Here is a 121,620-nt window from a genome sequence, read left to right on the forward strand (position 1 = left end):
GGGGGGGGAGAGAAAGTACCATGGAAATTGAATTCCACCCCTCCTCTTGCTGAAACAGACAGGCAGCGAGTTAAGCAGAGGCACTCCTACACCTACCCACCACCACATCCAGAACAGACTGGCAATTGCTACGAATATGTAATGCATCATGACTACATTATTTTTCATTAAACTAGCCTTCCTGTGAACTTAAAACATGATAGGACTTTGCAAAATGCCCGTTTTGTCCAATTTCTGTTATACTGTAGATTATCAAAGCTTGGTGTAGTAAAGCACATTATTAAGGTGACTGGCAACAAGGCCAGGATTCTACACTTTGTGTGGTCTTAAAAGGACCACCTGAATCTATTTAGTTTTATTTAAAAGCCCACTTAAGAGTCCTGATCAAAGGCTTAACTAGTTCAGCAGCTAGTTTATCCAATGGTCAACCAGATGCCTATTGTAAACCCACTCACAAGTCAGGAATGCAACAGCATCTTCCCACTCATTTTTCCCAGTAACTGATATTCAGCAGCATGCTGCTTCGTGTACTGGAGATAATATATAACTATTATGACTAGTAGCCATTTACTGGAAAGAGAAAAACCATCTTTCATAACGACAGCCCACCTTTTCTCCTTACGGGCACTATGGGGGGGGGGAGAAAGGGGAAGGCCTGAGATTGTGCCTGCAGCTACAACAGCACTTAGCATTTGTTCAGCTGCTTATAATTCTTGAACATAAAGCAGAAGGGAGGCATCTAACTCTTGTCTAAGATTCCCTTGTCAAGATCACATAACAGCAGCAGCAGCAGCAACTCTAGAGTCAGGATTAGGACACAGCAGGGCCCAGGGCCCACCTCCATCAGGGATCCACTGGACCATGCCATTTCTCATCAACACTAACCAAACTCAATTAGTTCAATGTGCAATAATGAGCAGTTTGTAAATATGGCTATGCAGAACAAGGGGGCTATCAGAAGCTACAAAGCTGCTACCTAGGGTAAAATAATCCAAAATATACAGAACTTTTAATGGGCATGAAAAGAGCTAGGCAGCACTGTAATCTCACTTTGTTTTCTGCACCTCCTCCACTCTTCAAATCTTGTAGGATATTTAGTCACAGGCTTCATTCCTCTCACACATTCAAATAGAGTTTACTCTTTTGGTTTGAACGGGGACAGGTACGTGGTTGGAATTAAATGCTCATTTCTATTTGGTGCACAGAAGGAATCTGAGGCACATTAAAAGGATTCTTTTCTTTTTTTTAGTCTAAAGGGTCAAGTCTCCAAGGACATTTGTATCTCAGCTGGCAGTGCTACAGGCTATGTATCATTTCAATGGCATCTTCAATAGGGATTATAATCTGAATTGAAGTGGAAATATCTGAGGCAATGAAGCTGTCAGCAGTCTAAGATTAAGGAATTAAAACAGCAGCAAAGCACTATACGATTTATTCTACATGTATTTGAAAGAAGGCTCAATATTCCATAAAGGTACGGAGAAAGGCAAGAACAATGATCCCATCAATATAAAAAGGAAGGCACTATGAAAATCAGCCATGCCAGATGTAAATCGCCCTAAACTGAAAAAGGCAATGAATGAGTCACGGCAGGTTTGGCTAAACTAAATCAAGAAAGCAATGAAAATGACATGGGGCACAAAGAGCAGCTGGAGCAGTACAGATAACACTTTTCCAACCTGAATCAAGATGGGGAAGGAACCCACACCTCCTACCAACCCCCACCTGTTTAGATAAAATTTAAGAACGTGCATTCAATACGCTCAGTAAGTACCATGATACTGAGGAATCATTTCTAGCTTCATAGAAGAAGAAAAGAGAGAGAGAGAGAGAGAGACTAATCTGGGATTCCTTCTCACTATGAGCAAAGCCAAAAGGGGGGCAATTCATAGTTTTAACCTTGAAAAATATTTCTAAACTAGGGATTTTCAGTGTTGAGTTTTGTTTTGTTTTTCAAAGATGCATATCCAGCAAGGTCACCTGCTCCTGTTGAGAGATTCCAGGTTCTCATTTTAGAATGGGGCACCACAATTTGCTGCTATTTCCAGCAATTATCCTCTTTTCTCTGTTCTGTAGTCCTTTTTTCTATTTTCCCACATTTGCAATATGGTTCTGAATGCACACACCCCAGCAATCCTAACTCATCTACCTATATCATTGAAAAGGTCATCAAAAAAGATTTTCATCCTGATAAATGATCTTCATACGTAATCTAGTGTATGGGTCATATTAAAAATAAGAAGGCAATTTCAGCAAGCTTACAGTGCAAACAGCTTCATGCTCAACTATAAAAGCTATAGTAAACTCTCATGACACACACTATAACCATTGTATAGATGGAAGAAAAATTCCCAAAGAAATCCATGCACATGATGTTTATCAGTTTATTAACAGAAAAAAATATACCTAGCAAAATGTCTCTCGTGCACACAAGGCCACACAACACAAAGTGAGAAGCAAGCAGAACTCATATAAGGGAAGCGGCAGCTGTACCCAAAGTGTAGCATTCTAAAGGGGCATTCAGCTCCATGCTTCACAGCAAATGAAAAGGTTAAAAACAAAGCAAGTTTGAAAGTGGGTTTCCCCAAAGTATTGCAAGGAGAATGGGCAAGGGGAGATGCTAATATAAAGTTCTTTATTCAATATTGAGGTTTACCACCATACAGGCAAATGTGATGCTATCTTTGCAGGCAGGAGGTACTAGTGATGGCAGGGTGTAGCCAGCCCCACACAGGAGGAATGAGATTGCCTCCCAGTTGCTACAGCCACCTTCTACCAGGACAGTTAGAGACAAATTCACTGCAAAGTCTTCCAAGGTTCTGTCAAGCATCACCCGAACAGAAGCAACAGCCATCCAAAGGGAAGTCCATGGCTTATCAGTGGCTTTTCTTGGTTGAACCAAAGCCAGAGAACCCCATCACAGCTGCCATTTCATCATCCTCTTCAAATGCCAAGTCTTCTTCCGCCCTCCTTTTCTTCTCTCTCTGTTTTTCCTTTTTGTAGGCCTTGGCCTTTTCCTCCTGCAACAAAGGGAAACAACTGCCAAATGAATCAAGCTTACTTGCACAAACTCTTAGAAAGGCAAAAGACTTCAGAAATCAAGCCACAGAGACAATATTCTGAAGAACAAACAATGGATGGAAGAAAAATGGTTGACTCCTCTGGCTTTATCCCAGAGGAGGAGTGGAAAGTTAGCTGCCCAAAGACACACATACAAATGACATGTAAAGAATAGGAATGTAGTGTAGAATCCAGCAACTGTCCATCTCTGCCATTAAATGCCAAAGACTTCATCAAAAATTAACAGTGATGAAAAAGCAGCTTTGCTTTTAACGCAATAGCCACAGATTCTATACTGATGCCCTGATTCAACAACTGTGGTGCTGAATGATGGCAACAGACAATGTCAGTACCTGATGGCTGTTGGAACAGTCGAGTGACAGCTGCTCGGTGGAACATAAGCTGTGTTCCGAGTGGCTTTGGGGGTTTTTGGCATCAAAGGGTTTCCACAGCTCTAATCAAAATGTTTCATTCTGTGAGATTGCAAGGCCTGGAATGGTGCCAAACTTGTGTTGGGGATGCAGAAGTGTGACTTCAGCTACTGACTCCTTGGCAGTTGCAGAGCCTGTTGAAGCTTAAAGGACTCTCATGTTTGCACAACTATCCCAATGTGCAGTGGCACCATAAGACTCTTTCATAGCAGCCATCCACAGATACCAAGAGATCAAAATTGTGGGCTGATTTGTGAAAGGGGGGGTGCTATTAGCTGGTTCTTATTTTTTAAATTGCTTCTGCTTTCTTGTTGTTATCCCATCATTTTTTCAGTCCCAGATTCAACATGGATTGCAGAAGTTAAAACAGATGTGTGTGATGTGTGCCTTCAAGTCATTTCCAATCGTGGGATTTTCTTGGCAAGATCCGTTCAGATGTTTACCATTGCCTTCCCCTGAGGCTGAGAGAGTGTGATTTGCCCAAGGTGACCTAGTGGGTTTCATGACTGAGCAGGAATCAAACTCTGCTCTCCAGAGTTGCATTCCAACAGTCAAACCACTGTGCCATGCTGCAGTTTTTTTTAAAAAAAATTCACATCATACATAAGTTAAAAATATAAACTATTAATAAGATTAAAAGCAGTTAAAAGCATAAATACATTAAAAAGAAAACAATAAATATAGACAGTACAATGTATTGTGAAATGTCCTTTCCACTAGGGAATCAGCCTGCAGAAACTGAATGTCTTTACCTGTTTACAGAAGGTTAGCAAAGAGGGGGTCAGTCTAACCTCTCTAGGAAGGGAGTTCTAGTGTCTGGGAGCAGCCATCAAAAAGGCTCTTTCCCATGTACCTACTAGAAGTACCTGTAAGGATGGTGGGACAGAGAGAAAGGCCTGCCCTGAAGCTCTCAAAACACAGCCAGGCTCATATCGGAGAACATAATCCATTACATAATGTGGACCTGAGCCACAAAGGTCACAGCCAGCACTCTGGACTGTGCCCAGAAACAAACTGATAGCCAGTGAAGATGTTTCAACTATAGGTTCCCTGCAGCCAGTTTGGCAGTAGTATTTTTGAACCCTCTGCAGTTTCTGAACAGTTTCCAAAAGCAGTCCCATATAAAGTTACAGTAAACCAAATGGGATATAACTAAGGCATGTGTCACTGTAGTCAGATCTGACATTTCTAGGAATTTGTGCAGCTGGCTGGGATTCAGGGCAACTTACAATTTAAAAACATAATACAGCTAAAACATACAAAAAAGTGAAAATTAAAATGAAATTAAACTATTATCAATGTTCAAATGATTAAAATTACACTTAAAATATACAATACTATCAAAAAATAAAAAGCAGTTAAAACAGTTCAGTTTAATAGAACACATGATCCCTTAAGTGCAAAGTATGAACCTGTGTCTTCAGGGGACTCTAATTCCATCCAGCACAGGCTGAATTCCTGTTCTGTGTTCTGCCTTTTAACTTGACTGACTAGGGGCACTTCCATCTTGCCAAAATTAAATTTCAATTTGTGCACCTTCATCCAGTCCATTACTGATGACTAGCACTTCCTTGGATTGAGGTGAAAAGGAATAACAGAGCTGGGTCTCATCTGTGTATTAGAATCATAGAATCATAGAGTTGGAAGAGGCCGCAAGGGCCCTGATCCAGTCCAACCCCATTCTGCCATGCAGGAACTCTCTATCAAAACATACCCGACAGATGGCCACCCAGACTCTGTTTAATGACCTACAAGGAGGGAGACTCCACCACTCTCCGAGGGAGTTTGTTCCACTGTCGAACAGCCCTTGCTGTCAGGAAGTTCCTCCTAATGTTGAGGTGGAAACTCTTTTCCTGGAGCTTGCATCCATTGTTCCAGGTCCTATTCTCTGGAGCAGCAGAAAACAAGCTTACTCCCTCCTCAATATGACATCCCTTCAAGTATTTAAACAGGGATATCATATCACCTCTTAACCTTCTCTTCTCCAGGCTAAACATCCCCAGCTCCCTGAGTGGTTCCTCATAGGGCATGGTTTCCAAACCCATCACCATTTTAGTCACCCTCCTTTGGACACGCTCGAGTTTCTCAACATCCTTTTTGAATTGTGGTGCCCAGAACTGGACAATTTTCCAATCATTTAAATGGTTTTTCCCCTGTGAACTCCAGATAAACCCTACTTGTAGTTTTGTGTATATGTTAAGCAGCATGGGACATACATCAAACTTTGAGGGACCCTACAGACTAACAAGAAAGAAGTCAAACAGGAATCTCCCGGCATAATCTTCTGGGTTTATCCCCATCTCCTAAGAGCCATTGTTAAAAAACACCTCCATGTCCCATCCCAACAAGGCAGCCAGGATACCATGGCTAATGGTATTGAAAGCTGCTGAAAGATCCAGCAGAAGTAACAGGGAAATACACTCCCTACCCACTTGCCAGTGCCAATCATCTACCAAGGTGACCAAAATTGTATGTCCCAGAGCCAAGCTTGAAACCAGATTGAAATTGATCTAGATAATCTATGTCATCCAAAAGTCCCTTGAGTTGAGTGGCTACTACACCCCAGAACTTTGTTCAAACAAAGAAACTAGCTAGTAGTTGTCTAATATGGTGGGATACAGAGAGGGGTTTTTTTTCCCAACAAAGGTCTTGTAACTGCCTTCTTCAGGCAAGATGACCCCCTCATCCAATTCTTCTCTGGTTTTTAAATAAGACAGGAAGGACAAAGTCTAATTCTTTCTCTATATGACACTGTAGTTCCATTTTACTAAACTGGTGAACATATGATTGTCCTCACATACAACCAACAGTCAGCAAATGTAAGAAAAGAGCTGGTGAAAAAATCACCAAGGTTTGCTACCAAAACCAGATATAGACAAGTAACTCTGGGACTGCCTCAGAGCAGGGAAGGGGATATTTGTGTGACAGATTCCATAGATCACTTTTACTCCTACAAAAGGAGGTCTCTTATATTTAACCTATGTTACTGTTTTGTGGAGGATCTTCCTCTGCTCTTTGTTGGAACCTATAGGGAGGGATGTACAATCTGCACTAAATTTTAACCATCTGAGGTGGGGAAAGATGGGTTTTACAACTCAAATAAAGTATATAAATATGTATGCATGAGTTAATGAGTTAACTAAATAAATGATTTACCCTGTATTTGGCAAAATAAGTAGTTACAGATGACACAGAGGCTTCTCCTGTAACTACTTGAAATCCATTTCAGACCTCCCCTCAACTGCAGCTTTAAGTGAAAATCGACATTAAGAAACAGAAGCTGCCTCCACTGACAAGGTGAGACAGACTGAGCCTCACCCCCAGTCTGTCCATCTATTGAAGCAAAAAGAAGTCTTTGCAATTTTTATCACACTCTGGTTTCAAAAAGGCAAGTAGTTACCAAAAAGCACAGCTTTGCTATGCATGTGATAAAATGCTTTCAGATTTCTTATATACAACCTCATGAGGCTGCTGCAGATGGAATGAACTACAATGGGAAAAAATCTTTAATGCCACCTGCAGGCCACTGCTGCACGGAAGAGACTAACACAGGATTTTCCCCCAGGCAATCTACCTCTCTATCTAAGCAATCAAAAGCAGCAAGGCAAGGTGCCATTTCAGGAAGGTGAATTAAACTCATATTGGCATAAAGACATGGCATCACAAACCACCATGACAGAGATGTTGGAAGAGGAGAAAAAGAAATGGCAAGGCACCCATTTTTAAACAGGTAGAATGCCTTGGCAATCTAATCATGATGGAAAGCCAAGAAAATAGGTATTATTTATTTTCAGTCACGCCTAATTCCATCAGTTCAGGGCAGCACTTTACCTCTTCTCTAAGCTCTTTCATCCTCTCCTCAAAGTCATAATCCTTCTGTTTTTCCTCCATTTTCTTCTTGTTCACTTCAAAGCGTTTCTTCACTTGATCCAATGTGGAGCGCTCTACTCTCATGGACATACCCAGGTTTCTCTGATCTAAAAAAAGGTAGGACCAGTGTCGTCAGTTTTCTGAGTCAAAGCCCAGCCATGTTTTTCAATGGACAAGTAACATTTATTCCACAGGTTAATTTGAGAATGGGTTAATTTTGAAGGGACAGGCAATCATGATTACCAAGCTCTTAATTAATAGTCTGACCAAAGCTGGGGGTCTTGATTGACACAGCAGGAAAGAAGTGAAATAACTATCTTCTGCTTCCCTTCCCTTCCTGATTACCTTCATCCTCACCCTAGCCAGTGTCCAATGATGCATAGCAAACTAAGATTGTGTCCCATGTGGCTGGTGCTCGTAACACTTAACAACTAAGCCTCCAGACTTGAGATGAAATCCTTTTCAAGACTGCAGGGAGGATTGCCATAAAAAGATGCCTTTAACAACACTCAGCATGACCATGAAGGTTAAATTCATATGCTGCAAGCCTGAAGTGGGTTGAGGCCAAATTTGCTTGCTAGCTTTGTACTTCACAGAAACTGGAAGCAAATGACTAAGTATCTGATTCTCCCATCTATACCTGTTAAGAGTTTAAGGAAACCATTATGTACCATATGTAACCCAAGCAATCAATGACATACAGTGCAGTCAGGATGGGCCTAGAATATCCTGTTTTGTTAGATGAAGGAAAAGGAAGCACCAAAATCTTACATGAGTAGATAAGCCCTTTCTCCAGGGGAAGGGATTCTCTGACCACCAGGCTTAATCTAGCTCCAGTTAGTTTCCCCGCTAACTGGTCCATAGAGGTTTGTGAGGTAGCCTCCCCACAAAGTCACCACCACCAGTCTAGTGCAGGAGAGTCCTCCTGGTTGCTTCTAGCCTTCCCAACTGGCAAAGCAGGAGATGTGCAAGACAATCCCACTGTTATCTCCAACTACAGACTGGAGATCAAAGAAGTCCTCCCTACACACCAAAAGGAAAGGTCAATGGTGTGTGTGCGTGTAAGTAATCAGTTACTGAGAAGTAACAGCAGGAATAAGTTCACCTGCCCATGTCATCCCGAAAGAACTCCCTGCAGCCAGCACTGAATGGGATGGCTTCCTCTGTATTGTGCCTTCATTTTTTGGGAAGGATAGGAGTGGGGGGGAAATGAGAATAGGGTCTATCTTTGCCACCTAGTCCCCAGACATAATCTGACCCATGGGTCATCTATTCCCTCCCCTAATCTGTAACCATAGGGATAGCTGGCTAACATATGCAGGAAGCATAGATCCAAGTTCTGTATTTGTTTCTTCCTTATTTACCAAGTATTTGGACTGTCTAATTCTATTGTACAAAATTCCTCTGCATGTATTATGCATGGTCACTAACTGACAGAAGGATACAGTAATTGGCAGAGTCTTGAATAACTCAGAATCAGGGGGGAAATCATACTATAAGATTTATTTGGGGGGAAACTAAATACAGTCAAACATAAGAAAATCAGAGAAATAGAGAACTGTGTTAATTCTCTAGCAATCTCATTTTAAAAGATATAAAATTGCAGTGAAATGGTATCAAAACAGAAGCCACTGTGCAGCTAGCCTGATAGCAAGGGGTACTTTGGTTTAAGCTATCTCTGGGCTCCCCTTGCCTACTTCCTTAACTGTCCTATTTCTTCTGACAGGAAAGTTAAAGGTGGATGGAGGAAATAGTCCAGATGGAGGAGGTTCTGAAGTCTTCTCTGTGCTTGACTATCAGATAACATGATCAAAAAGACTTGATGTTACAAGATGTTTCATCTACTATATTTGCATCCAAAATACTGAATGGCAAATATATGAGCAAGTATTATACCTCTATAAGAGTTCTGCTGTTGGTGCTGAGGAACCTCCAACATTCTCTAGTTCCCTTTGGGAAATGGTCTGGTTTCAAGGCACCATGGGGGTTTGCTTCTACATGCCAAGCTGCTGGTGTGCAAAGGTCCACAGTGGCATATTTGGGGGAGTACAGAAACACATGAATCCAAGTTTTGTTTTGTTTTTTTAGAAAGTGGACTTCTCCAGAGAATGAACGTTACATAAGGGAAGCCTCTGAGTAGTACAGTTTAAGGAGTCACCATTCTCTGGTTGTTCGTGTACAGCTATCAAGAGATGAATCAGGCTCCAAGTGAGATTAAGAGGAGAGGATAAATGAATCAGGGAACTCAGCCACATTCCTTTCTCTGGCCCACTGAGTTATCACTGTCAGGATTTTAGAACCCTTCAAAGACAAGGGTTCATAGATGACAAGGACATTTAACAAAAGCTAACATTGCCTACAAACTTCTGTTGGTTATGTAATACCCCAAAGGAACAGACTTTTCATTTTCAGTACAACTGATAAGGGTAGTCTAGAGACAAAGTCAACAAAGAACGCACCTTTCTCATTAAATAAAGATGCAAAGCAAATTATTTACAACACATTTCAATACCTGCTGCTTCTTTTCTTTCTGCCACTTTCCTAGTCTAAGGAAAGAGGTGAAAGAGATTATGTTCATATGCTTAACTCCTCATTTTGGTGAAGGAGAATGGGTCTTCCTGGGTTCAGAGGAAGCAGCTACAATGGCAGAAAGGGTGGCGAAAGGGGACAGACAACTACTTGTTCAATGAATAGCTGCAAGGCTGCTTTATACATTAAAATCTGAACCATAAACTATGGATGAATCTCTACAGATAGCCCCTGGGGAAAGGAGCAGAACATATGCTTTGCATGGAACAGGTCTTTTTCATAAAGGATTGCTTTTGTGTGTCTTCAAGTAATTTCTGATTTATGATAACCCTAAGGTGAACCTATCACTGGGTTTTCTTAGCTGAATTTGTTCAAAGAGGGTTTGTCCTCGACTTCCTCTTAGGCTGAGAGAGTGTGGCTTGCCCATGTCATCCAGACGGTTTCCATGGCAAAGCGGAGAATTGAACCCTGGTCTCCCTGTGTCCTAGTCCCACATTCAAACCACTACACCATGCTGTGTTAAAAGATATCAGGTAGTACAGCTGGGCTGTGTGTGCATGGATGAGGTCTTGAGCAGCTCCTGTGTCCATAGCAAAGTGTGTAAGACAAGATGAAATAACAGACTGACTCAAAATGCATTCAGCTCTTGTTTTCAGTGCAGACACTAAAGATAGATCTAATGTGCTCCCAATGACCTACTCTGATAATCTGCTCCCAATTACTTTGCTGATATCTACTCTAACCAGATCAAAAATGCATCAGTCTTCATAACATGAGGCAAGGAAGACATGAATGAAAGCTGTTCAGCTGTGGTTCTGAAAGAGACTTATATCAATTTTTGTGGAAACTCTTCTTAGTTGCTCTCATTACTCCTTAAGGTGAATGCATAGTATCAGCCTGGAGTATCCTAAAGTTTTAGGTTTTTGTGATAAACAAAGGTGATAGATACTCAGTGATAAGTCATGCCTTTGACATGGCATTCCTCAATCTTTTTTTCCTTCTAAATTCAGCTTCTGAATCAAATCATTAAGTCAGAAGAAGCTGCACCATGAGTATTACAGGAAATGTTAAAGACATGTTACTTTATGACCTGAAACCTACTAGTAGTCTGAACTACCACAGACCAGTGAATCATTGGGATCTCTAAGTACTGACTGATCATTCAACAAGAAAGTTTTAGAAAGGACTGACAAGACTCAGACCAGTATCTTCATGCCAGCTCTCCCGAAGCTTCACTTCTACATTACAAAGGATGGAGTGGAACCTTTGTGGGAAGTTGTCAAATAATCAAGAGCGCCTGCTTATCTTCTGTGATGTAACACCAATGAATTAACAGACTGAAGGGGACCAAAATTGTTAATTAACATTTGGCAAATAGTAGAAGATCAAAGGCTGCTGAAAGAGTAATAAAGTAATTTCAGAGCCATTTCATCCATTAGCATGGTGAGATGGCAGGGGCAGTGAATTGCACCACTCACTAGCCTCCAAGGAAGGCATCCACCACTATCACTGTCTCACTTCTCTTCTTTCTTCTGTGCCATCAAATCTTTTTCCTTCCAGCCTGCCTTTCTTCCTCTTCCTTCACCTCAAGCCCAGCTATAACATTTCCAACCCCCCTCCTTCTTTTTTCTCCCTTCCACCTGGCTCACCTCCCTTTGTGCTGCCATGCATCCATCCCTCACACCTTGCTGACACACCTCCCACTTTCTCACTTACTTCTTCCCCCTGCTTCCTTGCTTCTTTCCCTTTCTCACATCTTGCACCCATTGTTGTCCCTATCCTCTCCTCCTTCCTTCTATTCTCCCATAAAGCAGTACAAATTTAGTGTTACTTCAACATAAGACAGGTAAGCAGAAGAGGAGGACACAAAGTGGAGGGGGGAAAGTGGCAATCATGGGTTGCTGGGACAACTTTTCCCCTTCCTCCTCAGTGGATGGGACAGTATGAGCTGTTCCTGGGGAATACCCTCTGTTGACCAAGACCACCAATTACACTTCAGTTTCTCATCATCATCAATGCTACCAGTTTATTTGTATAGCACCTCTCATCTGGGCCTCCTCTCTCAGCCCTTTACTCATGTTTTACTTAAGGAGACTTCTAGTTGTTTTGTGACAAAAAATGTTATCCTTACGTTTTTTGCCATTGATGTGATCCAGGAAGTTGATGGAATCTTTCACTACACAGTCACAGACATTACAATAATACCTAAGACAAAGAAAAAAGAGTTTATCAGTTCCCAAATCTGTTATGAGACTCATTATACAGGAAGCGTCTTCTACACATCTATTTGAAGTGAGCATCAAATAAGGGTAACCTAATTGAGATTGACATTCAGAAATAGGTCCAAGCAGCAGCTACAAAGTCTCTTTCCTGACAGTGCTTATTGTTGGTACTCACAGTAATAACACCCCCAGAGCCACTTTTCTCACATGCACAAACCATTCCCTCACCAAACTCTCTGCTAAACATGCACTTGCACCCATTGTTAATTATTGTTGTACCCGATTAATACAAGTTGAATGCTTGATGTATACCCCATGCTCCTATTGAGCTCAAAGGGCTGAGGTTTGTCATCTGTTTATCAAGACTTCAGGTCCTAAAGACATGAGCACATTGAGGAGGGAAAGGGAACAGGCAATTCCAGCACTCAGGGACAATCTTGCAAAATAAAAACTGTTTGCAAGAGCCTGCACAGTCACCCAGAACTTACCCTAGGCAGTTTTTATCTGTCAGATACCACTTAAATGGTTTTTTCCCGTTGGATTCCTAAACTATTAGAATCAGAAAATAAATCAGTTTAGAGCAGAGGCTGGGAAACATGAGGCCTTCCAGATGTTGTTGGGTGCAATTCCCAACAGCTCTAGCCAGCATGACTAATGATGAGACATACTGGGCACTGCAATCCAAGAGCATCTGGCAAACCATATGATCCCCATCCTTGGTTTGAAGAACAGAATGAGGGTGGAATTGGAACCATTCATCACAAGCAGGGGCTGTCACCTTTTAAACTGTGGAAAACATCATTCCCAGCAGCCAGGACCAGCACTCTCCCCGTGCAAATGGTTTTAAAGAGTCTTCTCCCACCACAAACACACACTGCTGATGCTGAGTGGGGTATATCAACAGCAGAGGTTGCTTGCTGAAGAGGAAATAGTTTTGTTTGGCAGAGGCAGAAAGAGGAATGAACTGGAGAATAGAGCTTTAAGCACCATTACTTTCAGTATCTTCGGTTCCTCTTCCTCTCTTGTTCTTTAAATTGTGCCAGCATAAAGCTTGTACAGAGATTCAATATAGTTCACTGAGGGCTATAAACTCTTGAAATCAAAATTCCAGTAACCAGGCAGGCCCCAAAGGTGGATCCATTGGGGATTTGATGGGTCCAGCATTGGAACTCATTGCAAAAGTGGTCTGTTCAATTAATGTGTACAGCCACCATTCCCAAGTCCAGCTGTGTGGGGACATAAGCCAGCTGTCTTCCCTTTTTCTGGCTACTAGATCAAAAACAAAAATAACTTCTCATACACAGTCAGGATAATTGTTTTCCTGAGTAGTTGCAATGATAGTTTTCTTCCTCTATCTCATCCATTGACTGAACAGGAAGGCATTATGCCAGAAAATGTAGAGAATCACATTTCCTTGGGTTGATAAAATACAGCAGCATTAACTAAGACCTTGAAAAATATTCCCTTTGTTAAGAAAGGAGCTGCTACAGACAAACTACATGTACATTTCACTTCATACAGGATCTCAAATCCACCTAAACCTGCTTTTTAAAACTCACACTATTTGTTAGGTGGCTTTCCAAATGCTTAAGGAGGTGTGCAAGAAAATGAAAAAGTATAAACCCTGTCAAAAACCAAATTATCACACATAAAATGAATTCGCCAACTAAACAGAAGGCTAAAGAGAAGATGTATTTTATATGTCCTCTGAAATATATTCCTGAAAGCAAGAATCCAGGGAAAAATCCATTCCAATCTCAGGGTAACTGATGGACAGGTTCATGTTGCAACTGTTCTTACCTGTATGGAGTTGGCACAAAGCAGGAGTAAAAATTTATAAATGATGTGTGTTCACTGCATATATGCACAATGCAGTGGGAGGAAATAATATAAAGACATAGACTCCGTGAAATGCATGGGGCCCAGATCATGTAGGACTTTATATCTGGGCCCCAATATCTTGAATAAAACTCAGAGCTGCTTTAACTGTGGATTCCTGCTATCACAGTGGTTGGAGTAGATGGCCCTTGGGTTCCCTACCAACTCTAGGATTGAAAAGGCATATTTACCGCCAACAGAATTAGAACAAAACCAGCTAGGTATATTTGCAAATCTTCATATCCACAAGGATGGATATAGCAGCAATTCACAATAGCTAAAGCTTCCAAGTTATCTTTAAGAGGAGCCTCACATTAAGAACATTGCAATAATCATCTCTGAAGGTTAAGAATGTATAAATCAGCCTGGCAAAGCCTTCTGCTTTAGGAGCTTGTATACCAACAAATGCAATTGCTAGAAGGCATTAGTGACAATTGTTGCCATCTGCCTGTCACAAAGGGCCGGATCAAAATTTCTCTGGAATCTGTACCTGAACAACCCCATCAATCAGAGGAAAATCTATGCCCTTCTTGACCTGGAAAGACTATTCTCACTATTGTCTGGATTGAACTTTAATCAGATAGTCTTTATACACCTGACCATAACATCTAGGCATAGATTCAGGACAGAGAAAGAATAATCTAGATGTTTAACTGCTCTGCCCTCACTGCTAAACTGACATAGGAATTAGCACAGCAAAAACTGGAAAGGACTCACCCCCCCATTTCAGACTGAGGAGTTGTTTTGGTAATAACAATGGTTTTCCCCAGTTTGGATTCCAGGTCCACCTTGTAGTCTCGGTGCCGAAGAAGCTCGCGCTTGACAGGCTGTACTGGTTTGCCTGAAACGTAGCAACAAAAAGGCTTTAGAATTTAGAAACTCAAAACTGTCTTTTTAACTGCAAAACATTATTTTTCCTTTCAGAAGAACTTTAGAACTTATTTTTAATTCCTCTGTTTCTTTAAGCAAATTTGTATGGTTTTGTTTGGTGGAATAAAAGCATCAAGGAAAAGAATGAGGTTATTATAAAGGAAAAGAATATTAAGTTGGTTGTATGGTCTAAACTTATGTTCCCAGCATATTCTCATCTACATTCTCCAGTGATTCTTAATTAAACAAACCAGTGCCATCCTATAGACAACATGTTACCAACCATCTTTCTTTTCTCTCTCCTCTGTGAGCCGTTTCTCTGCAAGTTTTTCATATTCATCTTTGTCCCACTTCCGACGGAAGTCCAAGTTTTTAGCCTACAGAACAAAGAAAAATGCAAGATTTCAACATTCAGTTCAGAAATAAAACTATTGTTGTGAAAAGACTGGGAGTTAATGGATTTAGAAGGTGCTTGTGAAGGCAGCAAACCTGTTCCCAAGTGTTCTCACATGAGAAAGACCACTGGCAGGCAATGTTCATGCAGAACAATTAAACTTCAGCTATAGAAAAATCATCAAAGTGATTCAGGCTGTAGTCTTAAACCCCTTACTAGATAGTAAGCCCCAGATTATACAGTAGGACATCCGGTTAAACACGTTAGTGCTGTAAGTGTCATGAAAAGTTTAAAATACTATTGCAGGTTGAATATCCCTCATCCAAAATTACAAAACCCCAAATACTCCAAAATCACCCACATGGGTGGCTGAGATAGTGACACCTTTGCTTTCAACGGGTCAATGTACACAAACTTTGTTTAATGCACAAATTTATTTTAAAATATTGTGTTAAAATACCTTCAGACTATCTGTATAATATTACATGGAACATAGATTTATCTCATGTTTAGACTTGGGTCCCATCTACAAGATATCACAGAGTGTGTGTGTGTGTGTGTGTGTGTGTGTGTGTGTGTAAATATTCCAAAATCAGGGAAAAAATAACCTAAAATATATTAGCACATTTCAGAGAAAGCAGATATAGAGATTTTTTTCCCTCCTTCCTCTCTGAGAACTGACATATTCACTAACTGCAGCAAAACAAGGGCATCGGGCTTCTGAAAAGCACAGTCATTTCAGTGAAGCCAAGGAACAGATAGGCACATACAATGAGGGTATAAAAGGTATAAATGCATGAAATGAAATGAGTGTGTTCTCACCAAATAAAAAATGCTCAATTGAATTGATGGGCAATGGGCTTATAGCAGACAAAAAGAAACATGACTTTGCACAACATTGAATTAACTCATGAAACCGACAGCCACAAAATGTAGCGACAGCCATTGGCTTAGATGGATTTTAACAGGACTGAGACAAAATTCATGGAGGCAAAATCAGTCAATGATTATTAGCAGGGATAACTACATGGAATACAGGCCCTGAAACTGTACAGTATGCCAGTGGGCATCCACAGCTAGAACGCAACAACAACAGGGAAATTTTGGTGTGTTCATATTCTGCTTTTGGGCTTCCCAAAAGCATCTGTCTGACCATTTTTAGACAGGAAGTAGAACTAGGCAGACCTTTGGTCTCTTCTCTTGTTGGTGTTAAGACCTAGAATAAGAAAGATTTACTTTTTAAAAAAGGGATTGGCAATTTGCCATGACTTCTGCAAAAAGATGTAGGTAAAAGCAGTCTCTGACAAACCAATACTATCTTCCCAAATCTTTTAGGTAGCACATTCATTCAATGCAAAAGATGAGAAGCATCCAGTCACCTATGCTATATATTAGCAAAGCCAAGCATAGATTTGCCTCTTAATACAAAAATGGGGGTGGGGCAAAAAATAAAGATCAACACAGCTGTCTCCTTTGTCTCACTCTACGTGTGTCTAAGTGAGTGCATAAAGCAAGGGCTCCCAGAACTTGATCTGACAAAAAGCATAACATCAACATTTAAAACTGCATTTTAGGGCCCAGAAGTACTCCCAAATGGTTGGATAAATTCCAGGAGATAAGGAGCAGCATTTCAGGGATGCGGGGTGAGTAGAAGCATCAACCACCTCTTCAGAACTACTCTTGGGCCCATTCAACATTAATGCACACACATACACAAAAGCAATGTTACGTCAAGAGCATGGGTTATAATACTTTGCTTTTTAAGCCTCACAAGAACTATACCAATGTTATTTGGTAGAGAAATAATTAGGTCACTTGGCATGCTTACCTAGCACATGGAGCCAGTTGATCCACAATGGGTATTCTACAGGCAAACCTGGCAATATGCTATGCAGACGGTCTCCTGTGGTCTTTAATATAATCCCCAGTCCTCACTTGAGTGTCTCTATGTGCCAGCCTTCCATCCATCTTGCTTCTGCCCTTCATGCTTCAAACAGCAAAGAGCAAGGGCACAGAATGGTCTCTTCTCAGGCAGAAGTAACCTGGCCTCCATCTCTCTGGAGGACCATCAAGATAAGTCTCAATTTCTAATGAAGTCAGCGCTTAGTGGCTGGGGATAATAAGGGGACTTTAGCTGTAGCTTTTAACTTCTTTTTAAAAAGAGAACAGTTCTAACACTTCTTCTGTTTTTAAATCTAATTTCAAAAATACCCATATTATGTCTTGTTTTAAATTATTGTTGCCTGCCCAGAGGATTCAAGAGAGAGAAGAGTTTCAGATTTAAATTATGTTAAGTTTTACATTTTTAAATTGTTACTAAGCCTGAGCCTAAGGGATAGTTAGAATGAGAAATCTAAAATAAAATTAGTCAAGCATTTCTACATAAGCATTTTAATTTTAGCGCAGCTCCTTGCTACTTTTTGCCCACTGCTTCCCAGAAACAGGTCCTGAATTTTAGTGGGAGCCTGGAGATCTCAGCAAAACAACATTTTGTCTGCTTATTCCAATATTGTGCCCCATTCCTGCAAGAAATAGGCTTCAATGCATGGATTTAGCAGGTGCCGCTCCAATAGTATAGTATATATAGAACAGTGCTGTGGGCAAGACTATCAAAGACAGGAGGGAGAGAATGAACCCAGACCCCGCACCATCACCTCTGTGGCACTCAGTATAGCTGTTGTATGCAAGGATCTCTGGAGCAGGGCTTTCTAATGGATCTTAAGACAAAATTTTCATAACTTCATTTCTAAGAGTAAAGCATACATACATGAAGTACTCTAAGTAACTGAGCATCATCCCAGAACCCCTTTAAAAAGGCTATTATAATCAGCAAGCATTTCACCAACTTTACATTTAGACATTAATATAGCCCTAATTCTTTCATTTGGCACAAGTAAGGAGATAAGCAGTGGAACAGATATGATCAATTTAGAGTAAATAGCTGAAATGATCATAATTTATGTTGATTTAATAAGTTATTTTTATCCTGCCCTTCAGGGACAAGCATTTAACAAGGTAGTTTACTAAATAAGAAGCTAGGATTAAGAACTCTACAACAAAAACATTCCTTAAATAGCATCAGATTAAAACATAGAAAACAAACAATACAAACTAAGAAAAGTCTGCCATCCAAAGTTTATGGTCTATTTATAACCAGAAAAGAGAGGACCAACATTCATGAGGAAAGAAGTTCCAAAGATATTTGACCATCATTGCAAAGGTCATGTCCTCCCTGCTTCTGAGCTCTCTAACTGATGAGCCAGAAAGCATGCCATCCAATGCCAAGTAGGGCCTGGACCAATCCATAGGGGTGCAAGTGGTCCTTCACATAACTTGAAAACCCTTCATAAACATCTCTAGTACATGCTGCATTGATAAAGAAGGCAGACGATTGACAGGGTGGGAAAATCAATAAACAGCATGCCTAGGCAGTCATACAAATGATTAGAATGCAGCAAGATCGTATGGCTGACACAAAGAGAAACCCTCACAGGCACCCAGCACTCCCCTTCATTGGCTAGTATGACATTCTCTGCAAAGTGTCTCTGTGGCCTCTTCCTATTTTTCCCTATAAAGTGGAAACATCTAGGGGCTGAATATGAGAACTCTTACACCACAAACTGTGATTTGCCACAGAGCCACGGCTCCCTCTGCAGCCTATGTGATCTGAGTGTTTGTTGTGGGGTAGGAAATACAGAGATGACAAATCCTCTGCGACTGGTCCTCCTTGTTTGCTGCTATGGCACAGGCTGAGATCTTACATGCGGACAGAGCTATATACTGTATACACACATAGAGAAAGAGAGTGTGTGTGTGTGTGTGTTCAGCATCCTCCTTCTGCCTGGTAGCTGTCAAGCCCTGGGAAGTGCCTCTGCTGCTGTAGCTTACCAATGAGGAAGGAAAGGTGGAATGGAGGAGGTACCTGAGACCACAGAGAAACAGCTGGTCTCAGTTCAGTGTTGCAGGCAGGGGGTGAAAGTGCACTCATGGTGTGCACTCACCTTTTCCTTCCCCAAGAAGTTCAGAGCAGCTAAGTCCTCAGGGTCTAAACTTCCATATGCAAGTCACTGACCGGTTGTTGGCTTGAGTGAATAGGAAACTGCTCTGCGGTGTCCAAAGTGTAGGTGTGCTGGGCCTCTTTTTGTGTGATATGATGGTTGCTGTTGAGAGTGTTGACACTGCACTTCTCATTGCCCTATCCCATGCTCTATAAAATTTCCTGCTACAGGCTGTTGCTGTGAAAGTGCCACTGTGATGTCCATTGTTGTCTGTCCTCCTCTTCCTTTTCTTATAAAAGCTTCATTCACTCCCTCACTAGTCCTCACAGCTTTATTTCAGGGACGTCTCCTTCTCCAGGAAGCTTCTTGAGCACTTTGCTATATTGCTCACCCTTCTTTGCTTTCGCATTGAGAATTCAAAATGATGATTAGAAGTTTGCATCTGCAGGGTGTTAAAGGGTAGGAAACCTTGTGCAGGGATTCACAGAGGCTGAGTTACTGGGCTCCCTGCCAAGCTGATGGACTCGGGGATGTTGTTCTGCATGCTGGAACAGCGGAGAGGGTTGCTTCATTCTGCATTTTTGGTGTTGAGTGTACCAAATTTTAGTGAAGTTCTGTTCAAACCACACAGGTGTAAGGCAGCTGCTGACCCAAAGGACAATGGCAGTACCAACCAGGTCAGACACTTTCCTATCATAGGTAAAATGGCAAGTTGTTTTGCCAAAGCTATTGTCTCATTTTACTTTGCAATTATCTGAGAAGTTAACGTGAGGTGGGTATGTGGCCCCAAGATTGTTTTTGCAGCCCCAGGCTTCCCTGGAATGATTTTTTTCCTCCTAGCTCAAAAGTATGAACTTCAGTTGTGGAAGTCTCCTGAAGCAGCAATTCACATTTCAAATAGGTCACATTTTAAAGTTGTTGTTTTTTTTCCAAATCCAGAAGTGAACTTCCAGCCATTTTGAGTTATTGATTGTTCCTTCATTTTAAAATGTTTCTCATTTCCTTCATTTTCAGCAGACTGTGAAGTTCCCAGGACAAAGTATTAGTTCTCAGCCCCAGTCGAATTGCCCACTCCTAAAGCCAGATATGTAGCCACAACTCGCATCATAGCACACAGTGGTCCTGTTGCAAATGCAGAACTCTTACCTCTGCGACTTGTTCCCAGTTATCAAAACAGTTGACCAGTTCACATAACAAAATCTCAGGATTTGTAGGACACTTGACTTACAAAGAAGAGCAGTGTGCTGGTGCATTTCTATATGCCCACTTGCTGCAGACCTCAGACCTTCAAGTTGGGAGAGCTTCTTCCCCAATAAGCCAGAGAAAGACCTAAAAAATCAACCCTGGACTCTTCCTCTGATTTTCTGAGTGAGAAACAAGCAAGAACACCAGCCACTGCCAAGTTCATATGTTACATAAAACAAACACCAGTTTGTCCACAGTCTGTTCAACTTCTGTCATTACAAGCAAGAACAACTGGAAAGTGGAAGTCAACACATCAGCCTTGCTCCCCATGAAATGCTGGCTTACTGTGACATCAGAGCACTTCTTGTTGCTTGTGTGTCTTCAAATCATTTCTGATTTATGGTAACCCTATCATGGGGTTTTCTGGGGCTGAGAGTGTGTGACTTGCGGATTTTCATTTCCAAGCTGGTTACAGTCCAAATCTCAAACCACTACACCACACTAGCCCCCAGTCCTAAATCATTCAGAAAGCCAAATGAAACTTGTGCATCAACACTGTCAGCTGCTTTGGGTCCCATACTGGAAGAAAAGTGGCATATAAATAAAAATTGTAAAGAAATAATAAAATGAAGGTGCTTTTAGAACAGAGACCCAGATATTCAAAAGGGCAACTCTGTACTTGAGAACTGTGAGCACTCAACCAAATGCAAGGAGTTTTAGAAAGTATATACCCAAGGTGAATTCAAATACTTGTTTTATAGTCTGAGTTGATGAAGCAGTTCAGAAAAAGTGGTTTATGAAGGGCAGGTTTTGTCTCTCTTCCCTCCATGTCTTTGGGCAAGGAATAGTCTCAACATCCTCTATCATATTTCTCCTTATTTACCTAAATTAAGAATATCATCACAAAGTACAAAAACAGCCTACCCATACAACAAAAGACTAATTTCAAGGAAGTGTAGGACCAGAATCAAAGTTTCCTCCCACCCCACCCCCTGCAATTCTTAAAATGGAATCACTGCAAACCGACAGTCGAGAATTAAAAGGAACCCAAGAGACAGGTTGAAACCCTGATTCATTTATTCCCAGAGCCTGTTAAGCGGTTTAAACATGTCATGACTAAGATCATTAGCCACTTCTTCCAGGTAAAAGAAGAAAGAAGATTTACAAGGCAGAAATTAACGGGGGGGGGGGGGGGGGTGTTTCCAGAATTCAACCACAGTGAAGCAGTGTTATCGCAAATCAAAGTTGGCCTGTGCCTGGAGAGAAGGCAATTTACTAGCTGCTTCACTTTTCTCCTAGATAATAAAAAGAAGCTGTAGCCTTTTGAAGATCTTTTAGCCGTGTCCCTAGGCCAGGCAGAGGAAAATGAATCAAACTCAACTTCTGATCTTGCTGTAATAAGGCCTAGCTTGTGATTCCAAAGAAACTTTTCCACTGTGATCAAACGAGGGATTTGCTGCAAGCCCCAACATCTTTTAACAAGTGCTTAGCAGCTACAGTGAATCTCTCCCCAAGAGATGACATAAGCTTCGAAGAAAAAAGGACCTCAGGCCCCTGTGTTCATCACAGGGCACAAAAAGGCAGGAAATGTTCAGCTTCATAAAACAAGTTGCAGTCAAAGCTTCCACAAGAAAAAGGACTTCTGATCCAAGACTTTTGTTCTTAACAGTTGCACAAGTGCATTTATCAAAACAAAAACACATTTGGGTAGCAAAGTGTTTTGATAAACAAGAGCACTATTGACTTTAAAGTGAAACTATGGAGTAGAAAATGTAAGTTTGAACAGTGGGGAGCGGAGAAGCGGCTGCAACTGGAAGCCAGAGTGGATTGGCATGAGATGGACAAGCACGCTACCCAAAAGAATAAAAAATAATATATAAAACTTTTATTTATATCCTGCTTTTTGTTAAAACAATCAAAGCGGCGTACAACATTAAAATGATACAACAATATATACAATCTCCCCCCCCCCTTAAAAAAGGATTAAACAGTTCTAACAATTAAAATTACAAACAATAAAATCTAAAAACAATAATACAATAATGGAATTGTACTTTGGACTTATCGTGAGATAATGCTTGGTAAAGAATAAGGCAGTAGGAAAAGAGGAAAACTAAACTACAAGTGGATTGGCCCAAGAAAGAAAGCCACAGCCAAGGGTTTGAAAGGCATGAGCAGGGCTGTTGATGACTGGGGCTCTTAGAGGTCTCTTATTCATAGGGTTCCCATAATTTGAAGCCAACTTCACAGCAAGCAACAAATACAGTGGGTCACTGTTATCTGCTGGGGCTTGGTTCCAGGACCCCCCATGGACACCAAAATCCAAGGATGCTTAAGTCCCATTAAATACAGTGGCATAGTGAAATGGTGTCCCTGATATAAAATGGAAAAATCAAGTTTCTTATTGGAGCTTATTGGAATTTATTGGAAGGTGCCTATTGGGATTTTTATATATTTGGAATATTTTCAAGATGTGGATTATTGAATCCGGGGATAAAAAAATCCATAGATCCTCAATGGGCCAATTGTAATGTCTCATCTGTACACATCAGGCACTGGACCTTGGCACACAGCCAGGCCTACCAATCCCCAACTATGTCCACCCCCTCTCTGAGAGTAAAAATGGGTCTTATGATATGATCTTATAATAGAACGTTTCATTGGTAGCTTTGAAGAAAGGAGAGGTGAGATTTGGGCTTACCTGGGTGGTATGCCTTGCCCATCACCTACAGTGGCAAAGTCAGCAGTACCTTTACAGTACCCATATCGCTGATGCCTTACTTTTCTTCCTCCAGCAAAAAATTGGAGCCATTCCTTGCTGCCTACAATGCTGGCTTCTTGCACCTTTTGCTTGAGATTCTCTGCCTAGGATTCTCAATCCTGATAGATATGTCAGGGTATTCCATCTGTCACAGACAGACACTCTCCAACCCATCCTTTCTGGATGTTAATTCCAGAACTACACCAGACCCCTCTGTCTTTGTGCACCTGGTACAACTGTCAGCCTCCCCACAGAGGAATACAATCTGTCATCGAAGACCTAGGCCACTGCCCAACACTGCCCCATTATTCCCTCTTGTTTAACTTTGGAGTTAGAAAGCTCTTCTTCATTGCACTTTGTTGTTTTAATCATTGTTAGTAATTTGCTATATTTCTTTTTAAATTTATTTTACTTTAATTGTAGCAGGAGTTGTACCCTGGCACTTCCATGGTAAAAAAAAAAAAACCCCAAGACAAGAACTGTTCAATTACTTCTTCATATTTACAGAAGGTTTACACAGCACCACAATTATAACAAGGTTAGAAAAGAATTTAATTGTTTCACAAAAAGTTAATTTGTTTTTTTTTTTTTTGTAATTAGCATAAGTATATCTTTGTTGTGGTAATAAAATTAATGCTTTTAAAACAAGCCACCATTATTTGACAAAGGGAGGACCCCAGCAGAAGAGCGCAGAGTCACCCCTCCAATTCTCAAGCAGAGAGTTCCAGGCAGCTTCAGGCTAAAAATCTGTGGTGCTGTCTAGGGCTGCTGGGAGGCAGATTTTAGAGCGGATGCAAGAAACCACAACACAAAGCTACTACAAGGACCAACTGAGTGTTTAGCCAGTTTTGTCAAGAAGCACAAAATGAGAACACATGCACAATCTTTCAACACTAACTAGATACAACAGAGGGGATTCTAGAATCATAGAATCATAGAATCATAGTTGGAAAAAACCGCAAGGGCCATCCAGTCCAACCCCCTGCCATGCAGGAAATCCAGATCAAAGCATCCCCGACAGATGGCCATCCAGCCTCCGTTTGAAGACCTCCAAGGAGGAAGACTCCACTACACTCCGAGGGAGTATGTTCCACTGTCGAACAGCCCTTACTGTCAGGAAGTTCCTCCTAATGTTGAGGTGGAATCTCTTTTCCTGCAGCTTGCATCCATTGCTCCGGGTCCTAGTCTCTGGAGCAGCAGAAAACAAGCTTGCTCCCTCCTCAATATGACATCCCTTCAAATATTTAAATAGGGCTATCATATCACCCCATACATTCCGCCCCGCACCCTCAGAACGTCTGGGCAGCAACTACTGAGGGTCCCAGGGGCTAGATTAGCCTCCACAGCAAGGAGGTCATATACCATCATCGCCCCGACCCTCTGGAACACGCTGCCCATAGAGCTCCGCTCGGCCACCTCCCTGGCCCAGTTCAGGAAGGAATTAAAAACCTTCCTGTTCCAACTAGCATTCCCTGAATAAGTTCCAGCTAGTCTTCCCCCCCTCCGACAGCAATGGTAGCTGGCTGATGGGGTTTTAATATTGGTTTTAATGGTTTGAGTTTGTTGTGCTGTATTGATATGTATTTGTAATTGTTTGGCCTGTTGTTCACCGCCCTGATCATAGGAAGGGCGGTATACAAATAAAAATTTTATTATTATTATTTATCACCTCTTAACCTTCTTTTCTCCAGGCTAAACATACCCAGCTCCTTAAGGTGTTCCTCATAGGGCATGGTTTCCAGATCTTTCACCATTTTACTCGCCCTCCTTTGGACACGCTCCAGTTTCTCAATGTCCTTTTTGAATTGTGGCGCCCAGAACTGGACACTGTGTTTCACTCATCTTTGAAAGGGCAGGTCTGATTCTCACCTGTTTTTATGTCCTTTCATGTCACTTATGGCAACCCAAAGGCAAACAAACTATCATGGGGATTTCTTGGCATGTTTTTTCAGAGGGGGTTTGTTACTGCCATCTTCTGAGGCTGAGAGAGTGTGACTTGCTCAAGGTCACCCAGTGGGTTTATGTGGCCAAGATGGGATTTTGAACCCTAGTCTCCAGTGTCATAGTCAAATGCTCAAACCATTACACCTTGCTGGCTAACGTTTAAGGTATAAGTAAGTTATACTATGACTGTCTCAAAACAAGGGAAAACTTCACTCTTTGTACTTATAACTGGATGAGTACTTTTCATGCATGTAGCCTCACTACTTACCATATATACTCGACTATAAGTCAGCCTCATGTATAAGTCGAGGGCAAATTTTGAAACCATTGGATAAGTTGAGGGTAAAACATAAGGGCACATAACAAAGAATGTAAAGGATGAAGGGGAAAAACGATACCAAAAAACTTACAACATTCCAGCAGACATAACTGTTTGTGCTCACATTAAAGGCTGGACGGATGAGAGAACAGAGGTGGTCAGTGCTTCCAGGTCAGATTACACTTTTGCTTTTCACCAGAGGATGGTTTCTTTTTTAAAATAAAACTTGAAGTATGCTACTTATATTGACCTGTGGATAAGTCGACTCAAGTTTTTGGGGTCAATTTTTTGACCTAAATTTCTAGACTTATACATAGGTATATATAGTAAGTGCACTTTGAGTCAAAAATCAGCAATTTCCAGCATTCTGGGCCTCTTAGTTATATTAATTTCTATCCCATCTTTTTCCCATTTAGGGATTCAAGGTGGCTTACCTTTGAAAACATAGTGCTACAGTTTTTAAATGTAACTATTTAGTTATATTTTTGAATATTACTTGTGTTATCTATGCAGACAATATTACTGCAGGTCTTAATAGTGCCAGCCGGATTCTCAATGGTTTATTCACCTGCTCATCTTCCAATGTGATCCACAATATTACCAGCAATGCTCTTCTGCATTCTAGGTAAGACACTCAAGCCATTCAATATGCAAATGAATAAGTGGACAAAAATCTGACATAAGAAATACTGTAACCATATTCAGATATCTGTGGATGGGACATCTCAGCATACCAGGACACTCTGCTACTGACCTTCAAGTGACTACTCTTGACCAAAGAAACTTCACAAGTACAACATGAAACCACTGAATTATAATTGATCAAAAAGTTGAATTCTACCACCCATATTTGTAATGGCTTTTTAAAAGTTATTTTAATTAGTTTATAAGTGCTAAGATTAAAGTAATAGTTGCTGTGTATTTTCCACATTCCATTTTCCTTCATGTTTTACTATCTCTCACCCTGAATGTATGTCTGTCAACTCAGGATAACATTTAACATATCTACAGAAGAGGACTCTGACGCTTGAAAGCCTATGCCATAAGTATGTTAGTCTTTAAAATAATGTAGGACTCCTTGTTGTTCTTCTGGGAAGGGGAAAGAAGCAAAACTAACTGCTCTAAATCAGTTGTTATTTCATGTGCAAAAAATTGTTTTGATTCTGAACCACTGTAACCAATCTACATGCAAGTCAATGAACCATGAGCTTTTACATGTAACTCAGTACCTAGTTTGTCTTGGAAGGACCATGTTCTTCAGTATAGTCATTGCTATTGAAATAGAATATAGAATATATTATAATATTTGCCCAATATTTGACTAGTCAAATGCCCAAACCCAGGTATAGCATACAGAAAAAGAAAACAAGTGCAGCATTTCCCAGCACTTTATCTCCACAGCAGGAAGATAGACGGCTGTATGGCTCACAACTGTTCATGGAAGCCCTCTTGTCTCCTTGGCTCTCTTGTCTGCCCCTGGGCTCTGTTGAGGAGAGATTCTGTCCTAGCCTGAATCTCCTTTTGGCTACTGCCATCAGTCTGGAGGACATGGGACTCTCAGTACTGGCCCACCTGGCAGCAGCAACAGGTGATGCATTGTTTGGACTGAAAGGGAACAGAAACAGTTTTCTACCCAGCTCCAGCAAAGCCTGCTTGGTAAGCTAGCAATGAGAAGAGGTCCTGCAAGTCAAAACCAACCTAGCTTCCATGATGCTTTGAATGGGCTGGTGGGAAATGCTGGGAGGCGTACTTTCTCTACATACTTTTTCCAACAAAGGGTTGTGGTGTTTGGGTACTAGGCTAACAGGATATATGAGGCCAGGTGTGTCTCCAGCAACAAACCCCAACATGAAAACTATAGGCAACTAGTCCTGGTTCACTGTCTTATTGCCTAGGACAGTCATCCAAACCCTGCAAGGAATTATGGCCAGGAAACATGGATCGACAAATATGAAAACATTTTCACCACAGTTTTCCTCATGCAAATCTCTTGATACCCATTCATATATCACATATGAAGAGTGCAAAGTTCAGTTTTGCAGAAAAGGCTGCCTGTCACAACCACTTCATGCTGCTAGCAGATCCAATGGATCTGAAAACGTGGAAAGGCTTGAACCCATCCAAGCTGTGCAGGATAACAATGCTCTCCAGCTGACTCTTTCTGCTGTATACGCTAACAAGAATATTTTTCCCCTGGTGAAGCAGCAATCCCCACATGCTGCCAAGCAAGAACATATTCCCCAATACATCCTCATTGTTCACAAGACTTGCAATTAAAACTGAAACCACCTGTTGTTAGCTAGAGACTTGCATTTCTGGCTCGGGAAATCCACTCTGATTCTTTAGCTACCCATATAATCTGTAAAGAGACACATTCATCAAAGCTCTGCAAGCAGATCATTTAAGAATGCCTCTCTACAATAATAACATAAAGTTCCTCTGTACTCTAACAAAGAAATGAAAATGTTAGGCTGATGCTTCTTTCCCCATGGCAGTTTAAAAGGAGGATGGGAGAAAGAAATGAGGAGAAAACTCATAAATTGAGATTACATTTCTTTCCTGAATGTCTGCTGCCTGAGGAACTATAGGATTTAGCAGAAGCTGCAGTACACCGGATATTCCATTAACAAGAAAGATATGCTTAGCCGAACATGTCTGAAATGCCACAATTGCCATTCTAGTGCAAAAGGAGGTTGATAGAAGTGCTGAAACAGGGGAGAGTCAAAGGTTGGCATGGACAGCAGAGGAAAGGAATACACTTAGACCTAATCCTATACTACTACAAAATATGGCTATGCCCTGTATAGACAGAGGAGATATACACCAACCCCAGACCTGGTATGGAAAATCACTACAGACTGACTTCATGGAGGCACACTGAGAAATTTCTCAGCTGTGTCACCAATACTATAAGTAGGCTATCAAGACCCACACACAACATATCCACAGTGGTACAGAAATCTCACATAGGGAGATCATAACTTAGATGACACAACATGTATCATGACCTTCTCTCTCTCTCTCTCCATGTTATGCACACTGAGTGCTCCTAAGAGACAACTCTGGTGATAGGAGATAAAGACACGTTGGTCCCATAAGGGAACTTGAGTGCATTGCTAACATTTCTCTCCCAAGAGGTAACTCACATTCAGAATCCAGACACAACATCCAACCACACACTATTTCAACAATGAAGGATGCTTAGATAGAGCATCACAAAAGCAAGCAAGAGAAGGGAGAACAAATGTTATAATGGTTAAGTGATGCACAGAGCACCTGCCACTTCACATAACAGTGAAGTTCTTTTTGTGCAAAACCTGTTCAAACCATTGTTACTCCTAGTCAAATCATGAACATGTTTGCCTTTCAGGACCATAATCAGGAATGCTGGAACAGAATAATGTATGATCACATCGACATCCACTGCAATTCCCAAAAGAGATGAGATACAGTTATTACAATTCCCCCATGAGATTGGAGAGTAAAGTATGAACAACTAGATAACAGCACTCTTATTTATTCTCTCATAAACAACAGTTGTGCATCCAGATGCAGAGAGTGAGACTGTAAGTGAACTGCTACCTCCTATTCACTGTTTCATGTGTCTCTCCTTACGCATGACAGCTGTTACTTCAAAGGTAAAAGATTCACCCCCACTACTTGTTGACCATGCCAGAAACTCACCCTATGACCAACTATAATGTCCAGGATACTCTAGGCTGTTCTATGGGGTTATTAATTATATAAGTATGTAGAAGTATGAAGGTGTTCATGACAATGACATGTTATATGAGGGACACTGTACTTGATCCCCTGCTGTCTGATGAACTAACGTTCAAGGCACAAGAGTGTTGCTCACATGACTATCTGGCAGTTCCCAATGTCTTTTTAGAATCCCCTCTTTTCCAGATGCGGTCCAAAAATGGTTATTGGGATTGCTATATGCTCTAATTCTTGCTTGCTAGAATCAGGAAGTGGTAAATGGGGGATCCCTTTCCCTCACTTTATACTATGTGAAAACTATACATGGCCTTGTGTGCAGGCCTACATCTGGCACATCTTCTTATTGTAGCTCTGCTAAAGGCTACGCTGCTAAAGCTTTACTACACCCCATTCTTAGTTTATATAAAGAGATATTAAAATCTATTTTTGCATTTGTGCAAAGACAACATTTATGATTACGAACAGATCTGTTCTCCTGAATCTTTTTAATTCCCTCTTAAGGCTCTAAGTTAATGGCTATCACCCCATTTCATAGCAATAAGTTCCATTAAGTTGTCTTTCTAAGACTGCATCTAAATTGTAGAAGAAATGCAGTTTGACACCACTTTAACTGTCATGGCTCCATCCTACAGAATCCTGGGATTTATAGTTTTGTGAGACATCAGCACTCTTTGGGAGAGAAGGCTAAAGATCTTGTAAAACTACAAACCCCAGGACACCAAAGGATGGAGCTACAGCACTTAAAGTGGTGTCTAACTGCATTGTTTCTACACTATAGATGCACTCTAAGTAATGTTTAGGTTTTTTCTGTAAATTCCCAAATACTGTAGCCTCTCCTCAAAGAGAAGATGTTCTCAGTTCTTTCTGTGTTAAAGATGCTCTATCAGCACATAAAGCAGGGCAGGGCAAAGTGCAGTCTGTTGTCTGCATATAGCCCTTGAGCTTCTCTTGCACACTCCACGTGCTGCTCAGAATTTTAACTAAAAAATCCCAAGCAAACTATACTATGGGGCTTTGTCACTAAAATTCACTGACCGTACCATAGTCAAATGTAAGCCACTAAATATACTTTAGCCAATGGGAAAAGGAACAAAATTCACTATAGTCAAGGTGATTTCATAGTCCATTTAGTTTCTTCCAGTTTACTAGTCAATGTCATATTAAAGTCAACTCAAGCACCTTCAAGGTTTATTTAATCAAATCAAAAGTTAATAATAATTAATCAAGTGGGAGAAATTGTAATGAAATGAATATTTAATGAAGAATTTTTAATTCACTGCAGCTAATTTTACATCTGTTTCAAAGCATGTCCAGGAGAAAGTAACCAAAATGAATCATAGAGTTGGAAGAGACCGCAAGGGCCATCCAGTCCAACCCCCTGCCATGCAGGAAATCCAGATCAAAGCATCCCCGACAGATGGCCATCCAGCCTCCGTTTGATGACCTCCAAGGAGGGAGACTCCACTACACTCCAAGGGAGTTTGTTCCACTGTCGAACAGCCCTTACTGTCAGGAAGTTCTTCCTAATGTTGAGGTGGAATCTCTTTTCCTGCAGCTTGCATACATTGCTCCAGATCCTAGTCTCTGGAGCAGCAGAAAACAAGCTTGCTCCCTCCTCAATATGACATCCCTTCAAATATTTAAATAGTGAAGGGTCTGGAAACCATGCCCTATGACAGTGATGGCGAACCTTTTAGAGACCAAGTGCCCAAACTCAAAGGCGTTCCCACATCAGGCGTTACCTGGTGCCGGGGGCAGAACTTCTGAGGGCAGGAGTTCTGCCTTCCAGAGGTGGAACTTCTGGAGATGGGACTTACCTGGAGACAGCTGAAGGCCCAGAAAGGTGGGGGAAGAGGAGGTACAGGCACATGCCTGTCTCTCCACATGCCCTCATAAATGGCTTCTCGTGCCAGAGAGGGCACACATGCCATAGGTTCACCACTGCGTCCCTATGAGGAACAACTCAGGGAGCTGAGTATGTTTGGATTGGAGAAGAGAAGGTTAAGAGATAATATGATAGCCCTGTTTAAGTATTTGAATGGGTGTGGCCTTGAGGATGGATCAAGCTTGTTTTCTGGGACCCGGAACAGGAAAAGATTCCACTTCGACATTAGGAAGAACTTCCTGACATTAAGAGCTGTGGAACACACTCCTTCGAAGAGTCATAGAGTCTCCTTTGGAGGCTGTTTTTAAACAGAAGCTGAATGGCCATCTGTTGGGGATGCTTTGATTGTGAGTCCCTGCAAGGCAGAAGGGGTTTGGACTGGATAGCCCTTGAGGTCCCTTCCAACTTTTTGATTCTATGATATATAGCTACTTTTGTGTAATGAACTCCCCCACCCCACAAAAATAAAAAATGTTGTCCTCAGTCACTTGGCCAAACTGGAAAGTAGTCCACAGACCTGTTAAACTACCTTTGATATAAAGCAAAGCCTTCACCGATAATGATATGGATGGGCACATGTCTGGTCATATAAAGGTCTGTGTGCATCAGAATCCTCAGGAGTCTTGAAATTGGCAGAATGCGAATTTCTGAATATCACCTAACCTAATGTGGCAAAAATTATCTTTAATAGGAAGTAGCAACTTGTGTGAGGGGCTATGCAGACCACCCTTAAGGGGCAGTCCACAGCTGCCTCCATTTGAGCCAGATCAGGGCAGCAGCAACCACACACCACGGTCCCAAGCTGTCCTTTCCAGGGTGCCAAAAGGAGCCACAAAAAGCAGCTCCTTTTTGCGCCCTGGAAAGGGTGCAATAGCTGCGGCTTTAAGGTGCTCCTTTGGGGCTTTGTCGTGTAAATGCAGCGCCAGAGGAGCACCATGACACCACGCACCGTGTGGAGCAGCGTGCGGCATCATGCCGCCATGGGGGCAGAGTCGGGGCATGTGTCATATGGACACCATGCCCCAACTCCACCCCCAGGCTGGCTTTAATGGCCAGTCTGCACAGCCCAAGTCTACAGTTCAAAGATTTGAAAATATTTTTGACCAACACAGGTACAAATTGAATAACCTCAGTTTCAGTTGTGCCTGAAATACTACAATTTCCAAACACATTCCACATATCGCTGCAAAGTCAAACGTATGCATCAGTTTCATATCCAATTACTAGAGGCTCATTCATATGCGCCATTAGTCTGTTTAAACCCACTTATTTCACTACACTTGAGATGCACCTGACTTCCCAGAGGTGCGGCTGGTGAGACCCTTGATCTAAGGTCCAGCTAATATTTTAATTCAAAGACACAGCTGTGTTAGTCTGGGAAATCAGTATGCACAGGGATTTTGCAGCATGTTTGTGATTAACTGAAAGACAGAACTTGGTAGCATAAGCTTTTGTAGACTTGAGCCTAGGCTGAAGTCTATCAAAGCTCGTGTGACTAACTTCTATCTTTCAGTAGAGAGATCTTGTAGCACCTGTGAGACTAACTGAAAGAAAGAAGTTGGCAACATGAGCATCTGAGGAAGCAGACTGAAGTCTATAAAAGCTCATGCTGCCGATTTATTTCTTTCAGTTAGTCTCAAAGGTGCTACAAAATCTCTCTACATACTGATTCTACAGACTAACACAGCTATATCTTTCAAATCTATCTTTCAGTTAATCTCAATGGTGCTGCAAGATCCTTTTACATACAGTCGGCCCTTCTTATACACGGATTTTTTATACACAGATTCAAGCATACACGGTTTGAAAATGTTCCAAAAAAGTATAAATTTACCTTGATTTTCCATTTTTTATAAGGGACACCATTTTGCTATGTCATTATATGTAATGAGACTTGAGCATACACAGATTTTGTTATACACGGGAGATCTTGGAACCAAACCCCAGCGTATAACAAGGGTCCACTGTACTAATAAATTTAAGTGATACTATGCCTGTTACAGACTGCCAAAATAAAGCTGCTTGGGGTCTCTTTGGAGGTATGCTGTTTAAATGATGCATGCGTCCTAAGAATCCGGAAGCTGCACCAAAGCTGCACTCCAGTGCTTAGGAATGGAGTGTGGCTTTGGCGCGACCTCCAGACTCTTAGGACCCATGCGTCATTTAAATAGCATACCTCCAAAGAGACCCCAAGCAGCTTTATTTTGGCAGTCTGTAACAGGCCATTGTCTGTATCAAAGAACCGGTACATATGTGAGCACACACTCTTATTCTAATAGAGTAGTAGCCCCGGATTTCAGCCAGAATGTGCTGCGAATAAGCACAGAAATGAGAAGCAATCCTTAACAAAGGGCACAATTCAAACTCCTTGCCCAGAAAGCCAGTCTCAGAGACTCACAAAAACTTTCCAGAAGTGCAGAGGGATACCAGACCAACACCCTCAAAGAGTGTTTACCTGTATGTATCCCACCTAAAGTTTTCCTGATGCAAAACATGAAGACTTCATGAGAAATTCAGTGTTCTCTACCTACATAAGAGCCTGGGGGTTCACAAATGAAGCAAACATGCTGGCTTCCAAGGAAATATCTCCTCTGAATTGAAAATGGACATTAAATTTCCTTGACTTTGAAAATCTATACCAGTGACCGCATAGCCAAAGGATAGCCCTCCTTACCATCTGAACTAAGACCAGAAACAGAAAATGCAGGTCTATGACTAACATCTTCAATTTCTTTCTCCTGTTTGCCTGGTGTAGAAGAAGCCAGTGTGATTCTGACAGCTTGCAACATGTCATTGTGCATTTTGGTCGGCCCCATAAAGGTATCATTGTTTGGATGTAATTGGACTCTCAAAGACTCTATTTCTACATTTGGAAAAAATAAACTTGATGATGATGATGATGATGATGATGATGATGATGATGACGACCACCAAAAAAAAATTGTAACTTTTAGCAATGGAAGTTGTGCCGCCAACAAATAAACTTGACTATTTCTAAGCACTGGACTAAACAATCAATGCCATTGATAATTATGTTTGGAGCTCAAATGACTGTTTTGGACTTTATTTGGTCCAAAACACGCTGCAGAAATAATCCAGTTTAAGACTGCTTAAAATCAGAATGATTGTACGGTATCTTAATTATTTTAATTATCATTATGTCAATATTGTTTGTTGAGGGAGAGGGAAGGAGGGGATGTAGAGGCTTATTGTGTACTGTATTGTATGCACCGTGTTTCCCCAAAAATAAGACACCGCCTTATATTCATTTTTCCTCAAGAAGACACACAACGGCATACTTTCAGGGGATGTCTTATTTGTATTAAGTACGGCACAACAATCTACATTCATTCAAATATTAAGGTTGACCATAGAGTTGCGCTGGAGGACCTAGATATTCCTAGAGCGAACACATTAATCAAATCAAAGCCGCAAATAGCAAGGCTGCAAATATGGAGGGATGAGTGTAATATTATTGTTGTTGTTGTTGTTGTTATTGTTTTGCTTAACTGCCCTGGCTCCATGCTAGGGAATTCTGGGAACTGTGGTTTTGTCAGACTCAGACATTGAGCCTTCTCTGTCAGAGAGAGAGAGAGAGCTCTGGTGGTGCCACAATAAACTACAGTTCCCAGAATCCCCCTTTGCATGGAGCCAGGGCTGGTTAAAGCAGCCTCAAACTGGATTGTTTCTGCAGTGTGTTCTGGACCTGAGGGGCTACAAAATGGCTCCATTACAGATTGTAACCCAGTGTGTCACAGTTAGCACCGCTTTCACTGCCCCTGGCTCCATGCGATGGGATTCTGGGAATGGTAGTTTGTTGGGGCACCGCAGGTGCCCCAACAAACTACCATTCCCAGAATCCCATCGCATGGAGCCAGGGGCAGTGAAAGCGGTGCCTAAACCGGGTTATTTGTGCAATATAGACGCAACCCAAGTGCCCAGCAATGGCAGCCTGGACCCTCATGGTCCCCAATGAGGGAAACCAGGGTCCCCTCCTGGATCTGAAAGGGATCCCTATCTCCAAGGGCTGCCCTCCCCGCCCTCCCAGTTCCTCAATAAGGAAGGCCTCCCTGGAAATGTCTCCCTTTCCTCCCAGAGCCGTTCCTTCCCTTCACCTACCCCGCTGCTGGACGCCATCTTGCCTGTGTCAAGCTTCCTGGAAGCCGGGAAATGTGGCGCCCCTTCAGGCCGGCTGCCAAGGGGACAAGGAAGCCATAGGCCTCGCCTCTGAAAGGGCCTGAGTTACACTTAGCCCTCCCCACACTAGTCTCCAGGCAGTTGTGGTTGTTGTGTGCCTTCAAGTCCTTTCCCACTTGTGGGTTTTCCTTGGCATGTTTCTTCAGAGGAGGGTTTGCCATTGCTGTCCTCTGAGGCTGAGAGAGTGTGACTCATATTATGAGTCACACTCTCTCAGCCTCAGAGGACAGCAATGGCAAACCCTCCTCTGAAGAAACATGCCAAGGAAAACAGTCACACTCTCTCAGCCTCAGAGGACAGCAATGGCAACCCCTCCTCTGAAGAAACATGCCAAGGAAAACCCACAAGTGGGAAAGGACTTGCCATAATTGTCCACTTTTACCAGGGACAAAATGTGGAACGAATTCTAGCCCAAGCTGTAGGACAACTGCGGGACAAAGCTCAGCCCAAAATGTAGGACATTTAAGGTCCTCCCTTTTTCTTAAATGCCCTACGTTTTGGGCTGAGTTTTGTCCTGCAGTTGTCCTACAGTTTGGTCTCGAATTTGTTCCACATTTTGTCCCTGGTAATAGTGGGCAATTATGGCAACCAGTAGTCCTTGCTCAAGTGGGTTTACATGGCCGAGCCAGGATTCGAACTCTGGTCTGCAGAACTCTAGCCGTAACATTTGAGCCACTACACAGTGGGGTTTGTTTCCAAGAACAGATCAAGCCCAAAATGTCCTTGGAAGCCAAGTTGATTAAATTGAGGCTTGTCATAATTCGGCCACATCATGAGGAGGCACAGCTCATCAGAAGAGACAACAATGCTAGGAAAGATGGAGGGAGGTGGAAAGAGAGGAAGACTGCAAACCAGATGCAAACAAGGGATGTCACCGGCGGTCTTGGAGATGTCCCATCCATAAGGTCCCCATGAGTCGGGTTCGACGGAGTGCAATTGACAATGACAACAACAAAGCTGTTCACACCAAAGAAAGCGGTGACATCTTTCTGCCACAGTCCCACTCCCCTATATTGCAGGGCCTTGAGAAGCAATCCTTATCCATCCTTATATTCATTAAGTCTATGTGTGTTAACATAATTGTGTATCCAAAGAAAAAGCTTTGTTAGTCTGCAGAATCGGTATGATAACAAACAAAAATAAAATATAGCTTTTATTTATATCCCACTTTTCTGCTACACAAAACAATCAAAGTGGCTTACAAGATTAAAAGACAGTCAATATACACTACATACATTCTTTACAATACTATATCTAACCCCCCCCTTAAAAAAGGACTTCAGCTCCCAGAATTCCTGCCTGTTGGCCAAGCTAGCAGAGGCTTCTGGGAGTTGAAGTCCAAAGTCCTGAAGTTTGGGAACCACTGTTTTGACACCTTTGAGACCAACTGAAAGGAAGAAGCCAACTTTTTCTTTCCTTTCAGTTAGTCCCAAAGGTGCTACAAGATCTCTCTGCATGATACAGTAATCATATATTGTTGTATTGCAGTCCCATTTTAAATGAATACATCATGGATTTGGAACAATTGCTAAGGAAGATCTAGGACAAAAGTACAAAGCTTAGCACTAAAGGAGTATGGAGTCCTTTATTTCCCCAAGGAAGAAGCTTGATGCTTGAGCAACTACTCCTTAACTGATTTCTACCATCAACGCTTGGATTCTGCAAGACATTTTGCTCAAAGAGAATAGCATCATCAAAGTAACTCGGAAGCTCCAGCAGCAGAGAAAGGAGTTGCGCCTCTACAATTTTTATGTCTTTGAGTCAGAGGGCGCACTTCCGGTGGAGGATTGACTGGCTGCGTCCTCTCTAGGCAGAGAGTCTTCCTCTAAAAGGGTGGGTTACTCTATGGTTCCTGCAGAAGCTCTCTGGCTGCATGGAGGTAGGAGCTTATTCCTGGCTCAGAGCTTTATCTCAGGTCCAAAACACACTGCAGAAGCAATCCAGTTTGAGACTGCTTTAACTGCCCTGGCTCAGTGCTAGGGAATTCTGGGAATTGTAGTTTACTGTGGCACCAGAGATCTCTGATAGAGAAGCATCAATGTCTCACAATGTTCCCAGGATTCCCTAGCATTGAGCCAAGGCAGTTAAAGCAGTCTCAGTCTGGATTGTTTCTGTGTTTTGGACTTAACTGCCCTGGCTCAATGCTAGGGAATGCTGGGAACTGTAGTTTTGTGAGACATTGAGCCTTCCCTGTCAGAGAGAGCTCTGGTGCCACAATAAATTGCAATTCCCAGGATTCCCTAGCACTCAGCCAGGGCAGTTAATGCAGTCTCAAACTGGATTGTTTCTGCAGTGTGTCTTGGACCTCAGTAATAAACCCAGTAGCCTGCATACTCATTGCAGAAACAATCTAGTTTGATTCCACTTCCATGCTATGGAATTCTGGGAAGTGTAGTTTGTTCTGGCATCAGAGCTGCGTCAAACCTAGGGTGACTGGATGTCCTAGCCGTAAAGGCAGACAAGGCACCATAAAATGTAGGACATTACCAAATAAAAGATTAAAAATACTCTAAATGTAAATTTATGCTTCCTAGTCATGCTCAGATTTGAAGACATTTGCAGATTCCTCCCAGACAGAAGGCTGAAATGTAGGACCTGCCTTGGAAAAAGAGGACGTCTGGTCATCTTGCGTCGAATTTATTATTGTTACAGCAATAACATTACCAGAAACAATAATACAAAACAAATACATGACATTTCTATACATTCCTCTATATTTAAACCAAACATTGAGGGGTAACAAATCACAGCAAACTACAGATCTAACTAAAACTAAATACTAAAAACATGCACGTGGAAAATTTTAATCAACAAAGACAGGGAAAGTATGGCTTCCAACTTGCCGTCTGTGGTTCTGTAACCTTAAAGATTTCTATTTCTTTCTGTTTAGATATTGTCGCATACCTTAACAATAATCTTAAAAATTAATACTTAGTAAGTTAAGTATTAACTGTATGCACTCAATTATCCATAGGTGTAGATGGATAGTGTTCTGCCTTGTAAAGGCAGCTTCTGCATCGGTTCTGTGAGCAATGCAGTCAGTGTTCGCCTCGATTGTCACTGACAGAGAGGCAGGACATAAATAAAGTTTTATTATTTTATTATTATGTGAAACTAAGCAATCACTCTGAGTGACGTCCCTGCAAAAGAGTTTCAATCAACTTTGTCTTTCCTTTTTTCCCTCTGTTCCTCGTGATTTATTCTGGATACATCACAGATGCATCTTTCACTGACCAGAACGCAAGGAGTTCCTCTGACATGGTGCTGTGAAGACTTGATAGGCCTGCAGTAAGCAACATTAGGTGCTGATGCTAAGTGTTGAAACTCCCCACCATGCATTGGATAAGCCTCTTCTTCACAAAGGCTCCATCTAGGAGGCAGCTTGTGCCAATACAGTTCTGCGTTCAAAGGAAACTTTGCAGTCATCTACCAAGCCAGGTGTGTCTCATTTACCACAACTTTATTCTCCTTCCTACAACTCTTAAGGTTTTTATAGCTTTGGGTTTAGATTGCCTAGGAACATTACTGGAAGCTACATATAAAAGCCAAATTAACCTCCTATTGTGCTTGGGATGTTAGGGATGGGCAGGAGCATTGCCACCTTGAGTATATTAAAATTTTAGACATTCTTGAGGTCTAATTCTATGTCCTTACAGTTCTTGACTGATTGCCTCAGCACTCTTATATCACTGTGTATTGGCTGAAACCTGTCATAAACTAATTGCGGGCATTTAAAAAAAGCAAGAAGTATTCATTTAATTTCCAATGTGGTATTCATGTTAGTCTTTGCAACAAAACAACAAACAGTTCTGGGTCACCTTAAAGCCTAACAAACATTGTGTAACCATTAGTGAAGATGCCAGCCACAGATGCTGGCGAAACGTCAGGAATAAACTCTTCTAGAACATGTCCACATAGCCTGAAAAACCCACAAAAACCTATTAGTGAATGGTTCACCACTTCACCAAAGACATCCAGAATTCCAGGTAGTGATACCTTTATTGGCCAACCAAAATGCACAATATACTTGTTGCAAGCTTTCAAAACTCCACTGGCTTCTTCATTAGGCAAGATGTTAGAAACCAAACGGGAGAAAAATTAGAGATGTTGCATGCATTCTGTTGTTTCTGCTTTTCGTTAAGATGATATGGGGAGCACATCTTTTGCAGGTGGTCTCCTCCTCCTTCTGGCCATGTGGGAGATTTTCAAAGTCCAGGAAATGTACAGTTCATTTGCATCTCAACAAGGTCTCCTCTCTTGCAATCCAATCTGTTTCCATTCCTGTGAGGCCATAGGCCTCTTTGTAGGCAGAAGACAATGGATTTCTCAAGAAGCCTCCCTTATTTTAACATCTGGAATACTTTGGTGGGTGTAGAGGTGAAACATCCTAAAACAGTCCACATTTAAGAAGAAAAAAATTGTTTTACTTTGGTTGAAAGTCCCAGTCCACTGGCTCTCTTCAGGGTTCCCCTGTTGCAGCTACAATCCAGAAAACATGCAGGGGTAGCTGTGTTGGCCATTCAGCAAATTCAAACAAAAATCTACCAAATAACAGCCCCATACAGACAGGCCAAAATAAAGCTGCTTCAGGTCCCTTTGGAGGTATGCTGTTTCAATGATGCATGCGTCCTAAGAGTCCAGAAGCCGCATCAAAGCCACAATCCAGTCCTAAGGGCTGGCGCACAGCTTTGACGCAGCTTCCGGACTCCTAGGAGGCATGCATCCTTTAAACAACATACCTCCAAAGTGACACGAAGCAGCGTTATTTTGGTCTGTCTGTATGGGGCCAATGATACCTTTATTGGCCAACCGAAATGCACAATATACTTGCTGCAAGCTTTCGAAGCTCCACTGGCTTCTTCATGACAGGCCTCTTTGTAGGCAGAGGACAATGGATTTTTCCATTGGAAAAAAAAATCTGCATTTTACCAGAGAAAATTGATTTTTCTCCTGTTTGGTTTGTAACATTGTGCCTGATGAAGAAGCGAGTGGTGTTTCGAAAGCTTGCAACAAGTATATTGTACATTTGGTCAATAAAGGTATCACTAAATGGTGGGTTTATGTTTGAATTTGCTGAAAGGCCAATACAGTTCCCCCTGCATGTTTTCCAGAATTGCAAGTGTATTTAGTATACATGGCTGAAGATAGCACTGTAGACAGTGAAGTCAGAAGGAATTTAAATGTTTGTGCTATGATAAATGCATTGGTCTTTAAAGCCCCACAAGATTCTTTTTATCAGATTTGCTTTACTGTTTCTCAGGTGGCTGAAGATGTGGTAAATCAGTCATCACCACAGCTGAGAGCTGCTGGAGAAAGTGGAAACATAATTCTCAAAACCCCCAAGGTAATCACCCATCTGTGTTCTGTTTCCTCTCCCAGAGTCCCCTTCAAGCATTGCTTGGCTCTGGTCCTCCCTTCAATGGAACAAGCTGCACCATCATCCTTCCAGATGATCCTGTAGAGTATTCAGCCCCCTTATTCTCCCATTAGCTTAATCTACTGCTTTTTCAATTTTCCTCTCTCTTCCAATCATTTTCTATTATTTTTAGCAGTTCTTGATTCTTGTTAGAAATTTTTTGGCACATAACCAAATGCTTAGTATTAAACAATTGAAGCATCTGGAAGCCCTTCAGCTGTTGGCTGCTGTTACTGTTTCAGCTGTGTAGTTTTTATCAAGCACTTCTTTTATTAAAAAAACATCTCTTCTAAACCCCCATCTTTTCCTTGGCATGGACTTTTAGGGCACCAGGGATTTTAATCCAAAGCAGATGGCCATCCGTGAAAATATCTTCACTACCATAATCAGCTGCTTCAAGCGCCATGGAGCCGTGGCAATAGACACACCTGTGTTTGAGCGGAAGGTGAGGATGAGTCGGTGTTATTTCTGGTTTTGGAAGTGCTACTGGCCCTTTTATCCAAAAAGAGCTTCATATCTATAGCCTCTTTCTTCTGAAAATTGAAATTGTACACAAAAGCTGCTTCACTTTCATTGCTTTCAAAAAGAACCAAAGCAGCTTAACTGTATCCAGGACTAAACTCTGCAGGGAAGTAAATGTTTGTCAAGTTGCCCTCATTGACTTAAGTTATAACATTCGCTTTTGTCTACTTCCTCAGATGCATAGAAGAAGCAGACGCATCTGAGGAAGTAGACTAGAAGCATCCTCAGATACATCTGAGGAAGCAGACCAAGTCTGCGAGAGCTTATGTTACAACTATTTTCTCTCAGTCTCAAAGGTGCTACAAGATCCCCTTGCATGCTGAATATAAGTTGTTTGAGTCTTTTGTATGATGCTGAGGGAACATTGTGAGTCCCTTAAATTTTCTTCCTTTAATTTTTGTTGATTTCGTTTTCTGGTTTCTGTTGTGTATGGTAGTTGTGGGAACCTGCAGTGAACTCCTTTGAACACTTTTAGTGTGTTTACTCCACTGTGTGGAGGATTTGGACAATAAAGTCAACATTTTACATACCACCTCAATGTTAATGGACCAAAGCAAAGCTTTTCACACTAACAAATTGATTTTCAAAACCAGATCCCACCCCTGCATCCCACCACTGATAATTATTGGCTAGTTTCTAACATTCCATTTTTAGGCAAGGTTCTGGGGCTTGTGGTGATCCCTCAGCTCCAGGGGCTTCTGGATGAAATTGATTATTCAGATCCATTTCAATCTGATTTCAGGCCAGGTTATGGGACAGAGTTGGCTTTAGTGGATGCTCTTTGCCGGGAGCTAGACAGGGGGAGTGAGTTGTTGGTTCTGCTGGACTTCTCACTGTGTTTGATATCATCTACTGTGGTATTCTTCTGGATTGCCTTGCTAGGATGGGACCTGGGGGCATTGTTATGCAGTGGCTTCATTCTTTCCTGAAGGGACAAACCAAGAAGATGGTGCTGGAGGATTCCTGTTCAGTGCCTTGGTCATTGGCCTGTAGGGTCCCTCAGGGTTCTGCTTCACCCATCATGCTATTTAACGTATATGTGAAACTGCTGGGAGAGATTGTTCGGAGTTTTGGGATGTGGTGCCACCAGTATGCAGATGACACCCAACTCTATTATTCCTTTCCATCCCAAGCCAGGGGGCCTGTTTTGGTCCTAAACCAGCGTCTGTCATCAGTAATGGACTGGATGAGGGCAAACAAATTGAAGCTTTATTTAGACAAGTCAGTGGTGTTCCTAGTCAGTCAGGGAATAGGAATTCAGCCTGTGCTGGATGGGGTTATACTTCCCTTGAAGATCAAGATCAAGCTCTGCAACTTGGGTGTGCTTCTGGATTCAGCTCTGAGCCTGGAATCCCATTTGCACATTTTAAGCTTGTATGATAGCTGCGCCCATTCCTTGAGATGTTCACGATGGTACATAACTTAGGCCCATTCCGCATGGGCAAAAAGTACGTACTAGGGTTACGAAAGGGCGTCCCTTCCGGACGCCCTAACCCTAGTACGTACCTAGTACATACAAAATGGCAGCACCCTATACACATGGGCGCCGCCATCTTGACATCGTGGATGCTTAGCATCCACACGTCGCAGCTCACTTATGATGCCGCAAGTGCGCCATTGGTGCCTTGCGGCATCATAAGCGCACCACCAAAAGAAGACGCTTTTTGGGGCTTCTTTTTCGGCCATAGGGAAGCCTCACCGTTTGGAGGTCTCTAAAGCGCCATAGTTACATCCTGGTTGGATTACTGTAACACACTCTTTGTGGGGTTGCCTTTGAAAAGTGTTCAGAAACTTCAGCTGGTCCAAAGAGCTGCAGCCAGACTACTAACGGATTCTAGCTACAAGGAGCACACAATATACTTGTTGCAACAGTTCACTGGCTGCCGGTCCATTTCAAAGCACAATTCAAAGTACTGGTTACCACCTTTAAAGCACCTCATGGCTAAGGGCCAGGTTATTTGAAAGAACCTATTCTCCCTTATGAATCAACCCATGCTCTGAGATCTGCTGATGAAGCCCTTCTCTCTGTCCCACTTCCCTCACAGGTACACCTGGTGGCGGCACAGGAGAGTCCTTTCCCATAGAGAATAGACAGGCACACTTTTACTTTCTTTTTGCAGATAAGCAAAGACTTTTCTATTCTGACATTTGATGAGTGATTACACTCTTACATAATGTGCTGAATATTGTTAATTGTTGTGTTGGGGAATGTTTTAATTATATATGTTTTAACCTGGCTTTAATTTTTTTTAATTGTTGTAAGTCACTTTGAATTCCAGTCTGGAGAAAAAGCAGAATAGAAATTAATATAATAAATAAATCAATACAAATTTACTTTGCAAGTCCTGACTTTGCACCATACCCCTTTAATGTGTTAACTTTGTTGTTGTTTGCCTTCAAGTCAATTCGAATTTATGGTGGCCCAAAGGCAAACCTATCATGCAGTTTTCTTGGCCCATTTCTTCAGAGATGGTTTGCCATTACAATCCCCTGAGCCTGAGAGAGTGTGACTTGCCCAAGGTCACCCAGTGGGTTTCCCTGGCTGTGCCAGGATTCGAACCCTGGTCTCTAGAGTCATAGTCCACTGCTCAAACCATTACACCAAACTGGCTTGCACCATACACCTTTACCATGTTAAGTAGAATGATTAAAACTTAATCAAAGCTTGGTTCGTGATCTTCTGCCTTTACTAATCGAATTAGTCCTAAATGCAGAACTGGGCCTTTCCTGGTAAAGCGTTTTTTCACATTAAGTTAGAGCTTTCAGGATAAGTTCAAATGCTTACAGCACTTGTCAGTACAGGACATGCATCATTTATGGGAAACGAAAAGCATGGTGTATTTGTAACCTTTTCCTTCTTCCTCTAGCTTTTGCATACTATCACTTTATAGTTTAGTTGAATCATTAAGATTTTATGGGGGTGAATGGAACTTGGCTTTGCATTCTGTGAAATCAAGGGCATGTGGCCTGATGGAACCCTGGATACCAAGCACTGATAACATTAACTTCAGCTCTTTGAAAGAGTCTTCCTGTTTCCTTTAATAGAATCATAGAATCATTGAGTTGGAAGAGACCGCAAGGGCCATCCAGTCCAACCCCCTGCCATGCAGGAACTCTCAGTCAAAGTATCCCCGACAGATGGCCTTCCAGCCTCTGTTTAAAGACCTCTAAGGAAGGAGACTCCACACGTTCAGCTCCTAGATATATTGGGTAAAATGGGCCATTTTTGTGGTGTAGGGCCCTAACCCTGCCACGTGATTGCTTTCTTCTAGAAGAAAAAACAAGTAGGCAAGTATAGAAATCAAAGTGGAAGAAGTGTGGCCTGTGGGCCACATGTGCCCCCAAAGTTATTTTTGAGGCTCCAATTCCCCCAGCCCTCCTCTAAAAAATTGAGAAAATGTCAAAACTGTTGACAATAAAAATGCCCCCCACATCTCCTAGTGGAGATGGGATAATTGATCTTCCCTTCCCCATCTGTTTTAAGCCTGAGGAAAACCAGGGGCAGCCCTCCCAAGTCTTACAAGAAGCTTGTGCAGTCCTCTAACCCTTGGCAGTTGCTTGTCTAATAGGCACTGAAGAAATAATGCAGTTCGACATTGCTTTAACTGCCATGGCTGAATGCTATAGAATTCTGGAATTTGTAGTTTTGTGAGCTATTTAACCTTCTCTGAGAGAGAGAGAGCGCGCTCTCCTGCCACAACAAACTATAAATCCTAGGGTTCCATAGGATGAATCAATGATAGCTAAGACTTACTTCTGAGTAGATATTTTTGAACAAGCTCTGTTCAGAAACAGAATAGGAGGGTTGAGGACTGCAAAAAGTCAAAAGAGGAAGAAATGAAAGGAGTAAGGATATCTTTCCCATTATCAAAGCCCCTAGCACTGTATGAGTAATAATAAACATGCTGAAGGATTATAAAGGAGTCCAGTTGGATTTTCTTCTGAGTAGACATGGCAAAGTCATGGGTTTATCTAAATGTATCTTTTGAACCCAGATTAATAATGTCAGCTCATCAAATCTCCCAAAGCATGTAACCCACTGAATCAGAGCATGAGTAGAAAACAGAATGGGAGGGGAGAAGTGTGAGTAAAACCAAGAGAGGAGAAAATTGAGGACATCTACCTTTCAGGCCTAAAGCGCCTGACATTCTGTAAGAATCATGACTGATCTAGGGCCAAGCAAACAAATCAGTCCTGCAGCACATTTTATTTCATACCAGGACTCCTCCTTCCCCAGCCATTTCTTTTCCCTTCTCTTTACATTTTTGCCCCAGATAATTTTTACTGGGTTTACAGCACCTTCTCTCTCTCACTGTTTAAGACAGCAATGTTACAGCAAGTTGAGTAGCATGCCTAGCAACAAGGACATATGATGCATTTCTACTAATCCTAATCCTTTTTTTCTTCAGGCTATCCTGTTTTTTCTGGATCTGTCAGAAGGCCCATCCACTTTAATGAATTCTAATGTTCCAAAATCAAGTAACTCATTAAAACGCATGAGATTAACTTTTTGTCCATCAGGCAATCTAGTTAGTTAAGCTACTTTGCCCCCACCCCCAAAAAATGAAGTTAGTAGTTAACAAGTTAATTAACTAGTTGTGTCCAAGCTCTTTTATATACATAGGGTTATTGATGGGGTAATGCTGCTGAAGTGCTGCTGAGTCAGGGATAATGCTTTTGTTGTCTTTAAAAATCAGTAAAATATAATATCATTAAAGAATATATTATGATATATATTAAATATATCAGTAACATATTTTAAATATAAGGTCTTATATCAGGTGTATTTTTGACATTGGAGAGCCAAAACTTTACAGCCAAGTACTGTAGATTCCTATGGGACAAGGTGCTCATTTAACTAACTAAAACCAGGCCTTTTAGGGCTTTAGAGGGGAGCACCAAGCACTTTCAATTGGGTCTGGAAATCCACTGGGAGGCAGTGTGGTTATTTGAGAAGAGGCATTCTGTTATCTTTGGTCCATTCCAGACAGTGATCTGCCATATTCTGTAATGCTGTATGTAACTCTTCAAAGGCAGCTCTCTGTCATCTATTCTAGATGTGATGAAAGCAGGGGTGAGGAACATGTGGCTCTCCAAGATGTGGAACTCCAGCTCCTATCAGCCCCTAGCCAGTGAAGCATGATGGAAATTGCAGTCCAAAACATTCAGAGAGCTACAGATTGTCCATTCCTGGGCTAAAGCATGCATTATTGTGGCTAGATTATTTTATGTTTCTCAGACATTCTGTGTCTGTCTAGACAGAAAACCTTTGTCAGAAGTATGTTGTATACACATGCTTTACAATATTAACCAGAGATCCTTATATGACAAAATAGTTATCATTTCTTATTTTCATTTTCTTAAAGGAAATCTTATTGGAGAACTACGGGGAAGATTCAAAGCTTGTCTATGATCTGAAAGATCAGGGAGGAGAACTGCTCTCTCTTCGGTATGACTTGACTGTATCCTACCAAATGTTTTACCTCATAGGAAATCCTGGTTTCATTGGATGTTGATCTCCCTGGGATAGGATTGTGGAATTAGAATACGCAAGCTACATCCCATCCCCAAGGACAGGGCTATTCCAAATCCTATTTCATTCATACCTATAGTTGGCTAATATGAGACACTTTGCCACTGAAGATCAGTTAAAAAATACAAGTGGTACAAAAGATGAGTTTCATTTTTAGTAGTTTGTGGTTAGAGGGCATAGAATCAAGGTCTCAAAATTACAGTGTTAGCAGTATGTTTCTGGCCACAATTCAAAGGCTGGTGTTGATTTTGAAAGGTTTATATAGCCTAAGACATCGTGCAGTCCCCCAGATGTCATTCAGCTGAAAAACTCAGCATTTCTCATCGCTCGGTATGCTGGCTAGGCCTGATGGGACTTGTATCCCAGCAGCATCAGGAGAGCTGTAGTTCTGTCCGATTCAAAAATGGTTGAGGATGAGTGCCCTTCCTTCCCAGCAAGGTTTCCTCAATATCCTTTGCATACAATTAAGCTTTTTAAAGGTATCTATTGGCAACAGTGGAGACCTAAAAAGCAGCACAGAGAAGAGGGCATTGTGGCAAAATGACAGGCCAGAGAGAGACGCCCAGTAGACCCTCCACCCCTGCTTTAGTTAATGTCTTCTCCTGTGGAAACATCTGAAAGAGCCACCCATACAGTCTCTCACACACTATTCCTTGAAAATGGCCCTCCTACAGTGGCTCAAGTGAATAAGACACTGACTCTGTAGATTGCAAGATTGGCAGGATGGCAGTTTGAGGCCCAGGTGCCGTATGACGGGGTGAGTTCCCATCACTAGTCCCAGCTTCTGCCAGCCTAGCAGTTCAAAAGCATGCAAATGCAAGTAGGTACCACAAATGCAAGTAGGTACCACTTCGGTGGGAGGGTAAACACTGTTCTGTGCAATCATGCTGGCCACATGATTACAGAGCAGTCTCTGACAGCACTGGCTCTTTCGCTTAGTAATGGTAATGAGCACCACCCCCTATGGTCAGACATGACTTGACAACGTGGCTACAGTGGAGAGTTCTTAAAAGCCTGACTCTTTGATTGCAGAGGGTTTGCCTTTGCCTTCTTAGCAATGATTCACCATCTGAAAATCCCCATCCTTTGCTCCATTTTGACTTTTTGAAGTCTCATTTGGAATAAAGGGAAACTTTTATGAAAACATTAAGTGCACTGGAGAACTAGACAGAGAGAAGCAGGAGACTTTGCTTAATTTCTAATGAGCTGCTAATGATGGTCAGTTGGTTTTCTCAAAGGAGGTGCTAGGGTTAGGGGGTCGATCTTGGGGTAGAGGGAGCATTGCATATGGCTTATTACCTAGAGACTCCACATCCTTGACATACTGCCTTTGTTGTTCTGTCTGCTGTTTTGGAATGTCCACCACAGAGAGACTAAACTTGCTTTGACCTTAATATGCTTTAGGTTTTTACCATTTGTCTGTCTGAGCTGCTAAACCATTTTTTTTTTTTTGGGGGGGGGGGGAGTGTTAGTATTTCACTCTGCTGCTGTTGGTTTTTTTTTTTAATTAACTTTGTATTTTGTTTTCAAGGTTAGTTGTATGTGTGCTGTCCTCCGAGCATCATAGTGGCACTAAGAAGCATGGATGGGCAAGTCATATATTGCAATAAATCTGTTTAAAAAAATAGAAAGTGGAAAGAATTGAGTTCTTTCTTTCTGAGACAAGCCTGTCTATTTCTCTATATATATCCTTTACCATCAGCTCAGTGAAATTCCTAAAAATGTCACATGCAATGAAGTTCAGAATTCCCAAGCTGCCAGTAGTGTGTGTGTGTGAGAGAGAGAGTGTGTGTGTGTGTGTGTTATAGGTAGCTAGAAAAGAATAGAATGAAATAGACACTTGTTGCTGTTCATTTTTTCTGGAAGGTTCTTACACGGCCAAGCAGAGGATATGGCTGTAACTGTATGCAAAACTTGGTTTAACATTAATAGCACATGAAGTGCTGGAACCAACTATTCATGAAGTTGACTTGACACAAATCTTTAGAATTCTGAGAGAATAAGATTGTTATCACACTTTGAGCTGTCAGTGATTTTTCTTAACAAAAGATTTTCCAGGTGCCATTTGCTCGTTATTTGGCTATGAACAAAATCACCCATTTTAAGCGTTACCAGATTGGCAAAGTGTACAGACGTGACAGCCCAACTATAGCCAGGGGGCGTTACAGAGAGTTTTACCAGTGTGTAAGTACTGTCGGCCCTCTACCTTTGCAGATTTAACTTTTGCGGATTTTATTATTCGTGGGTTTGCCTGGATAGAGAGCAAATTGATGGACTGGTGGGTGGGTGGGTGGACAGAGAATACAGGACATGTCCCTAAGGGCCATCCATTGCTTCTAATGTTGTTGTTGAATGGCATCCTGCTGAATGATGCCCCCAGCAGGCCTTTGCCTCCTCCTGGCTGCCACCCTCCTGCCAGGTGAGCCCTCAACCCAGTCACCTACTAGACAACCAGCTTTCTAGGCATTTGTGCATCTGTCTATGCACTGCCCATACTTCTGCCACACTCTGCCTATCTGTCCAGCCCTTGTCCCTCCCTCCTAGCAGCTGGCTCAGAGGCATAGGCAGAGGAAATGCCTGGAGAGGAAGGACAGAAGAGGCTCTGTTTGCCATGTGCCCCTTGAGGCCTCCCCACCGCTTACCTCACCGTCCTTCCCATGGTCCTTCCCTCTGTTGCGCCCAGTGCCTTCATATGTGCCTGGCTGTGGGAGAGAGGTCGGGAAGGTTGAGGATCCTGGGTCAGGGGCTGGAGCCAGCCTTCTGGCGACCATGGCAGCGGTGCCCCATCTCCTGTCTCAAGCCATATCCTGGGGGGAAGGGACTAGAAATACTCAGTTTTCCCACTTTCATCGGAGTCTTGTACCCCTAACTCCCATGAATATGCAATTTGTAAACTGCTCATCTTCCATGGGGAGAGACAGAGAGAGTGTGTTGTACAACTCTTTAACCTTAGAACCTCGGGTGGATTGTGGGGAGCAGAGGGTTCTGTATTTGAAATGTCTAAGGGGAATGCTATGATTTACCTCTCTTCACACTTCAGGGAGATGGGATTTGTTTGTTCCCTATTTCTCACTGTTACAATTACCCATTTGCTTTTGCTTTGTGGGTTTTAACAACTACCTTTTTTGCTCCAGGACTTTGACATTGCTGGCCAGTATGATCCCATGATTCCTGATGCAGAGTGTCTGAAGGTTATGCATGAGATCCTAAGCAGCCTACAGATTGGAGATTTCCTTATCAGAGTAAGAGAGTGCGTTACCAGAATTGACTGTTCTACATGCTGTTTACTCTGAGAAATAGATATGGACTGAAAGACGGGGTAGTAATGAGTACATTTTGGAACCTCTGTTTGATTTCTGTTTAGCACTTTTTCCTTTTTCACTAGGTCAATCACAGACGTATTTTGAATGGGATCTTTACAGTATGTGGTGTTTCTAAAACCAAATTTGAGAGTGTTTGCTCCACCCTTGACAAATTGGGCAAGGTAAATAATAAAAATACAGTAATATTAGTCTGATGTGTTGGGTCTGAACTATATTATGACATAGTCCAGCTATGATTAAATAGAGTATATACTAAATAAGGAGGATAATTACCCTTCCTGGGCCTTAACAAATTTACATATTCTGTGTCTTCCTCAGGTAGTAGTTTTGTTACCTGTATCCTGTTTTAGTGGTCTTTTGCTAATGTGCATTGCAGTAGATTTGACCATTAGTCAGAACATTAATTGCTTCTGTACCGAGAATATGCTGAACTAACTCCAGTCTCTTTCACAGATGACATGGGAAGAAGTAAAAAATGAGATGGTCAAGGAGAAGGGGATTTCTCCTGAGACTGTTGATCATATTGGTGAATATGTTCAGCTCAATGGTGAGTTTCAATGCAGGCACAATGTACATTTCAGTATTTATTTCCTCAGCTAAGACAACCAGTTTGGCTGAAATTCCAAGTTCCTTACAGGTCACCAGCTGGTATTTCTTGTGACCTGGCCAAGTGTTTCTAATAACAATAATAACAATATTTCCGCCTTTTTCTCAGTCCAGGACTCAAAGCAGCTTACAAAAATTTAAACGAATTCAGCCAAAAATTTACATCATTAAAAAATCTAAATACTTGTATAATTAAACTACTGTATATACTCATGTATTAAGTCTAGAAATTTTAGTTAGAAAAGTGACTCAAAAAAAACCTGGGTCAACTTATCCATGGGTCAATGTAAGTACTGTACTTTAACGCGTGTGTGTGTGTGTGGAGAGAGAGGAGCCAACCCCTTTCTCTAAATAGAGTGGTAAAAGGCAAGAGCTTAGTCCCTCCAGAGAGCACCAAAAAGAAGCATGGATCCCCTCTACTCTCTCATCTATCCAATGTTTAGAATGAGCACAAACACCTATGCCTGCCAGAATTTTCTCAGTTCTTTGGCATTATTTTCCTTTTCATCATCCTTTACATCCTTTTTTACATGCCCCTAAGTTTTACCCCCGACTTATCCACGGATCACAACAAAATCCATAATTTTGGCCCTAAAACCTGCTCACAACTTATACATGAGGTCAACTTATCGCTGAGTATATACAGTATCAGCAACAAAACATATGAAAGGCCCTTTCTCTCTGAACAGTCAGCTCTCAAAGGCCTGCTGAAATTAAAGGATAGTAAGGCTAATCTAGCCTTTCTAGGAAGGGAGTTTCAGAGCCTGGAAGCTGCCATGAAAAGGCTTTCTTCCATGTTCCCGCCAGATGTGCCTGTGAAGATGGTGGGACAAAAAGAAGGGCCTCCACAGAAGATCTCAAGAAATGTACAGGCTTATATATGGAATAGTAGTTGTGAGTTGGATTGAGGTAGATGGAGCAAGGACTAGGAACTGCATTACTATCCATGTACCTTCCACCCTAAATATTTCTTTTCTGCAGGGGGACTGTGTCTGATTGAGAAGCTGCTCCATGATCCTAAACTGGCTGACAGCAGGCTGGCCATGGAAGGGCTAGAGGACATGAAATTGCTATTTGAATACCTTACTCTGTTTGGCATCATAGATAAGGTGAGTTGGGGCATTTAATTAGGTCTGTCTGAGTAACCGAGGGAGATTTCTAGTTTTTGTTTACTAATAGGATCCCTGGCATTTCCTCAGATTTCCTTGGACCTGAGTTTGGCTCGTGGTCTAGACTATTATTGTGGAGTGATCTATGAGGCAGTCTTGCTGCACCAACAAGACGGTTGCTTAAAAGAATCTCTTCGTGTGGGCAGTGTGGCTGCAGGTGGGCGCTATGATGGACTTGTAGCATCATTTGATCCAAAGGGACAGAAGGTACCCTGTGTAGGAGTCAGCATTGGTGTCGAAAGGATCTTCGCTATCATAGAACAAAATACCGAGGTAAGGTCTGTTCGTAACATGTACTCAGAGAGTATTCAGAGGATGATATAATTCAAGTTGTACATAGCAATTAGTATACATATGCAGACATTGAGAACCCCACTGGCCCGAACAATGGTGAAATCAAAAGGGAGCAATAACTTTATGACTTCAGGAGGTCCAAAGGCTCTCCAGCCCTGTTTTATTTGATTGGCTGTAATTCTCAGTACTCCTTCCTTTCATGAAGTTTTAATGCAATACACATGGAAACTATATTTCAGCAGGGAAGGATAGTAACAGCTGTTCTCAGAGAGAAATGAACCTTCTGTGGTGAGTCAAGACAGTCTGTCAACCAGAGAATGGCATTTAATTGTGGAAGTTTATCTGAGGGAACTTTGTCAAAATCTAATTAGGGACAAAATGAATATGTCTGTGTTAGCAGGTGTTTGACAATATCATAATAAAGTGTTTCATTTTCTGTTTTAAAGAATCTTCTATTGTGATAATGTTTAGGAGGCATCTAATTTTATTATATTAATTTAATTGGCTGCCAGAGAAAGGGGTGCAAAATGATTCTGTTCTGCCCATTTGATTGCCTCTTTCTAGTAGAGATTATGTGCTACTAGGTTTTGTGTTTTATAATCGAGGGACCTTTGCTGATGCAATAGCTGTACAATGATTCATAATTCAGCTTTTTAATAAAGCAAGCAGATAGGCACCCCAAAATCAGAAAAATAACTGATGGCATATTTTTCCACAAATTTCCTTCAGTTTGTAAAACCAAATCACTGCTGGTTGGTTAAAATTGTATTCAGAGATAGGAGAAACTCCACTAAGATCATATGGGGAAGAACATTTCTGAAACAGGATTTGGGTAATGCCTGAGACAGTTGTTGCATCTTTTATGCTGAATAATTGCCTGCCTATCCTAGTAGTCTCTGTAATTACCCCTCACATTACAGTTGTAATGAGGATCAGAACTAGTGGCTTGCCTGAGGCCATCCATTGATTTAATGGCTGACATAATACTTGGCCTTGGTGATTTGGTTCATGCTCTTAATTATAACAATGTACTTGCTCACTAGATGGCTTTTTCTTTTTGATGTACTGATCTGTATGTGTGCGCATGTGTGCATGCAAGTCGCCTGTCAACTTATGTCAGCCCCATTAATTTCATAGTGTTTTCTTAGGCAAGGAATATTCAGAGATAGTTTTGACAGTTTGTTCCTCTCAAATACAGCCTACAACACCTGGTATTTGTTGGTGGTCTCCCACCCAAGTATTAGCCAAAGCTTCCAGGGTCCGATGGGTATCTGGTGCCTTTTACAATATTTAGGCTTAAGAATCTTAGCTCTAATACAGTCTTCTGCAGTCTTTATCACTTAATATTTGGGAATTCCAATTTTAAATGGATGGCTAACTTCTTAAAATTAGTGGTGAAACTAAACTTTATTAGGGAAAATGCTGGAAGTTGTCTTGGACCATTACCCGCCGAGTAACAATAGTGGGCAAATATTGAACAAAACAGAGGAGGTGGAGTGGGAGTGAAGGGTTGCTGTTAGGCATAATGGAAAAGATCTACAGTTGGCCCTCCACATTTGTGGCTTTGAGTTTTGTAGATTTAATTATTTGCAGATGTGATTTATATGTTCTCTCTAGGAATGTCTAGGTCAGTGATGGTGAACCTTTTGCAGACTGAGTGCCCAAACTGCAACCCAAACCCCACTTATTTATTGCAAAGTGCCACGTCCCTCTGGCTTTCTAGTAATGAACTCTGGCAAACTCTGTGCTGGGGTAACAGCATGTGTGCCCACAGAGAAGGCTCTGAGTGCCACCTCTGGCACACATGCCATAGGTTTGTCACCACTAGTCTAGGTCCTCCAGTGTGGCTCTGTGGCCAATCTTCCCCAAAGGCTGTGCTGGAGGACCTAGAGATTCCTAGAGAGAATACTGCTCTAGGCATTTGTAAATCCTCCAGAACAATTCAGCAGTCATCTTCTGATGAATGTTAATAATAATAATAATAATAATAATGTTTATTTATATACCGCTTTTCCTTATTAGATCAAAGCGGTGTACAACAGCAAGTACAATACATAGTCAAAATAAAACATAACAGGCCTCTCTCCCCCTCAAGATGGTGGTCAGAAGGAGGGCTCTTAGTATTTCAGGCCAGGCCTCTCTCCCCCTCAAGATGTTGTTCTTCTTTCAGGCAGGCAGTTGGAGCATGCCTGCCTCTCTCCCCCCAAGATGGTGGCTGAAGGGAGGGCTTTTCTTCTTACATACATACCATGTACATACATACATCTGTGCTGGAGGACCTAGACGTTCCTAGAGAGGTGTCATTTCAGGTTAAAAAATGCATATTAAATTATTATGTTTCTGTGTCCATGGAGTTTTTGATGCAACTTATTTTTTTCTTAACCAAGTCATGCAAATGGTCTGCCTATTCCATTTTTAAGACTATTAGAAACTACAAACACTGGCCCCATACAGACAGACCAAAATAAAGCTGCTTCAGGTCACTTTGGAGGTATGCTGTTTAAATTATGCATGCATCCTAAGAGTCCGAAAGCTTCACCAAAGCAACACTCCAATCCTTAAGACTGGATCGTGGCTTTGGTGTGGCTTCTGGACTCCGACACATGTATCATTTAAACAGCATACCTCCAAAGTGACCCAAAGCAGCTTTATTTTGGCCTGTCTGTATAGGGCCACTGTCTTTTCTACTCTGCCCATCAGCAACTCCTCCCTTTCCTTTTTATTTTATTCAGCCCAATTAAGGTTTTTTTATAACCTCGAAAGTTTGTTCACCATTTAAACTATTTTTTAAAATTAACCTGTGTTTAAAACATTGGCCTTCTGCTCATTTGGAACTTTCCAGAGAGCATTATAATACATACATCTAAAAACTTAATAAATTATACACTAAGACTGAAGAAGCATTTTGTTGGACTTGCCACCTTAACTATACAAGGAATTTATATGGATCTGACATCATGCGAGACTGTGTTTTTAATACAAACTGTGAGAAACACAGTCTGTCTGGTAGGGGAAAGTTATTCTGGTATTTTGATGCTTAAAGTCTTTTTCCAGCTTGCAGTGAAAAAGTTTATCCTCTTACTGCTGTGAAAGAAGCACCATATTTCCTGCTTAAATGTAGTGAAGATGAGAAATCCCTTCCATCCAGCAGTATGTAGCTGAACTGGCTCTTTCTCTCAGTACTAGTGGGAAGCAAGTTAAGAAATGGTCATCAGAACACAGTGGATAAAATCCTAAATTGCACTGGCAAAACTTCTATCCCCCCCTTCCCCTTGAATATGCAAAAATTAGCTTTGGAGGATTTCCCAGCCCTCCAGAGCAATTTTATGGGTGCACCAGAAGGATTGCATTGGGTGAAGAACTCTCTCCTCCTTGTTCTGCTGGATTTCACCAACAGAAGCCCACCAATGGATCTGGCCTAGTTGGTTTAAACAGCAGAAAAACCGCAGAGTGCAGCAGCCCCCGCAGGCAACAGGTCTTCAGTATTATATAAAGAGATGAAATTGTTAGTTACCTTGTTGTACCTTTGCTGCCAGGGATGAAGAGACGTGTTCGTATGAGTTTCTAACTCTTATACCAGAAAAAATTGGTTGGCCTTGAGTATTAATCACCTTTACTTGGGTGATATGGGGATGCAGTTGCTGTGCCTCAGACAGGAAAATGCCCTGGAAAAATGGGTATATGAATACAGTCCTTGTTAGCTGAGAAGCAAATCTCACTACATTATTTCCAAGTATTGTGTATTGAATTGCATTCCAAATTTCTGTAAATTGGCAAACTTACCTTAACTTTACTGTAGTCAGAAAAATGTGCAGAATTGACTCAAGCAAGAGTCAGTAGTTGTAATAGAAGATTTTTCCCTAATAGTAATTAAACCTAGTTAGGCTGTTGTTTGATTGCTTATTATGCAGTGACTTAGTTATTAAAATGGCAATTCTGATGATTGTAAAATCAGAAGGTTAGCAGTTCAAGGCCCGAGTGCTGCATGACGGGGTGAGCTCCTGTCACTAGTTCAGCTTCTGCTAGCTTAGCAGTTCAAAAGCATGCAAATGCAAGTAGATAGGTACCACTTCAGTGGGAAGGTAATGGCATTCAGTACAGTCATGATGGATACATAATAATAAAAAATTATTTATATACTGCTTTTCCATGGTGATCAAAGCAGTTCACAGGTCCATCAAATACACAATATATCTATACAATTAGTCATAATATCAATACAGATAAAACTGCGAGTACATGTGTAATTAACAGATACATGACCGCCAGAGCAGTCCTCAGACAACGCTGGCTCTTTGGCTTAGTAAAGGAGATGAGCACCACCCCCCTACAGTCAGTTACAACTAGACATTCATGTTAAGGGACTACCTTTACCTTTTTTTTACCTTGATTGCTAATACTGAGTTTTCTTTCTCTGCTCTGAAATGTCAAAGGAGAAGATCCGCACATCAGAAACTCAAGTGTTAGTGGCAGCTGCTCAGAAGAACTTCCTTACTAGAAGAATGAAGCTAATCTCTGAACTATGGGATGCTGGCATCAAGGTAACACAGAGAAGCCAAAATTATACTCTTATGTACGTATATGTTAGCATTCTTTTAGTACAAAAAGGGGGAGACTGTTAGCCAAGACTCTGTGGTAATACCTAGGCCCTTCAACCTGCCTCATGCAGGCCTGAAACTCAGAGACAATTTCTGATTTGGTAGAAAACATCTCACTAAACGTTTTAGTCTATGGTGTAGTGTTGATGACTCATATTCACAGTATGAATGTTTCACTTTCCATTTGTTGTGAACATTTTTAGGCAGAGATGTTTTATAAGAAAAATCCTAAACTATTAAACCAATTGCAATATTGTGAAGAAACAGGAATTCCACTTGTTGCCATCATAGGACAACAGGAGCTGGATGATGGAGTTGTAAGACTTCGGGATGTTACTACCAGGAAAGAGGTTAGTATTTTAAAGGGGTTTATCTAAATTAATGGATCTAAAACTAAAACTCAACAATCTGAAATAATATTTCTCTGGAATTCTGTGGATATAACCCATGTCAGATTTGTTGTTGCCATTTCTGACTTATGGTGACCTAAGGCAAACCTATCATGGGGTTTTCTTGGCAAGATTTGTTCAGAGGGGGTTTTCCTTTGCCTTGGTCTGAGGCTGAGAGAGTGTAACTTGCCCAGAGACCATGACCAAAAGGCTTCAAACTCCTAGTATAACATTCAAACCAATACACCATACTGGCTTGTATGCCAGATATAAGTTTAATTTTTTTTATTGTGAAACTTACCTGAATTTGATTATTTGTCTGTTTTTCAGATCATTGTTCCTAAAGACAAGCTCATAGAGGAGATCAAGAGAAGACTAGAGAAATGATCCCTTCATTTCAATTTTTAAAAAATAAAAATTGGCAGCTTCATGCTGTCCTTATGGATTTTTTTTCCAGCCTGTTGGGGTGTTCAGAGGAAAACTATTGCCTGCCGTACAACAACACTTTCTAGTTTTTAGTTGTTTTAGATCAACTTGTATACTCACAGATATTTCTATCAACGATCTAGAGAAGCAAAACAAAACAGAAAAGATTCCGCATCTGCTTTCGGGAAGAGACTCAATCAGTTTTTTATTTCCCTGAAACTGTTAGAATTTAAACTGCCTATCAAGCTGCTGTTAAAGGCAGAGGAATGGCTAATAAAAAGCGTCAATACCAGTTACACAGGATGCATCTTCAGATGCTGATGCTCAGAAAGAAAAATGAAAGACATATTGCCTAGGCTGATTTCAGCAGAGTTTTTCTGCACTGGATGGCAATATCCATCCTTAGTAAAGTCCAGCTGTATAAAGCCATAAAAGATCTTGGAGGAAAATACATTTCTAAAAATCTAGATGGCTGGGGCACCACTAGCTAAAACTGCTTAAGAATCTGAATTATTAAATTAATATATGGCTTGGTTAGTATACATTTGTTTAGTATTGTCTCTTTCCTATTGCTTCAGGGCTGCTATGAGGATGGTTATTATGGTGGGAAACTGAAGGGTTGATTTTTCCCTTTGGAAGCTACAGAAAAAGCAATACCACTAGTACCTTATACTGAGCATTTTCCTCTGTTCACAGACTTTCTGCAGTCTCTAACAAGAGCAAAGGAATGTGCCATTTGGAAGTATATGTGCAGGGATTCTCATACCAGCAACACAGAAACTGAGAAATAGTCCCCCCAGTGGGTGAACTTTGGCATTGCTAATAATGTAGCTATTAACCAGTGCTGGGAGTTTTCTTCCTCTTTAGGACACATATTCTAAGACAGTGATGGTGAACCTTTTACAGACTGAGTGCCGAAACTGCAACCTAGACCCCACTTATTTATTGCAAAGTACCACGTCCCTCTGGCTTTCTAGTAAGAAACGCTGGTAAACTCTGTGCTAGGGCAACAGCATGTGTGCCCACAGAGGGCTCTGAGTGCCACCTCTGGCACGCGTGCCATAGGTTCGCCATCATTGCTCTAGGACAGTCCTACTCAAAGTGATGTTTCCTGGACCATTGAGCCATTGACTGCTGGTCCCTGACAAGTTTCCAAGAGAAGAAGAAACATTTGTACCCAATGGGCACAAATTTAGTGCCAGTCCCTGGCTCATTGGAAAACAATAATTGCCTGCCCCCACATCATAAACACAGCCCTAGGGCATAATCTTCAGGGAGGCTGCATATTGTGGTGGGGATGGGTTGGAGTTGGTGGAGCCATTCTCTGCCACTCATTTTCTCCTTCCTTCCTTCCTTCCTTCCTTCCTTCCTTCCTTCCTTCCTTCATAAGCAGGCAGACTACACATTGCTGTTGCTCAAGGTCTGAATAGATTAAAACATTCAGGACTGCAGGTTGACCACAGATGGTTTTGCACTTAATATTTTGCTTACATTTATTGTATTTAGACATTCTGGAGAAACTGTTTATATTAGACAAAGGATAAATGGATTTGTATGTTTTGTTTTTCAATTAGGACTGTAAATATAGAATGACAGATAAGTGTCACTTTTTAAACTTGTGATAAAAAAAGTAAATGAGGAAAAAAATATGGAATTGACTGGAATTGTGTGAACATCCCATGGATATGTATTGGTCCTTTGGGTGAAAGACAGTAGGGTTATGGAATTTTGCCTACTAGGAATCCGATTGCCTTATAGTCAATCAATCATTTGGGAGCAGCATCTATAGAAGTTGGTTGCTGAATGAAGAGAGAGAGATTTGTAACAAGTTATCAGGCACACCAAAGACACCAAGAGAGGAAGACAGAAGCAGATGTGGATACCCCAAAGCCTTCATAACGGCAGTGCATGCTGGAGGCTCAGAGATTACTCAAAGACAAGGCTAAAATCACTCAAGAATACAGCTGGAAAAATATATATAATACCTATTTATTTAAAGTTATTTAAGTAAAGCTTGTAAATGAAATCAATATTACTTGGATTAATGTACTGGAACCTCCAGAGGTGAGAATAACTACTGTATATACTCATGTATAAGACTAGAAATTTTTGTCAAAAATCAACCCAAAAAACCTGGCTCAATGTACTGTACCTTACCTTTTTTCAAAACAGTCATTCCCTTCTCTGAGCAGAAGTGGCGAAAGGTGAGAGCTTAGTCCATCCTGGCAGAACCTAAAAGAAGCACCGACTACCTCTACTGTCTCTGCCACAGTGGCCTTTCTGAATGTTTAAGTGGGAAAATAGTGGCATGCTTTGGCATAATTTTCTTTTTCTTCATCCATTACATCCTTTGTTACACATCCCAAAATCTTAACCTCGACTTATCCACAGGTTATATTAAAAAAACATAATTTTGGCCCCAAAACTTATCCTCAACTTATACATGAGGTCGACTTTGCGTCAAGTATATATGATAATTGATTAGCACATCAAGTTATCTATCAGGTTATTTGCCCTAGTGATTTTACACAACTTTTTATGTTCCACAATTAATGCTGAAATTTGAAAACTAGACTTTAGTCAGTTAAGGTGGATACCTCTCCCTCTGTTAGGTTCAGGGAGACCTGCTCCCTCAGAAGAAGAAATACTAATATTTGATGAAACGCATCACATGGCTCTGTTAGACAAGCTGTTCTGTTTGATTTCTTTGGGATAGATAATATAGGAAGTTCAAAATAGTACATATAATGTTTATAATTGCTTGTATGTACAGTCAGTCCTACATAACAGCAGACTAGTCATCTGTGGATTGGCGCATCCACAAATGACTCTGCTCTGTTATCAATGGCGGTGCATACAAGCAGCTGTGTCGCTCCAGCCATGCGCATGTCAATGTCCTTTGATGGTAATGAGCCTTGAGGTCCCATGTTTTTGGTATCTATGAGGATCTGGAACTGAACGCTCGCCAATACAGAGAGCCGACTGTGTGTGTGTCATGGAGAATATAATAAAATATGCAACATATGTTGAAAAAAGTAATTTACATTTTGAAAGGAAATAATGAGGCATTGTGGTACATATCCCTCATTTTGACAATAATCATGCAATTCTATAACTGAGTGATAATTTAATTAATGCAATGTTAGCATTTACATAATTCTGAACACTATACATTTCTCTGCAGTACTGGGGTATGGCCAAATTAAAACAAATAGAAAACCAGTAGGATCTTTACTTAAAAGCTTGAAGACATCTAGTAAGTTCAATACCAGCCCATTTGCTGTTACAGTGTTCTGTGGACATGACCAGATCATGCCCAATCAGACTGATCTGTATGACCATCATGTTTAGACTGGATAAGCTGTCAAACTTTTATGGTCATAAAACGCATAATCAGCTTAGTTTAGTCTTCTGGCCTAAGCATGACAGCTGTGTAAGCACTTTAGGCTTCCCTCTTACATTTTCATAGCTGTCAAGGAGAATTTTGAATGCCGGTCTCTCTGTGTCCAATTCTGACACAGCATCTTCTGTTAGTGTTGTGCACCTCTGTGGGGATTTTAAAAAGACTAAACAAAACTTTTCCTCTAAGGACATTGTATATCCTCTAGAAAATCATCCTTCAAGCAGAAACGTGTTAAGTGTGACAGCTATGCAGTGATGGGGGAAATTGCGCAGGGGTGATCAGCTGTGCCTCACCAGATATGTTTTTAACTGCAGCTCCCATGATCCCTTGCTATTTCCATGCTGACTGGTCTGGAGTGGAGAGGCACAATTGCCCGCCTCTAATTTACTGTAACCTATAGAAAACGCGGGTTTATTTTTCCCAAGCTCTACTTGGATGTTTACTATTATTGCTGTGCTTTAAACAATTCTGTCTTGTTCATTTGCTTACTAGGGAGTAAGTTATGTGGAATCCTAAGACTTCCTTCTGAGCACATATGTTTAGAGTCCACAATTTACCAGCTTGTCCAGGGAGGGGCTTGTTGTTTTTTGTTTTGCAAACATAGTGTTTGCAAAACACTCTCTAAGCTGGTGCTGTCCATATGTGTTGGACTACAACTCCCATCACCCTGGCTATGTTTAAATCAGTGGTATTTTTGGATCATATGTGTATGTTATTTAATGTTAGGTGAGAATTGTGTGGTTCTCCAAATGATGGACTGCAACTAATTTTTCACCATCATCTGTGCTACTCAAGCATGCTGAGAATTGCAGTCTAACATCACACAATTTCTAAATAAGACATACCTGAGTCCTTCAACGTACAAACAATTGAAGGTTGGCCTTAATAAAACAGCATATTGCAATATTTAAAAATGCAAATCAAAGAGTCTGATACAAAACAAAATAACATATCTTGAAATCTTACATTATCTACTAACTTACATACTTTATATGCTTTCATTCATTCATTCATGAATATTGGGGGGGGGGGGTCATGTAACACATAACATAGACGTGCTCCTTCCTTTCCTCCCCTTCTTCAGTGATTTGTATTAGTTGTGTTCCACTGTACAGTTGGCTCTCCTTATAGGTGGATTTTTTATACATGGATTCAAACACCCATGGCTTGAAAATATTTTTTAAAAAGTAAAAATTCCAAATAGCAAAACTTAATTTTCCATTTTATATAAGAAACACCATTTTACCATGCCATTGTATTTAATGGGACTTGAGCAACCACAGATTTTGTTATCCACGGGAGTCCTGGAACCAAATCCCAGCAGATAACAAGCGTGTAATTTAAATGTATAATATAATTTTTAATTTTGCTAGTTGTTTATGTCACTATTACCATGGCATTCAGTGGTATGTAGGAATTACAATTAATGAGTAAAATTAGTATAGTGGACCCTTGTTATACGCTGGGGTTTGGTTCCAAGATCCCCCGTGGATAACAAAATCCGTGGATGCTCAAGTCCCATTAAATATGAGATAGCAAAATGGTGTCCCTTATAAAAAAAGGAAAATCAAGGTTTGATATTTGAAATTTATACTTTTTTTGAACATTTTCAAACCGTGGATGCTTGAATCCGTGTATAAAAAATCCGTGTATAAGAAGGGCCAACTGCACACAAAACCATTCCTAAGGATTGTCCATGGTGTGTGATGGAAGGTCAGTGGGGTGTGTGTGTTTGACACCATGAGTGACCTCACTGGGGTGATGCCACTGGGGTGCCCCATTCTCCAACATATGTTTGCCATGTGATCCCGAGTGCCTTTTTCTTTTCCAAATCCTGCTTGGACACCCAAAATTTCTCCATGTGTGGTAAAGGTTGTAAAATGTGCTGTACAAGTTTTAAGTATCACTTTGCTTGCATGCGAAAACAAGGTAACACATATGTTTAGCCTGGAAAAGAGATGGTTATGAGGTGATACGACAGCCTTGTTTAAGTATTTGAAGGGATGTCATACTGAGGAGGGAACAAGCTTGTTTTCTGCTGCTCCAGAGAACAGGACCCAGAGCAATGGATGCAAGCTGCAGGAAAAGAGATTCCACCTCAACATTAGGAAGAACTCCCTGACAGTGAGAGCAGTTAATCAGTGGAACACACTCCCTTGGAGGTCTTTAAACAGAGGCTGGATGGCCATCTGTCAGGTATGCTTTGATGGAGAGTTCCTGCATGGCAGAATGGATTTTACTGGATGGCCCTTGGGGTCTCTTCCAACTCTAGGATTCTATGATTCAGGCAGGATTTTAAGGTGTCTTCCTAATTTTATATCCACTTGCAGGAATGGACTGTCAATGGTCCCCCAAGTTTGGCCTGTAAGGGCTTTTGGACTTCAGCTCCCAGAATCCCAGACTATTGGCCAACATAGCTGAGGCTTCTGGGAGATGAAGTCCAATAAATCTGTTCAAGGGCACAGTTTAGGGACCATTGGAACTGAAAACAAATCAACTGACTAAAAATGCCAGAAAGGAAGTGACGTTTTCAGAGTGCCAACGTCACTTCCCTTCCTCCTCCCTTTAACACTCTCGCCATCCCTAGCCTTCCTTGCATCACCCGCCCTCAACCGGGCAAAAGAAGCGGCTTCAACCTCGGCCAGTGCGCATGCGCGCGCGGAGGAGGCATGGCCTGTGCGCATGCGCGCTGCGGCAAAAAAGGAGGCGTCGAGGGTGTCTCCCTGTCTGTCTCCTTCATTTTCGCAGCCATGGCTGAGGAAGAGCCTCTCAGGAGACAAGCGGAGCTGGTGCGGCGCCTGAAGAAGGAGAAGGCCAGCCCTGAGGAGGTCAGGCTTCGGGTTGAGGTCGATCCTTGCGTGGTGAGACTAGGGATGCAGTCACACTGGAGAAATAACCCGGTTTGGCCCCACAACAAACTCCAACTCCCAGAATTCCATAGCAAAGAGCCACTAATGCAGTTAAAGCGGTGCCAAACCGGGTTATTAGCCTCTGGTCCAAATCACACTGCAGAAATAATCCAGTTTGAGACCGCTTTAACTGCCCTGGCTCAGTGCTAGGGAATCCTGGGAACTGTGGCTCCAGAGCTCAATGACTCCCAAAACTACAGTTCCCAGGATTCCCTAGCATTGAGCCAGGGCAGTTAAAGCGGTGTCAGACTGCCATGATTTCCACAGTCCCTGTGATGGGGAGCATTTGCAGACATTGTTTTTCCTCCAGTTGCCCCAGCTATGCCTTCTGGGGTTGCCTCCTCTTTTTCATAACTAACAGCTGTATAATCTACGTTTTGGTTGACATGTCTTTCTCTTTCAGATTGCGGAGCAGGTGGCAAAGCTATTGGAGATGAAGGCCGCCATATGCCCCGAGGAAGGGAAGCATAAGTTTGTCCTCAAGACACCAAAGGTAAAATGGATGTGTAAATTCACATTTGTACGTCACACAAAGGTAAACTCTTTGGCTCTTTCTCACCTACAGTAAGAAGCACCAGCGCATAGCGCCTAGGTACAATCTCATGGATGGTTTTGTTGCTGCGCAAAACTCTCTTAATTGTACAGTTTTAATTGCTGTGTCTTATATATGTTAGCCGCCTTGGGTCCCACTTTGGGAGAAAGGTGGGATAAAAATTAAGTAAACAAATAAAATGTTGTTCTGGCGCACCCCAAAGCCTGCGTACTTGTGCTTATTCGGTTGGTTTTTTAAAGCAGAAAGCTTTAATGAGAACCATAGATTCTGACATCTCATGTTTTGTGGTTCCTGATGATCCTGGTCTAGAAGTCGTGTTCTGCTGGGATTAAAAATGTATGGCTTCCCACCATAGGACTACAGGGATATTCTTGTAACTTAGGCAGGTGTAGGTAGAAGGTAAGTTGGTAAAGATTTCTGCTCAAAACAAAACGAACTCCCTCCCAAATCCATTCCTTCCAGGGTTGGGTCTTTGTATGGCACAGTGAGATGGTTGTCTCTCTTCAGCTCTCTAATCAGAACAGCAGCACTGCACCAAGTTTCTGGCCTCAGATTTCTGTGATTCTAATTGTTTGGGTTTTTAGTTTATTTTTTGTATCTAGCTGTAATTTGTGTATGCCACAAAAAATCAAAACCCATAGTATAATAATAATAAGATTTATTTATATCCCACCTTTTCCCGAAAGAATCAAGGCAGGTTACAATAAGTACAAAATGAAATACATAAAAATTCACAAGGCAATACAATAAATCTGAATTAAATCCCTTACATGAAATAACATAGCACTATTAAAATTATATTAAACATTACATTAACAAACAATTATAAAAAAATACAATGAGTGGCGTTGAATAATATCACTGTGAGGCCTGATTATATAGGGGAGAGGAGGGGGATAGTTGCACGGTTGCCACTCTCCCCAACACATTTTGTCTATCATTACAGTCCCCAGTGATATAGGAAAAGAGAGATAACCTACAGTAATGTCTCTGAAGTATGCCTCTGAAGCCTTCCCACTCCTGAGACTTTGTCACAGGCTTGGAGATTTCTTCAAACCGTTTATCTGATTGTGCCATTGTTGGTGTTAAGAAAGAATGGCCCTGAAAACCTTTTCCTTCCTACAGTATAAGCCAGTGATGGCGAACCTATGGCACGCGTGCCAGAGGTGGCACTCAGAGCCCTCTCTGTGGGCACATGTGCCATCGTCCCAGCACAGAGTTTGCCAGAGTTTGTTACTAGAAAGCCAGAGGGACATGGCACTTTGCAATAAATAAGTGAGTTTTGGGTTGCAATTTGGGCACTCGGCCTCGAAAAGGTTCACCATCACTGGTATATGCTGTATGGCTTGGCTCATTTGCTTGAGTTGTTCAAACTGGTGATTGTGCAAACAGGGTTTTGCCTTGATGTTCCTTTGACCTATTTAAATTTGTATTCTACATATCTTTGGTGATTTTTGCAAACCTATGAATTCCAGAAATGCCCTTCCAGCTCTGTCACAAAATCACATCACATAATTGGAACCTGACAAATTCACCTTAGGCTCTGTAATGGGTAGCATTGTACAAAATGGTTTGTTGTTATCCTGGGTCAGTCCTGCTGTTAACTTAGCTTGGTGTTACATTCCTGCTTCAGTCAGTAGGGCGTGTTAGTGCTGTCAGGGAAGGCATGTTATTAAGTTAAAATAATGGTGCTGCTGCTTCTGTGCATTTCAAAGCACCGATATACCTAGAAACCCTGGGTTCAGAGTTTTTTGCTAGAATGAAAAATTCCCACTTTCCTGTGCAAGTTTGATAAGGAGGGAATGGCATTTTGTATCTCTGGTTTGTTTTAAAAGCCAGCTTTGAATGTATTGATTGAAGAACAAATTAGTTATTTGAAATGTATGCCACCTCTGGAGTCCTGTGCTTCATTTGGCTGTGAAATATGAGTGTTCACACATGTGTGTATTAAACAAAAGTCCTTCTTAGGATCCTAGCGGCTGTTCTGTTAAAGCATTTGATGATTCTTGTGGATATGTGAGGGCCTTTAAAAAAAAAACACACAAAAACTCTGGGGGAAAATAGTCTTCACTAAAGGATTTTTTTAAAAAATTAGAAAAACGGAAAATGGGAAAGAATGGATTATAGAGTTTTTTTTTTTAAATGGGCATTACAGGTCTTAAAATCAGATATTTCTATATTGTTGTGTATCTTCAAGGTATTTCTGAGTTACGGTCACCCTGAGGGTTTTCCTGGCAGAGTTTGATCAAAGGGGGTTTGCCCTTGCCTTCCTCTGAGGTTGAGAGAGTATGATTTGCCCAAGGCACCCAGTGGGTTTCTGTGGTTGAGTGGAAGATTTTGGTATTATGAGAGACTGTAACATTTCTATCCATTCTCTTTAGCAGAAATCATAAATTTTCAAAACTGTTCGTACCTATTTTTCTAGACAAAAAGTCCAAAATGCTATAGACTTTCTGACTGATCAAGCGTGCCTACCCCAAACTTTGAAAGAACTACCATGAATTTATTATTATTATTATTATTATTGCTCAGTGGTAGAGATACAGTGCTTTACTCTGTCCAATTTTTCCATTTGTTTTCCTGAACATATCATGGGTTTAGTGGGAGGAAGTTCCTCAAGTTTTTCTCTAACTTGGGTGGGGAACTCTGGTGGACAGGGAGACCAGATTTTGTTCCTACAATATCACAGTGGACTTGAGAGATCACAAAAACCAGCTGGGGCCATCTGTAACCTAGAGGCCACCTTTCCCATCCCTGCTCTGATTTTATTCTTTTGGTTTCGTGTTTTCAAGGGAACAAGGGACTATAGTCCCAAGCAGATGGCCATCCGAGAGAAGGTCTTCAGCATCATAATCAATTGCTTCAAACGCCATGGAGCTGAGACAATAGATACACCAGTGTTTGAACTAAAGGTGAGATGGTGTGACTGAGAAAAGTGCTAGTAGAAGTGTCATCAGTCATTATAGCAGCCAAATACAAATTTTAGGCATGTGATTGGCTGGTAAGTGAAAAAAATTCTTGGAGCTAGTGCCCACATGGAATATATATCCTAATAAATTATACCCTAAAACTACAATCCTATAGCCACTTAATTTGAGAGTAAACTTCGAATGAATTTGATTGGACTTATTTCCACTTTAATATATATATAGGAGTGTTCAGCATGTGCTTTATTGATTATAGCAAAGCGATTAGATTGTGTAGATCATGAAAAAGTATGCTCGCTGTTTAAAAAATGAGTGTGCCACAACATTTTATTGTCCTGATGCTTAACCTCTACTCAGGGCAAGAGGCTACCATCAGGATAGAATATGGAGAAACAGAACGATTTTCAGTTGGCAAAAGGGATCAGACAAGGCTGCATTTTATCACAATATCTGTTTAACTTGTACAGTGGGACCTTGGTATCCGTGGCCGGTCCATTCCAGATCCCCCGTGGATGTCAAAATCTGCAAATGCTCAAGCCTGCGTTGTCGCCAATGGCAGCGCATGCACATGGCTGTGCCACCATTAGGGACAACAGGACTTCAGATGAAGTCTCATTGTCCCTAATGGCGGTGCAGCTGTGTGCACATGCCGCCACTAGGGATAGTGAGGGCTGTTCCTAATGGTGGTGCAGCCATGTGCGCATGCCACCATTGGTGACAATGTGCAGTAGCCATCAAAGCATGCTCAAATCCTCAGATAGCAAGTCCATGGATACTGGGGTCCCACAGTACATTGAATGTATATGCAAAGAAGGATTAAATTCTGAGGAAGAAGATGTGAAAACTGGAGGAAGAAACATCAACAATTTAAGATATTTTGATGACACCATGCTACTAGCAGAAGATAGCAAAGACTTGGAAATCAGAAGAAAACTAGGACTTTGCCAGGCTGTGCCTCTACATATTCAACAAGAAATGTGACGTGGAAGTGAACAGAAGTCAACTTCCAGTTAACACCTATATTCTCAGCCAGTTTTCAAACGTATTTGAAGGGGACATGATACCTGGTGGAAAGTACTGTAAATCACCATGTTTGGAGGCATTTTTTCTGGATTTTGAGCCATTTGGGGTTGATTTTTCATTCCCCTTCCTCTTTGAGATATCCTTTGGGAGGTTCATGATGATTTGGATCAACAAAAAAGATTGTTAGGGCTGCACATAGACCACACTTAAATGTCTAAGACTTAGTTACTCAAGGGATCACTTGTTTTCTATAGGTATTGAGTTAGCAGACGCTGTTCTCAATATCATGTTACAATGAGCCTAAGAGTCAGGGTCTTTTCTGTAGCAATCATGCAACTGGGGAGCACCCTTCTAGGTGTGGTACGTCACACACTCTCTTTCAGTGGCTCCTACTGAAGACATACAGTCTTATTTTTTAAGCTCCTGTATATTTTAGTTTTCACTGTATTCAGTCTCTGTATTTCACTGTATTTGTACTGATACTGGTTGTTCTTTTTTAAACAAAAATACATCGATTGCGTTGTTTTTGTTTATTCATTTGTAAGATGCTGTAAGTGTGCAGTAGAAAAGGGAGAAAGAAATAATGTAACATAAATTTATGTGCAGTTCTCCCTCCTGTTTTAGGGCTCTATGAGAACATTTATGTACGATGATTAATTTATTCACAAAAAAATCAATTGACTATAAAAAATGTTACCTGTCATTATTCTTATGTTTTACTTCTCTTGTTCCCTCCTCCCATTTTTACATAGGAAACGTTGACAGGGAAGTATGGAGAAGACTCCAAGCTCATCTATGATTTGAAAGATCAGGGAGGAGAGCTCTTGTCTCTTCGATATGATTTGACTGTATCCTTAAAATATTGTGCCCCTAGCTTCGGCAGAAGATACTATTTAAGCTTAAACCTCAGATTCTTTAATTGAAACCAGCTGTTCATAACCAAGTATGTAAATCTTTGGAGCATCATTTTGTACTGTAGCTGGCTTTTTTGAAAAAAAGATCATTCATTACGTCCATTACTTTGTCATGCATAGAAAGTGGGAGCACACATTAGGATTACAGGAACAGTCGATCCCAGGCCTGGTAGCATTTCATGTTAATTTTGAAAAGAGGAAGGGACTTAGTTGCCATTGCTCTTGTGTTCCATTTTTGCGAATGTTTTTATTTCAAAAATGAATATGCATCTTAAAATGGTGTTGTCTCCCCTAAAGCATTCCTTGGGGTTGGCTTCCCTGGCTTTTTTCTTATATTCCCTCCTTTTTCAAAAATCATGAATCTGCATCATTTTGTATCATTTTTTTATTATTAATGTCATCTGGCAGCACCCAACACAACAGATTAAGTTTATCTATTTTGATGATTCACTTGTATACAGTTAGCTCTTACTGTGAGAGAAAAACAATAGAACCGTTCTCTGCACTTTCAGTACAGTGTGTACAAGGGGGAAATAGAAAGATTACTTCCAAGTCATAGTGAAAAACAAGAGAGTTTATGAGAGAGACCATGGAGAGAGTTTATGACCTGATGCAAGTGAAGTACCATAGCTGCCAGAATGGTAGGCTCTTCTGGGGTTTGGTGGCTGTAAGGCTGTATTCATTTGTTTTTGTATTTTTAGCAGAAATGGCTAAAAGGTCCCAAAGCATAAGATGAAGCATTTTCAAAGAGAATTTTGACCACAGTGGCACCTGTTTCCAACTCCCTGGGAAGATCATAACCAAATACAGTTCTCTGACCATGTATAATAATCTTGTGAACACGGAGATATGTCTTGGAAAGATAATATGGGAGTCTTGTGTCTTGTCTTCAAATTAGGGCAGTCCATAGGCAGACACCAGTACCTGATCACAGTTCAGACCTCACTACTGCTGCCTATTTAGAATTAAAAGCTTGGAATTTGAGGGAGATATCCTGAACTACCAAGAAGCTTAGAAGTGGCATGTCCTCCTTGTATTCTAATGACTGTGACATAGCAATTACTTTTCTGTGGTTCTCTGCAATTTAACCCAGAGGAAGGACTCTTGAGACTTACCTATATTTGCCCTGGCAGAACCTTACAGACAAATAAATGTGTGGCCAGCTCACAATTTAAAATGTTTATTGCCTGTTAAAATGTTCTCCTTAGCCTTTTCTTTTCAGGTTCCATTTGCACGTTATTTGGCTATGAACAAAATCACCAATATAAAACGTTACCATATTGCTAAAGTCTACCGACGGGACAATCCAGCCATGACAAGGGGCCGCTACAGAGAGTTTTATCAGTGTGTAGGTACAAGCAGGGTGCCTTCAGAGTTTTTGTGACTATAATAGCGTTCCTGACTATTCTTTTTTCTGAAAGCCTAGTTGACTTTTTCTCCAGTCATCATGCTTCTCAGTCTTGAATACACTAAATGTTTTCTTTGACCAATTTAGCACTCTTTTCATAGTTCGTATTTGGGACTACAGTGCAAGGCTCAAGCTGCTATGTTCTATCTATGCCACTTAACCTGAATGTATGCTAAGTTACAATTCCTCAGTCACTGCCTATGTCCTTTGTTCTCAAGACTTCATATTTTTGACCAGTTTCTCTTTTGGAGATTTTCATTTCTGCAATTTGTACCATAGGATTTTGACATCGCTGGCCAGTATGATGCCATGATTCCTGATGCAGAATGTTTGAAGATTGTGCATGAGATTCTGAGTGCCTTACAAATAGGAGACTTTCGCATTAAGGTGAGTATAAGGATAGAAACATAGAATTTAAATAGTTGTAGGAGTAGAATAATAGAATCACAGAATTATGCGGTGGAAGGAACTTTTAGAACTATCTAATCCAACCTTTCTGCCATGCAAGATTCTCTACCTAAAGATCGCCATACAGTCTCTGTTTAAAAATCTCAAATGAAGGAGAGTTCAATACCTTTCAAAACAGTCTCTTTCACTGTTACTATCAGGAGATTCTTCCTGTATAGATGGAATCTTTTATTGTAATTTGAATCCATTGATTCATGACCTAACCTCTGAAGTAGCAGGAAAAACAGCTTCAGATATTTAAAGATGGCTATATCCTTCTATCTTCTTTTCTCCAAAGCAAAATTAGAACTGTTCATAAGAATGTGTATAGAAAATACACTTCTACTTAATAATCTTGGGTTTTGCAATGAACATGGCATAAGAAATGCAGTTCAGTTTCTTTCATCTTAATTTGCAGCATACATTGAGTAAGCTGTCGCAGATTTGATCACCTGAATGTTTCCTTTCTCCACCAAGTTTTGTTTATGTGTATCAGGAATTAAATGAAATTACTTGTAGAGCTATCTCCATGCTAGAGAAGGAAAGTGAAGGCTTATATATATAGAACGTGTGTGCTCAAATTTTCCCCAGGATATACATAGTGGTAGGTTAAGTACCAGTTTTCCTGACCTGTTAATCCAAAAGTAACTAGTTTGTCCAGTTAAAATCTCTCCCAAAGCCTAGTTCTTCCATGTGCTAAACTCAATTAGAGATGAAGTGAACAGGATTGAATTAACATTCCCACACTAGAGGTTCCTTGCCCAATTTAAGGAACTGAAATAGTTTGGATAGTTGATGCAAATAAAGGCACTGCAGGGAATGTCATATCCTGAGATTATTTCCTCCTGCTGTTTTCAGTTAGGGTGTTTTATTGAGTATATTTTTATGGCGTGCATATATATATATATATATATATATATATATATAGCATGTTTTGTGAATTTTTATATTTGAAAATTTAATTGCTTTTGTGTTGCTAAATTTTTAAAAATATTAACAGCTATTCTGATTTGGGGGAAACCTTCCAAACAAAAAATCACCTTTCCTTCTGGAACGTTTTCTTCCTCCATCAAAGAAAACTCTCAAAGCTTCCACTATTTAGCCCCAATCAATTTCATTTAAGCTTTGTTTTTGTTTTTTGTCATGGTGCAGAAATAAAACCTTAATGGGTCTTATTATGCTGTTGTTGTTGTTGTTAACTGCCCTCAAATCGTTCTTGACCCATGACATCTCTGTGGATGAGGTATCTTCAAGACCCCCTGTCCTCCACTACTCTTCTTAGTTCCTGTACATTCATATCTGTGACCTCCTTAATAGAGTCCATTCATCTAGCATGCAACCTTCTTCGCTTTTTACTTCTCTCCACCTTTCCTAGTAGTATTGTTTTTTCCAGTGAGTCATGCCTTTTCATGATGTGACTGAAGTACGACATCGTGACTTCCAGAGAGATTTCTGGCTTGAATTGCTCTAGGACCCATTTATTTGTCTTTTTGGCTGTCCATAGGATCCTCAGCACTCTTCTCCAGCACCACATCTCAAATGAATTGATTTTCTTCCTATCTTGTTTCTTTACTGTCCAGCTCTTACATCCATACATGTTAAAAGGGAACACAGGGGCTTGCATGATTCTAACTTTTGATTCTCAGTTGTATATTTTTGCATTTTGGGATCTTTTCTAGTTCTTTCATAGCTGCCCTCCTCATTCTTAATCTTCTGATTTCCTGGCTGCAGTCCCCATTTCTATCAATATTTGATACCAGATATGAGAACTCTTTTATTGTTTCTTTTTCTTCATTGTCTAGGTTATTATTATTATTATTATTATTATCAACCTTTATTTATAAAGCACTGTAAATTTACACAGCGCTGTACATGTGTGTAGATTCTCCATGGTCATTATTTTTGTTTCCCTTATGTTCAACTGTAAGCCTGCTTTTGGACTTTCTTCTTTGATCTTCCTTAGTAATTGTTCCAGGTCTGGGAGGCTTTCTACTAGTATTATGGTGTCACCTGCATATCTTAGATTGTTGATATTCCTTCCTCCTCTTTTTACTCCTCCTCCTTCTGTGTCCAAGCCTCATTTTCTTACAATATGTTCTGCATATAGGTTGAACAGGTAGGGTAATAAGATGGAGCCTTGTCTGTTCCCTTTGCCAATTGGGAACCACTCTGTTTCTCTTAAGATGCTGATTTGGTCAAATCACTAATCCATGTAATTCATCACTGGCTATTTCTACTTCCATTCTTATTTCTCCATTGTAACCAATAATCTCCTATGCAATGGAACAGCAATTGCTTTAGAGTCCAAAATATTTCTTGTACAGCATCTACCTGAATAGCATATATCTCTCACCAAAATATTGGTGGAACTCCCTGCTGCTAGGTGGTCTCAACTATAAAACTTACTGTTGCTGCCACCACAGTCAACCCACTACTTTTCAGGAACCCAGTAACCTTTGTTACAGTGTAGGCATGGGATTTACACAACCAGTAGCGACAAGATAAGCAAAACAAATATTTCTCATAAGAACCATTTGCAAAAGGAAATAAACTGCAATTCTTTAATGTTAAGGCTGCATTGATTTCCATTCCTGATAATTAAGAAAGTCTTCCCCACCTAAGCTCTCAGTAATGTTTCTCTCAGATTGAATTTCCTTAAGCCTCCTTTCTAGCCAGTCTTTCACAATCAGGAACAGATGTGGTACAATTTGCAGGAAAATTCTGTTTTAGGAACTGTTTGCTTAATCCTCCTCTGGTCAGCATTTCTAGTGTTGAGCTCTGCTTCCTGATTCATTGCCAATACTTTGCAGCACAATTTCAAGTTGGGTTTCCTCAAACTGGGCTTTTTTCATACACAGTTCTGACTACTCTTCAGCCATCAACAATTAACTATCCCTAACATCCGACTTACATCCAACCTCTTTCAAATTCCCTGGCTGTATCTTTATTCAAACATGTTCCTTATGCAACTTCTAACTGCCATTCACCTTTGTACCCTCCATCCATAATCAATCCAAATAAACGTAGTTTCTCCTACTAGTGATTTTCAAATTCAGCTAGAAGGTCCTTTTATAGCAATTGTTAGCTAGGCATCTGTAACTGTCTTACAATAAATAATGAAAATATAGTGTTTCCTCATAGATGGCCCTTGTGGTCTCTTCCAACTCTACAATTCTATGATTCTTACTTTGCACTTTAGAGAAAAGAGTGTACCTGGCATTAAAAACAGAGCTTGAATAGAGGGATGGAGGAAGATAACCATCCTGTCATAATAACTGCTATTATTATTGTCCTTTAGGATCAACTAACCTAGGGTCTAATCTTCCTTTGTAAAAGGGATGATGGAGGGAGGAGCAGAAATGACTTCCCCCTTCTCACTCTGCCATAATACCATCACAGCTTGTGGTCAGACCTAATGTTGATGAAAGAAGAATTTCACCATGACTAAATTGGTTTAATTTACAGTTCGTTTAGTGTTTTGGATCAAGTGTCCACATGCAGGAGAAACATGAGGCAGAAACAGCTACATAACCTTCTGCCACTTCTTTCCACCCACCATAAAAAGGAAATGCGTGAAGATGTAGGAACTATGGGTTGCTACTGAAAACAATTCAGTTTTGTCATAGGTCAATGACCGGCGTATCCTCGATGGGATGTTTGCAGTTTGTGGTGTTCCAGATAGCAAATTCCGGACCATTTGCTCCAGTGTAGACAAACTAGACAAGGTAAGAACTCTAAGCTGTGAGGGGCCTTAGCGTGATCAAGGTTGTTTGTTACAGTGACTCAAGTGAATGGAAGCCATGAGGAGGCCTTGAGATCAGTGTTACTGGGCTTATACAATGGCATTCTTGTAGCTGCTGCTCCTACTCAAATTACATCTGAAAAGGATGTATATATGCCTAATTCCCTAGACCATATAACTTAGACATTAAGAAAGTGTGGAGAGGGATAATCAATATGGTATATCCAGCTTTCAGAATAACTTTTCAAGGGAACAGAATTAAAAATGTGGGCTCACCAGGTGATGAGAACCCATTCTGGTAGTTTGGGATCCTTTACTAATTCCCATTTCTACCAACACCACTTGTGAAGACTTTCTATGGTTCAGGTGTGGGACTCTTTCTTCCTATAATCCCACAACTAGACACCATTACCATTGAACAACTGCTGCTACCACAGACACCATCAACCAATAGCACTACAGTAGTGTAGTGTTCCCAGAGGCACTGATGTATAATACAAAATTAATATATTAGACCGATATACAATTTACAGTTAAAAATAAATTACTTACTAGAGCTAAATCCTAATTGACTCACTAACTCTCCATGCCTCCTCATAATCCTAGCTAAACCTAACTAACTGTCCTGGGTCTAACTAATATGCAGCCCCTTGTAACTGTTTGTCCCTCCCAGAGCCCCCTGGTTTTTACCCCCAAATCCCCCAGGAGATTAGGGGGCAATATTGCCATGTGTTCTTGGCTACCTCCTGCTGGAGAAAAGGCTTCTTCTGGGCTAAAATGGCCTAGAGAGGATAAGAACCATGGCAAAATTGACCCCACACATCTTAGAGAGCATTTGGTAACAAATAATATTCACAAAATTAGGGAGGTGCTGCTTTCCAAGGTCTCCTGGGAGGCCACATTTTCAATAGAGGCATCTATCTTGTTTCTTCAGGGCCATCTGGTGATTAAATATCTACTTTCAGACAATTTTCTCCTGCCATGAAGCCAGAATAATTTCCCCAAAGGCTACTTGCATATATTCCCTGCCCAAGATTGTAATGGAAGCTTTCCAGGTGATCCTCACAAATATCCCAGTGCCTGCTATTACTTTGACTGTAAATATGTTCTACAGATGACAAAAGTGCCTGATTATCTTACTTTATTCCTTTTAAATTACAATGATGAAGCATTGAGTTTATGGAGATGGTAGATCTGATTCTAGGCCAGCATGTGGAGCAGAATTTGGGAATAGTTAAGTGGTGGGAGTTGAGTTCAATAAGAGATGATTTGACATTGTAATAATTTGTCTCCCAGAAGTTCAGAGGAGTTCAAATTATGCCAAAGGAGAAAATGGCTTTAAATGATTCTAGGAAGTGAGCTAGGCCACACACTATTAAAGGAAGCCCAGTTTTACACCAATCTGGTGAAGGCTCTGCATAAAGCTTAACATGGAAATAAGGACCCCAGTTCAGGGCATAAAGAGAAATAATGCATCCCCTGTTCGTTGTACACAAACCCATTCTGAAAATAGTTCCACAACTCTGCTCCCAAATGTTCCTATTTCTCATCAAGGCAAGAAAAAGAAGGAAAATGGTATCTCTTCCCACTTATAAATGCATCTTATTGATGCAAACTTTGACTACAAAAGATTTGCTTTTCTCATTGCATTTCATCCCAGGAATTGTATAGAATATTCTGACTCTGAAAGGCTTTTGAACTACAGAGAGAGATTATAGGCAGAACTGAGAAGGGACAGAAATGCTGCTGGCCTCTCCTAGGCTACTGCAAATGGTAAAGCAGAGTCAACATAGCTCTCTTTCTGTCTACAGATGAGCTGGGAGGATGTGAAAAGTGAGATGGTTGGAGAGAAAGGACTCTCACCAGAAATTGCAGATAATATTGGCGAATATGTAAAGTTTCATGGTGAGTGTGAAAGCTGGTGCCATTTCTGTTCTTGAGTAAAGTAGGCTAAATAAGAAACTAGAAAAAGTCTTACAATTTTACATTTATTCATTGCTGACTTCCAATGGGCAGGGGAACATAGGGAATTCAAATGGAACATGATGGTGCTTCTTTCCTCACATTTCCAGATGTCCAACTTAACATTTTCATTCACATACTCCAAATGTGGGCCCAAATTGTTACTCTGTTGGGGAGCCTATGTACCTCGAAGGGACAGAGGGTGTAGAAGCGCATCTTGACCACCCAGGTCTCCATAGTGTACAAAAGAGAACTTTCACAAGAATTTTCCCAGTATTTTCTTAGCATTTAAAACTAATCCATGTACCTTCCTAGGGCTGTTTGAAAAGAGCCAGTCAGGAAAGAGTAAGGGCTTCTAATAATAATCAAAGCCACTCCAAATTCTGTGTAACATGGACAGAAGTTATGTAAGTGAAAATGCCAGTCTTCTCTCTCCCCCTTCCTCACATTAGGAGTTTTTACAAGCAACTCTGTTACTGTTGTGTCAGCTGGAGAGTTTTTCTTAGCTGATAGAAACAAACTTAATACACCTCATAATGTACTGGATCTCAAATGCTTTGTTTGCTAATTATGTTCGTTTCTGTCAAATCGTTAAAATACTAATTTGAAAAGAGTAGTCAGTCAACCCTAGTTTACTATGATAAACTAGTAAAGTATTGAGTTCCATAGTACATTTATGAAAATATAATCTATCTCAGTTTACCATTCTTTGTTGTTGCTGTTGTTTGCTTACAAGTTATTTCCAACTTATGCCACACCTAAGATGTGTGATTTGCTCTTAGCATTAAATATGTCCCTTTCCAAGAAAGAAAAAACACATCAGGTGGAATGAAATGTAGCGCTGTTATGGATGGAAGAGGTTTCAAGGAATGTTGTTGGTGCTGATGTATGTTTTATTGCATGTATCAATTCTGTAGGTGGCCTGAATCAGATTGAACAGTTGCTTCAGGATCCAAAGTTGTCACAGAACAAGCTGGCCATGGAAGGACTTGGGGAGATGAAGCTGCTTTTTGAATACTTGGCCCTTTTTGGCATTTCAGATCAGGTAAGTGAAGTAGATACTATATCCTGTCCATCTCATCATATTGCCTTGAATGTTTCTTCCTCCTAATGAGGTTCCAAATCTATTCTATAGGTCTCTTTTGATCTGAGCCTGGCTCGTGGCCTGGATTACTATACTGGAGTAATTTATGAGGCTGTCCTTCTGCAGCAGCAAAATGACCATACAGAAGAGTCTGTTGGTGTGGGCAGTGTAGCTGGAGGTGGCCGTTATGATGGACTAGTAGGAATGTTTGACCCCAAGGGGCGGAAGGTGCCCTGTGTGGGAGTCAGCATTGGCATTGAACGAATCTTCTCCATCATGGAACAAAAGATGGAGGTAAGCAGCTCCTTTTTGTTTCCTCGCCTGGGTTTGTCTGCAACTACATATAAGTCTGCTTACAACAAATGGTTATGAACTCCACTGATTTTTAGTCTGTAGCCATGTGACTTCCCAAGTTTTGCAGTTACTGTGTTCTCAGCATTTAAGAAAGGATTTTAGATCAATTAAGGTCACACAATATAAAGACCTACCTATTCAAGGTGTTGCAGGCCAAATGGCCAAAATGCAGAATATCAGCAATTATCTGATAATCAGGGTGCAGATACTAAATGTTTTTCTGACTAAAGTACAACAGCTACATAATCATGTAACAATTTTCTACTACAAAGTTGTTATCAAAGTGTGAAATCAATTGAAGTTTATATCAGTGACTCAACAGAACTGATAATTTGTGAGATAAGGTCATCCAGAGATGTGAAGTCTGCAAAATGATAAATAAGAGACACTCTAAGGAAGGCTGCTGTCTACCTCAGTAGAACAAATTACTCCATGGAATCACATGTATGAAAATACCAAGCCTAAAATATTATTTTAGGCTAAGATGCCTTGTAAGGACTAGAAGAGCATGGAGGAAGCCACCATTATGGAAGACAAGGAAAACAAGGGTGGATGGGGCCATGAATGTAGGTTATAAGGTGTTTTGCTATTCTTCCTTATATCTTGGTGTGGTTTTTTTTTCCTTCAGTGCATGAGGGTGTTTCCCTTTCTAGAAATGGTGTGCTGGAGTGGAAAACTAGGTTCAAATTCTTGATTTTGTTTCTTGGAACATGGACCTCACCTGTGCCTTGTAGTCACCTGATCTCCCTTGGTAAAATGGATGTCAGCTGGCTGGCTATGAAAAAGATGCTAGGCCAACTTGGCTTCAAGGCAAACAATCACAGCTCAGAGAGGCTGTGAAAGAGGGCTGCAGGGGAAGAGATGGTATCAAAAGACAGAAGCTTGCCTCTGAGAAGATTCAGACAGAGATTTGGTTTCAGACAGACAGGGTGTTGAAGTGATACAGACAGAGCTCTAGATTTGAGGAAAAGGAATACACAGGGGAGCCTAAAGAATAAATTAGCATTTATTATATTCTCACACTGTGTTTAATAAATTTCTCTTGTTGTTTTAAACCTGTTTCTGACTGTCTGTCAAGATTAAATTGTAATCAGGCCACATATACCAAACCTAAAGAACCCACACAACTACAAGTCCCCATTTATAGAGATCACCCTGAAACCCAGTAACACAATTCAGGAATGGAGGAAACAAGGGGAGGATGAGCAGCAGGATTCCTAAGGGTTGGAGTTTTGGGGCCACTGGGGTAACAGGATTTGTCACACTCCGCCACCCCCATGAGAACATTTTGTTCATAAGGGTGAGTGCCACTTCTTGGACCTTGTATAGATTTTCTTGTGAACAGCTAGAAAAACTTATTTCTCAACATTCTATTTCTGCCTTTAGGCTTCAGAAGAGAAGATCCGGACAACAGAAACCCAGGTGCTTGTGGCATCTGCTCAGAAGAAACTTCTTGAGGAGAGGCTGAAGCTTGTGTCTGAGCTGTGGGATTCAGGAATCAAGGTACAATTGTAGTGTATCAGGGTGAAGCCCAGAATAGTGGCTACAGATTGAGTGTCTATCTGTCTTTACAGTTTGATAGCTAAGAATCATGAATATCTGACATAACATCTATTTCATCTCATTTTGATAAGCAAAATTGTGAGGTGCCATCGTCGTCATCCTTATGATACACCCCAAATTTATTAATTTTAAGCCTGGTTGCAATCTTCCATCTAGAGAGTGAATCCATATTGCTGCCTTTGCTCATTCCAATAACTGTTGGGCTCATTTCCAAAGTAAACAAGCTTTTCTCTAAAACAGAGTACAGTATATGATGCAGCTGATCATCTTCATCTGTCTCCAAGTAATTATGGGTTATTATACCTAATGATCTTATTTCTTTGACATATTGACATCAAACCTTGCTTCCACCATAGATATCCAAGTGGCAAACTTAGATTTTACAGGTGGTTCTCCAGGCAGGCAGTAATAAGATCTTAGGTTCAGCAAGGTGGCTGAATCATTTGCCTTGTTCATTAACTTCACCCTAAAATAGGTAAACACTTAAAGTAAGATGCTTTGAGATGCGCATAGTCAGATGACAACACTGTGTTTTTTATAAAGGTATGTAACTGTGCCCCCCCCCCCCAAATCATCAGAGTATTAGATAGCCTAATCATCAGAGTTGCAGGCCAACATTTGGAGGGGCACAGTTGCCCACTTATTTTATTGGAACCAATCAAAATGCCACACAATAGTTGTGAGTTCTCCAGACCTGCTCATTGAGTTAGGTATTAAGTAAAGAATTAACCAAAGAAGACAAACTGGCAGGATATTGAAGCCAATCTGTATTTTCTCACATAGGGGGTAGTAGAAAATTGCATACCTAATTGGAACAGACTGTGCTAGCTGCTGTGCATGCTTCAAGTATCTAAAACACTGAAAAACACAATGGCTGACCCCATCTAATGAAAACAAAGTCCAGCGATTTCACAGATGTATAGCCTTTTTTCAAAGAAACAAACAGATTATGCTTGGAGCTAGCGTAAATTAAATTAAATGTGTTCTTTGAGAAATCAGCATGTTTTGGAGGAATGGAATCTGGAAACTGTGTTGGCAGGTGCTAGGCAAACAACATGTATCAACTCATCTGCCAAAAAGTCCCCAAATGATAGTTGTGGATATCTGGTATGTTGCAGCGGATTCTGAGGCATGTTCTCGTGTGCATGTTTGATTCATATAGCCTAGCTCATCTCATTTGAACAGAAAATATTCCCTGGAATATTGTCAACACACAAGTCCAGCTTACTTGAAAGAACTGGGAAGGGGGGATGCTTGTGTGTCATTAGCATTTTGGTTTTACTTACACTTTGGGTCCCATATGAAGCAGGATATAAAACATTAATGAGAGTGTTCTTTTTATGAAGAAACCTTGAATAATCTTCCAAAGAGGATGGCAAACAATAAGGTCTAGGAAAAAGTAACTATAGAAAGATAAAAAAAAGTTTTATTATCTAAAGTATTCAATGAGTATAGTAACAGTAATTGAAAACATGGATGTTCACTCATGCACTTTGAATGTTGGACATTTTTATATTCTGTATGCCACTTGGGATTTATAGTTTTCATTTATAGTTTTCCGCCTTTTATGTATATTGGCAGAATTTTTACTTTATACTTCGTATGTAAACAGGCATTGTATACATTACTTGTTGTTTTCATCCTCTGGCAAAGCACATTGCCTTGAATATACACAGTTGCCTGGATGTTAGAGAATTACTGTTACTATACTCATTAAATACTTTAGATAATAAAACGTTTTTATTTTTCTTTCTATAGTTACTTTTCCCTAGACCTTTTTGTTTGCCATTCTGTTCTTTTGGTTTAGGACAACACCTTTTTTCTTTTACCTAATCTTCCAAAGAGTCCATGGTGCACCATTTGAAAATATTGACATAAAACAATGGGGATTGGTCTCCAGCTTTGCCTGTGTAATTTTCCTTTGCTTTGCATTTTTTTCCAGGCAGAGATGCTGTATAAGAAAAATCCGAAGTTACTGAATCAGTTGCAATACTGTGAGGAAACAGGAATTCCTCTTGTTGCCATTCTGGGAGAGCAAGAGTTAAAGGATGGAGTAGTCAAACTGAGAGATGTAGCTACAAGAGAAGAGGTGGGTCTTTCCCTTCATTTTACAAAGGTGCTGAAAGCAATAACATAGCATTAAAATGGAATTCCTTTGTGTATTGAACCTGGGGAGACAGTACACAGAACATAAATACCTGTAACATTGATGAAGTCACCATAAGTCAACAGGCGATTTGAAAGCATACATACATATATACATGAATTTACACAAACATACTCATATCCCAACTTCCCTCAAAGATATCAGTACTGTATACATGGTTCTGCTCAAAGTTCCTTTCTGTTGTAGAATATGTTTAAAGTTTACAGTTCCTTTTTATTGTGGGATAAGTTTAAAGCTAAAAGATGGTGAGTGAGCCTAGTGAACTTGATAATGTGATTGGAATTTAGTCCATCAGTCAATTACTATGCCAGGGCTGGACAAAGTGCAGTTAACAGACCGCATGCCCTCTCCCCCACATCCCCAAAAATTAAAAAAATGTCAAATAAGTGTATATGAATATGTTTGTAATAAATACTATTTTATAATAATTTTAAAAATGTCACCAAAAGCTCAAATCACCACTCCAAATCAGCATGCAGCTCCCTTGCATCCAACCCGCAGCACAAAAAAACTGGAGCTTCCAGCCGGAGGTTTCATATTTTTGGCCCCAAAAAGGGGTAGTGTGGCCCACTGTCAGTATGCGGGACAAAAATTAACACTGGCTGCATTCGCCCTTCCTGTACTACATCATACTTTAAAATCGCATCATTCCTTTCCTCAATTTAAGTTGAAAGTTGTTGCTGCTTATCAGGGTTACTAAATTTTGTTTAGGCTTCCAGATTCAGAAAACAGTGAGTCTGGTGCTAAAGGAGACTAGAATAAGGTGTGAAGTACCTAATTCAGCAGGCAATGGAGCCTCTTACCTAGTGAACCATAAGCATTATTGTCAAAACAATCACAGCTTAATTTCATGCCCATTCCATAGGTACTTAAAGACAAGAGTCCCATTTCTTTCCAGTCTAGTAGTTTCCAAAGCAGTTTCCGGTTACATCCTCATTTGACCAGCAGTAGCAGTTGAGCAAAATGATGGGAAACTAAAAGCTGCTTATTGTAGTGTAAGGAACTACTTGATTTAGGTGTGCAACAGGGGGTTTTCTTGCCTTTTTCTAATATGTAGGCCAAGATCTTGAAAGAACTGCACATATTTTGGGAGCTGTATTTCAAAATGGTGTTTGCTTAATTATGGTATGTGGCAGTTTCCTCTTCCCATATTACTTCGAAAATCTCATGGCCCCATTCTGTCACATCCCAAAATGTAATGTCGAAATATTTGTGCAGTCTGTTGCTCTAAATACATGGAGCCTTGAACAGTGGAAATGAGTGAGAAATGTAGAGAGACTTGACATACAAATCAATGTCAAACAATATGCTTTGAAGTGATAGAAATGTGTCAAGTATGTTTTGATGGTGAATGTAGGCAGGAGGGACAGCTTATCAGAGCACAGAAAGTTGTGTATGTGGGACATTCAAAAGCTGTAGAGGTGTGAAATATACTGGGGAAGAGAATTGAATGTTGTGTGGCTTAATCATATTTCTTTCTGCTTTGTAGGTAGATATTTCCAGAGGAAAGCTGGTTGAAGAAATTAAAAGAAGAACATCTCATTCAGAGTGTGTGACAGAATTCCCTTCTTAATATTTGCTACATCCTTCACAACAATGACAAAGCACCCTCCAGTAGGAAGGGTTTTCCTCTATTTATTTTATTGTGAGGCTCCTTTTGATCAGGCTTGAGCAGTGATGGGCTGTAATTTAAAAAAGAAATAGGTCACTCCTGCAAAATAACTTTTCTGTCAGGTTTCTAGAAGATACCATCTGCTATATGAACACTTGGTGACTCTGTAGTGATGGTTTACAGTGGCAAAGTCAAGGCTGATTGTTTCAGCATTCCAGTCTAAGAATTTCCTTTGTTTTGCCATAAAACATTACAATTTTGGAAAATATTGGCCGCTTCTAATAAAATATATTCCTACCCCCACCCATACTTCCTGCTACGTTCGCATTTTGTTTCAGTAATAAATGTGTTGAACCATTATTACATTCCTAAAGCTGAGGTGGCATGTTTATGTCCTTAAAAAATGGCCAGATTTTAGCAAATGTTATTGTAAGGCAGATGTGGGAAAGTGCAGCCTCACAATGGTCAATATTTTCTTTGCACAAAACGCCCCTATGTTAAGTGGCAGGACGTGGAAAGTGGGACCTGGGAGTATCCAAAACATGTCTGCATGTCCCCAGAAGGCATCTGGGGACAAAAGAACCGTTTGTTTGTTTGTTTGTTTGTTTGTTTTATGGGAGCAGGTGTGGTGGCTATCCAAAGTCTCCTGGAGGGCTAAAGTGGTATAGAACTTTCTTGGATAAAAAGGCAAGATTTTATGCAGGCTGTTTTGCACAAAATTGTGTATTTTCTACACAAATGAATAGTGAAGGATAGTGTTCGTACTCCATGGACATTTTCAAAGCAGGGAGAAAACTGCTGAAATTATTTGTCCATGCATGAGGGAACAAATCAGTGATGATTCATATCCATAATCAGAATTTCTGTATGAAACCTTTAAATAAAAATTGCAGTGGATATGGATAATGTTTTGAAAGTAGATATTATACTTGTATCCTCATTGTGACAGATTAAACCCTGAGGCCTAGCAAGCACATTCCATTTTAGTCTGTTTTGGCCTATTTGCTCCCTTTCAGTGGCCTATCTAAAGGATAGGGGAAAAGAGCTCTGGACTGGAGCAATGGAGTTATATGGGTGCACTATGCCAATATAACTAGATTGGCATAGACAGAAGAGCAACAAAGGATGTAAGGCATTAGCGAAATAGCCTGCTTAGAGCTGGTAGACTTTCACATTACTCAGTAATAGCACTCTGATATCACTTTACCTGCCATGGTCCTATACTATGGAATCCTAGGATTGGTAGTTTTCATGAGGTATTTTGAATTCTCAGTCAAAGAACTCTCTGTGCCTCCTCAAACCACAAACCCAGTATTCTGTAGGATACAGCCATGGCAATCAAAGTGGCATAATTTCATGATGGTATGACAGAGACCTTGGTCTGCCTTCCTTTGCTACTATTACCTTGGAGAAGGTGCGACTGCTAGCATCGTGAACTAAGATTTGGGCCATGGCTTTCTGGGCTCATTTTGGAATAGAATTCGTACCATCCTGAGATATTCACAGTGTTGATTCCCGCAAGAGAGGAAAGTTACAGTCACTTTTGTGATGTCCAGAGGTATAGACCACTTTGGGTATTGAAACAGACATTCCAGAGAAGAAACCAGTTTTTGGAAGCAGATGATGGTACTAACCTCTGATAAGCAAAATGAAACCTTGGAGGAAGGAACAGATGCAAGACAGTATGGCTTTTGCAGTGGCCAGATATGCAGAATCTAGGGGATGGGAATAGGAGAGTGGCTTGCTGTTGGCAGGAAGAGCCCCCTAACATAATCCATTTTTTGAGAACTTGAGCTTGTTTTATTATTCACTTAGTAAATTGTATAGGCTATCCAATATCAAGCATTCCTGGACAACTCATAGAACTGAAGTGTAAAGTGAAGAGCAAGGAAGACTTCTCAGGAACAGACTATATCTATTTGGAATGGGAAGACACTGCAGGAGTCCATCATGGAAAGGGTGACAGCTCTAAATAGACAAAGATAATTGACATACTTCTCTCATCACTAACACGTCAGAGCTGCACACTACTCATGGTCCTTCTCTGCTGGGCTCTGCAGTGCTGCCACCACCTACAACTGCATAAGGATGCTAAAAAAAAGCATAAGGATGCTCAAGAGTCTTCAAGTTCTGTTTACAGAACTTTACTATTAAGTATATACAGCACTATATATACGACAAGGACTCTCCAACCAACCATCAACAATTAGCCACACTGTTCACAGATCACACCCATATTTATACATATTGATCATGGCATGATATCCTCACACAGGTGCCTGCAATTGTCCTTTGCATCAGCCTCTTGAGTCACCCTGGGCATGCCCTCCAAGTGGTGTGATGATGACACCCCATGTCTGCCACTGGATGTTGCATCACCCAGCTGCCAAATTCTGACCTGTGAAATTCTTAATACTAGTGGTGTACATACATAATGCATACATACATACATAGACACAAATGCCTTTCAGCTTTAGCATTGGCACAGGTCCCAAAGGGGTAGGTGTGCTCCATCCAATGCAACAAAAGCAAGTTTGTGACAGCTTACAGAGCAACACTTCCAAGGATTATAGCTGGAGTTTAAACCTATGTGTGCACATGTGCTGTAACTGGTTATGTCTATGCAGTGTTTTTAAAATACAAATCTCTTTTTGATTTGACATAAATTACACATGTACAGTCAGCCCTCTGCACAGGCGGATTCAAAATATTCAAAAAAATATAAAGCAGCAAAAAGCAAACCTTAATTTTGCCATTTTATTGAAGGGATACCATTTTACTATGCCACTCTGTATATAATGGGACTTGAGCATCCAGAGGGGGCCCTGGAGCCTAACCCCAGCAGATACCTAGGCCTTGCTGTATGTATGTGCATACACACACACACACACATATGCACACACGTGTGTGTGCATGCTCAAAAATGCAACAAAACTAGGCAGTGTAGAAGGGATCTCCACTGATTGGATCTCCTGGATACACCAAAGGGTCAAAACAAAACACAGTATACAGACTGAACAAAGAGAAGGCACTGAATTGGGGGAATAAACAGTAAAATGGTTGCAACAGTGTCATGCAAAGCATAATTTTTTCGTTCAGTCAGTGCAGCATATATTGTAGAAGCCGATTGTGGTATTGTGTGTTTATAATACAGCACTACGCAGACGTGCAGTTACGTTTCTGTTTACATTTGTCAGAAGAAAGGACCATGTGTTGTACAGTTGACCCTCCTTTTCCATGGATTCTGCATTCATGCCTTGAAAAAATTCCAAAAATATAATTTCCAAAAAGCAAATATTCATTTTGCTATTTTATACACAGGACACCATTTTACTACACCATTGTATATACGATTGGCCCTCCATATCCACAAATTTTTTAAACCACTAATTCAAGCATCTACAGATTGAAAATATTGCAAAAAATAAAAATTCCAAACAGCAAACTTTGGTTTTTGCCATTTTATATAAGTGACAATGTTTTACTACACCACTGTATATAATGGGACTTGAGCATCCATGGATTTTGGCATCGATGGGGATCCTGGAACTAACCCCCAGCAGATACTAAGGGCCCACTGTAGTAATCAATCAGCATAGAATGTTCTAAATCAATACCATACTGTATAAAGCATTACCTTTTTTCCTTCACATTTTCTCTCCTTTTTTTGAAATTGGGGTATGACCAATATAATTGCATTAACATTTACAAGTGTAAATGTGAAACTGAGCCATCATGCTTTGTCAGGGGAAGGTGGAGATTAATAATGTTATTTCAGTAAAAAATATATATTATGGAAAAAATGAAGCTGGAAGTTGATGGAGGTCTCTGGAAACAATCACATCTACAAATCAGTTTTCTTTTCCAAACAAACCTCTTTCTCTTCCAGCAGAAAACACACCTGCGTTGGTAGTTATAACAGAATGTTCTCAGGTAACCAAACACCCTTATTAAGTTGACCATTTCCCTCCAAAGCTTCAACCATTCTCATCCAGGCATTCTACTTAGCTGCTTGATTTACAGCACAGTAGGTTGGGTTCTATATGCTGGCAATGAGAGCAAAGAAAGGACCAAGTGAAGGCATGTCAGCAAAGTGGCCCCTGAGCCCTGCCTGAGCATGGCTGCCCTGCTGCACTGCAGTGAGGAGAGAGGCACTTCATTCAGGACATAGTCCTGGTAATCCAGAGGGGAGCTGCATATGTAGTCATGAGGCCAATCGGGCAGCAAGGCCTTGCTGGTGGCCAAGTCCTGGATTTCCTTGATAGTCCGGCGGCAAGAACAATTGTAGAGATTGTGTCCGGCTTTTAAGCTGTGCAGGTTTTTCAAATGCAGAAGGCCTTCAGTAGGAAGCTGCGAGAGCTGGTTGTGATCTAAACTGAGCACTTCTAGACTTGGAAGCCCCTTGACTGAGGGGATGGACTGCAGCCTGTTGTGGGACAGGTAGAGCTCTTTCAGCCCAGGGATGGAGAGGTCTAGGGTAAAAATGTGATTGGCACTCAGATCTAGTATCTCAATGTCAGGGGGCAGAGACCTGCCCATGTGTTCAAATCCTGTGCTGGACAAGTTGAAAACACGTAGAGATGGTGGCCACAAGCAAGGAGAGGAGACGAGTTCAGGCATGAAGTCATTCTGACTGAGGTCCAAGTGAGTGAGCTGGTTGAGATGAGCCAGAGTCTGGCACACTGTCTCATAAGAGGTCAGATTGTTGCCATGTAGTTTTAACATCTGGAGCTGAGGGAAAGTACCTTTGCAAAATGATTTCTCTATGCCCTGGTCCTGGAAACGGTTTCCTGAAAGATCCAAGAAGCGCAATGCTCTCAACACTGTGCTGATTTTGCATGGGATAGATGTGACTTCTGACTCTGTTACTGACAGGTTTTCTAGGGTCTCCAGCCATCTTCTCAAGCTGGATGAATCTACTCTGTCATCCAAAGGGGCAGCCATGACTTTGTGGAAATGCAAAGAAGAAACCTTTAGGTCAAATCCATCTGTGTCAAGCTGGTCAGCAGATCTAAGGAAAGTACAGTTTACAAACTTCAGTTCAGAGACCTGAGGTGTGTAGGAAATAATTTTCAGGGCTACTGGCAAGAGAACTTCTGGCACAATGAGGTCTGTAAAGATCAGCTTGCTTACCTGGAGAGCCTCCAGAAAGTCAATTTCATTTGACTTCAGCTCAGTTCTAGAAAAGCCATTTCTAAAAAACTGTGCCAGGTTTCCACCTTGAAGCTCATATGTGGTGGCTGGCAGGCAGTTAAAGAATGTTTGGGCCTCTGACTTCTTCAGCTCTAGTAGTGAACACACACAGTGCTGTTGGGACAAGTAACACATGCCTTTTGCTTTAGGGAAGTTCAAACCCAGCAGAAGGAAGAATACAAGGGCCTGAGTTCTATGCATGATGCACAGCCTGAAAAAGAGAAAAGCCACAGTAAAGCTACATCATGGTGTAGTGGTTTGAGAAAGAAATCCCAAGAAATCCCCACAATGGTGGCAATATGGGTGGCAATAAGTTGGAAATGTTCTGAAGGGGCACAAAAAAATAACAACATACTTCCAGCAATATTTTCTAAAATGTTTCTGACAATAAACTGCAGGATAAGACTTTTTTTTTTTTTATCAAAGGCAATCTGAAGCAGCGTCTGCTAAGTAATACCCCTGAACTCTGTGGCTTCTTAATGCCTTCTCCTTCTTAACTATTTTGCCAGTACTGGGTGATTGAAAAAGAATGCAAAAGTAAAACTGCTCTTATTTATTTTTGCACCATTCTCTTTGAATCACTCTGTATATATAGAAGCAGCAGTTCAAAACTGACTCGTGGAATCTTAGTAGATTTTTGTAGATAAGAAAAACATGGGCAGGATAGAGGCAGGACCTGGCTAAATTACTCACTAATAGCTTCAGTTTGACCCTTCAAAGTATATGAGCCCCGAAGTAGGAGGTAGTGAGAAGCAGAATGGAGAATGGACACAGGAAGGGAAAGGCCAACAGAAGACCTGGGGGTCAACAGGCTGCAAAAATGCTTGACTTTATTATCCAGCCACCTAGCACCATATGAGCATTTAACACACTGAAGTAATACAAAAGAGTTGTTTGCTGTGTGCCAATGTCCCTTTCCCCAGTAGATAATCCCTGTAGTTTGGGATTTACCAAAGCCGATCAAAACAGGGTGGGTGGTGCTGGCCCTTCAGAGACATAGGTTTGAGCACCTGATGCAAGACCCTGCTGTCAACAGCAGCCTCAGCCAAGCCAAGCTGTAAAGCTAGTGATGTCTAACAAGTGTGTATGATGTCTTGTATGTGGCCACCCTGATGGTCTTCTTTGGTATAGGAGCTATGATGGTTAGAGGTGCTCATGCCCCTGAATTCTTTGGCATGGGTGACTTGGTTTCTGGTGGCAATCTCCCAAGAATTCATGGCACGTAGTAATGCAGGGCCTGATCCATCGGCTAGGCGTGGAGGCTGGTGCCTTCTTGCCCATAGAACAGGGCTAAAAGGAAACAAAGTGGGGTGTTAGAGGAATGAAGAGAAGGAAAAGGACTGGAGTGGCTATAGCGAAGAAGTTGCAGAGCAACAGCAAACACATCCTACTGGAGTGAAAGGCAGGACAAGACTGGCCTTCTAGGGTTGGCTCCACTCACATGGGGTCACCAAACTACAGGATGTGGGGCTCTTATCTACTGGGAAATAGGACTGATTTTTAATATAGGCTCATTTTGAGCTCTTTACAAGTATCCATTCTCCTCCTGGTTGGTTCCTTGGTCTTTTAAAAAGAGCATACAGGTTTTACAAATATACTACTACTTGCATGCAGCGAGTGAGCAAATAACAATCTGCTTCTAGAGATATCCTGTATTTCCATTTGTGCTTTCACCATACAGGCGATTTTAAAAAGTATTATTTTCATTATTACTTTCCTAAGCTCTACCAGGCATTTCCCCTGGCTACCTGCCCTCTGCTCCACCAGTCAATTGGCTGGTGTATAGATTTACATAGTTTTTCGTTCCCAAAGTGCCAAGATTTTTCTTTTAAAGCCACGCAGAATATTTTTTGTTACACAGAGCAGACCATGCAATTTGAAGTTTACTCAAAAGCCACCTGTCACTCCAGCAGTGCCCTCCCCTCTCCCTTCATATTTTCATGTTTTGTTTTATTGTTGTTAATAAATTCTGGCCTACTTTGTTTTACTAAATGTATGGAATCAGGCTCCTCATTCAAGGCAAAAACTGCTAAACAGTGTCAGTGATGCCATTCCTTTACTGTCAAGGCCTGTGAGGAACTCACTGAGGAATAAATAAAGCCCAGATAATCTGCTACACCAAATTTAGACAGCATTCCTGTGCACACCTTTGGACGTAAACTGTGACTGAACACAGTGGGGGACTGGGTTTTGGGGAAATGTGGACAGGAGCGCACTGCACATGTGCTAGGATAGCTGTCTGGTAGAAGGCAGGAGAGGTATTGAAATTAAGCAACAAAACAGAACTTACTCACTATCCAAATGCTCTAGTTGTGCCAATTCCTTCTGCTTCCAGGATATCCTAGTTGAAGACACATTAATTTTGTTCGCATACTCTACTCATTCCTTCTTTCTTGAAAAAGCAACAGAGCACAAATGACTTCTCTTTATTTTTTCAGCTGCAAGTTGCTCTTTCAAATCTGCTTATCGTTCCTAAACGGCACGTAACCAAAACCAGCTTCTTGTCAGCACTTCTTCACAACACATTTCAAGTGTTTTTTGAGGAACTCCACTTGCAGAAGGATATTGCTGTGACACTGTTACGTAACAGTCCAAAATGTGCAAATAGGAAGAGAGAGGAAAAAATATCCCTGCTTCTGTCCACTCTTTCAGTTCTGAATATCCAAAGCACAGGCAGAAGGCAATTACAAATAGCCTAACTGCAACAATGGTTTTTCTCATTCTTTCAGATTGCAGGTACAGTTTTGGTTCATAAAGGCAAGCTGTGAATTAGAGATAGGATAACATTAAATTTTAGGGCAGTGGTGGCGAACCTATGGCACGTGTGCCAGAGGTGGCACTCAGAGCCCTCTCTGTGGGCACGTGTGCCACCACCTCAGCATAGTGCTTGCCAGAGTTTGTTATTGGAAAGTTAGAAGGACGCGGCACTTCGCAATAAATAAGTGGGCTTGGGGTTGCAGTTTGGGCACTCAGTCTCTAAAAGGTTCACCATCACTGTTTTAGGGATTTCCTAGCCTTCAGAAAGTGCATGCCTTGTTTCTGAAGCACAATCTTGTTCCATGCAGATAGGGTAGCATTTGCTTTACAAATCAGAGGCCCTTTGCACATGCCCGCCAGTCCTTTAAAATCAGTTTCCTTGGGAGGGAAACAATCTGCATATATTTGGAGGCATTCAGTCTAAGCTGTCAACACTTTTAAAACAATAGGCACAACACTAATCTTGCCATCAGGTCCCAGATTTTAATGGACAATTGTTTCAATAATTGTACCATAACTGATTTTTATCCTACTTTTCAACTCAAAAATATCATGCATCCGAGAATACAGGCATTTGGATGAATGTACATATTTCCTATTTGTGCAAAGCTACACTGGATAGTCCAAAATGTACCAGTTCTTTCCACTGGCATCTACTAACACCTCCCTCTTTTAGGATCGCTGGGTCAGGAGCAACCCCAGGCCTTAACATTTCAGGGCCGAAACTGATAACTTTAATCCAGTCCAACATTCAAGTCTTTTAGTCCAAATCTCAAGTCAAGTCTCAAGTATCTACTTTCTAGTTTCAAGCTGAGTCTCCAAGATACTTCAAGTATTGCCAACTGCACTTGTTTTCTATTGTGCATTTTATTTCCCTACCACACAAAAGCCACAGTCTTTTGGGTTAGTTTGTTGTTGTGGCTGCTGCTGTTGTGTGCCTTCAAACTGTTTCCAACTTATGGCAACTCTAAGGCCATAAGTTCATATTATTGGGCTTTTGAGGCTGAGAGTGTGTGACTTGCCCAAAGTCACCCAGTAGGTCTCCATGGTTGAGCAGGGATTTGAACTGTGGTTTCCAGAATCACAGTCCAGTGCTCAAACCATTACACCACGCTGTCTCTATTGGTTAGTCTAGTGGCTCTTTGGAACCTCCAGATGTTTTGGACTCTTGACTTTGCTCTGTTCTTTCCTACTGTAATTTGGACAGAAAACTGTAGTTCTGCTGTCCAGCAGTAGGCATCTACATTCCTGAAAGATAATTTGAATCCTAAAAGCCAGAGTGACATGGTCTGAGTGTTGAACTATGACTCTGGAGACCAGGGTTCAATCCTGATTCAACTATATAAACCCACTGGATGACCTTGGGCATGTTACACTGTCTCAGCCTAAGATTATGGCAATGGCACCCCCACACACACAAGAAACATTCCAAGGGAACCCCATGATAGGTTCATCTTTGAATTGCCATAAATTGGTAATGACTTGAAGGCACACAACAACAAGAACAACAACAATTTGAAAATCAGAATCCCCTCATTCTGTAATTAATTTTAAGAATTCTAATTAAATTGGAATTCAGGACTGAAGCCTCAACTGGCATCTTCCTCCTCTTTCTCACTACTACTACTATAAAATATTATGCATTAGTTCTTGGAGTCAATATCAAATGTAGTCTCTTAGATTTCTCCCTGTTTACGAAACTGTAACTATAAAGACAGAAGCCTTATCCTTGAATCATAGAATCATAGAGTTGGAAGAGACCCCAAGGCCCATCCAGTCCAACCCCCTGCCATGCAGGAAATCTCAATCAAGGCATCCCCAAGAGATGGCCATCCAGCTTCTGCTTAAAGTCCAAAACATCTGGAGGGCCAAATTTTGGAAACCACTGCTACTAATCCCATCTAAAATGGCCCAAATGAATCAATGGTTGAACAAAAACCCACTGGCTAATCCAATTGATTCAATAGCTCTGGCTTAGTCTGGACTAACAATACAAATTAAGTCAAAATGTTTTCAGTATTACATTAGAATAATGGCTGAAGGCAATTGTTCCAACACTAACAACACTCCAGGATAGTTAGGAAAATTAAACACACTTTAGGTCTTCTCCATGCCCAGTGCAGAGTGCAGGAATCTGAAAAGAGCTCGACTTTGGCTGCGTCCACGCTCCAAAAATAATCTGGTTTGACACCACTTTTACTGCCATGGCTCAGTGCTGTGGAATTCAGGGACGTGTAGTTTTGTGAGCAATTCGGCCTTCTCTGTCCGAGAGCTCTGGTGCCACAACAAACTACAAATCCCAGAATTTAATCACAGTGGGCCATGGCAGCTGCAGTGGTGTCAAACTGGGTTATTTCTGCGGTCCAGATGCAAGCTTGATCAGCAGTGAATCAGAAGCAAGTTCAGAAAGGCTAACTCCCCAGAAAGAGAGTGTAAAAATAGGAAACAACTTCAGCAGGAGTTCCTCTAAACAAAAAGTGATGAGCAACAGTAGAGGTGATTACGCCAAGTTACTTTTTCAACACTGCATTAGGCAATGACCATTAATGAATTAATTAACTGTGGTGTAGTGGTTTGAGTGTTAGATGAGGACTGGAGACCAGCCTTTGAATCCCTGCTAAGCAACAGAAACCCACTGGATGATGTTGGGCAAGTCACATACTCTCAGCCTCAGAGGAAGGCAAAGGCAACCCCCCCCCCTCCAGTCTGAGCAAATCTTGCCAAGAAAACCCCATGAAAGGGTCACCTTAGCATTGCCATAAATTGGAAACAACTTGAAGGCACACATAACAAGTAACATGAACATTAGGGGTTTTAAAAAATGTTTTTGTTCCACATACACTCGTCTCTCCACATTTGTGGCTTTGGCTTTTGTGGATTTAACTAGTCACGGATTTTATTAATATGTTCTCTCTAGGAATATCTAGGTCCTCCAGCGCAACTCTATGGTTGACTATAACTAAAAGTCGCACTGAAAGACCTAGAGATTCCTAGAGAGAACACTCCACTAGGCCTTTGTAGCTCCTCCAGGGCAGTCCTATGGTCAGTGTCTGCTGGACATTGACCACAGAGTTGCACTGGAGGACCTAGAGATTCCTAGAGAGAACGCTCCACTAGGCCTTTGTAGCTCCTCCAGGGCAGTCCTATGGTCAGTGTCTGCTGGACATTGACCACAGAGTTGCACTGGAGGACCTAGAAATTCCTAGAGAGGTGTCCTCTCTGGTAAAAACATGGCGTTTTGTGGGTTTCTACATTAACGGGGGTCCTGTGCCCTTAACCCCAGTGAATGTGGAGGGACGAGAGTATACTCTCGTATGTTACATATAAAACATAGAACATAACAAAATAACGACGTAACATACCTTGAAAACTTACACGATCTACTAACTTACATTCTTTACATACTGAACATTTAACAAAAGCGTTCATTCATTCTGGAATATCTAAAAAAACATGTAACGCATAACATAGACGTGTTCCTTCCTTGAGTCCTGGGTGATTATTACTTGTTTTGATCCACTTTAATCTTTCTCATATATATATATATCTATATATATAGTCTCCATATGTACAGTCAGCCCTCCTTATATCCATGGACTTTTTTTTATCCACGGATCCAAGCATCCACAGCTTGCAAATACTCCAAAAAAGAAATAGCCAGACTGGATTTTGCCATTTTATATAAGGAAATGGCACCATTTTACCATGCCATTGCACATAATGGGACTTGAGCATCCATACATTTCGTTATCCATGGGAGTCCTGGAACCAAACCCAGCAGATAACAAGGGCCCACTGTATGAATATTTCACTTTACTCCTATTCCTCTATGATCCCAGTCAGTGGTCCCTAAACTGTGCTCTTTAAGGGGTTTTGGACTCCAACTCCCAGAATCCCAGGCTATTGGCCAACATGGCTGAGGCTTCTGGGAGATGAAGGCATCTGAGGAAGAGAAGCCTCTGGAAGCTCCACCGCAGCAGCAGCACCCAATCAGAACCAAGGAGCCTCTGGAAGCGCAGCAGCAGCACCCAATCAGAAGCCTCCAAGAGGAACTGCCCTGTTCCTGGCGGGATATAAAAGGAGGCACGAGGGGAGAAGGCAGGCGTGGCTGCCAAGGTGTTGCTCTGCTGGGAGTTGCTTGCAAAGTGTGCAGGTGCCATGGCTGCTCCCCTGCAAAGGAAGGTAGGGATGGAGGAGGACTGGGTGCTTCAGGAGTAGGAACTACTTTTTGCACCTGAGGAAGTAGGTTTTAGCCTAGGAAAGCTTCTGCTACCAGTTTCTTTCTTTCCAGTGAGTTTCAAAGGGGCTTCAAGGTCTCTCTCTCTCCATACATTTGGACATTGCATGACATAAATGCACCTGAGGAAGTAGATTGAAATCTAGGAAAGCCCCTGTTGCCAACTTCTTCATTTCTGTTAGTCTCAAGGGGGCTTCAAGTCCTCTCTTTGCATAAATTTGGACTTTACATGCCATAAATGCACCTGAGGAAGGAGACTTTAGTCTGCAAAAGCTCCTGCTGCCAACTACTTCCTTTCTGTTCCTCTCAAAGGGGCTACAGGACCTCTGTCTACATGCATTTGGACATTACAAGACATAAAATGCACCTGAGGAAGTAGACTTTAGGAAAGCTCATGCTCATTCTTCCTTTCAGTCAGCCTCAAAGGGTCTACAAGATTATCTCTACATATTTTTGCTGCTGCTGTTGTTGTTGTTGTGTGCATTCAAGTGGTTTCTGACCTATGGCCACCCAAAAGTGGTGTGAACCTCTCCTGGAGTCTTCTTGGCAAGATTTCTTAAGAAGGTTGGGCTTTGTTGTGTTTTTTTGTTTTTGCCACAGTCATCCTCTGAGGCTGAGAGAGTGTGACCTGACCAAGGTCCCCCCCCAATGGGGTCCATGGCTGAGCTGAATCTCATCCTGGACTCAAGAGTTGAAGTCTAACACTCTATAACCATGCTATACCTACAGCTAGTAGGTACTCAGCCTTTTCCAGTGGGAAAACTTAATTTCTGTTCATGTTATTGTATTGTATTAGTATTGGTATTAGTATTATTAATGCTTATATATGTAGCGCCATAAATCTACATGGCGCTTTACAGACACCATAAAATCAGCATATACAGTGTTACAATCCTATTTCACCAATGTTTTATTTTATTTTTATTTTAGCTTTATATATGTGTTATCGGTTTGATTACAATTTACACTGTACCTCCATTAAAAAAAAAAAAGCAGTTTCAGGAGAGGGACCGGTTTTCCTCGTTGTCTCCGTCGTGACTTTTTCTGGATGAGGCCAGCGTTCGAATTTTGCCACTCGGCCATGGAAACCCACTGTGGAGACCTTGGGCGAGTCCACACTCTCTCAGCCTCAAAGGAAGGCAAAGGAAAAAGTCATCCAAACAAATCTGGTGGGTGGTAAGACTTGGGCTGCATCCACACTGGAGAGATAACCTGGTTTGGCACTGCTTTAACTCTTTCTGGCTCAAGGCTATGGAATTCTGGGAGCTGGAGTTTGTTGTGAGGCCCACAACAAACTCCAATTCACAGAATTCCATAGCCTTGAGCCAAGGCATTTAAAGCGGTACCAAACCGGGTTATCTCCAGTGTGGATGCAGCCTTGGAAGCATGCAACAACTTCGCTTTCCACTCCCCATGCTCTGTGCCTCCTTCACCCCTGAAGCTCAAGGCTTTAAAGTGGTGATTCCCAAACTTTGTTTGTCCAGGTGTTTTGGACTTCCGCTTCCAGAAGCCAACAGTCAGGAATTCTGGGAGCTGGAGTCCAAAACATCTGGAAGACCATAGTTTGGGAACCACACAATCTACTCAAAAGGGTGGGCAGCTGGTTTCAGGGCTTGGGCCTGACTCCCATCCCTTCCCTTCCGCACTTAGCTGACTGTGAGCCTCCTTTGCTCTTTCTTCATTTTCCTCTATGTGTGTTACTACAGAGGTGTTTTGCAAAAGTAAGCTGAGCTGTGCACATCTCAGAAGGAGTACTTCACAGTCAGTGAAACTGCAGTACACAAAACTGTATATTGCAGTGGGCTTCCCATCTATGGGCCAGTGTGGCAAAGCAGTTTGAATGTTGGACCAGGGTTCAATTCTCCACTTGGCCATGAAACCCACTGGGTGACCCTGGGCAAGTCACACTCTCTCTGCCTCTAGGGAAGGTAGTGGTAAAGCCCCCACTGAACAAATCTTGCAAAGAAGACCCCATGATAGAGCCTTAGGGTCGCCATAAGTTGGAAGCGATTTGCAAGCACACAACCACAGCCCCTTCTGTATATATCTTAGAAAGGGATATTTTACAGTGACTGGGTGTGTATTGCAGTGAATTCCCCCAGTTCTGTACACATCTCCTTCTGGGGCTGCCTCCTCTTTCTCTTTTTCATGTAGAAATCTGTGTTTATTGATCTCCTTCCATCATATGTTTACTCACTGTTTATATAATTGAATTATTTTAAGGGGGTGAAAGGAAAAGGAGATGTCAATTTTGGAAGAAAAATACCAAAATCCATAACAGGGCAAGAGGGAGAGGACTTCTGGTTCACTGCCATGTGGCCAGCTTAAACAAAAACATGGTTTTAAAACATTGACATAAGGCCTGAACAGACAAGCCAAAATAAAGCTGCTTTGGGTCACTTTGAAGGTATGCTGTTTAAATGATGCATGCGTCCTAAGAGTCTGGAAGCCACGCCAAAGCCACGCTCCAATCCTAAGGACTGCAGTGTAGCTTTGGCGAAGCTTTCGGACTCTTCAAATGCATGCATGATTTAAACAGTATACCTCCAAAGTGACCTGAACCAGCTTTATATTGGTCTATCTGTACGGGCTCTAAGACTGTATTTTAAAGCTCCATATCCTAAGCTTGCTTGCAGGATTTCACATCATGATATGGGCAAAACCATTTTTATAGTTCTGCTGCCTTACCTTTATGAGAGAAATTTCAGTTTATACAAAGAATGTCAAGAGCGGGGTATAAATACTCAAATAAATAAGTACGGAGAAGAGGATTTTGCCTTTTGCCTTAAAAAGTTCAGCCAGTGGGGAAACCTGCTGGATTCTTACTTGAGATTGTTGCATGGAGCTAAGCAAAAGTTTTGGCTTTTCATTCACTACAGTTACCATTGCAGGAGCTGCCTATCAACTCTGCTTATGGAAGGTCTTGGAGGTGTTGGGGCCAGTCTGATACATGTTTGTGTTGCAGGTGCCTTCTCTGACACTGAGTGAAATAAATCAGTGTAGAAAAAATGAGCTTCTGGCATGGGTAAAAGACACAGGAGTTCAGTTACTACAGATCAATGGCCAGAGAAAATATGGTGGCCCTCCACCAGGTAAGTAAAAAAACTTGACTTATGAGAAGCATATGTTAACTATTTATTGCAAATAGTGTTATTGCTGCTGGCAATAAAAAGGCAGCATCCTATCTTCTGAGGTATCTTGCTATAGTGACTACTAGTTGCTGTGAATCTCTGTCCTTAACAAGGACATATTTTTCCTATGTCATGATTTGAGTAGAAGGAGCAAAAGTAAAGTGTATAGAGGAGCAAGGGAGAATTATTACCAGTCTGGCCATCTGTCCCCCCCACACACACACACCCAGCATGCAAAGCTCTAGACTTTTTATAGACGTATCTACTCAGGAACAAGACCCTACTCAGGAACAAGACCTAGGGAGTGTATCACATGGGTCAGGTATACTGCAATTACAACAGAATAATTTCATTTTTGGCTGGGACATACCATATGATGTTATTCCTCTTCTGTTGTTCCCCTGGTAGGAGACCATTTGGAAAAAATGTTACCGTTTCAACCACAAAAAATCCATATATAAACCCCTTTCCTGCTTGCTTCTGCTACAATTTATAATGTGAAAGTTATGCTGGTTTGGGGTGGTCAAGACCCAGGAGGTGTTCTGTGGGTGCCTTTTGGCTGTGGCTTACTTTCCTGCACTGAAAACCTTCTGTTTACCTCCAGTAGTCTGGTGAGGAGAAGGGCTAGGAAATGTAAAATGTGTTTCCTTTCAATTTGGGATGGAAAAGTAACAAGAGAAATTTTATAACCTTTATTTATTTATTTATTTTGGTGGTGGGGGGAGTCTATAGAAAAAAATATTCAGTGGCAAATGACCCCTCGTTCCCAAATGGGGGCTTGTCAGAAATGAAGGCAAAAAATATTGCTTCATACTTCCCCCACCCCATTTCCTTTTCCAGATAGACCATTGCAGTTCCTGTGTGTGTGTGTCTCTCTCTGTCTCTCTCACACTCACATACACACCTGGAAATGAGTCTCACAGTTAAAAGAGCATTTGTTTCATTGACACTGCCTCCTGCCTCTTCATACTTCCAGCTTCAGATTCAATTGCTGGTAGATGAAAGCCGTCAGCTACTTTAGCCTGATCTCTTGTGAATCAAGTAGATTTTTTCCCCTCAATCCCTAGGAAAAGAAGGCTGGAGGCAAGGAAACATTTGTTTTTATGTCTTTGTGATTAAATAAACACCCTTTTAAATGTAAGACTCTCTTCATTTATATTTCTATGCGGTTCGGTCATTTCTCTGTGCAGCTGCCACTGTGAAAAAGGGGGTGTGTGAATTTTCCTGGCTTATATTTAAAAAAAGAAAAGATTCTAGTCAGGATGGGGAAAGAGAGGCTAATCTCCAGAGAAATTGCCAAATTAGAAAGAGGGACAGGGATAATGTCTTGGCAGAGGTACTAAGTGGGCAACCCTAAGTCCTGTGTGTGATAAAGTTTTAGTGCAAATGAATGCTACGATTCTGAAAAGTTTCCCGAGGCATTAAAGGAAAGAGAGGATTCCCAACTATATAATGTTTTTAAAAACAATGCTATTTTAGCAGGAGAAGAGCCTGGCGTGAAACTCCCAATGCAAAAAGTATGGTGTTTAAAATTTAAATCTCCAATCCCTGATATGGAGGTAAGAGCTAGATTTCACTGAACTGAAGGAACAAATCCAACCAGTGATTGGGGATACATGAGGATTTCCTGCACAAGGCTGGAAGAAGAAAAATGTGGCCTACAGAAAAAGCTTCTGTGCCAGATGAAAGTCCCATAGGGTGGATGTTCCCTATCCTTGTTGTAGGATGTCTTGTAATTTAATGAGGAAATAGCCTTTTGGTGATCTCTTTTTTTCTTGTTCTCTCCACAGATTGGTTTGGCAGTCCCCCACCATCTGGTACAGAGGTTTTCATAGGGAAGATCCCACAAGATATATATGAGGATAAACTAATTCCTCTTTTCCAAAGTGTCGGAAAGCTCTATGAATTTCGCCTGATGATGACGTTCAGTGGGCTTAACCGGGGCTTTGCTTATGCCAAGTATTTGAACCGGTATAGTGCTCAGAAGGCTATCACTGTGCTCAATAAATATGAAATCCAAATGGGCTGCCACATAGTTGTTTGCAGAAGTACTAACAAGTGTGAGCTCTGCATTGATGGCCTTTCTCCCTCAGTGAAAGAGTGCCATCTTCTGCCAATGCTACAGGAGCTTACCACGGGAGTCCTGAGCATTTCCTTGCACCCTAGCCCCTTCAAGAGACAACGACAGCTTGCAGAGGTGAAATATATCTCCCATCAGGCTGCTGCAATAGCCAAGAAGGCTCTGGTTGAAGGTTTGTCTCAGCTTATGCTTTAAGAAATAGTGGGTGGAGCATTGGATGCTACTGATCATTTATAGTACACACCATTCATTGTGAGGTGAGAGTGGGAAACAGTTGCTCCTCCAGATGTTGTAGGGCTGCAGTTCCCAATCGCTATCCCTTGTGTGGGCTGGGACTTAGAAATGTTGCAGTCCTACAGTATCTATGCAATCATGTGCTCCCAAATCTTTTACTAGGGGATTAATCTGTGCATAAAAGTCACTCAGTTACTGTTGATGAAAAACTCTGGTAATATTAATCACCCTAGATACTTGAGCTCTATGTTTGTTACAATAAGCTATAATTGGTGTATGTGTAAACACAAATGATTCCTATCTGCAGTCATAACACTTTTTTCTTCTTACTGTAGTATTTTTTCCTTCTCTTGTCTTGGTGCATGTATACTTGACCTTCAGGATTAGAGCTACATTCAAACTGATAGATGAATTGGAAGATAATATAATTTGTTTTCTGTCATATGCAGGAACGTTGTGTCTGTGTGGAGACCAGATTGAAATAGACTGGTTGAAACCCAATATAAAACAGGCCATCCCAAAGATCTTGTCAGCTGGTGGTTCTTGCAGAGATTCCCTGAACGAAGAGCTTTCTGAGCCTGCAGACTGCCACAAACTACCAACGTTGGGCAGCATGTTGGACTACCTCAACTTACAGTGTGAGAAGCAGCAGCTGGGGCGCCCTCAGTTCTTCACAAAATGTGTGCAAAGCAACCCTGAAGGGTTCAAGCAGTTCTGGTATCATGTAGTCATACCTCGGTATTTGTCTCCCTTCAGTGGGTTTGTATGGATCAAGCCAGATGATTCTGGCCTGGAGGACAATGAAAAAGCCAAGAATGTTGTGGCACTGCAGCTACTCGGTGCTCTGGGTAAGTATCTTTTTAACATCTTTGTCTAAAGCTAGAATGAAAGCCAGCATGAATGTTTGGACTATAACTCTGGACATCAGGGTTCAGTTCCCCACTCAGCCATGGAAACCCACTGGGTGACGTTGGGCAAGTCACACATTCTCAGCCCCAGAAAACCACATGATGACAAACCGCCTTAGGGTTTGCTATAAGTTGGAAATTGCTTGAAGGCACAGAACAACAAAGCCAGAAGGTCAAAGCTGGGAGCTTTTAAGAAGGTGCTTTGCTTCTGTTATCAGTTTGATCTGCTTGCCCAAGAAGGATGTTTCTTCTATAGTTTTTGTGGGTTTTTCAGGCCACAGATGCTGGTGAAACATCAGGAATAAACTCTTCTACAACATGGCCACATAGCTCAAAAACCCCACAAAAAACTATGGATGCCGGCAATGAAAGCCTTCAATGTTTCTTCTCTTCACACAGCGCAAAAGTGATAGTAGGTACAAAACGAAACATTAAAAGTTGATAAATTTTCAAGAACATACAGTAGAACACACAGACTACTACTACTTTCTTACCCACCTCTCCCCATTGATCAAGCAAAGAATAACAACAGCCCAAGAAATGCGCCTTATCAGTTAAAAACACACATCAGTTCAAAATAACAAACAAGACACATACATATTAAAACAATCCACATTTTAACATGTATAATTTAGAATAGTCTGGGCAATCCTGCCAGAAGAAACTGGTCTTTAATGTTATTTTAAATTCAGACAGCGTATTCAGCTCTGAAGTTTCTTCTGGCAGGTTGTTCTACAGTCTAGGGGTGGCTGAAGAAAATGTCTCATCTGGCTGAGTCTAGTAAATGTCTCCCTGAAGACCTGAGTGTACAGGGCAGACTGGGAGAACTTCTTGACAATAAGAACTGTTCAACAGTGGAATATATTGTCTTGGAAAGTGGCAGAAGCTCGTCCTCTGGAGGTTTTTATAAGAGAGGCTGGATGGCCATCTGTCGGGGGTTCTTTGATCGCATATTCCTGCATGATGGAGTTGGACTGGATGGCCCTTGGGCTCTCTTCCAACACTATGATTGTATTGTATTGTACGGCAAGAGGCAACCCCTTAGGTAACCTGGATTCAAACCATGTAGGGTTTAAAGGTAAAAACATTTTGTACCTTGCCCAGAAACTAATTTGCAGCCAGTGGAGTGGTTTTAATATTGGTGTGATATGATCGCTCCTGGATGTCACAGTAACCAATCTGGCTGCCAGGTTCTGAACTAATTGAAGTTTCTGAACTTGGTACAGAGGTAGCCCAATCTACATTACAATGCATGTGCAACAATCTTTAGGTCATCCAGCTCTAGGTAGGGGCACAGCTGGCAAAGCTGAAGCTGTTACTCCTGGCCGTTGCATCTATTTGAGCTGCCATTGCAGCAACGGAGCCAAACCTACCTCAAAACTGAACAGTCTTTCAGAGGGAGTTTTATACCATTCAGGATTGGTTGGCTCATCTTCAAACCAAGTTTAGGACCCACTCGACAGTAAGCACCTCTGTCTTGTCTGGATCCTCATCCATCCTATTAATTTCCTCCATTCAGAGCAGACACACCGTCTACAGCTGAGGCTGTATTTGAAAGATTTAAAGAATGGGATAGGGTTGAATAAGAGGCTTCCCAGTCACCTCTTCACCCACCATTGTGATTGGGGGTGATCCTCCCCCCATCTGTGTTGTGTAGTGAATGCAGTGGGGAGGCAGAATAGGTATGTTAAGGATAATGACAGAACGCTTTGATTTAATGACTTCAGAGAGCAAAATCATAAATTAAACACCTTCAGCTTCATATAACATTAATTGGTAATGTTTACTAAAAAATTAGTAACTGGGGAGATGACACCAACACAATACAAATGCTCTTTGGTACATGCTCTTACATACAGTGAGAATCAGTTTTCCACTCTGCTTAGCTGCATACTGTTAAAATTTTACTGCATCCCTCTTGAAAGTATCGGGCATTTGTCATTGTGTCCTTAACTTTATTATTATAACATTGGGAAGTAGATTGTACCGAGAAGAATTTAAAAAGCTAAGAATGTTAGGTTATCATGCTCTTCCAGATTAGTAAATTACAACAAACCAAAAAATAAACTAAATGAATGATGGGATGGCCAAAAGGATGGATATTCCTAACCTTTCATACTGTTTGTGTGACTCATTAGTATAAGAATGAAGAATGAGCTACATATATCTTGCTGAGCTGACTATTGGTATCTCCCAAATTTGGAGAGTCAGGAAAAAGTTACAGTTAGCTAAAGGTCTGTGATAAGTAGTATGTCTATAAATGCCTTAAAGATATCACATCCTGTCTGATCTTGTAAGCTAAGCAGGGTCAATCCTGGCTAGTAGTTAGATGAGAGACCATCAACCGATACCAGGTGTTGTAGGCTATATTTTAGAATCTTCCTCTTCTAAGGGGAGACTTGGTTTTTCTTAAGCAAGGAATACTCAGAGCTGGTTTTGCCAGTTCCTTCCTCTGAAATAGAGCCTATAGCACCCTGGTATTTGTTGGTGGTCTCCCATCCAAGTACTAACCAGGGATGACCCTGTTTAACATCCAAGATCAGACAAGATCTAGTGCCTTACATTGTCAATTACCCGTCATGTTATTTCTGTACCATGGTTCAAAACAGGAGTCTTCCGCCCTTTTGAAAGGCACATTTGGAACATCAGTAAAGTACCATGGGGAAGGGGTTGCCTGTTGGTAAAATCCACTGCTATAGTGGATGGGTGAGTGGATCATAGAGATACAGATTCTCAGAAATTTGGAAGCCATGCAGCGGAGATGGGTATTTTATGGTTTGTTTCTCCCCACAGAAGAGATGAGGCATTTTCAGAAAAGTGTGTGTGTGTGTGTGTGTGTGTGTGTGTATATATATATATATATATAAAAAATATGTACATGTCAGGAATAAACTCTTCTAGAACATGACCACATAGCCCGATAAACCCACAGAAAACTATGGATGCCAGCCATAAAAGCCTTCGACTTCACATATGTAATTCTTCTTTCCCTATGAAATCAAACTATTACTGTTCAGGCAATATAAAATGCTTGCCATATTTGTCAGATTTAAAAACTTGAAAGCCTTACTTTTGAACAATAAATATGTTCAATAAATATGCCCTTATTAAAAGAAATGCAAGCTGCTGCACCCTATGCTACCTAATCTTATACATCTTCATAGAAAGGGATCTTGTAGCCCCTTTGAGACTTAACTTCTTTCATACACTTGAGCCTACTTCCTCATATGCATGAAGTGGAGTTGATAATCTAGAGACCTATATAAACCAGTTGTGTGAGGGAATGTCAATTGAAATTCAAAATCTTTTGGAAATGGAGAGTTGTTAAGTTTTAAGAATGTTGGGGGACAAAGGCAGGAGGAAAGATATTGCCTAAAGCCAAGGAGAGTAGATAACCATATGAATGAGTATTGGAATCTTTGCCATCTGGTAAGTAGGAAGGGTTGAAAATAGAAACCACAAATTTTGTAGTAAAATAAAATGCATTATTTAGTATGAGGCAGTTTCTTAAGGAAAGCCTAGACACATAGTTCTAAAGTTTTAACTCAACATTTAAATACTGAAATTTACAACACCATATTTTGCAAACAATACTCCCCCTCCATTCCAGTATGCTATTCTCATGAAAATGGCAGCAGCCATTAGGTGCAGAAATTTCTAGAAGTGGCAGTTATGTCTATGATTTACTAGGCAGGATTTTTTTAATGATATCACCTGTGTAGTTGAGGCTTCTGAACATGTGCGTCTCTTTTTGTATAGTACAAAGGGAACTATTCTATAGCCGTTTGCACCATCACCAACCCACTTGTCAAGCTCTGGTAGAAGCTGGTTTTGTTTACCAGTGGGCAGGAGATAGAGGGAGAAGGGAGTTCAGATGATCAGTAGATACAGCTGGCCTGGACTTTGAAGGGAAGTAAGACGAGATTGTACTCTATCTGAGAATATACTGTCCTGTCTTCCTCCTCTAAACTGAGACTAGCTGCTGCTTCATACTTAAATTGACTCCCCTCTCAGCTGCCCCTCCCAGGGTTTGACCCCTGTCAGCATGGGAGGGGGGGACACATAATTGTGCAAATGAAGTGTTACATTCTGCCTCCTTGATGTAGGAACTTGCCCACTGTTTTCTGATTCTTTTGATGGTCTAACTCAGGGGTAGGCAACCTGCGGCCCGCAGGTTCATGTGAGTCTGGAGGCATATAAAGGAAGGGATCTCAGTGGCACAACAAGAGCCTGTAGATGCCATGTTGGGAGTGCTTGGTTTAAACATTCCCTTTATGCCATGGTGGAAATGAGTTGCATCTACTTCCCATGTGAAACTCGCTGAACTGCTGCTTAGGTTTTCACACAGACCAGTGCAAGACAATGTCTTTGAAAAGAAGGACCATCTTTTAAGAGTTGTTCAGACTTGTTTTTCTTTTGTTTTTCTTTTTCTAACAGGGTGCCCAGTGGTCTAATGAATGTTGCAGAACGACTCCTACATGTGGGGGATGCCTGTGTGTCTGGCCCTTCCTCTTTTAAGTTGGCTCTGTAGGCAAACCTATGTGAATAGTGGATGCCTGGCCTCCTTTGTTTTTGTTGTTTTGGGACATTGGTTCCTGTATCTTAAGTTGTACTAAATTGTTTGGTTGAGTTCTTTGAGCAGTCCCTACAGTTTTGGAAGGAAAGGATGCATGCTTGTTTGCTGGCAGACAATGTAAATGCACTAGTACCACGTAAGCCTGCAGAGGCCTGGACTTAGAAGCTAAAAGAAATGTGTAGTGTGCAGGAAACACTCACTTTCTTATTGTCTGGTCTGCTGTGCATAGGTAAGGAAAACTTAAACATTCCCACCTCAACTGGGTTTTTCCTTGAGTTCACCTCCTCCCCAGATCACGGATGGAAAGGAACAAAACCTTTATTAACACCAGTTGGCTCCACCTCCCTCGTCCAGTAGATCAAAATTGGAGTAGGCCCATCCCATTTACCAAGATGTGAGAAAGAAAGCAAGGCTTTCCCAAACAGAAGGTATTAGGTGTAGTATCTAGTTGAGCCATGTGATGCCAGCTATGGTCCAGATTCAAGAGTAAGAGCTGTCTCCTTTTCTTTGTGTTTAAATCTTGTTTGTATTACGTTTGGAATATGTTTTAATTTGTTTGCATGACATGCCATATAGCTTAGATCTTTTGGGGAAGGGGTGCACTTAGCAAACTTATTGTAGGGGAACAACCAGATACAAGTGGATTTTTCTTCAGCCAGGCCTTTTTCTCTGGAGGAAAGAGGCTTGTATTGACGGTGCCTTACTGTGTTACAAGCTGGCTCTTGAAGATGAAAACTTAAATGAACATGGTGACATTACTTCTGAATGCTTTCTGATACCTTTTAATAAGCATAGCACAGCTCCTGAATGAGCCAGGTGGCTTTTTAACACAGGGAAAAAAATGTTCCCAATGAATGAGAATTTCAGAGGACAAGATCTGCTTGGTGCCTTAAAACTTTACATTTTAGAATTGCATGAAAAACAGTGAATGAGTGTGTAACATCAGAATCGTTGGTACTTTAATATTAAAGTAGTTTTGAAAGCAATATGTGTAGTGTCCTTTTTCTTCTTTTTCTTCTTCTTTTTAAGTGTCAAGAATCTAATCTGCAGTTTGCTAAAGTGCCAGTAGCAAGTTCCCACTGGGAATTTGTGAGTGGGGATGGTATGTTCCATGCTTCTACAATTTGTCCTTGATGTATAATTTAATCTCTTAACTAGAATAAAAAGTGTACATACAGCTTGTTTGAATAGAAATGTTTGCACTAACTCAAATGTAGATCCATGCAGTCTCCCTAATATAAGATATTCTGAATGGTTTCCCTCTCCCTGAATACCAGGTGCTGTAGGCTGTATTTCAGAGGAAGGAACTTCTAGCTTTTAAAAACCCTATGGGATTGCCATAAATTGACAGGCAACTTGAAGGCACATATATGCACATGCAAGTACTATGATTATGAAGTCTGCTATATAAAAAACTCTTGCTTTGTTTTTACCAATGGCTGTCTTGTGCTGAAAAAACAGAAGATGCTAAAACAGAATATGAGCATCACTTCTACTATACTGCAAAGAACCAGAATCATCAGTTCTTAATGTAGCCATATATTTAGTCCAGGGAAACACATTTAGTGGTTATCTTAGGAATTCCAACCACATTTGTAATTTGAAGCCACAGCAAAATGAAGCTTTATAAATTAGCATAATATCTATTTTTATTAAATGACACTTTACGGATCTGCAGCATCAGTAATTCATGATGCTGTCTTAAGGAAAAAGCAGAGGAGGTAACTGATAATTGGCAGCATAATAGCACCGGACAGCCATTCAAAGTAACATGTTTTAAACTGGTTTGTCTAGAACAATTCCCCTGACAGCTTAAAGCAGGGGCAAAGAAGTGTAGTGCATGGGATGCTGGTAGCCCCAACTCCTTTTGCAACCTCTTACACACACACACACACCCCAAGTGATCTTTCAAATCCCAATTTTTAAAAAAAGAAAATATTGGTTTTAGGGCAATCCTGGTCCAAAATTGGAATGCTCCCAAATCCCCTAAAAATGGCACAGTTGAGGTTATATGTTCCAATAAATCTTCCCAAGCAATAAAATGTGGCCAAAAGCAACTAAAATGGCAACTTCAAAGAGGTGTGTCAATTTCAGTGTGTCTAACTGGCCCATGCCTCCCACCAGTTTCCTACCCCCAAAAAGTATCCTAACTATGAGAAAGATTTCCTACCTCCAGAAATACTATGTTTGGGCCTATTTTATATGCATCATTGTGGAGGCAGGAAAAGAGAAGTGTTAATATTTTATTCACTCTTGAAATTCACTACAAGAGGCCTGAGCAATAATACAGACTCCTGTGCCTGCTTGATGAACAAAACAGTCTTCTCAGGGAATGGGAATGTAGCATCGTTACATACAAGTACAACGTCTTTCATCTTAATTATAAAAGCCTACAGTTTGTCTCTTTTCAACTATTTTGTCACAAACCTGTTACACTTGGACAGACAAACTGGTGGCCTGCAAGTGAGACTACAGCTCCCAGCATAGCTAAGGCTCACAGAAGGTACAATCCAAAATGTATGAGAAGTAGTTGCATTAAATTAGACAATTAGAATGGATAAAATACAGTGGGCCCTAAGTATCTGCTGGGGTTTGATTCCCATTATAATCAATAGCATAGTAAAATGAGCAGGTAACTTGCCCTTTGTTTGTTGAAGGGAGGCCAGTTCAACTGCTGTCACTTAGAGAAAGATTTAATTACGTACTGATTTCTGATTTTGAGTATGTTGGGTGGAGAAGACGCTCACGTGTTATCAGCATTCTTCAATTTTTCAAGTTTCAGCTGCTTATAAAGAACGATTTGAAAAAGTGAATAGCCCCAAAGATTTGTTCTATATCAAAGTCTGATTGCACCTAAACAAAACCAGGAAGTTTGATTTTGCCAGAAATCTACAAGAGTTCATACCAAATACAGCTTGCTAGTTTCTAAAGTGCTACACACTTCTTGTTTTGGCAATCTCTTTATATTTTTGGTATCTAAATTAGGATCATGTTGGTACAGAAGGTTGGTACAGAATAAATTCGAGAGAAATAGAACATTGTGAATCCATGGTGCATTACAGATGGACAAAAAGTACATACTAGGTACGTACTAGGGTTAGGAAAGGGCGTCCTTTCCGGACGCCCTAACCCTAGTACGTACAAAATGGCAGCGCCCATTCTACATGGGCGCTGCCATTGGGACGTCACAACCGCGCCGCCTCCAAATGGAGCGTCACGAAAGTGACGTCCTGGTGTTGCGCGAAGGCACCTGGCGGCTCTTCATCCCCGCTGCTGTCGGGTGTCCTTGGGGCATGAAGCCCCAAGGACACCCCTTTCCAGGCCGCAGGGAAGAGGCCTTTTACCGCTTCCCTGCGGCCTGGAAAACAACGGATTGGGGCCTCAGAGGCTGCCGCTGTGGCAGCTGAGGCCCTGATCAGTCGGGGAAGGGCCGGTACAGGCCACCCCAAAAGGGCGGTGTGTAAACCGCCCATGTTATTTATGGAAAGAACCTGAGGCATTCATGGAGACAAATACAGTACTCAAAATAGTTTTACTTTGGAGTCCTATGTATCTGAGTGGTGTATCTGAGTGGTTCTATGAAATACTGGTAGGTGTGGAATTACACTTTTAATAAGGTCAGTGTAGGGGCAGCTATCTAAGTGAAGTCATTTTTATTAGGTGACAGACAATATGAAGCTGGTTTTAATATCAAAATGCAAGATGCTATCGTTTTTCTCACTCCAGAACTGGCTTCAGAGAATATGGAATATAATAATGCCTGAATGTGATCTTTTAATAACAAAATAGGACAACCAATTCTGTTCATGCTTTGGAAAAGACAAGTGATGGTGTGCACTCCATTTCAGTTTTGCCCTTAATCTTTCCCCTCCCTTTCTTTGCAGGAAATGAGTGAAAAGGGTCCTTTTGACCTTGTATCTGGATATAAGAGTGCAGGTTGCCAGCTTCATGGCTTTTCTTTGGCCCAACCTTGGGAGATCTTACAATTGCCAGTAAGCCTAGAGCTCGTGAGATCGCAGAAAATCTTTACCAAAAGTACACAAGATGTTGTTACTGTTTCTCAAAGGTCTGGGGTAATCCTTACTTTGAGATAGACATACTCAATGGGTAATGATATAATAAATTATTAATAAAAATGGTTGAACCATGGTTTTAATTCTGCTAGCTGGAAGCAAAACTTCCACAGGACTAAAAAGCCCCCTGCCAGGTGTAAGGCTGTGGCAGGTCCCTGTGTTACTTTCTTCAAGGAGCTGCCAGCATTTTCACCATCTAAATTTTAGCCTCCCCACCTTTAAAAAAAAACTTCACTGCTGCCGCCGAAAAGCAGATACCCAGTCCAATCATGAGTTCTACATATTTTAGGAGGCAAAAGATTTCCATCAAAAATAATGTTTAGTAACCATGATTCTATGAAGCTAACAAAATAAATATTTCCAGATGCATCAGCTGTTACCTGCATCTCCCCAATTTATAGTAGTCAAACTACTTATAAAGGTATTTCAGAAACACAATCTCACTTTCACAGAACTGCTGAACTTCAAGACTTGGCTTGACAATGGTAATAGATTTCATTAGGCCAAGCAAGACAGGTTCAAATGTTCTGCTGTTTGTCTCACAGTGCAAAGATGCATACTTGAATTTCTACCAAACCATGGCAATTTCTGGTCAGACAGACCCCTTGAGAGGAATAAGCCCCATCACACATGATCAGTGTAACTATCAGTCACTGTCACTCTCAGTGGTCACACTGTCCTCTTCTTTTAGGCCTGCAGGTTCCTCTCTCAAATCTGCAAAGAAGTCATCCCCACTACTACCAAATGCTTTGCTACTCAGTGCTTTTAGCTGGCCACTTTTCTTCTTCTTCTTTCTGTAGTCGTCCACAATCACTGAACGAAGAGAAGAGATGTCCCAGAACTTCACCTTCTGGTCATGGCCACAGCTACCAAGGAACAGGCCCTTACGACACTGAGCCAGCTGCTCAATAGGTTCCCCTACATGCTGCCCAATGCTGCCTATAACCCGGTTGGGCAAGATGTGTACTGCCCTGAAACAAGAAAAGAAGCCAGATCAATAAGCAGCCTTTGTCATTCTCATGAATTCTGCTGTAAAATGTTCATGTTCAAGGTGGTAAGAGGACTCAGCCACGTTACTCAAATTCTTTTTAATTACATAGATAAGATGCCAAATGACTATAGTGGGCCCTTGGTATCCACTGGGGTTTGGTTCTAGGACACTCCTGTGGATGCTCAAATCCCATTAAATACAGTGGCATGGTAAAATGGTGTTCTTTATATAAAATGGCAAAATCAAGGTTGGCTTTTTTTTTTTTTTTTTTTTTTTTGAATTGACATTTTTTAGGAATATTTTCAAGCTGTGGATACTTAAATCCATGGATTAAAAAAATCTGTGGATATGGGGGGCAACTCTAATTTTACAAAAGATACCTGTGTTAGTCTATTTCAGTATACATGTACAGGGAAAGCATTCTGTGCCATTAACACATCCCCCTTTTTATGTGGGAGTTGTATTAACAGATACTATGTAAATTCTGTGTAAAAACATAATCAGGATATGAATGGGGCCAAAAAGGAAGAATACAATTTTTTAAAAAAATCTCAAAACAGGGGACCTTTAGTTCCCAGGCAAGAATAATGCATAAATACCATCATTTCTGCACTATCTTCACATAAATTGATCAGATTGGTCTATATATCACCACATTAGCAGTTAAATTGGTCAGCTGCCAATTCTCAGTGCTTAGGCAACTAGGTACAGCTTTTGTAGAATGTCTCCCATTGTCCAATAAGTTACTATCTGCCCAAAGACCTATTTTGTCTCTCAACATCTCCTACCAAGACAGAGCTCTTACTCCAACATTCCCAACTGTACACTTGAGTAAGATCTCTGCTTGCCTGCCTAATGTTAAACCAGACCCTTTCTTGGCAGGCAACCCAAGGTACTCTCACCTGATGACTCCATCTGTTGAACCTGTGCACACAATATTCTCTGTTACGGGAATCATGCAGTCAATGGATTCTGCCTTCAGTGCAAAACGGTCACTGGTAGCACCAAAGCCATCCCAGTTGAAAAGGTAAATAGTCCCTTCACTGGAGCCACAAGCCACTTTCTTCCCTCTCTGACCAAGAGAGAAAAATAAGTTTTAATGGAAGAATGCATAATCATAATCACTCCACTCTCCTCCCTTGCAACATTTTATTGCAGATCAGTTCAACAGAGAATACTTAGCACGAAAATATTCAGATCTTTACTACCATTTGTGACATACCATCAAGCCCATGAGTTCCTAGCAAGATTCTATAGCAAGCAGCCCTTTCTTGAGTACTGACCTTCATAAGAGAGACAGCTGTCAGCTCTCCATTCTGAGGTTCAGACAGTAGCTCAAAACGCCTCCTCTTGATGTTGAAGACTCCCATTGTTCCATCTCCACTGCAAGAAATCAAATACTACATGTTGCATGCGTGTATTTACAGGAGAGTTATTTATTCCCACTTAAAGTAGCACCAAGGCAGCATAATCACATCTGGCTGAAAGGTATTTTCAGGCAGATACAATCAGCTCTTCTCTTCCTCGGGCTTTGCCACCCATGGATTGGAGTATCCATGGGTGACCTCACCCTGTTCTCCCCAATAGTGGCATATGCACATGACCACACCAATGCAGCTGTGTGCACATTGCACCTTCTATTGAAAACAGCGGGACTTGAGGTCCTATGGAATTTGCTATCTATGTGGGGGGAATGGAACAGAACCCTTGTGGATATGAAGAGCTGACTGTACTTATATTTCATGTCCCAGAGAGAGAGAACAACAGAAATCTGTGTCAAGGGCTCTTGTAACGAAGAAAAAAAAGCATTGCTTGTGCCTGGACACTTGTGGCCCAAGCTCTTTCCATTGCAGAAACAAACAAAGCACCGTACGCCAAACACTAAGTCTATTTCCACATCTGGTTAGCAGCAAGTGCAGGAGTACCTGGTGGTGAGCAGCAGTTTCTTGTTTCCATCCACAGCTATATCACTGATGTACTCCTCATGTTGTTTTGCTTCCATGATGGAGGTCCCTTTGCGCAGGTCCCACACTTTCAGTTCTCCACTGTCATCTCCTGTAGCAAACAAGTGCTCATCTATCACCAGCAGACTGTTCAAAGCAGAGCTGTAGAAATTCCAGGCATTTAATAGTGGGCAACATGCTTTTAGCCAGAATATTACAGAATAACTTAGAGCCTTCAGTAAGGTAATAAGATTGCATGCAGCACTTCTACTCTGAGCACACTATGAAGAAGGGAAGCATCTGCAACTCCTATGAAGAGCAAATACATAATTAACCTGATCTCATAAGACTCTTTAAACTATTGGAAGACTTGTGAAGAAATCATGTTTTCTTTTTTTAAAAAGATGCTAAAATACACTTCAGCCATGCATGGTCCTTAAATAAGAACCCAAACACTCTTGCTCTGGCATTCTGACTTTGCTAGAGAAGCTCCACCTACTGAACTTGATATCACTCAGATCATCACACCCTTCTCTACAGTTTTCTAATTTAAAAATTGGAAGAAATAAATATGCATAAATAGCAAAATATTATATGTACAGTAGTATGAATTGAATTGTCCTGAACCACAAACCTAGATTCCTTGCTAAATAACCTCTTGCAGAATCTACTCAAACATTCCTTCACTTATTTTTCTATAGTACTTTTGTTCAGTCTTGTTTTCACGATGCTTTTGAATGGCAGCGCTACACACCATTTGTGCTTTTGGGGTTTTCCATCATTATGACATTTGTTGATCCTATTGCAGGAAATTTCACTTTTTATGCTCACTAATAAGGACTCAAAGAAAGTAGCTGTGATGCCAAAATGGCCATTGGCTGCTTTGTGGAATATAAGCAAACTGATACTTCCAAATTTTAATGGTGTTTTAATTTAATAAAATAAAATTTATTTGGTTTAATGGTGTTTTAGCAAACAGACAAAAGAGGTGAACTATGGCGCAGTATAGACTGCCCAAAAAGGGCGGTGCCTGTTTTTCCGCCAAGGGAAAAAGAACCTGCAAAAAGTGGGCTCGCCACGCTGGCACTTGCATAACAATGGTGGCGCCCATGTAAACAGGGCGCTGCCATTTTTACGCCCTCATCAAGTGCGAGGGTTGCGGGGCACGTCCCCCAGGCAATCCTCACACATGATGAGAGCGCCTGAAAGGCCGGTATGTACTGGGCCTTAAATTGCTTCCTGAGAGAACTGCATTCTTATTTTTAAAAAAGGGAAAAAAAACATATTGAAAAAAACATCTGAAAATATATATTGTATTGTTACAATATGATGGTGGGACTTAGAGTTCCCAGGTGCTCTATGTAAGAAAAAAATGGTTACCAAAACTAGCCAAAATTTGTAGTTTTCGTGGCCCTAACAAAAGTATACCTATTTTTAAAATATGAATAGCCAGTTTAGGACTCTGTTTCTCAGTGGAAATTATAACAATGATATCACTAGGCATTTCTGCAGACTCAAGTGTACCAACAATCCACTGTTCAAGAATTAGAAAGAAAAGGAAAGACAGGATGTATTAGGACTGGAAAACATGGCTATTCAGTAACTGCCATGCCATCAAGGCTGAAGAATGGTGGGAGAGCAGTCCCAGGTGCTTACCTATGTGCTTTGGAGAAACGTGTCACAAGATGACCCTCTTCAACATTCAGGATATGAATAGATTTATCCTTGGAGACCGTGTAGAGCTCTAGAGGACAAGGGAAAATGACATATGTCACCATGTACGACTAAAACGTCATAAGGTGCATTTGCTTGCAACTATGAAAATCTAATTCAGCATCAACAGATGAACAAATTATTCCAGCTATTAGTACCCATGCTGATTTTGGAGTACAATAAAAATGTGATGAGTTTATTGCACATTCATGGACAGATGTTACAGTCTGATGGCTGATTAGAGTTGTATTTCACAAAATTTATGCCCAGGAAATCTGACTTGTTTTTCTTTTTTCTTTTTTTTTGTAAAGTATAAAGATATAACACATAAATGTTTGTATAAGACCTGGGGCACAAGTACTGAATGACCAGGTGAGAAGCTAACCTAACTAAACAAAATTAGAGAGAGAGAAGTGGCCTTAAAGAGAAACATAAACAGTGGATTGACTTGTAGTAAATCTGACTACAGAGGGTTACTGGTATCAGATGGCTGATTTAATCATATGGAAGGCAGTAAGGACCCACTGGCCTCCAAGTGTTACATCACTGAGGAAAGGTATGTAGAGAGATCTTGTAGCACCTTTGAGACTAACTGAAAGAGGGAAGTTGGCAGCATGAGCTTTTGTAAACTTCAGTCTACTTCTTGAGATGATTTTGGATGAGGAAGTAGACTGACGCCTACAAAAGCTCATGCTGCCAACTTCTTTTTCCAGTTAGTCTCAAAGGTGCTACAAGATCTCTGTACATATTGATTCTGCAGAGTAACACGGCTATATCTTTGAATTCTATCACTGAGGAAAAACCAATAAAATTCCTGATCTGACTAGATGACAAATAATAATAACAATAATTACTACTACTACTACTATTTATTTATACCCTGCTCTTCAGCCAAAAGGCTATTAACACCATTTACATTGGCAGAAGCTAGTAAAGATCTATCTCTGATTAGATGGAGAGAAGCTGGAGATACGAAACCAAACGTGAAGAGCCAGAGCCAGAGCCAGAAGGAGGGCTGACTGAGGATCAGCCTTCCCCAATGTTGCAGTGTTTTAGAGTAACATTGTTTTGCAAAACCAGCTTCAGTATGCTGTTGTCACCTCAAAATGCAACATTGTTATTTGTAACACATTATCCTCTGTCTGACTTAGAAGTACATATTACAGTGCGCCCTTTTATTATTATTATTATTATTATTATTAACCTTTATTTATAAAGCGCTGTAAATTTACACAGCGCTGTACATACAATCTTTTAGTTAGATGGTTCCCTGCCCTCAGTCTTACAATCTAAGAAGACACGACAGAAAAGGAGAAGGAGACCCCCCCCACGTAAAAAAAAGCACGTATGCTCGAGCCCCAATGAAAATAATAAGGCTCATGCATGGTGCAGTGGTATGGCAGCGCCCCATTAGTCTTAATGGGACGCGTTGCCCTTTGTGCCCTACACAGCTTTCAGCGTATGCTGAAAGCCACATATGTTGCGCCCGCGTTTGATGCGGGTGCACTGTACTGTGTGTAACAGATTACTTTCCAAAAGTAAGCACTCCAGAAAGATGAACAGAAACAACTTGTATTTCCAGTTAACCCAACTCCAGTGTATTACATAACTGGATACAAGCCCTGGGGGGAGAATAACTCACTGTGGCCATCATGGGAAAAGGACACTTCCCGGCAGGATTTCAAGTGATGTCCTGAAGACCAAAGCTCCTTGTTCCCACCTTCCATACACGAGTATGAATACCTGAAATTTTTTTTTTAAAAGGAGGGATCTTGTCACATACTTAGATATAAAAATTGTTCTGGAGGACAAGTAAGAAACAATATTGCTGAAGTCGGGCAAGAGAAGCGTTAGAAAGACATTTCAGTCTGAGGTATGGCACACAAACATGCCTACCCTCCTCCATCCCAAGCCATGAAAACGTTTGACTGCTTTCACACACTGCTTGTGGATGCCCTGAGACACTTAGCTGGTCATACCTCCAGAGCCATGATACCCTGAAACAGTTAAAAGACCTTGGATTAGATCAGGTATAGAAAACAAACTGGAAGCCACACTGGCCCCTATAAAACCTTTTGGCTGCCATAACAAGGCTTGTGAATGGACAAGGGGAAATTCACACCCACTTCCTACTCCCAGCAATCCCAATCAGGATAACGGAACAAGATGTTAGGTTAAAGATATAGGAGGGGGAACACCTGGCTTAAGGGGACTACGTGTGAAAGGGAACTAGGACTCCAAGGAGACCACAAGTTGAACATGTCAACAGTGTGATGCAGCAGCTAAAAAGGCCAATGCAATTATAGGCTGAATCAACAGAAGCATAGTGTCTAGATCAAGGGAAGTAATAGTGTCACTCTATTCTGCTTTGGTCAGACCCCACCTGGAATATTGTGTCCAGTTCTGGGCACCACAATTCAAAAAGGATATGGAGAAACTGGAGCGTGTCCAAAGGAGGGCAACTAAAATGGCGAAGGGCCTGGAAACCATGCCCTATGAGCAATGACTTAGGGAGTTGGGGATGTTTAGCCTGGAGAAGAGAAGGTTAAGAGGTGATATGATAACCTTGTTTAAAAATTTGAAGGGATGTCATTTTGAGGAGGGAGCAAGCTTATTTTCTGCTGCTCCAGAGAACTGGACCCAGAGCAATGGATGCAAGCTACAGGAAAAGCGATTCCACCTCAACATTAGGAGGAACTTCCTGAAAGTAAAGGCTGTTCGACAGTGGAACATACTCCCTTGGAGTGTAGTGGAGTCTCCTTCCTTGGAGGTCTCTAAACAGAAGTTTGATGGCTATCTGTTGGGGATACTTTGACTGAGAGTTCCTGCATGGCAGGGGCATGGATTGGATGGCCCTTGTGGTCTCTTCCAACTCTATGGTTCTATGAAAGCTGCCTCCCTCTTCTTGTGACCCTGTTCCACATCACTGTTTTCCCACTAATAACAGACCAACAGTGATCTTGCTCTGGATTACAGCAGTGGGAACTAGGCAGGAAGGAAGTGGGTCCGACCTATCATGACTACTCTTAACCAGAAGAACTAAAATCCTCCAAGAGTGTTCCTATTAATATTTGTATTGTGGCCTGTTTGTTTGATTTCGCATCCCTTAATTGTGTTGCAGAATTTTATATTTTCCATCTTTTTAGCCAGCAACAGGGATTATGGGAAACAGAAGGCACCCAATAATAAGACGACTTATTTCTGAAATACTGACCATTCAGCTGTAGATAGGCAGCCCCTGAAAGGCTCTACTGACAATTGTCCAAATGGATCTTTTCTGGACTACTAATGGGGAAAAGGGGAGCACTCATGCAATTGCACAGTCAACACAAATGCAGTCAGAGAAGCTATACTCACACATATACATCACCGTCCACATCTCCAGCAGCTATTATATCTTGACAGGGGTGAAAGGCAATGGTGTTAGCAGCAGCTTCAAGGGAAATATCTTCAGGGGTGTTTCGAAGTCTAGGTTCATGTTCAACTTCTTCCTCATCTGAAGATGCCTAAGTGAGGAAGAAAACAAAACCAAAAAAAGGATCAAAGCTAGTGAGAACATATCAAATTCGTGAATAATCAAAGCCACAAATATGGAGGGATGAGCGTGTATATACACACACACGCACGCACACACACACACACACACACACACAAGAACCCTGAGAGATGGGAGCTTGGCACATACTCAGTGTGAACTACATTAAATTTTACTACTCCTAACAGATTTCTGAGCTCAAATTCTTTAATTTTAAGTGTAAATTGGGGTATTTATATTGACCCGAGGAGGATAAAATGACCCCAAGTTTTTTGGGGGGTCAATTTTTGGGGACTGAAATGTTCTAGATTTAAACCATGCTGCATCCACACTGGAGAAATAACCCGGTTTGACACCGCTTTAACTTGTTGTCTGGCTCTTTGCTATGGAATTCTGGGAGTTGCAGTTTGTTGTGGGGCTCCGCTCTGGGCCCCACAACAAACTCCAACTCCCAGAATTCCATAGCAAAGAGCCAGAACAAGAACTAAAGCGCTGCCAAACCGGGTTATCTCTCCAGTGTGGATGCAGCTGCTGCTCTTCGCCCCAGCAACTACAGAGAGGCCACTTCACAACCAGCCCCTTCCCCTGAGGAAGAACAGAAGGAAACCCCCCACAAAAAGCGTCCATAGCTGGGCCGACCCTGGCTTTACTAGGCCTCAGGGCCCCCAAGTCGCGTTGCTAGGAGACGCCACTTCCTACTCACTTCCCTGGGCGCCGCCATCTTGGGGACCACGCTTAGGCGGCAAGGGACTACTGCGCCTGCGCAGTAAGGGAAAGGCGGGGTCCGGGGAGGAGGAAGCCATTCTTCTTCATAGACAACATCAAGACTAGTTTCTGTGCTTGAAAGTTAGCAAGAGAGCTCTGCTGCCTCCACACTGGAGAAATAATCCAGTTTGAGACCGCTTTAACTGCCCTGGCTCAGTGCAAGGGGATTCTGGCAGAAGAAGGGAAGATTAAAATATAAACATCCATAGGACTGAAGGGTGTTGTTGAGAAACTCAGTCTTTGAGGCCATGTCTGCATTGCTGAATGAATGCAGTATCATACCGTTCTAACTGCCATGGCTCAAGGCACTGGGACTTGTCATTTCTGTGAGAGATTTAGCCTTCTCTGTCACCGAGCTCTGGTGCCACGACAAACCATAAATCCCAGGATTCCATAGGATGCAGCCATTACAGTTAAAGCAGTGTCAACCCAGATTAGTTCTGCAGTGTGTCAGCAGGCTCTATGTCTCACCTAGCAGATCAGAGAACCACTCCTTTTAGCCTTTCTGCCCTCTTTACATCCATCTATTAAGATCTTAAAATTGAGAACTGATGTCTGAGGTGGCTTTTCGCCTTCTCCTCTCTTTCTTGTATGCAGTTGCTTTTGAACGCTAAACCTGTGGACAGAGGTTTTCTCTCCCCTGAATTTTGTGGCCCATGCTAGGAACATTTTCAACTAAACAGTGTGAAGAGGGACAGGGATGGTTTAAATAATGATGTTGTGAGCTTAAGTAATTGTATGTACAGCGCTGTGTAAATTTACAGCGCTTTATAAATAAGGGTTAATAATAATAATAAAGTAATGATGTTGCTTCACAGTAGTTCCCTCAGTATGGTTAAGTCTTGTCAGTGACTAGTTTATAAAATCCCAGAGATGTGTCTGTTCCGGACAACCAGTTGTACTTAGACCAATAAAAGCACATTTGAGTACCTCTATTCTCCTTTCAGCCACTGAAACCATAAGCTGCGACAGAATTATTGGTAACATTTGATGGAAGCGCACACACTGCTGCTAAATCACAACAAGATCTGTTAATTCAAAGATATAGCCGTGTTAGTCTGCAGAATCGGTATGTAGAGAGCTTTCTTTGAGACTAAAGAAAGAAGTTGGCAGCATGAGCATTCGTAGACTTAAGTCTACTTCCGAACGCATCTGAGGAAGTAGACTTAAGTCTACGAAAGCTCATGCTGCCAACTTCTTTTAGTCAGTCTCAAAGGTGCTACAAAATGAAGATATATTAACTAATTCATAGAGGCCTCACTGTGCTGGGTAAAAGGAGAAAGCAGGTGCAAATGTGGTGGGAAAGTGATGCTTTCATCAAGAAAATGCACCTAGCAGTGGTGCTTGTTTCATTTGTTCATACGCCTTGGGCAGTTTCATGCAAAGTCTAGAACTGTGAACATATCCTTTCAAAGCTGTGGCTTTAACATTCCATGGCCTCAGTCCTATTACTCCCAACTAGAGTAGTCCGAATCAGGTGGATTTACCTGTGCGTTGGCTCTAACTTGGAAGAACCAATAGGTTTCCACCAATGTTTGTATTACCACAATGCAGGCTGAACTAGAGCAGGAATCTTGAGATTTCACTAAGGACTAGGCAACAGGATTTGTAAGGTAAATGACAATCGTATTGAACCAGTGCTATCAATTGTTTCCCTTAATTGTTTATACCTAGACACTTGCATGGAATAATCAGAAAGAATCTGCTGTGAAAACAGTTCTAATAATCTCACGCTAACAGCTTTGATCCTATTGGAAAGGCGGTATATAAATAAATTTTATTATTATTAATTAAAGAATCCCAAGTATAAAGTTATATAAGGCCTTCAGAAGTCCTACTTTCAGGCGCATAATTGAGAACTATCAGACTGATGG

General features: G+C 41.2%; 6 protein-coding genes across 7 annotated transcripts; 3 read left to right on the plus strand and 3 right to left on the minus strand.

Annotated features, from left to right (window-relative positions):
* Nucleotides 1-2,370: 2,370 nt before the first annotated feature.
* ZMAT2 (zinc finger matrin-type 2) lies at nucleotides 2,371-35,292 on the minus strand. Its single transcript, XM_089516253.1, has 6 exons — nucleotides 35,189-35,292; nucleotides 15,144-15,237; nucleotides 14,708-14,831; nucleotides 12,022-12,095; nucleotides 7,323-7,468; nucleotides 2,371-3,020 (listed from the first exon to the last, which is right to left on the minus strand). Exons 1-6 carry the CDS (start codon nucleotides 35,204-35,206, stop codon nucleotides 2,877-2,879), a joined length of 600 nt encoding a protein of 199 aa, XP_089372379.1. The 5' UTR covers nucleotides 35,207-35,292; the 3' UTR covers nucleotides 2,371-2,876.
* A 1,775-nt stretch (nucleotides 35,293-37,067) lies between these two features.
* Nucleotides 37,068-59,196, plus strand: LOC149316777 (histidine--tRNA ligase, cytoplasmic-like). Its single transcript, XM_089516254.1, has 14 exons — nucleotides 37,068-37,145; nucleotides 38,484-38,704; nucleotides 40,527-40,610; nucleotides 41,008-41,127; nucleotides 46,571-46,666; nucleotides 48,796-48,921; nucleotides 49,872-49,979; nucleotides 50,123-50,221; nucleotides 50,514-50,607; nucleotides 51,648-51,775; nucleotides 51,866-52,108; nucleotides 56,563-56,670; nucleotides 56,931-57,077; nucleotides 57,447-59,196. The coding sequence occupies exons 2-14, from the start codon at nucleotides 38,600-38,602 to the stop codon at nucleotides 57,501-57,503; spliced, it is 1,515 nt and encodes a 504-aa protein (XP_089372380.1). The 5' UTR covers nucleotides 37,068-37,145; nucleotides 38,484-38,599; the 3' UTR covers nucleotides 57,504-59,196.
* Nucleotides 59,197-63,647: 4,451 nt separating this feature from the next.
* On the plus strand, nucleotides 63,648-83,912 carry LOC149316778 (histidine--tRNA ligase, cytoplasmic-like). Of its 2 annotated transcripts, none has more exons than XM_089516255.1 (13): nucleotides 63,648-63,773; nucleotides 64,258-64,347; nucleotides 67,200-67,319; nucleotides 69,110-69,205; nucleotides 70,494-70,619; nucleotides 70,959-71,066; nucleotides 74,753-74,851; nucleotides 76,680-76,773; nucleotides 77,748-77,875; nucleotides 77,966-78,208; nucleotides 79,655-79,771; nucleotides 81,774-81,920; nucleotides 83,488-83,912. In XM_089516255.1, exons 1-13 carry the CDS (start codon nucleotides 63,696-63,698, stop codon nucleotides 83,569-83,571), a joined length of 1,530 nt encoding a protein of 509 aa, XP_089372381.1. In that variant the 5' UTR covers nucleotides 63,648-63,695; the 3' UTR covers nucleotides 83,572-83,912. The 2 variants fall into 2 exon arrangements, with proteins under 2 accessions (XP_089372381.1, XP_089372382.1); XM_089516256.1 differs by lacking the exon at nucleotides 83,488-83,912 and adding an exon at nucleotides 83,056-83,138.
* Nucleotides 83,913-86,976: 3,064 nt separating this feature from the next.
* On the minus strand, nucleotides 86,977-91,265 carry LOC149316779 (toll-like receptor 2). The gene is made up of 2 exons (XM_089518754.1): nucleotides 91,094-91,265; nucleotides 86,977-89,014 (listed from the first exon to the last, which is right to left on the minus strand). Exon 2 carries the CDS (start codon nucleotides 89,002-89,004, stop codon nucleotides 87,628-87,630), a length of 1,377 nt encoding a protein of 458 aa, XP_089374880.1. The 5' UTR covers nucleotides 89,005-89,014; nucleotides 91,094-91,265; the 3' UTR covers nucleotides 86,977-87,627.
* Nucleotides 91,266-95,675: 4,410 nt separating this feature from the next.
* DND1 (DND microRNA-mediated repression inhibitor 1) lies at nucleotides 95,676-107,674 on the plus strand. Its single transcript, XM_089518755.1, has 5 exons — nucleotides 95,676-95,742; nucleotides 98,763-98,889; nucleotides 100,719-101,180; nucleotides 101,692-102,090; nucleotides 106,588-107,674. The coding sequence occupies exons 1-5, from the start codon at nucleotides 95,719-95,721 to the stop codon at nucleotides 106,602-106,604; spliced, it is 1,029 nt and encodes a 342-aa protein (XP_089374881.1). The 5' UTR covers nucleotides 95,676-95,718; the 3' UTR covers nucleotides 106,605-107,674.
* Nucleotides 107,675-111,175: 3,501 nt separating this feature from the next.
* WDR55 (WD repeat domain 55) lies at nucleotides 111,176-119,731 on the minus strand. Its single transcript, XM_089516257.1, has 8 exons — nucleotides 119,685-119,731; nucleotides 118,804-118,952; nucleotides 117,089-117,189; nucleotides 115,390-115,477; nucleotides 113,716-113,895; nucleotides 113,074-113,173; nucleotides 112,693-112,862; nucleotides 111,176-111,770 (listed from the first exon to the last, which is right to left on the minus strand). Exons 1-8 carry the CDS (start codon nucleotides 119,700-119,702, stop codon nucleotides 111,446-111,448), a joined length of 1,131 nt encoding a protein of 376 aa, XP_089372383.1. The 5' UTR covers nucleotides 119,703-119,731; the 3' UTR covers nucleotides 111,176-111,445.
* Nucleotides 119,732-121,620: the final 1,889 nt, after the last annotated feature.

Source organism: Sceloporus occidentalis, unplaced genomic scaffold (genome assembly GCF_023333645.1).
Source record: "Sceloporus occidentalis isolate IW3139 unplaced genomic scaffold, rSceOcc1.0.p SCAF_3, whole genome shotgun sequence".
In the NCBI taxonomy this organism is placed as follows: domain Eukaryota; kingdom Metazoa; phylum Chordata; class Lepidosauria; order Squamata; family Phrynosomatidae; genus Sceloporus; species Sceloporus occidentalis.

Excerpts from the sequence above, each read along its gene's own strand:
- ZMAT2 (XM_089516253.1), bottom strand. Across the intron at positions 12,096-14,707 it reads CCTCAGTCTGAAATGGGGGG|GTATTATTGTAATGTCTGTG; the intron begins GTGAGTCCTTTC and ends TCTTTGTCTTAG. Across the intron at positions 7,469-12,021 it reads TCACATCAATGGCAAAAAAC|ATCAGAGAAACCTGGGTATG; the intron begins GTAAGGATAACA and ends ACCTTTTTTTAG.
- LOC149316777 (XM_089516254.1), top strand. The coding sequence starts at position 38,600 with ATGCATTGGATAAGCCTCTTCTTCACAAAGGCTCCATCTAGGAGGCAG. Across the intron at positions 41,128-46,570 it reads CACCTGTGTTTGAGCGGAAG|GAAATCTTATTGGAGAACTA; the intron begins GTGAGGATGAGT and ends ATTTTCTTAAAG. Across the intron at positions 49,980-50,122 it reads TTGGAGATTTCCTTATCAGA|GTCAATCACAGACGTATTTT; the intron begins GTAAGAGAGTGC and ends CTTTTTCACTAG.
- LOC149316778 (XM_089516255.1), top strand. The coding sequence starts at position 63,696 with ATGGCTGAGGAAGAGCCTCTCAGGAGACAAGCGGAGCTGGTGCGGCGC. Across the intron at positions 64,348-67,199 it reads TTGTCCTCAAGACACCAAAG|GGAACAAGGGACTATAGTCC; the intron begins GTAAAATGGATG and ends CGTGTTTTCAAG. Across the intron at positions 79,772-81,773 it reads TGTGGGATTCAGGAATCAAG|GCAGAGATGCTGTATAAGAA; the intron begins GTACAATTGTAG and ends ATTTTTTTCCAG.
- LOC149316779 (XM_089518754.1), bottom strand. The coding sequence starts at position 89,004 with ATGCATAGAACTCAGGCCCTTGTATTCTTCCTTCTGCTGGGTTTGAAC.
- DND1 (XM_089518755.1), top strand. The coding sequence starts at position 95,719 with ATGGCTGCTCCCCTGCAAAGGAAG. Across the intron at positions 95,743-98,762 it reads CTGCTCCCCTGCAAAGGAAG|GTGCCTTCTCTGACACTGAG; the intron begins GTAGGGATGGAG and ends TTTGTGTTGCAG. Across the intron at positions 101,181-101,691 it reads CAAGAAGGCTCTGGTTGAAG|GAACGTTGTGTCTGTGTGGA; the intron begins GTTTGTCTCAGC and ends TGTCATATGCAG.
- WDR55 (XM_089516257.1), bottom strand. Across the intron at positions 115,478-117,088 it reads CTTTTCCCATGATGGCCACA|AGCTCTACACGGTCTCCAAG; the intron begins GTGAGTTATTCT and ends CTTGTCCTCTAG. Across the intron at positions 112,863-113,073 it reads CAGCTGTCTCTCTTATGAAG|AGAGGGAAGAAAGTGGCTTG; the intron begins GTCAGTACTCAA and ends TCTCTTGGTCAG.